Source organism: Vanessa atalanta, chromosome 10 (genome assembly GCF_905147765.1).
Source record: "Vanessa atalanta chromosome 10, ilVanAtal1.2, whole genome shotgun sequence".
NCBI lineage: Eukaryota > Metazoa > Arthropoda > Insecta > Lepidoptera > Nymphalidae > Vanessa > Vanessa atalanta.
In genome coordinates this window covers 6,811,193-6,936,466 of record NC_061880.1, presented here as the reverse complement: position 1 = coordinate 6,936,466, position 125,274 = coordinate 6,811,193, and the positions used below count along the sequence as shown (strand labels likewise).

At 31.7% G+C, this 125,274-nt stretch overlaps 6 protein-coding genes across 6 annotated transcripts; 3 read left to right on the top strand and 3 right to left on the bottom strand.

The window, feature by feature from the left end:
* Positions 1-12,657: 12,657 nt before the first annotated feature.
* On the top strand, positions 12,658-13,428 carry LOC125066876 (mucin-7-like). The gene has a single exon (XM_047675183.1). The coding sequence runs from the start codon at positions 12,709-12,711 to the stop codon at positions 13,303-13,305; it is 597 nt and encodes a 198-aa protein (XP_047531139.1). The 5' UTR covers positions 12,658-12,708; the 3' UTR covers positions 13,306-13,428.
* Positions 13,429-18,544: 5,116 nt separating this feature from the next.
* On the bottom strand, positions 18,545-23,083 carry LOC125066969. Its single transcript, XM_047675305.1, has 6 exons — positions 23,038-23,083; positions 22,645-22,864; positions 21,924-22,117; positions 19,701-19,904; positions 18,921-18,971; positions 18,545-18,667 (listed from the first exon to the last, which is right to left on the bottom strand). Exons 1-5 carry the CDS (start codon positions 23,081-23,083, stop codon positions 18,928-18,930), a joined length of 708 nt encoding a protein of 235 aa, XP_047531261.1. The 3' UTR covers positions 18,545-18,667; positions 18,921-18,927.
* Positions 23,084-24,182: 1,099 nt separating this feature from the next.
* Positions 24,183-26,559, bottom strand: LOC125067078. The gene is made up of 3 exons (XM_047675457.1): positions 26,499-26,559; positions 25,041-25,296; positions 24,183-24,734 (listed from the first exon to the last, which is right to left on the bottom strand). Exons 1-3 carry the CDS (start codon positions 26,557-26,559, stop codon positions 24,206-24,208), a joined length of 846 nt encoding a protein of 281 aa, XP_047531413.1. The 3' UTR covers positions 24,183-24,205.
* Positions 26,560-28,721: 2,162 nt separating this feature from the next.
* On the bottom strand, positions 28,722-29,538 carry LOC125066929. Its single transcript, XM_047675258.1, has one exon. It carries the CDS (start codon positions 29,532-29,534, stop codon positions 28,938-28,940), a length of 597 nt encoding a protein of 198 aa, XP_047531214.1. The 5' UTR covers positions 29,535-29,538; the 3' UTR covers positions 28,722-28,937.
* Positions 29,539-54,545: 25,007 nt separating this feature from the next.
* Positions 54,546-107,127, top strand: LOC125066802. Its single transcript, XM_047675081.1, has 17 exons — positions 54,546-54,572; positions 77,690-77,784; positions 87,496-88,130; positions 88,482-88,613; positions 94,267-94,445; positions 95,945-96,084; positions 96,250-96,386; positions 98,733-98,918; positions 101,428-101,568; positions 102,058-102,196; positions 102,930-103,130; positions 103,278-103,443; positions 105,066-105,270; positions 105,436-105,612; positions 105,797-105,962; positions 106,312-106,427; positions 106,512-107,127. The coding sequence occupies exons 2-17, from the start codon at positions 77,736-77,738 to the stop codon at positions 107,016-107,018; spliced, it is 3,276 nt and encodes a 1,091-aa protein (XP_047531037.1). The 5' UTR covers positions 54,546-54,572; positions 77,690-77,735; the 3' UTR covers positions 107,019-107,127.
* LOC125066803 (cilia- and flagella-associated protein 157) lies at positions 96,664-98,521 on the top strand. Its single transcript, XM_047675082.1, has one exon. The coding sequence runs from the start codon at positions 96,664-96,666 to the stop codon at positions 98,491-98,493; it is 1,830 nt and encodes a 609-aa protein (XP_047531038.1). The 3' UTR covers positions 98,494-98,521.
* Positions 107,128-125,274: the final 18,147 nt, after the last annotated feature.

Below are 125,274 nucleotides of genomic sequence, written 5' to 3'. Positions count from 1 at the left end.
CGGATTTTTTTTACATTTTGTTGTTAAATTACATACTAGTAAAAATAGACGAAAATTTTACGAAGCAAACTTTAATTTCCGGCTCATATAAAGTTACGTCGGGCTCACATGGTACTTTGGTCTTCCGAAACTTAATATTACGAGTTTACGATGTTTCGTATGACGGTCTTAAACCGCATGTTTCTTTATAGCTTATTAAAATTTTAAAGTGTTATTAAAGCGATATAACTAGCTTTACTAATGCTTGTTGTAAAGTTTTAATTGTTGCGCTTACTTAACTCTTTAATTAACGTCCTAATTAACTTTTTTTTTTTTTTTATTTAATCAGTTCCAGCAGCAGATTATACTTTTAAGTATAGGTTTTGATTTTGTGCTACTTTAAATCTGTTTTAAACCAATTCTTGTTTAGACACTTTGAGGGTAATTTTTTCTAGTGAGTGGTTTTAATTGAATTGATGAAATAAATGGCACAACGAAGTTACTTGCGAAGGACGACATACGACATAACTTAGTTGTATCATCGGCAAATCATCGGAATTAAGTGCGTCTTCAAAATCATCAATCTTTATTTATTTGCTACGCAAAAATTATATTTAAGCGTACGTAATAATCTCTAATGTCATATAACCAAATTGACATATCATTACTTTTTTTAAGTTGTCGATTCTACATTTATATTGTGTCTTACTATAAGTACATATGTTCACATGTCAAAGACTAGTATGTATGGAATATAACCGAAAGTAAAACTATCAAACTCATATTACGAAGAAGTATAAGTTTAACACAATAGTAGAAGCAATTAATAAAAAAAGAGAAATACTAAAATTAAAATTATTATGAGGCAAAATTGTTAAACCTAATTATTATGAAATTAACAAATATGTATTAAATGAAAGCAAATTTTTAACAAATATTAATTACAGTATTTCCTAGAAATTAATAAAACCACAAACTACGTACTGCAAAATATACCTTTAATTAAATGTGATCTTACTTAATTAAATTAATTGAACTTTGAATCGAAGTTAACTAGTATTTATAAGTGAAGCTGCAGGTTCTAGGTGTGAATTCTACAGAGAAGAAACCAGCATGAATTAATATACCTAATTACATATTTTACGTTTCTAGTATCATTTATAAATAAATTATTAACAGTGAAATACATAAATGTTGCAAGCGAATACTAACTCTATATTTTATCCTTGATTACCGTATGTATGTATATATAAATCTGCATTCATATTATACAGAGGATATATTTGTTTGTAATGAATAAAGTCAAAAACTTATTAACATATTAAAAAAAATCTTTCACCTATGGAAACCTATATTGTTCCTTACAATACGTCCGTACGTTCATTATTGCTCAGCAAGTAGGGATAATGTAACTAAATGTGTAACTAAAGACTAATAAAAACTATAGATATCATAAGTTGGCGTGCAATACTATTGATGTTACGTACAATATTATAGTATTTGTTTGCAACAATCATAATAACTCCCAAATACGTCCGCGAGGCTGTTTGTCTAACTTTTGTAATTGCGCAACAACAACTCTTTTTTTGCTTAAATTGAAACTCATAATAACTACATATATTTACCTGTTTAAACTTGGTAAAAAACGATAGGTTGTTTGCGACGCCTTTATCTCCAATTCATTGTTTATCATTCAAAATATACTTTATTCAAGTAGGCTTTTACAAGCACTTTCGAATCGTCATTTAACAAACTATATTAAGTAAAGCTACCACCGGTTCGGAATGTAAATTCTACCGAGAAGAAACTTAGTAGTTACTTTTTTTCAACATCTAAAAATACAGTCATGTTAGTTAAATACAATGTTAGATGTATGTTATATATCCTTCGTGGAAGTCAACAAGCATTAACTCTACGCTTTTTTTATCATTTATATAATCTTGTATCGAATTATATGGCTTCTTTACGTCTTTTTCTTTATGTCTTTTTTTGATTCATTATTCAGATAAAGACGTTAGTTACCTTGGGAATTTAATATAGATAAAAATAAAATATGATAAATAAAAGACTCATAACGCCCATTGAATGGGACAAAATAGTAATCGAGCGAGATATACAATACTCGCATTGTAACATCTGACATGTCATTCTGGTAATAAGCAATATTATCCTCTCGGAAACTGGTATGGTACCATCTGATCGCCAACTAATTAAATGATACTGAGTAAGAGAGCTATTATATTGAACCAAATGAAAACAATTTTTGAAAAATTAAATTATTTTTACAACAGTCTGCAATATATCTAGAATTATTAATATATAATTTTTTTTTTACTCTATAACATTAGAATATCTATATCTTATATAGAAGATTGTCGGGTTGTCGTATATTTTTCATTTATGTCATAGTTATAAATAATGATCTAATAAATAATCGCTATAAAATAAATATACCAACGAAATATTTTCTTGCTAAGCATATTTCTCATTTTCTTTATTTATAATTTTCACCTACGTAGCACCGGGGTGGGTTGATAGTAGATTATATATCAAATGCAGTGTGCGTTTATTTAAAAATATCCGCCAAATTGTATTGAATACGCTGTTACTTTGTCAAATACAGGTATGCTGTGACTGGTTGACTAACTGAAACCAACCCGTTTGGGAAGGCACCGCTAAGCAGCAATACATCTATTTAGGATTATTGTGTTAAGCTTTTTAGACTCAGTGAGCCAGTGTAACTACAATTTTCGCAATAAGTTCGCAGGATTGGTGGCGCATTAATATTGACAATGCCATTTACCAGTCTGCATTCCTTGTTAATGCGCAGAAACTAAAAGATCGTGCAAGTAGTAAATTTGAAAGGCAATTTTCTCTTATAATAGTCTGATGTTTTGTTTCTTCTTATAAATACCTATAAATATATTATTTATAACTGTTCGATACGTGGAGCTTTTTCAATTGTTTCTGAGCAGCCCGTCAATGTAGGTACGTATCTTACGTCTGATACCTACGAGTATGTTGTAGAAGCTCTCTTACACTTGATACTTTAAGGAATCGACTGAATCGATTTTGTCTGTGTGGGTATAATAAAATGGAGATCATATGAAAGCGATCTTCAAGTTTTCTTTTTAGTAGTGATAGAAAGAGACAATAAATTGAAGACAATATATAAGTTATTGTATTTTAAAGAATGTGTAAATACTAAATCCTAATCTTTACAACGTTTTCCTCGTAATGTGAGGCCTAAATGAAAGAGACAGCAATATTGAGTGTTGTTTTGTTGTGGTTTGAAGGGCAAGCGATTCAGTTAACCACAGGCATAGAGGACATCACATCTTAGTTCCCAGGAATGTTCACGCAATGATGTAAGAAAGCGGCCATTTGATAGTACTGTGTCCATATCAATTCACAATAAACAGAAATAAACACATTACTTAAGTAACAAGGTATTCCGACTTTAGAAAAATATTGTCACCAATATTATAGTTGTAATTTGAAACATTTTTATTTTTATCGAAAAAAATAAGGTAATATTTACATTTGTTTTGTTAATATCTATTAAATTCCCATTACAGAAACGTTATCATGATACTGTTGTACGGAGATATAATAATATCCCAATTCACGTAAGGTACAATTTAGGGGCGTAATATTAGAGGTAAGCTGCATGACAGGTTCCACTTAAGCCGAGTAAAATTTTGTTTTAATCCTCCTAAAACAACTTAATGCTCAGTGACCCTGCGGTTGCTGAGGAAGTATTTACTTCGCCGACTAAACCCTTCAGGCCGTAATAAACTAAGTAAACAAGGTTCTTATTAAGTTAACTGTTAGGTATAGATGTTTTAAATAAAGGCTGTTATTTCGAAATTAAAAATCGAACTGTATGCATTGAAACTTTTATCGAAAATGGACTAATATTATTTATTTATATCCCTAAGGGCTTGTCTCTGTGATTAAAAATATGAAATAAAACAATTAATTATAAGACTATATAGGCGTCTCTTTGTCATTGCTAAGATTGTTATTTACAAACAAAAAAGTATTATTGTATAGCTTGAATCGTTCCTCTTGCTTTATAAATGAAGAACAAGTTTCCTTAGCAATTTTAGCTTGGTGACTTAGGATAGTTATATTTTACAATAAATGAACTTAGTTAATATTAATGTTACCATGCCTGCCTAGATTATGGTGCAAATTGTGTGTAAAATTATTCGCTATAATCGAATGTTTATCTTTTTTAATTGATATACTTACCTTACAAGTAGGAACAGACAATATTGAAACGAATTTTTTTTTTTTAAATTAAGATTTATTCAAATATGAAAACCATACCGCAATTGTCTATCTGGTAACATCTCGTGGTCACAGCTGATCCTGACAACATATACAAACCTACGGTTTGGACATTTCCGACAATTAACGAGTAAACGACGATGTGGACATTTGGACAACGGTTTCAGGATGAATAATCAAATTGTTTGCTGAAATCGAAAACGACGAAGCTTTTATTGAGTACGTGCTGATGAATCTGTGATTACGTTTGGGTTGACGTTAGTTGTGGATTGACGTTTGCAGACTATCCTTAGAAACCATTTCAAATCCCGATATAAAGCAATGCTATAAATGTAAAAGCAATATTAGAAGTTAACACAAGGGTTTAAATCATTGCAAAAATTCAATAAAAGCCAAATATTATGAAAATCATTTCTAAGAATATTGTATTGTTGTTATATGGTTCTATTGTATGTATGTGGAGTTTCAAATAAAAATTGTTACCCTATTTTCTTTACTATTTGCTGTGATTCTATTCGTACATTGACATTGCTAGTAGTTAAATTATTAACGTATAGCGATTTCATTAGCAAATATCGGAAAGTACCGGAAATATACTTATACATCTCATAAGTTCAAATCGAAACTAGCGCCTGAAAAATTAAATTAGCAACACTCGTTCCGATGTGATGACACTTATTAAATCAGGCGTAAACTCGTTGAGCAATTTTTATGGAAATGTGTTTTATTATAGTATCTGTGTTAATTAAGCATCATGTAAAAATATTCCATATGATTTTCTTATAAAGAATTTGTTAATATATGGAATGACACCCGATATAAAATGAGATAGGTACTCAATATCTTATTTTAACTATACAATTGAAGAAATGTGTTACATATGTATGTACATTATGATTATAAATGTACATATGTAACAATATGTACATTTTAAAGCTTAATATTATTGACTTAATAAAATTTTTAGTAGGATAAATTTTTCAATAATTTGACATCGTCTCTAAATAGAAATTATAAATTTTGAAAATGAAAAAAAAAATGAGTCAAATAGCCGTAGCTGAATTATTAGGAAACGTTAGAAAAAGATACTTATAATTATTAAAAAAAGACGCCATTGAAAATAATAAACTGTAGCTAGTCTTTTTACGTAAAATCTAGTAAAGTATCTACTGAAAAGCTTTATTGTGAGCATTAATTAATGAGCCTGCCTTAGTTTGACGTGCCTTACGTTTGTCAACATTCCTACCTGAGGCACTGCAATTAGACGCTTCAGACTATAGTAGAGATATATGAACGTGGAACGGGTTTATTTGTAACTGTAATTGCTTCACGGTTTGGATGGATAGAATGAAATAGTATAACATCCATATATGTATTACTAATAATATAAATGTAAAATTTAGATACTTTTATGTGTGTTTGAGTTGTCTTCATATAAAATGACAATTGATTTATTTAAGTTATTATAATATGCATATATGATTTCTTAATTTTATAGATACATTGGTTAGAAGGTCAAGCTTTAGACAGGCTTTCACTACTCAACTAAATTTCTTGTGGGTGTAAAATATTTTTCACTCGAATCTTACTGTTATATCCTATTCCCCCGATCCCTCGAGTCCAGGATAATTCGATCTTGACATTTCCAAGGATACCTTAATTGGATTTGTTGTTGTAAAACTAGATTCTCGTGGTATTAATCCTTTTCAAGCTTTGAATTAAACATTTTGAAATAAAAATATGACAGAAGGGCTTTAAAGTGAAAAGGTTCATCATGATTTATTGGCAAAAATAGAATATAAAATCAACAACAACTACAAGATATTGAGTTAAAAAACACTACTTAAAGGTAACTATTACAGTAGCCAAGTAAATAAATGTGAGCTGACGATCTCGTTAAATTGTGACGTAGCCACACAACGATACGACTCATATCCGAAGATTTTTATTTAGACATAAATATAATTCTTATTATAATATTTTGTTCCCAGCAAGGCATCTTCTTAATCAAATAAATTAACATTATTTACGTACTTATTTTCTGAAATACACGATTTTTCCCTAGGCGTAACCTAGGCCTTGCTTTTATTGTGCTTCAGAACTATATTTATAAATAAAATTAAAACTCGCTGCAGAAAATGATAACAATGATTTTTATTTGAAGTAAGTCTGACTCATATCTGCCAGACTTTTCATATTTATAAATATCAGTTTTGTGTATCTTGAACAGTATATGTATAAATATGTTTCAAGCGATAAGTCGTGATATAAATTTGTCAAATTGCTTGCTGAATCTTAATTATAATAATTGGTCTCGTAGCTTATATTATTAGTGTAGCTTAAGTCAGCAATGATTGAAATATTACATATATTTCACGCGCAAAATATCTCCTTAAAATATTATTAGGATCAGAACCAAAATATTTATCCAAAACTCGTTTTTTTAGTATATTATTTCTTAGCCGCGTTAAATTAGCGAAGAACAATTAAACACAGCCGAGAGTTCATCTAAACCATTTTATTTCTTCCAAATTGAGGCAATTAATGAACCCGGAGACACGTAAATTAGATAAGAACGTTTTTAGCAGATAATTAGATTTTGTGTGATATTTTAGCACTCAATTAATATTTTAAATGAAGATTCTAAAATACCTCTTACATTTTGTGATTCCGTGCTAGACGTACCAAACACTCTATCTAATTGCTCAATTCTATTTTATTGTCTGGTTTCGTTATGTTCCAAGATACAAGCAGTCATCGTTCTGTGGCTTTTCATTTTACGTCAGACAATAATAATTTTGATATAATTTCGTATTTCCATCTACGTTCTGTTTCGCAATTTGCTTGACTTAAATAGCCTAATTGTGCATGGAAAATCATGCTCATTTTGCTTTACATATTGTTTGATACTGTTTAGTTGTATGTAATTATTGCAGCAATGGAGTTGAAATAGACACATAAATAAAACTTATGGTTGTGTTCTAGTTCTGCCCCTATCGTATGTTCTACTTCACTAATTAAGATTTTTTGTGTGGTAGTAGTGATATGGAAATTATAGAAAAATACTGTTGACAAACAGACGCTGACTAATGAATACGTAGTTGATAATATATTATAGATAGTTGATCATTTTTATAAATTATTCTATGAAGGCAGACAAGCGAGTTACATGTTGGTGAGTCGACGTCACCTATCATTCATTATATTCATATACATACATTGGTAAAAAAGTATCAGACGAAGTGACAGTGTCTGATTTAAAGCGTAAGTAAGTTACTCTTGCTTCAAATCAAAATAAAGCAATGCAAGCAGTTGAGACGAGCTATCAAAGTTCTACTATGCGTTATACATATATATAAAACAGTAAGCTAAAATAACTTAGAAAATTGTTATGTTTAAAAGTTCATAACTTGTACTAGACAATTTTGATTGAAAATTTTAGCATACTAATGGGAATAGCCATTCAAACATCACGCCCACCGACGTCAGCGTAACGAGATTCCGTCTATGCTATGGAATTCTAATCGAGCTGTCCTTATAATTCCCTGAAGGTTTGAATGAACTGTTTTTATTGGACTAACTTTAACGAGGGTATCATTTAACGTAGCTAGAATACATTAGATAATCTTGCTAATGTCCCTTCGGATGACGTGTTAATGTATGCTTAAATCGCACAAATGTTCAAGATAATTATGCGCACTTGGTGTCGAATTATAATTGCTGCGACTGCTAAAATACATTTTTAGATGAATAAGTATGCCTATTCATGAATATGTGTATTTTTATAAATTTTTCCTATTTTTTTGGTATTCAAAATCTCTTAACCCAATAAAAAACATTTCATAGAATACAATACAGTGATTTTAATTTGTCATTCATTCCTAATATAATCCCGTGTTTTCAATCTATACTTTATTTTTAAAGAAAAACATCTTGCTGTTTGTGTGGACAAAGGAACATAATGAAGAAAATCCCTAAAGAGGAAATAAAGTGATTCGGAGGCAATGACAAATCCTCTCCAAGACAGACAAGAAATATTTCTGTAAAATGAAATGTGTGATACATTTTAAATATTTGCTATCCGCTTTCTGTTCTATAAATTTTCGTGTAATTTAGATCTGAAATAATAGAATTTACATTCAAAAAGATTTTAGCGTGTCTGTTATTTTTTATTGAAATTTTAATTGGTGTATTATTCTCTTTAACTTAATTATAATTCTCTAGATATAGATTTGAAATCGAATCCTGGATCAATTGTGTCAAAAAAGTTTAATCTTTTTCCATCCTTTCCTCAGTATCAGTGTGGACACGCCGTGACGTGGCAGACGGTCACGATTCACGTGTTTTGAAACGTAGGGCCGTGCGCCTGAATTATCTGTGGTCGTGTCTGATAACTCTCTCATCGGAATATGAGCATGAGGGGAGAGTGCGTCTTTGTGTGCAAACACACTTGTCGACTATATTATCTAGTTTGCAGATGGCTCGTCTTTGAGTTCGAGATAAGATAAATTCGGTCAAGAGTTTATTATACCTACTTTATCCCATATTTTTCTATAAACATAAAAAAATATTACAGAAAGTTGTAACAGTAATAAATATTTTTATGGACACACATTAAAAATAAAGATACTGCAAAGTATTGAAAAAAAATCTTGCAAAAGACGGAATTATCTCTGATTCTGTCTTTGTCAACGTTCATACTTAAAAATAATAGTTAAGACCCACTCTAAAAGATAGACAGCAAAAAAAAAACAAAACTAAACGATTAATATAACAAAATAAAGGTTTATATAAAACAAATTGTAGAAAAATATAATAATTTAATAAAACGAGAAAAATAATTACTCTCAAATAACTTTGCAAAGCGACGTGATGCAACAAATTAACCTTCCACTTAGCTGGATGTTGAGGATTAAGCATCAAATACTTCATATAATTTTTCATGCCTTTAGTAAAAAGTTTCTCTAAAATTACTTGCCCAAATCGCAAAGTGTACACGGTAATTTTATTTTACAGGTAACAAATCAAATATGTGTAACCATATAACTAATTATAACGGATTAAATTTTAAAGGTAATTATCAGCTATCTTAGTATAATATCAATCGGTAACGAACTTGCCTTTTTATGATAAAGGCTGCCCATAGACGTCGCCAATACACCACCAACCTTGGGAATGAGGATGTTATGTCCCTTGTACCTGTAGTTATTCTGGTCGCCCTTTAAATCAGAACACAACAATACCAAGTAGTGCTGTTATGCGGTAGAATATCTGATGAATGGTTGGTACCTACCCAGACGGGCTTGCACAAAGCCCTACCACCAAGTGGCTCCGTTAAACTATTCGCGTGATGACGATTATAATAATCCAATTCCCCATAAAGTTGGTTTAAACCTTTTAATTTTGTTACATTGTACAAATACATACCTTCCCGAAATGGAAGGATTTAAAGTTTGAAATCACGTTAAGGGTTACTGGTACGGAACGAATATTTATTCACTTTTACCTACATTTTCATTTCAATTATGAGTGATTAAATAGAACTTTAGTAGTTTTGCGTAACATTCTGACGTGTTCTATTACAGTTATTGATAATTTGCAAATTATGTTTCAAAAATGAAACGTTAATTTAATCACTTAGTTCGATTTTTTTTATTATTATTATTTTTATCATGTAAGTTACAATTTTGTGTACGTGTATTAGGGATATAATTTTATTTTGGTAACTAATATAATTATTGAAACACCTTTCCTAATCGACTGTCTTATATTTCGATTAATGTATTTGTTATTTGTTTCAGATTCAGTTTGAACGTGTGAACGAAGAGAGTGAGCGGTATGATTTTTTTTTATAAGCTATAAATTTGTAATATAAGTTATGTAAGTAACATTAATAAATCATAAATATACCGCAGCTGATGGTATTTTTTTACAATACACACCATGTATCAGAATTTCATCCGATGATGTTTTCGCCGAGTTACAAGCCCAATTTAAGCACACAAGAACTCAGAGGTGCCTGGCCCGGTTTGAATACTAATTAAATAATACCGGGCATATTTATAGTATTAATCAATATGGTATTTACAAATATATGAAAATAGTTCTGTTTAAGTACATTACATTTATTATAACGGCGATTGCATTTTATTATTTTTAGCTTATAAAAGAGTAAGGTTTTCTGTTGAATTTGATGACGGAATTGACATTCTAAATCAGCGGTCACGTTTGAAGATTCGAAAGAACTTGAGTGTATTTGAATAAAAATATTACTTTTTTTATTAATGCTTTGTCTCTGCCTAGCTTGTCATATTTATTTGTGTGAGACAGAGAAAAAGTACTTTAAGTAAACAGTTGATTCAAAACGAATACAAATAAAGATATACTATGAAAGAATATCTTCAATAATCGTATTATTATTCAGTTAACGTTACAAGTAAAAACAATAAATTAGAACAATGTTTCCTGCTTCTATTTTTAACATCCCGTTCGATAAATGACAAAACGAATTCCTTATTTACTTTAATTTCCGTTTCACTGTGAGTTTATTTTATCGATAGAATTTTGCCTCAAAAAGGCCATGTTTTCAATTTACAATATATACTAAGAAGATAATGCTGTTACAATTTAGTTAATTAAAAGAACAGGTTCTTTGTAATTACTGCCAAAGTAATTTAATTTCCCATTAAATTTGATTGTGATTCATTGGTAGAAAGTTTGATTTTATTTAACTAAAAGGTAGGTTCTGTCTAAACAAGGGCCTTAACAACAAAGAACATATTTGTCATTAGAAACTATTCATAATAATTTTCTGTGCAGAAGTTATTCTGTACAGAAAATTATGTTTTTTTGCCCTGCTCATTGTATTGGTATTATTACCAAGCTAAATACAATATTATTGGTAATGTGAGATCACTCTTATTTCTGGGAAAAAAATATGAACGATAGTATACAAAAGTTGTACATTCTCTTAAATGTTTCTGCTCTGTATTTTCCTCCCAGTAAGAAAAATTATCCGGGAAAGATAAGTCCTCGACCTGAGGTAGATATAACCATATGCAAGTATTAATACTCAGTATAGCATAAAGTTGACTATTGTATGTGGCTTGTTTTATTTAATAAGTTTTATATGTTTAAAATTCATTTCACTGTGTATAGAAAATCAGAAAATAAAACAAATGTATAAAGAGTCTAAGATATGTTTCGTCTTGACAAGTTGCATGAATATTCATAAATATAATTTGATGTTAATTAATATCAAAATGAATGCTGTATACTAATTCTGTAATAATTCCGTTAATGATTGTGTAATATAATACTTAATGTGTGTCTAAATTCCCGTTTGACTAAATGTCACTTATTCTATTAGTTTAGTAAATACAGAAGTAATAATTGTACTTTTACCCGAGGTCAACAAACTTGGAAGTAAATTAATTATTCATATTTTACTATTAATATAGTTTATTGGTAGTTTCTGTCCATTTCAGGCATTTAATGGGCAATCCCGGAGAATTATAGGCTTAACGCATTCACGCCAAGCAAAAACGAAATAAACATACAATTGATTTTTGTTAAGTAATAGTTTTACTTTTGCAGATTCCATATAGTTACAACACCGAGTCGCTCAATAACATATGTGCGTTGGTTTATAGGTAATTAAAATTCAAAGGAGCGTTCAGTAATTTAAGTAACTCATAAATAAATCATTTATGTAGATAAACAATATTATTATTTTTTATAAAAATATATGTAAGGTTCAATTGACCTTATTAATAAGGTACTTTTTATATTAATCATTTTTGACACTGTGAGCGACTCGCTTTTTATTTGTATTTATTATTAGGTCAGATACAGTTTTGGCAACTTCATTATGTTATACTATAAAACTTTCCGGTAGTTTATTCTTATCGAAGAGTCCATTTCCGTACGGAGAGGATAATCACTCTCTAAAAGTTACGCATTCATTTTCTCTTCTGATCGTGGTGACTTTGTTTATATCAAATATTATAAATGTAAAGACATTTTTGTTTGTCACTTCATCACGATTAAATGCATGTGTATAATTTCTATCTTCACTACAAGAATCTAAGCTATATTTTAATTGATAAAATTATATGTTTAGTTATTGTCACGATGCGTTTGATATTTTTAATTATTCATTGATGGAATCGTCGCATCATCCAGGTTTACCCATTGTCACTTGACGTCAGTGGGGTCAATGTCAGTCACCATATACGCGGCTAGCGTGCTCATAGTCTCATTAATCCTTCCTCCCAGCGTCCTTACTCTCGAACCATTTATGATAAACAAAGAACAATTAAACAAACAATCCCAGTATAAATTCTGCAGCTTCAATATGATAGGCATCAGTTAATTCATTAACATCACTAAGCATCATAGTTGGTTCTGTTTGATCAAAGTGAAAGTTTAAAAATGAAATTCATTCTGTTATCAAGTTTGTTCGTGTGTGCTATGGCTGAACTACCTCGCTTTAGACCTGCGAGGTTTAGGTTTCAACGTCAGGAATTAGCACCGACGACAACAGATTCGCCAACAGAATCGACCACTGAGCAAATGGGACCATATCCGCCATCAGGTTGGAGGCCTTCTGGTCAAGCTTTTACCTTGCCACAAGATACTACACCAACTCCAATGGACACATACGGACCTCCAGAAGCTAGTGGACCATACCCGCCGTCTGGATGGAAACCTCAAGGACAAGCATTTACATTACCCCAGGAACAAACGCCGCCTGAAACTAGTTACGGAGCTCCAGATACCACGTATGGTGTACCAGAAAACACATATGGCGCGCCCAGTACTGATTCAACAACAACTGATAATCCGGCAGTAGAAAAATTAGAAGAGCCAGTAGACGTGCAGAAGAGTGTTGGAACATATTACGTTCTTTTGCCAAATGGACAGTTGCAAAGAGTGGAATTCGTAACAGAAAATGACATACAAAATATGAAATATACCGCGAGATTGCAGCTGCGTGAACGAGCCCCATTATACGTGTTTGGACCTTAAAACAGTTATACTACATTAGAATATATTTTGCAGTGATGTGAGCTTTGTTACAAAAATTATGAAATTTAATTATGTTGAAATAATGATATAATGGTAGAAGAATAAACGATTAAAACCCCAATATTTTTAGTGTCTGTACCTATTGTCATGAGCCCCTCTTCACGCATATAAAAATACTAAAGAGTGTACGTCTGTTTTTTATATTTTAAGAGCTTCTTTTGTACAAGCAATTTGTGTTCCCCTAATAGATTGAGCCGCTCTATACGTATATCGGTATCCTCGTTGATCTAATGGCTAGCATATAAGGCTGCAAATCCCGAGGTCCTAGATTCAGTCCCGGGACTGCATTCATATAAAAAATCGGAGACGTTTTTTTTGTGTTTTTATTAAAAATATTGGCAGAGGAACGTAAATAATGAAAGTTAAGATTTAATTTTTATGTACTGATTTGACTGACTTCATTTCAAAATTATTCTAATTTAAGATTGAAGTTGATTTTATAATCTAATAATAGTAATTGGTGAAAATGTTAAATTATATTTAGACCATAAAGAATAGACAAAAAAATTATAGACATATTTAGTGTAGAAACAAAAACAAATATACTGACCTAGGGAATGATTTATAATTCGTATTCAATTTTATTTGCTCTCCTATTTATTGAAATAATGTCTTTAGCTCATATAAGGCTAAGTCAAAAGCTTTTGTATTATTTTTTGCGATCAAAAAGATAAGAAAATATGTAAAATACACGCAAAAGATAATATTTCTATAACAGAAGCTACAAATAAAAAAAATTGCAAAAAAATCCTTTTTATATATATTTTCACTTTGTGTAACTTTATCATACGTCCGTAATAGACTATCAATAACGTTCATTATAAAATGTATGGATAATTAAACGCTAGAATATTCAACAAAGCGATCGTTTCTCTAACACAAATGTTCACTATTCGAATATTACGAGTATAACAAAGGTACTTCACGTAGTTTATTTATTATGAACTGTTTCACGTTAAACGTTCCTGATTCCAGTTTTGTCTCGGGGTCAGTAGGGTAAAATTAATTAGGCCTCAATCTTTCTCAAGAACTATGCAACTGCAAAAAGATTTTTTCCAATTCAACAGGCAGTTCCAAAGCTAATTCGTTCAAACAAAAAATTACTTTTGCTCTAGTGTAGATTGTTTGATTTTATTGTCATATTCATCTAGATTCAAGTACATATATTCTTATAAAATTCACGGAAATTAAAACTTATCCTGTTTTATATCATTTGGTCATGAACATTTTATATAATCTGACAAGATCTTTGCTAATGTCGACTTAATCATTATTCTTTTGTGTTTTATTATTGCCGTTGGCGGTCGATCTAATATTTTTTCACCATTCCTTACATCGCTATTGCACCACTAACTTTGGGAACTAAGATATTATGTCCCATGTGCCTATAGCACTAGCTGAGTAACCATTCCAAACGGAACACAACAGTAATAGGTAAGTATTGCTGTTTGGCGGTAGAATTCGTGGGTGATACTTATCCTGACAGGATTGCACAATGAAATAAAACTAGTTTTTAACGGATTTAATCGCGTATATTAATTATTTTAACATCCCGACGTTTCGAGCACTTTGCAGTGTTCGTGGTCACGGGCAGACTAAGGTGACATTTGTCTGTTTGAATTAAAAAGAAATATTATTTACAACTACCGCCAACGATTTCTTAATTGGTATCTTGAATAGCGTTCCGGTTGCACGCAGAAGGCACTAACTGTATCTTTAGGTCTTGCAGTCTGTTGGATTTGGGATTTTAAATTTTTAATAAGTGGATCCCAAGTGTTAGAAAGTCTCCAACCATCTTCTCTATTGAAGTTCGGATGTTTTTGAATTTCAATAGCCTCGCGTATCATTCTAGGAATGAATCTGTGTTCTCTAGCGAGGATCTGTGGTTTATCAAATCGAATAAAATGGTTAGGTTTATCCAGAGCATGTTCACAGACTGCAGACTTTGAAGAACGCCTATTTTTGACATCTCCTATATGTTCCTTGACCCTAGTACCGATACTTCTCTTTGTTTGGCCTATGTAAGATAAACCACACTCACATTCGAGTTTATATACTCCCGCAGTTTGTAAAGGGATATTACTCTTGATAGGTCTCAAGAACTGGCTCACTTTCTTATGAGGCTTGTAAATGGTTTTAATCGAAGCTCGCTTCAAGATATTGCCAATCCTGTCTGTAACTCCCTTCACATATGGTAGAAATGCAGGTTGTCGCTCAACTGTGGGTGGCTTGATACGGCTTCTGCGATGCTGGCGAGGCACGGGCAGCTTGTTCTGGTGGAGTGCAAGCTTGACCTGAAGTAGCTCGTCCTCTAGGTGTTCAGCATCGCAGAGATGGTGGGCTCTCTGAAACAAAGATTTGCCAACGGTAGCTAACTGACTAGGGTGGTGGTGCGAGTCACCATTGAGGTATTTATTAGTGTGTGTGGGTTTCCTATAAACTGTGTGACTTAATGTATTGTCAGGATTCCTGATAATAAGGATGTCAAGGAAAGCTAAAGAATTATTTGCCTCTAATTCCATAGTAAATTGAATGTTTTTATTTATAGAATTGAGATGTACTAAAAATGCAGATGTCAGATCACTAGGTAGTATTGTGAAAGTGTCATCTACGTACCGTTTATAAAACCTAGGTGTTATTGGTCCGGAGCGAAGAGCCCTCTCCTCTAGGTCTTCCATGAATAAATCAGCGACCACGGGGGATACTGGGGAACCCATGGGTATTCCTTGACATCCTTATTATCAGGAATCCTGACAATACATTAAGTCACACAGTTTATAGGAAACCCACACACACTAATAAATACCTCAATGGTGACTCGCACCACCACCCTAGTCAGTTAGCTACCGTTGGCAAATCTTTGTTTCAGAGAGCCCACCATCTCTGCGATGCTGAACACCTAGAGGACGAGCTACTTCAGGTCAAGCTTGCACTCCACCAGAACAAGCTGCCCGTGCCTCGCCAGCATCGCAGAAGCCGTATCAAGCCACCCACAGTTGAGCGACAACCTGCATTTCTACCATATGTGAAGGGAGTTACAGACAGGATTGGCAATATCTTGAAGCGAGCTTCGATTAAAACCATTTACAAGCCTCATAAGAAAGTGAGCCAGTTCTTGAGACCTATCAAGAGTAATATCCCTTTACAAACTGCGGGAGTATATAAACTCGAATGTGAGTGTGGTTTATCTTACATAGGCCAAACAAAGAGAAGTATCGGTACTAGGGTCAAGGAACATATAGGAGATGTCAAAAATAGGCGTTCTTCAAAGTCTGCAGTCTGTGAACATGCTCTGGATAAACCTAACCATTTTATTCGATTTGATAAACCACAGATCCTCGCTAGAGAACACAGATTCATTCCTAGAATGATACGCGAGGCTATTGAAATTCAAAAACATCCGAACTTCAATAGAGAAGATGGTTGGAGACTTTCTAACACTTGGGATCCACTTATTAAAAATTTAAAATCCCAAATCCAACAGACTGCAAGACCTAAAGATACAGTTAGTGCCTTCTGCGTGCAACCGGAACGCTATTCAAGATACCAATTAAGAAATCGTTGGCGGTAGTTGTAAATAATATTTCTTTTTAATTCAAACAGACAAATGTCACCTTAGTCTGCCCGTGACCACGAACACTGCAAAGTGCTCGAAACGTCGGGATGTTAAAATAATTAATATACGCGATTAAATCCGTTAAAAACTAGTTTTATTTCAATGTGTAATAATCGCGAAAATCTAAGACAACATTAGGATTGCACAAGTTTCCACTCCCATGTATATTTGTATTGATAAGTTTACATAGATTTTTAGACATTAGTTTAGACATTAGTTTAGTTTAGGGTGTCCTCATCATCAGGCAGGCATATTGCCAAATATTTTATTCTTCACCGCACTGCAGCAACTTGAAATCAAATCTTTTCTAGCATGAAATAAGAATGCTTGTCTTATTTTTATTTTGAGAAAATATTGATTTTTCATTCTTTTTAAATTAATTTAAAATTCAATAGAAAAACATATTTTTTTTGAATTTTTAGTTGAGATTCACGTGTTTTAATTACTGGGCGACTTGGGATTTTTTGCCCTTCATAATTATGAAGCGAAACGTCGATAAGTAGCTAAACAGCAAATTTATTCATCATATAATCGATACTCGCACGGAGCATATAAAAGTATAATTACCGACCGTTTCACAGCGCATAAAATTAAAAATTCTCATTATGCTCACAGTACATACGCTACGAGGTAATTTAATTTCAGAGTATATAACGCTCGTATATTGTAACATTTTCGATTTTAATTGCTGTCATTGATTGTGAGCGCTGTTTACAATACTTTGATCGATCAAGGAAATTGTTATACAAGCGAGTAGTAAAGCTATATTAGCTTTACCTCGCACGGGTAGAATTATATTCAAGTATATAAAATGGTTAGTTTTATTTAACTACTGGCTCGTACTGTGCTAATAATTTTTTTGAAAGAAGCAATTTTTTTGTCCATAAATTTGATTTATACAAATATATTCGTATTGATAGGATTTCAGGATATTTTTTATGTTTCAGCTTTTTACTATTTCAGCGCCGGAGATTTATGATTGTTTTTTCAATGTTAGGCAACAATGGAGAATTCGCGATTAAAACCCGGATTAGAGAACCGTTACTGTTTCGGATGAAATTTCAAAAAGATATACGAGCGAGTGGGTGGCTCTTTGATGGTTTATACAATGTGCTATCGAAATCATTTCGGTATTTGAATATCTTTTTTATTTATCGATTTTTGTAGTTCTTTAAGTATCAAGCTAATGATAGATTCTTAATTATGCCTTTAGACTTTTCTAATATCCGTAATCGAACAGTTTTTTAATAAATATTTAGACTGAAATCAAAAAGATCGAATTTTATTTTTCATATGAAAAACCTACTTCTTCCATATTGCTCGTAACGCCTGACGCCTGCACGGTAATTATCTTGTCTGCATATTAATTAAAGTATTGCGCAGGACAGGAAAAATGAACTGATAAACAATTGAACGGTATTAACCATTTATTTTCATTTGATTCAAGTAAAATATAAACGTAATATTCCTATACGAATTAACAAGAAGATGTGTGTTTTCCTGTAATGCCTATCTGAAAAAATATTAAACAAATATACATAAAGCTTATACCAGAGAAAGCAGGTCGTTTAGGTGGTTGTAGTATATAATATTCTTATATAACTTAGTGTCTTTTAATTTAGATTATAAGTATACACGCGTCCTGAGTTTTCTTCTATTAGTGCAAATTGTATTCATCAGCAAAACCTTTGCTTTTTTTTATTTAATATACAACATCCACGGGCTCACAGTTGCCCGTGCCTTTTTTTCATTTAATTTTTATAAATTGTGGCGTTATTTTATATTTTTACTAAACATCAGCAGATCTTCGCTGGACTTCGAGCTTGTCGTCTTCTTGGAAGACGTGGCCCACACTGTCATTTTTTTTTCAGTTTAAAATAATATTTAAATAATATATGGTAATATATAATATATAAAGTATAAAAATACTGTATATTACCTATCCTTTAAACTTTTGTCATTGCGCTTGATTTTTCTTTTTGGATACGATCTGAAATATTAAAGAACTGAATGTATTGTTGTAGCCAGGACGTCTCAAATACAAATAAATATAAATACATTTTTAAACAACAACTCTTAAAAGAAAAAGAAATCCTCTCTGAGTTACTTTCGCCGGTTCATTTTATGTCTGAAGTGTTTCTTTCCGAAGTAGATTTTTGACAATAAATGAGCAAGTATATTGAATAAAGATTTTATATTTGATTTGACTTTTGTCTTCTATTTGTAATTATGGATTTTTTTATAAAAAGAAAATTATATTTTATCATATTAGGTGTATGTAATGTACATTTGTGGATTAAATTTAAAAAAAAAACACAATTAATGTCTCGTCTTTGAACTGGACAAAGGAAAGGTGAGTGAGCTATTGTTGATGGTAAAAGGAACACTTTGATCCCATGTTGTAGGTCTTATGAGAATAATATCTACAGGTGGATATGACGGATTATGATTACTTGGCTCATTTACGAGTACCTTGATAATTTTATATTTGTAAAATCCATCGTATTACTGTCACTTTCATAATAATACTTTTTGTCGTTGCAAAAGTGCTTGTAAAAGTCTACCTGACTAAAGCATATTTTTATTTTTAATAACGACAAGGTTCTTATTATTGAATATTAACGTGTGTATTTTCTGAGTAGTATGTACTAAATTATATTGGGTAGTTTGTTCACAGTATTTGTATTATTTTAAATAAAAAAGGATTTTTAAGACTTACGGTAAGCGGCGATACCAGCAGTATAGTTATCCTTCACAAGCCAGAAATTAATGAACCACTGAACGATTCCTCTGCAACTGATGTATGCGAACAGAAGAGAGATCCAAGACGTGTCTTCATCTCTTCCCAAAGCATAGTTCCAGGGAAACGGTTTGTTGATCCAGTAAAAGCTTCCAGGCTCAGAAATGTACTGGAGTATTGCAACTGAGTAATTTACAGATTATTAGAAAATATGGCGACATAGAGGTAAAAAGATTATTATTACAAAGAAACGATGGATGGATTGTGTGAGGGACGATATGGTTAGAAAGAATGTTACTTGTGAGATGACGTCCGACAGAGAAGTATGGAAGAAGAAGATATGTTGCGCCGACTCCAAGTAAAATTGGGATAAGGGCAGGAGGATGATGATAGAGATAAAAAAATATATACTTATAATAATGCACTGAAGATTTATTAGTGTTTTTTTTGGGGGCTGTATTATTGCAATATTGTCAACTACCTTATAAAAAGAAGAACCCAGGATTTAAACCCGGAACCTCAGAACCTGAAAGTGTACTCGTAGCTAGTTTAACGATGTCTATAAATATTGATTGCATTTGAAAGTATTTCCCTAGGATGTTATTGTTCATTGATAAATATAACACTCAAGAATTTCAATATTATATCCATGAGGAAATACTTGAATTTTAAAATAATTTGCTAATTATGTACTGGATATCCGATTTTGGTTATTTTAAAGTGTAGTAGGAACAAGTCTTAGAGGTTTTTTGAGGAGAATATTTGGAGCTTATTTAACGTTGCAACTCCAATTAGTTACGGATACACATGTAGCAGATTTCTATCTAGCGTTTACTATTTACTATCAGATGTATACCATTTGCTCGCCTGTTATTTATTATACATATATAAAAAGAATAAACTACCAAATTATTAAAAATCAGGGAATAATTAAAGATTGATCAATTTTATTTTCGCTCATGATTGGGAGATCTCAATTTAATTCCCTTCCGCTCAACTCGAAAGGCTCGACCTTTTATTATCATATTATATCATGAAAATAAAAAACGTATTTTTTTTATCAACTTCTATAGAATAACATACAAGACACATACCCAAAATATTATTGGGCAAACTACAGAAGAAGCTTGCAGGTTAAGAAGGTTTGAAGGTTTTGAAGTTACGTCGCGCCAGTGTCGGCTCTTACAAGTAACATTCAGTTTCCTCAAGATGTTTTCCTACGCCACTAAACAATTTATTAACATTAATTAGGCACTTGAAAACTCATTAGTGCTTTCCAAGGTTTTAAACCATGATCTTTGGTTCAGATTGAGATTATAAAATACAATGATATTATGTAAAATATATCCCTTATTCAAAATTCATATGATAAATTTTCGTTCATCGGATTCTCGCCTAGGCTTAGTTAATAGAGCAAAGTTGACCACAGGCTTCCTAGAGCGATATCCGATAACAACCTACAAGTTTAGACACCGACGGTCCATTATCAAAGCCCTGAAGGCACTAGATCCATTTAACTATCGAGTCTTCTATTAAGAGCTAACCGATCTGAAGTATTACACAGTCAAAATTGGCAATAGTCACGGTGACGTCGTTCGATTAACTTTGTAAATGTACTCAAGCTAAAATACAGTGAGAGCGCTGTTTGAATTAGATGAGAAATATACAGACTGAGGTAACGTTTTGGAAAACGTCAAATATTTGCTTAATCTATTCTTATAATTGTAGGAAATTTCATGGATTTAGGTGACTATAAGGCTTACAGTGACAGTTAAACTGATCTGTTTGTGGCAAGTTGTCAATGTAAGATTACTAAATTAAAATGAGATTCAATTTATTTATTAAAATATTTCCTAATAGTTTTCCTACACCTTAGAACATTGATTCACGTGGCATCTTATATCATATTTAAGATGTATAATGATGCAAAAGGCTGATAATATGAAACGTTTGATCTATATAAGATAACAACAATTATAATAAAATTATTAAATATAAAATTACCATCGACGCCGAAAATAGATTCTACCGAGAACAACCGACAATTAACGCAGTAGCTACTCTTTTCCACTCGTGGTGTATCATATTTTTTTTTCTAATAATAAACACTATTAGTCCGCTTTACGTTTTAAGCAGTAAATATTATTTAAACAAATTATTCTCATATGTATATTATCATACAAGATGTAAGTTTAAATTTACTTTCAGTTCTAGTTACTTCGATGTCGCTTAAGAAAATACTCATGAATATTAAGTCGACCACAAGAGAAGTGACGCCCGTCAGTGTGAATGGTAGTAACACAGCGTAGAAGCCACAGGATCTTTGACCGTGGGTCACGTTGACAATACCCAGAAGCAACCAGACCACGTGAATGCTGAGCCATAAACGAATTTTCCTGTTGGATAATTTTAATTAAATTCATTCCACCTTTAAAAGGTGAAGTATGATGAGCACAATGTTTAATGAGATTTATTGCTGGGCTATGAATTGTCCGTCTTGAAATTATAGCCCGTAATTAAACTATCTAGCTCAATGCTTTTGTGTTACTTTTACCATTGTTCTAAATGGTTTATTACTAAAGAATAATGGTACTTAAAAGTTTAAAAAAAATCTCCGTAATTAGAATGTTTGTATTTCTGGCCTTAATTCCTTCATCATCTCTTAGCTCTTTGTTGTTTTGGTGTATTAACAGCCTGTCAAAATCAAGCTAGTGGTCTTTTTTTAAGGAATAAGTTTTGAAGCTTACCTCACTATGCTATTACAGTAAAGATAAAAATTACATGTATATGACGAATACTTTTCTGACGAAGTTCAAATAGAAGGGGCCTGGATTTATATGCACAATATTTTGAGTGTTTATACACGTCTCCTACCTGCTAGTAATATTAATCGAATTATCTAAATATATAACGTATGATATACCTTCTAAAACTGGAAGCGACTTCGTTTTTAATTGGCCAAATGACAGTCGAATAGAATTCATAGTCGTGGCTGATTGATATGTTGTAAAAGTATATCCTGCCGCAAGCCTCCGGGTCATATAGATAGAGAAGTTTCATTAATGTGACCTCATGAAGTTCTGAGCTATCAGGCGTAAAGCTACAGTCGAGAGTCCACCAGCTGATTAGGACAGATATTATTGCTGGAAAAAAATTAAAACGATCAGTGGTTTCGATTTTTTTAACCTCAAACGTCGAATGCTAATATAGTAAGAGAAGCGTGATAATTAATTAAAAGATTTTAAATTTTACAAACTAATTATCAAGTTCATATGATTTTATATGTAAACCAAATAATTAATTACGATTCACTTACTTTGATATAGTATAACTAGAATACTCCAGATTTGAAGTGCACCCATCACTATTGGGTTAGAAAGTTTATTTCTAATAGAACGTTTGAAATTAGTTTGTCATTTGAGATCTTATTCTAGTTGGTCGTGGTTAGGGATGCCATCTATCTGGAGTTCGCCGCATTGGTCATAACTTGGAAACCATCCGAGCTTTGTTTAGGAGTAGTTGTGCATAGTTGTATACTGTTTAGGTAACAGGTGGATCTTGTACACCGTCCGAATTTAAAAAGTACTTTAAAACTTTTATAATAAATTACATAATATATAAATTAACTCTATTTTATTGTTGGGTAATGTGTGTAAATGCCTGCGCTATTAGATAAAGAGTTAACATTTTGGGCTCTCAATTCCTGCTGTTTCAATTGGAGATGGAACTCCTAATCACGGTCAATGCCTCCGCTCTAAATTTAGATTACGTAGTAGAATGTTAATAAGTGTTTCCTCGACGTGATAATGAAAAATGTGATGAATCCTTCAAATTGAATTTCTTTAAGGAGTTTTTTTCCTTTCGCATTACCGTTTGTAACACCTCTGATTAATTGTACGCCATTTGCTTTCACGACAGGTTTTATTAAGGAGTTGAAATATTTTTATGAATCATTGCATTACGACTATGACGAAAACGTATTAGTTGAGTTTTGTGTCTATATTATAATCAAATTAGAAAGCGCAGTTTTGTTTTATTGTTTGTATTATGCTAGTACTATTTATCTGATTGACTTGAAGTAGTCAGCGTTTCTTTTCGATTTAAAGTGACAATATTATGTTTTAAATAAATAAATGAATAAATAAATGAATATTGGACAACATCACATACATTACTCTGATCCCAATGTAAGTAGCTAAAGCACTTGTGTTATGGAAAATCAGAAGAAACGACGGTACCACAAACACCCAGACCCAAGACAACATAGAAACTATGTTTTAAATATTGTTAAAGATTTCAGAATTTGTTGTTGTTATTGTTTAAACATCTGTAACTGTGCAATGGTGGAGCGTTTGCCTAATAGATACAGGAATAACACAAATAATTAAAGCTGAAAGCAAAACAATTTATTCTTAAACCATAATTAAAATAAAGTTATATATCTCTTCCATTAATAAATACAAAAATTGGCGCTTAATAAGTTTTTAAAAAAAGAATATAGATTTATAGATTTGCTTGGGCTGAGGCTTAAATTCTCCCGTTCTATAATAAAGTACTTTATTATCAAGCGGTTCCTCATATTTTGGTTCTGGAATCGGAAAATTTTCGTGCAATATCAATCTAGTTCTTACTTCACTTTTCTTTATTCGACGTCTTATTAAATGTAAAATTCTGCAGCAATAAATATTGAGAGCGAGACCAAAACCTCCTCTTAACCAACATGTACAAGCGATGATTGGAAGCCAGCCGCCGAAATCGTCGTAATGTTTAATCTTCATGTCCACACTCCAACCGCTATATCTAAGTATCATTCCTTTGGTCAGGCTTTGTTGAATATGTGCAATGTAAACGATTGCCATTGACAAATCAAAAACTATTACAAATACACTCATATAGAACATAGAGCCCAGAAGTATTTTGAGGAAATTTAATTTGGTTGTTGATCTAAATATTCTCAAGGCAATTGCTACTAACAGCCAAAATACATGCACGATGACGCTTAGCTTAACGTATCTGTAACAATGGTAAATAAATGTTAGTTAACAGAAAACATATTGCACTTAAATATTTCTCTGTTAAGTAAAACCCTCTTAAACATACACAATATATTTCTAAAAGATAGTGAATATCTTGCTGTTGGTCTTTCCTAGACCTACTGACTTGTCCTGAATTTCTTTTCGTGCCGTTTCGCCTGAGATCGCAAAATATATGTACCTGATTCACAGGGCTAACATAGCTTACTTAATGTAAATTACATTAATCCAATTTACTATCAAATAAATTCGATCATAAAAGTAAACGAATGTTAAGATACTATACTTTCTAGTTTTTGCAGATAATTTAGTAGATACAGTCACAACTGCCGGCATCCATTCAATAGGCAGTATGTTCAGTCCAAGAGTATTATTACTAAATTGTAGATTCCATATAGATCTCGAAGCTCGAAGATTGTAACCACAGGCAAGAGGATCGTAAAGATACATTATTCTAGCTAGCTTGTCGAAGTCGTATGTCGAATGTTCTGGAGACCACACGCAGAAATCTATCGTAACTGCTCCAGCAAACACTAAGACACCTAGAAAAAAATGTATCTTGATAAATTGAAGTCTTTATAGTCAGTTTTCGTCTTTTCTCAGAAACCACATGTTTAAAAAATAGGAAAAAATGACGGCTGCTTAACATGGATTTAGTTGCTATAAATTATATGTGGATATTATTATGGTTGTCTAGTGGCCCACCCAGACAGAAGAGGAGAATTTTTGAAGAGTGATTTTTTTGTGTGTCGCAAATTTTGTTAAATCATTTTTGTTGTTTTTGTGCGTTAAATATTTGTATTTTATTATATTGTGCTATTAGTTTCGTAAGAACTATTGTACAGACCACTTATTTCAGCCTATAGGCAGCGCTGTAAATGTGCCACTGCACAAAATAGAAGATTTACAAGAACCGAGTTCAACATAAGTTTCTTAACAGTAGTCTTTTGAAAACAAAGTTTATTAAAGTCCTGAAACGGATATTTTCAACCCCTATTCAAGCGCTGCAATGCGGATCAGTTTCAGAGTCTAACTCAATCTTTCACTTGGCACATATTTTCTTTGCCCTAGTTTATTAATTTTATTTTATATTATTTATAGTAAGGATTTTTATTTCAACTAGAAGTGCCTTTCTGCTGTAATTTTACGTATTAATTGTATTTACACACACCGTATAAGTATCAAAAGCTTGAGAGTCCGTTTCTTTGTTTCTTCCCGTATAGGTTTAAACACGAATAGACAAAATTCAGAAGATTTATTTAAATTTAATAAAAACATGAGCTTAATCATATTGTTAGTCAAATCTAAAGTCAATATTATAAATATGTACAGTAATAAAAAGCGTTTAGTTAGTTTTCGGTCATGCGAGATATAAAAAATTAATTACATAGAATTATTTTTATACCTATATAATTTAATTGATAAAAGAGTTAGTACTTAGTTTAGATTTAATATTTAAATGAATAATGTAAAATGCCAATTCGAAAGTAATTGTATGAGTCTACTTAAATAAAATAGGTTTTAATTTGATTCGATTCAGCAGGACATCTTTGTTTGGTAATGAAATTACTGCTTATAGCTATCATATCTATCTATAAATAGAAAAATAATAACAGAAATGATTACGTAATGCATCACTCACATTGCGTAATAACCCAATTTACTATCCAGGCACAAATTATTTTATCTCTCGGCAAAAGGCACACCCTCACACGCGGTATAAAGCTATGTCGAAGCACTTTACCTCTTTCGAATTTTCGCTCATTGCTATTAATATCTTCATCGTTATCAATTAGGTTTTGCATTTTACTATGAAATAATTGTTTATCATTTTATGTCAAGAATATGTCAAACTGAATGTTTTTTTTTTTTACTTACTATGTTTTGAATGCTACCGTAACACTGGTATTTCTTCTCGATTTTTTTTTTTTTCGAATTGGTAATCGATTTTACTCACGCTTAGACAAGGTAAGATGATTAATTACAAATTAGTTATATCGTTTGTCCTGAACACAACACAAATAAGATGTTAAAGGTAATAAATGCAGTATATGTGACTGACCTTGACATATAATGCAGTGATCACTTTTGTGTATCCATAGAGTACGTGTGCTCAGTGAATTAGTTGTATATAATATGTTCATACATACTGTTATCATACCTCGAAAAATAACAACATAGGTATATAATAACTTATTATTGTATCAAGGCTCATAACAATCCAACAAAATTATATACATGTATATACAATTCTGGCATATAACCGAGGCTTTTTCCTCTTGAATGGTAAAAAAAATATATGTCACTTGAGTATACAATAAATATTATGGAAAGTTTATTATTATATTCTTTACAATGTTTACTTGATGGAATTTTATGTATGGCAAGCCCGTATCACGCTATCAATATTTTCTGTGTCTATTGGTTTATATACAGGTCTTTGGCCTATCGCCCATTGCCGGCTTGACGTTGATTTCTGGGGCAACCTGTATATATAAACAATGAACTTCTTTGATTCAGTAGTCGAAACATTTTATATACGTAGTTTGTTATATATTTTGGGTTGTAGCTGATTGCGGTAAATTCTGTATAATTAAGAGGGTAATTTTGTTATTAATTTGAATAATTTTATTTCTGATAGGAAACATTTTACTTCGCCAATCCACTGCAAACAATGAATTACGGTGTACATTGCTTGTAACTACACTAGCTGTTAACATATTCATTAAAGTTTTTACCATAGTTGGGAATTTCAAACCCTTATTTAAATCAAGAAGGAAGTTTAGTGCACTATCAAAGAGTTTACAGCTCAATAAGATTAAGGAGACTTAATTAAACTAAACTTTGCTTTTCCCCTAGACGTAGTCCTAAGCGCGTTTACGATCGCTTTAGAAAATATTTATTGTTTTTTTAATGACTGCGCCAATGCGGAATTAAGTGAAATTAGATGTTAAAAATTTAATAACCTATAGGCATGGTTCACTTATAAGTACAATATAAAATGATGACTCATCGTAAATATTTCAATATGGCAGCGATCATCGGAATTCTTTTTTTGAATTATGACATTATGGCTGTTAGTATGCCTCAGTTATTAAAATTGTCTCAGAAGCATAGTTGCGTGTTGGTACGAACATGCAAGTACAGTAAACGCAAAATGCAACAATATTTTAATTCACTGTTGCGAATTAAAAATCAAACCTAATGGTAAAATATTTTAAAACATTTACTAACGTTTAAATTAAGATTCATTAATTCAGCAAATATAGACTTCATTTCAATATACCTAATAAAATTATTATTATTAGGATGTCGTCTTTCATGAATTCATAATGAATAGGTATACTTTAGAACATTCGCGAGAATAAAACAAAAACGGTCATTTACTCTGAACACGTAATACATGTACGTGACAAAGAAAAAAAACTATTTAAAATCACCGAGTCTACAGCCTAATTGTTATGCAAATACTTAAGAAAAAAATATTACGTTGTTGACCTCATCTAATCTAGCTTTTAAAGTATTTTAGGATTTAGGATTTTTTTTTAGCATTAGCAGCAAATTAGCAATTTTTTTTTTAGCATAACTGTAAATTTTCCTACTGCTGAGCTAAAGGCCTCCTCTCCCTTTGAGGAGAAGGTTTGGAGAATATTCCACCACGCTGCTCCAATGCGGGTTGGCGGAATACACATTTGGCAGAATTTCTTTGATATTAGACACATGCAGGTTTCCTCACGATGTTTTTCTTCACCGCCGAGCACGAGATGAATTATAAACACAAATTAAGCACATGAAAATTCAGTGGTGCCTGTCTGGGTTTGAACCCGAAATCATTGTTTAAATTGCACGCGTTCTAACCACTGGGCCTTTTAAAATATACTTTAATAAATAAGTATATTGCTAAACTACTATAAGATTATTATTTAAAAATGAAGAAAAATGTTATAGTACAACTTATTTTTATTGTCATTTCGAGTTCGAATTTTCATAAAATAAATAAAAAAATCAATGCTATTCAAAAAATATCTTAAGATACTTTACAATTTAAATAAATGATAACCTTTAAAACAACTTATAACTGTTTCATCATACATATTTTATACAACGTAGTGATTTAATTTTAAAAAAAATGTTAAATATTTTTAATTGAATAGCATTCATTTGTAAAATTTTAACTACACTCTTATTTAAACAGTTGAACGTAGGCCGCTGATTGATATTGGGGTACTGCAGTATAAACGAAAATTGGAGCGCGATCTTCATTTCTGTACTGTAGTCGAGCAGTGTACGCCATATTACGAACATCATTTTCAGTTTGGAATTGTACTCTTTGGAGCTGCGATCCGGGCAGGAGGACATAGTAAGCTCCTTGAGCACTTACTACCTCAGCATCTTTCTTAGGCTCCTCTTCAAGATTCTCTTTTTGTTCTTCATTTTTTGTGTCCTCAACATTTTCTATTTCATCGTCTTTTGGGTCCTTCTCGCTTTCCTCTTGCGGTACTCCATACTCAGTTTGTGGGGTCAGATATGTGTTGAATGGAGCACCGTAACTGTCAGCAGGAATTCCGTAAGTAGTTGCTGGTGGGGAAAATTCCTGGCGAGATGGCAGGTTAAATTCCTTTGTTGGTCTGTAGCCCGCTACTGGGTAAGGTGCTGCTCCTGTTCCAAATCCTTGAGCTTCTGCTTCTTGTTTTTGTGACCTGAATCTTGCCTGCCTATACTGAGGCGGTTCAGCCATAACTGCAGCTGCCAAGAGAACAACACAAACGATGGTCTTCATTGTTGTTGCTTTGGATGCTTGTAAGCGAATGATGCTATGTCCTAAATTGCTACCACTTTTATACTTATCTCGAAGTGAGTGATTTTTCTATCAAATTTCCGTCTTGTCCGGATGTGTCATAGTCTCCTCCATCATCGATATTCTGTCCGAGTGGATAACGACATTGGCCCCCTAAGCGAGGATGATCAGTTGTGTAATGGCCCCCGATTAGGTGAACCTGTCATTGTTCATTGCGCGTACGTGACGCGATTCTCAACGGTTCTGGTGACGAACTTACGAAAATGCCCAACGAGGCATTTTAATATTCATGACTCGTGGAGAAATCGCTTTCTTTCGACGTTGCTAATTAGGTCTTTGTAATATTATTGCGGTTCTAATGGGTCATGGTTTGAGCAAACGGTAACTGTTATGATTGCTGATAACCACTGCAGTGTTGACAGAATTAATTTAAAAAATTGTATGATATATGCATGATTCATTCGATTCTTAATTTAAACAATACGAGGTCAATTTATCACGTGAATAATTAAATGTGATATTATTATATTCATTAATTATTAAATTTAGCAATGAATATAAACGTACGATTTCATATTGTGATAAAGGTTATTTTTTATAAAAAATATAATGTTATCTTGTATAATGAAAATATATTTTTTCTGATAAAATCTGTCCGATAGAATGACATAATTAATGGACATACATAGACTATTTAATATGGTTACGTGTTTTATTTATTTTTTAAGTTATTTTACTCCATGAAGTAAATTTATCGAACAAGTTTACTATAGATCTACCAAAGATTAAATCCTAAATATTAGGAATATGTTGTTATTTGTGTACTTACTGAATTCTAATTTTAGTTCAATTTATTTGATTTATTATTATTTTTGAAATATTATAAATCTGTAAGTTTAGCATACAGCTTCACTCGCACAGTTTTGTTATTTAAGTTTTCCATTTATGAATTTTTCGGTTACCTTTATTAAATAATTGATGAAGGCATTATTATATCATGAAAAAGAAAAAAACTATGTACACATCAATAATATACTAACTGCAATCAATTTATATACGTGGTAAATAAACATACGCATTTAGAGCTACATTTTCTAAAACAAAATAAAATTAATGATATCGTTTGAAATAACGGAAAAGTGTTTGTACTAGAATTATGTAAATATTAATATTAAAAATCAGTAATCAAAAAAGAAATGCGTGTTGATTATTATTTAAATTACCTGAATTTTAAAATTAATTATAAAAGTTTTATAATTTGATATTGCACCCAAAATACTATTTATCAATTAAAAAATAATTTAAAAAGTATCTAATTCATAATCTTTTTTTCTATTTGCTAAAATAATGTTAGTTTAAGCGCCTAGAGACAAAATGTCATAAAAGTATGACAATATTAAATTTCTAACTGGAGGAAAAATTCATCATTTGTATAATAAAATGAAGTCTGTGAAACGCATACATAACATATTTGTCAGACATTCGTTAAAAATTTCACGCACGCCGGCAACACGCGCCGGTCAGAGCTCGATCGTACGTTTATTTCGCGCCCAAAATGGCTGCTTGACATTTAATTACGCGGGAAAACGGCTCTGTCCATGCAAGCAATTGCGAGAATACAGATGATAAATAACTTTGTTGTTTTTCGCGATAGTCGAGGTTGGTTTTAATAAATCTTTATCACGTTCCGTGATTTCAATGAATATTAATTGTAAGTTCGAAAAATAAATATTGGAAAGAATATTGTATTTATAGAGCAGTCATTTCTGATTACGTACTTTCGTTTCAGATCATATATTGGATATATAAATATTTTTGGATTTAATTTAAAAAATATAAACTTTTTAACTTTACGAATCGAACAGACTTTTTTAATTATATTATAAAACATTTGTTGCGAACATGTATAAAATGTTAATTTTATTTTCCTCACTCGTGCAGGATAATTGTAAATGCAGATTATAAAAGCGTATCACGAACATTTGTGACATTCACATTGCGAAGGTTCTAATGCTTAGAAAGGTCTCTTCCTCGTAATTAAATTCTGCAACGATAGAACTAGTTAAAAGTACGTTTTCGGAAAACTAGTGAATGCTCTTGAGCTTTTATAAAAACATATTTTAGTTCGTTCACATTATGACTTAATATAATATTATTTATGAAGGGGTTCTGAATGATGAACTAACTAAAAACCACCTGTAGTAACATAAATGTATACTTTTAAACATAATTAAATATTGTGGTTTTTGGTTTCTTTGATTTGTTTTATTTACCCAAACAAAGGTTTTCTAGAAATCATTGAAAGGTTCCAATAGTTGTCTATGTGTTTTGTTTTTAATACGCTTATTAGAAGTGGATTAAGTGTGAAATTAAAAATATATATATTAAAAATTTATAAATTTATTAAAAAAAAACGCCTAAAAATATTTAAAAAACTTGGGATTATATATAAACAACATTTTTATTACGACGGTATAAGCACTGCACTTTTACAATATTATACTTGTTCAGATTACCCGTCTCTTGCGGGTTCATATGCTTAGAATTAATCTTGCTTTGTACATAGAGTGGTTGTCTCAACGCTTTGTTATGCTCATTTAAATAATATTTATTCATTTAGGTACTTTTATTAAGCACTGGCTTCTCCGCACGGTTTCACCCATGTTTAACGTTTCCGTTGGAGCCTGATGTGATCCTCAATAATTAGGATATCGAATGCAAATATTTTTGAAGAACGTTGTCACAATATTATAGATAAGCTATAACTGGGTTCGTTGAACTACTACGCTTTTTCAGTTACCTATAGTAACTACTTTTTTTATCTATTTATATTGGTATATAAACTTTTTATATTATTTCAAAACAGTGTTTCAGTTACCATTTACTTCCAACTTATCCAGTGAAACTTAAATGGTGTAAGAATGAAGATATAATGATTGAAATGTAGATAGTTAATTTTATATCCGGGGTAAGTTCTAGGCTTCAAACTCGACACAACTGCATAACCTTTTGTAACGGTGTACGGAGATTAAGTTAGCAACTTAGTTTTACTTTGAAACGCTCCCATTTTGTTGTTTTGTTTTATACATTTTTCTTCCAGTTTTTATACTTAGTTGCTTTGTTAAAATGGCATTAAAGGTTTTTGTTGTTTAGAAATATTATACAGATTTGATACTTTTTTGTGTAATCAAGAAAGATTTTGATATAAGCCAAGTTCAAAATTGTTTTTCGCATATACTTGGTGGTAGGGCTTTGCGCAAGCCCGTCTGGGTAGGTACCACCCACTCATCAGATATTCTACCGCCAAATAACAGTACACTGTATTGTTGTGTTCCGGTTAGAAGGGTGAGTGAGCCAGTATAATCACAGGCACAAGGGACATAACATCTTAGCTCCCAAGGTTGGTGGCGCGTAGGTGATGTAAGGAATGGTTAATATTTCTTACAGCGCCTTTGTCTATGGGCTGTGGTGACCACTTACCATCAGGTGGCCCATATGCTCGTCCGCCAACCAATGCCATAAAAAAAAAATATGTTTACTTGCTTATATTGTTCACAATAAATGTTAATGGAAAAAAAATTAAAAAACTGTACCTAATTATAAAATAATTGAAATTATTGAGTGATTAAGTGGGCTTCTTTTAGGTAAAAATATAGTTATATTTTTTTATCAACAAATTACCCCAAATACCCCAAACTTAAACAGTTTTTATATTTTACATAGCAGGTACCATAAGCCAAAGTATATTGTTGATAATATAAAAATCGGTATACTTTGAAGATAATGGTACATATATTGAAATTTTGGTATTTCTCATCTCTCCTTTTTTAAATTCTTTATCGCAATATGTCTTTGTTAATCTTATTTATATGCATCCTTACTGTTATTAGCCTGCTTCGATATTTTTTATTTATTAACATCATGTGTATCCAGCTGATAATTTGGTTGAAGTTACAGGAGATTACGCTTAATGATATAGCTGTGCTTAACCAAGTGCACTACTCTAGAATAATTAAATTATGATAATTATTTCCTTCATCGGATTTCGGTTCAAGTAACCTCTACGAACAAATGCCCCCATTGTTCTCCGATTTTATTTAAACACCCCATTTGCACGCAATTATCCTTTACGCCTTGCAATCATTGTACTAATGAGAAAGCCTTTAGCCGGAAATTCCGGGTTTTTTAAATGTTTTATAAAATATATTATACGAATCCTCTCTTTGTATTTTTATTTTATTCTTTTATTCGTTTAAATGGAGTAAAATTACACGATTTCGTACACTGAAAGGAGTTCGAAAATGACCTCTCATTATAGTATTTGTATGGATGCATATGGTCCAAAATGTTTCATATGACGACTTATTCTCATAAGAACTTTTGGTAATAAAATTTAAGTTGGCTGACAAATCTGTCATCTTCTGTAATGTCGTTTTTTTATTATATGTTTAATAATATGTTTTTTGATTTTAATAAAAGTTATTCTTATCTATATATATCTAATATCATATAATTATCGATATAAATATATTAAAAGTTATTACGTGCTGTTTATTGTATTGTAATTGTCGCAAGGTCGCTTTAGTTTAACAAACAAGCAATAGATAAAACCAACGAAACAGTATCACAAAGTTTAACCAATTTTATGTCGAAAACTTAAATTTTCTTAATTTGTATTTTTCATTAGTTTTATGCTAGTGTATATTTTAGCAGTTTAGTGTTATTTGTTAACGAATAAGTATTTATTTAAGCAATAAGAGGGTATCACAGAATTATAAGGGGTCTAGAAATGTATGTCATTGAACTATTACGACCAGGTTGGGTAAAGGAATTCTATTATTAAGCAAGTTTGGATTCCATCATACTATTTGGACGTTGGTAGCAAATATACATATGTGGCTAAACTTCATGTGACTTATGTATATTTCATCATCATATTTTCATTCGCTGCCGAGCACGAGACACATTTACAAATCTAACACGCGAAGGAAAAATTGTTACACTGGCATTGGATTTTAATCCGTAATCTTTGGTACAAAGACTAAATTAGGGACAAATTTTATTATATATAAATAATTTTTAAGTTCGTTCTTTAGGTGAATACAATTTTTGTGAGCATTATATGAAGTTTTACAAACTTTTTTGTTTACAGCACTTTGAAAATGAAGAAGGAAAATGCTCTTAATACTGACGGAGTTTCCTTTGTGTATGGGCAACTTCAAACATTAAAATGTTTCACAATAAATATAGGTATTCAAAACGATTAGTTTCCTTAGAAACGGTTCACTGGGTTCACTGATCGTAGCAGAGTTAATTTGAGCCAGTCGATTGGAGGATGAGACTCACGTAAATACATTTTGGTTGGTTTAAATTTTATAACTCGACTTAATCGAATGAACAAACTCTAACTACAAGTTGGTAACGACCCAAGCATCTATACTAGTTTTTATATGGTGTTTGATTTGAAAACGTTTGTATGCATGATATTCACGAAAATGTTGACAATATATTTTTGATAAAGTTCCTAGCAAAATTGTTGAACCAAATTATAACTGAATTCATTAACATATTTTGAAAAGCCCAGTGGTTAGAAAGCGAAGATTACGGGTTTAAATTCGGACAAACACCACAGCAATGATTTGTGTAATAATTCATCTTGTGCTCATTCTCAAATGAAAGTATTATAAAGAATCTAGGAAGGTTATCTTTTCTTAAAAGAGAAGAAACCCAGTGGTGGGACACTGTGAAGGACATTAAAAAACTATATTAAAAAAACGAACGAAGTATATTAATAAATTAAAATGATGCCTTGGTTTCTGATTCTATAATAACATTCATAAATAAAAATATATAATTCATATAGGTGTATTTGTTAATTTATAACTTAAGTTCATTTCAGGCATGAATATAATTTTATTTTATCTTGTAGAATTAGCTAATGAAATCGACTGATCTTTTAATTTAGAAATTATTTCCATAGTATGTTTGCAGATCTTTCGACTTGGAGCTCAGATTCCAGGTTGCAGGAATAAAATAAAATAGACTTTTTTACTTTAAATATATTCGTAATAGCTAGCAGCCCGGGTTAGAAAGTTGGCCGCTATACTCGTACATTCCCACGTCTCTGAAAGCACGTAAAATCTTTGGCTCGGCGTGCGATTCTAGTCCCAGCGAACGAAGAAGTGAGGATATAGAGTATTGACCTGAGTGCACACACATTTGGGCATTATAATTTTATATACTTAGGTGGTTATATATATATATATATATCTATTCCAGGAGTTTTTTTTTAGTTGGTCCGCTAAATAAAATACAGGATAGTTTTGAGAACACGTATTTTATACATTAAAATAATTATCATACAAACATTCCCTAATTTATAATGCATAACGATTATTGTATTATACATACAATAATTGTTATTTAATGTATTTACGAACGATAAATTAAACAAATAATTTATAATACAACTGCCGGTAATTACACATCATTACTTAATAAACTTTATATTTAATAATGATTTAATTGAATATATGCATTGAACGTGTAAATCGTCCAATTATCGTGTATATATCTACATATGTCCATATTTATAAATAAATAAAAGTATCCCCACTTAAAGATACCTATAAATTATATATGTACACGAAATTTGTTAACAACGAAAAGTAGTAGCAATATCTAAAATTTTTATATTGGTATTGGTAATGGGAATAATAAATAATAAATAAATATTGGACAACATCACATACATTTACCCTGATCCCAATGTAAGTAGCTAAAGCACTTGTGTGATGGAAAATCAGAAGTAACGACGGTACCACAAATACCCAGACCCAAGACAACATAGAAAACTGGGACCACGGAGTGTTACCCATGAAAACCGGTGTACACACTACTCGATCACGAAGGTCGTTTATTATATAATGTATAAGAACTAATGTTTCATGACAGAAATAAAACTAGTTCATCTCGCTTAAACTGAAATATAAGAACAATATACAACATAGTTTACGTTTACACACAGTTTTAATGAACAATTCAGAAGGTTTTATAGCCAAACTTGTTCTACCCTCATAAACAGTATGAAATAGTCGACACTCGAAGCAGCAGCTGATATTAAAGCAATATCTCTTCGAAATTCAATTAAAACTGAGGTTAATAATATCACTTGTGTTAAAATATTACAAAACTATAATGGAACAGTGGTAGTCGCTTATATCATTTTTATTAAGATTGATCGTAGGTAATAAATAAATACCAACAAAGGTAAAATTTTAATATTAGACATTAAATTTTTGTAATTTATAATATAAAATCATTTGAATTTTCAAGGTAGATAGATCAAAATACAAATGATACAAATTATAATTGAAAACATTTTATCTAAGACTATTTGTCGCCCGTGGCTTTGCTCACGTTTTAACGGTTGGCTGACGGTTTTAGGCACAAATAGTACCTGACGACCAACACACGCACAATTACTAGCCTAAGTCCTTTCTTGGAATTTAAGTTTGCTTCACACTAAATTATATCAAATTCGGTTCAATGATTTGGCTGTGAAAGAGCAACAGACAGAATTAGTTTCGCATTTATAATATTAGTTTAAATAAACGATAGTTTATGCATAATATACTATAAGTAGATGTAGTATATTATTTTATATGTTGATCACAGAAATGTAGTAGCAGAGAATATTTGTATTTTCTGGCGACAGATATGCTGTATACGAGTACTATTCAAAGGTTTGTACGATGCTATTTAAAAACTCAGCTGAATTTTTGTTCATCAAAAAATCTTATAAAATACAAAGTTTTAATTGTTACCACAATAACCACAAATGTGTTTGAATGGAAGTACAATTATTTTAGTTTCGGTCTTAGGACGGATATAGACCCTACTCTTTTATGGATATTTTAATCGACGGCATAACGTTTATGAAAAATCGCTTGACTCGAGAACTATACTTATATGTCATACACATCTGTTTATATGTTATCATTAACAAACATAGTAAAAATAATTATTAATTTTATGCGAGTTGAGTTGCTTGTGAATAATGTTTTTAAACTATTCATTAAATTTTTGATAGTGATTAGTTTATATCTAATATTACAGAGAGATAAAATTTGTGTTTGTATTTAGGTGGTAAGAACAGAACTTACGTCCCAATACAAAATCAAAAACTGGTAGAAAGCAATACTCCAGAGTTCTATATTTATAGCATATGATTTATATTATTAATAAATCGCAGCCGTGCGAAGCCGGGGCCTGTTGATAGTTAATTATAAACTTCAAACATTAAGTTGAAAACTTAAACCAAAGATATATTTATGGTTTTGTGTAATTAAATATTAAAATTCGTTAACAAAATGAAGTAGAATATAATCGCTACTAAGTAAAAGGAATTAATCAAGACCGGTAAAAAACGAAAAACAACACTGACTCAACCATTTCGTCTAGTTTGGGTTATAAGAGACTTTTTTTTCAAGTCTAGTAATATAATATCTAACTAAGTATTTTATTAAAAATGCTGACTTTACTCTAAAATAAACAGATTAAAATTGCGGTAGATGACGGCAAGTGCTCCCCTCAAAACTCAGTCTCTTCCATTTTTTGAGGTATATATTTTTTTTGTTATTTCATAACCAATGAGGTTATGAAATTCATAAAAAAAAATATTCTTGTAAATAAAAAGATCTTTTGGTTTTTGCGATACACATTTTCATGTGTTTTTGACAATTAATCTTATATTAGACCAAATTAAATCATCTAGAACGCGTTTTAGTAATCTAAATATCGGATGCCAAAAATAGTTGACATTCAAAGAACCGATCCGAAGGAATCGATAATAAATGCCAGTTTTGATTTTACCCAATTATTACTCTCCGTTTGCACAAAACGTTTTAACTAATTAGTCTAAATTAAAGTGATTACGATTAACCTAAATTTAGTGATCGTTAATAAATCTATAATTTGTCTATTACAAAACAATATTATCATCTCAGAAATGAATACAGTTAAAAGCTCAAGGCTGTTTTTTGCACTCGTTCATTTCAGAATCTAAAAAATGCTAATGCGTTAACTACTCCACGGGGGCGGAGTAACGTTAACCGCGGGTCAAAGTTAGTGTTATATATTATTTCTTTCAGCAGTTATAAAAAAGATACGTGATTTAGTGGTTGACTTTAACGGCTCTTTTTAATGATTTAATGTTCAACTCGAAAATATATGCATCCTATTCAGAACATTTAATTTACTTTTTCCATAACTTTTCCTGGTACGAAATCTTCCATGCTCGCAATATTACGCATGTGTTTGAGGCTTCTGATATTAAATACGACTTCTCGGATATATTAAACTTCGTTATTTACTAAGTCATGTGCCGTTTATATGTATTTATTTCAGCCATTTTCTGAGTGTATGGTTTTAGCTGTTCAGTTTTTTTATTGGACAGGTAAAAGTTATGACCTAAATTACAAATAAAAATTAATGGGTTTATTAAGAGCATGTAGACGTTATCTACGTATTTAGTGCGCGACTGCCTCGATGGTTAGAGGGCCAACTCATATGCTTCAGATTTAAGGTCTTGAATTAAAACCCCGGGCTTAATCAATAAAAAGTTATTGTGTTTTTCTGACCATAAATTATTAGTAACAGTGAAAAGTTTAGAAGTTGGTAGTGTAACCAGTCTCCCGAAAAACGCATAAGCTCTAGCCCGTCTTTCCAATTTGTAAATAAAAGTGCACATATGTTTGTACTCTAAATCAGCGATAATCCTAGGAACTTTTGAGCCTTTTACCGTCCTCTGCTTTACGAAAGCCTCCAAACAACGCCAATTATCCTGGTCTTGGGTAGCCAATTAAAAAATGTGACGTAACTTGCAGAATGCCGCCCAGTCCAAACTTATTCTTCTTTGAGCCTCCTTCTCAAAGTTATTCAGGCCAATTGTACAATAAGGCCTAGGTAAATGTATTCCTGCACAAATTTGAGTGGAGAGTTGTTTATGATCAGCGGTCTCGGAGTCTTTTATATTGGTTGAATGTAATTTTATCTTAAAGAATTGCTCAGGCTATTTAGAATACCGTCCAAATCCTGCAGAGTCTTCTTGATGTAGTCATCGTCAGCAGATGGCAGCTAAGTAAAGTGATGGCCAATTACATTTATTAATGCCGCGTCCACTCCAATCGAGCTTCTTGAAGACGTCCTCCGATGAAAATTGGTAAAGAATTTCGGTGAGATTACATTCTTAACCGGCGATGATATTAAATTGGTCTTGTGCTCTGATCTTGTACTTGGATGGTCATTGTTGCTACTTCGTATAAAAACGCCTGGACATACTGACAATGAAATCGTAAAACTCGATGGCATCGAAGGCTTTTTCGTAGTCCACAAAAGCTAAGCATCTCTACGCTTAGTTTTTGTATACGACTGACTATATTCCTCGGTCTTCTGTATTATTAGCCTAAACGTGTGTGACTTCGGGTTCGTGATTACCATTGAAAACAACTAAAAGGGGCGGTAGTTTTTTAGAAGATCTTTCTCATTATTCTTGAAAACCATCACCAAACACCATCATAACTCTGCTCCTCGCCTTCTTTGTAATACCACTGTGAAGGACGGAATTAAAAATGTTTGCCAGTTCTCTCAGAATTGGTGTTCCTCCCGCTTTAAGGAGTTCTGAGGTGATTCCGTCATCTCCTGGAGCTTTGTTCTTGGAATGTTGTTTCCAAGTTGTCCAAAGATAATCGTCTGAAAGAAAGCAATGTCTGGAAGCTCGTCTGAAAAGTGGCGTGTCAGTCTGAATCGTGGGTCATGTGCTCATTCGGGAATCAGGTGGAGGTACTCTTGATGAGTATAAATTGCCATAGAACTTTTCGGTTTCAGCTAGTATCTTTGTTTTTGAGCTTGTGGCTAGTGTGGTGTCAGGCTTGTGTTAGGTGACAAAAGGAGGTATGTGACTTTGTAAGAGCCTTTGAGCCCCTATTGAGCGCAGTCCCCATGTATGTACAGTATTATGTAGCTTTCAATATTCCAGTTCCACGATCTTCTTGTAATACACCTTATTTGTTTTTAGCGTTATTGTTAAGTGCCTGACACTCAGATGGCATCATATTCTGCTATATCTACTCGTCTCCTCGTTCTTTCGTTCGGTCTCACATGAAAACTATGATGTTAATGATTTCGTCCCTTGTTCTTTTGTCGAAAGTAATTTTAGCCCACCTCACGGATGACATCTGGTTGCGTCTTATATCCTACTTGATTTCAAACATGGCAAATTAGTTCTGTAGTTCCAGCTGGTAGGGTTGGTCTAAGAGTCGATTTTAATGCCAACCAGGAACTACCGGTTCAATTTAAAAAGAAATGTTTTTGCGGTAAATATTCAGCGTATTTTGTATGGTTTTAGTAAATATAACTTCATGCTCCATTGTAGGAGTGAATTGAAAAAAATGTGACAAAATAATTTTATTTTTTCTCCTGCAACAGAGCTATCACACAGGAGGATAAATTTATCATCAGATATTTTCCCGAGTAATGATATATTTGCACCCGATTTCTGGAATGCGTGAACAGTATTACATTTGCCCGCATTATAGTCACCGAATATAGTTTTTCTTGTTCACCCTTATCCCGGAAAAAATCCAACGGAATATAACGCACGAATTCGACCATGTTGCATACAGAGCAGTTTGGTGATTCAACTTTTCACATAAAGTATGCAAAACTGTTCAATGGAACTCAAACGCAGGTTAACGTTGGAACCATTTCGGACCTATATTCGGGTAAATTGATCTGATCAATCCACCGAAACCGACAGATGTTAGATTGGATGATTTAATACTAGATACCTTTGCCAAGTGGCCTTTGGTTAAAATACTTATACAATCATACTAGGCATTCCTTTTCGGTTTTCGTAGTTGTCAGTCGGTATTTAATAATATTCCTATTTGACGGTGCGTGATAACTTTGTATTATTTTATAAAAAACCGATCTAATACCTCAATTCGTAGACACTTTTTTTATTTGCGAATATATTGCGGATACGATAATATTTTACCTGTTCCGAATTTAAAATGAATACAAACATATCGTTTCAATTGATTCACTAGATATAAGCCGCTTTAAAGCGCTTAAATCAGCTTTAAACGAAGCGTTCTCAAAATGGTTTTAACTGTTTTGATGCTTACTTAGTACGTAGGAATGTTAATTACAAAAACACTTATTTTAGGAAGTGTGATAACGGTATAAGGATAAGAGAGTATTTTTGATAAAACTCTTTAGACTGATAATGTAGATAATTACTTTACTTAGTAATATCACCGATTCATCAATAAGCACCTTAAGTAACACCTAACTGAAACTGACTGATTGTACGTATATTTACAAGTCTGTTTTATTAGGAACCGTTCTCGGATCAGATATTCTACTTTCAATCAATCCATGGGACTATTGGAATAGTTTTATGCTGGATTAAGAATAATAAATTCAACCAAAAAAAATAATTTGAGTCCTGTTCTTTAGTTATTTTTTGACGCGGTTAATGCTAATTTCTGCTCAAAAGTAATATTTAATGTCAGACTTTTGGACAAAGACTTTAAGACTTTGAGACTGCCCTATTTAAAAGAAGGTTAGGAGCTGAGGGTTTATGGATATTCACACGCTAAATTTCATTCGACTTTTGCATTTTCTCTTTCACAAGATGCGTTATAAACACACATTAAGCGTGTAAATACACAGCGGAGCTTAACCGGTTTTAACCCACAATCTTCGATTAATATTCCCGCGTTCTAGCTACTGGGCCAGCATCCATATTATATTAAGGGTAACGACATCGGATAAACGCTTTAAGAGAACGCTAATGAGGATGGTGTTTGGATAATACACTTTGAAAAAGTATTGATATCACAAAGTAGGTTTATTAATATCAAGAACATTGTAAAGGGCTCAATTACACAGGATGATTTATTAACGCTATCTAGAGATTATATATCACCTAAATATTTAGGAAATGTAAATAATTTGGATTAATATGGAATTAATATGGATATTTGTTCTTATAAACAACGAAACAACAAAAAAAAAAATTGAAGTTTTCAATCAATTATAAAATTGTTATTATATTTAATTGAAAATCAAAATAAAACTCAAAATATACCGGTCGATGCTTCCCTGCCTGATGTTTATCAGGTATTACTTCGTATTGATTTTGTATCTTTGTTATTTTTAATTATTTTTAAAATTGAATAACTATTTTTTAGAAAAAAAATCAAATTTATATTTTTTGCAATGTTTCAATATACAGCTTAACGTGCATGACGTTAAATTAATAAAGCTTTTAATCTATTTTTCTAACCTTTAACCACCGACGTAAATTTTTCTTCGTGTAATTATCAGTAGTTACGTGGGGGTGTCATTAACCTATGCGTTTAAGTGAATTTACAAAAAAATATACAATTATAATGCTTAAATTAAGGTTTAAGAAATTTAGTTGGATACTTAACCATAAAAAAATATGTTTTAATATAAATTTGTTGTCCTAAAAATAAATTTTTGTCTACATATATATGGTCATAATTTTCTTATTATTTTTTAAATTTTATTTGTTATAAATTTTAACAAAAATAAAAATGTTGTATACTTTTAATAAATCTTAAAAAAGATACAAATCAAAATATTTGAACGAAATAATTTTTAAGTCTACAAATAGCACAAAAAACTCTTGCGTTAGGCCTCAACGCCTCAAGCCTCAAGCCCCTACGTCGGTGGTTAAAGGTTGAAAATGTTTACCTAAATAATAAATTGAATAATATGGAATAAAATAGAATATATATATTTACGATCAACAATCAACGATCAATTACAAACAAAAATCACACCACTTATATATTAGTGCATGTATTTGTATCGATTATTTAAGTGATAATATATCATTATCAATCAATCTTTACTTCCAACAGACTATTAAACTTCACGCGTCCATATTCGTCTACTAATATAAATACAATTATTACTCAACCGTTGGTCATTAGTGATGACACTTGTATTAATTAATTAATTGACTATTCACATTGCCACCAGACCAAGAGACATATTTTTTATATCATACAACTTGTATCAGTAGGCATCAAAAATATTGCTATTGCAGTAAGCTCGTTTCTTTTATGTAAAATATTACCTATATCGACATATTTAGTCAAAGTGTTTCGTATAATATAAATTATTTATCAATCATTCAAGAAATTTTCAATAGTACAAAGTATGGAATTCTTCAATAAAATTCTCGTTCAAGTCTCACTTCTTAGTCCCTCCTTGTAATCCATTCACGTCGTTGGTCCTTGAAGCTGAGAAATGAAAGACGCAACCTCTCGAGAGCATACTCAAGATGCCTTGCATCACACTTCATAATCTTATTACTTTGAATATAACTATGTTCAGGTCGGTCTTTAGCTATGAGGTCATCAGGTCATCAATCGTGTTGTGTCTGAGGACATTTTTGAAAAACAAGCAGTAAATAAATGAAAACTCTAGATGTTTTGATACGTTTATATTTTTTTTTTTTTTTTTTTTTATGTCATAAGGTGGCAAACGAGCAGGAGGCTCACCTGATGGAGAGTGACTACCACCGCCCATGGACATCTGCAACACCGGGGGGCTTGCAGGTGCGGTGCCGGCCTTTCAGGAAAGAGTACGCTCTTTTCTTGAAGGTTCCCAAGTCGTATCGGTTCGGAAAAACCGCCGGCGAAAGCTGGTTCCACAGAGTGGTTGTGCGAGGCAGAAAATGTCTTAAAAATCGCGCTGTTGTGGATTTTCGGACATCTAGGTGGTGCGGGTGATATTTGGAATTTTGACGAGATGTCCGAAGATGAAATTCAGCAGCCGGGATTAATCCGAACAATTCCTCGGAACATTCCCCGTGATAAATTCTGTAGAAGATGCAGAGCGATCCAACATCTCTACGCAAAGCCAAAGGATCAAGCAGATCGGAAAGGGCTTGTATAATACAAAATACTGTTGTATATAATATTATTTGTTTAAGCATTAACAAATCTATATTAAAAAAGTCGTGCGGTTCTACGATAGACTCGATCGAAACTTATCCACAAGTATAGATCGACAAAAATTAAAATTTTTTTAGTTGATAACATATATGTCCGCAAAAAATCGTATAATTGAGATATTTCGCTATTAAATCCATGAAATTTAATGTCATGAAGTACAAAGGGCGGCCATGTTTGACGTTTATGGGTGTATTCAGAAAGAATCCAAATAATAATTTCGTGCAGGGTTACGGTAGTTAGTTATTTATATTTGTTTAGTTTAATTTATTCTCCCCGAGCGAAGCCGGGTTTTTCTAGTATTATTTAAACTCAAGCAGACACATAAGCTAATAACGCAAAGTTTTCGTTTTTAGCAAATATCGTAAAACTTGGCAGCAACAAAATTTCCACTTCATAAGTATAATACTTAAACAAGCTTATTATTCTTCACGTAACAAAATTAAGGACAAAAAGTGTATAGTTTTATTACGTTATAATATATTGATTGTGTGTTTTTTGCGAGATCATTTTTCAAGGCTTTTATTGATTTTAGGTCACCATACAGACGTAATTTCGAAGAAAGATTCTACTTTATTATTATGTTTAGGTATTGGTATTGGTATATTATTGCATCTATTGATATATAAATAAATTGCCTATTTCAGTTTGATCAAGCTCTCATTTCCAATCCATTTCGTCGAGCGCTATCAATATACTATACATTAAAATGTAGGGCCACGTACTCTATTCCAATATTCGTAGTTTGGTTACCAAATAGAGTAGCGTTTAGCCTCGCAAATAATTAATGTTCTTTAAACAAAGCCATCGGATGTTTGATTTTCATTTGTGATAATGACATGTGATTTGTTATGTGAGAATGAAGCCTCGCATCACTATTTCAGTTGTATCTGTATTATTGGAATAGGTTGTTATGAATTTATATCAGTGGTTGGGCAAGTCCGTCTAGGTAGTTACAATTTTCTTACCAGTTAGTCTAAAGACAAACAATAACATTTGATATTTCTATAAACTCGTTGTAAGAAAGTAAGTCAATAACAAACATAAAAGGGCTAAACCAAAATTCAATTTATAGTCACCTATTATTGTAGGTGTCATCTAAGTTGAAGAAATGTGAAATATTGCAAACAAAATATAATAAAAATTGTTTTTGAGTATATTAATAAAAAGTCCTTAAACTACTCGTAAATCTTATTGCAAAATGATCTGTCGAAATCTTGAAGAGTGTTAGCTTTTAAATCATAACATACTTTTTATATTAAAGAAAAATGTCTTAGTGATTACTTTTAATAAATGCACAATATTTCTTGTGACGTTTTGCACGGATGTTGATGGATTTTTTTTAATTAAAAAAAAGAAGAATCGCTATTGATATAAAAATATTTGTTAAATTATTAAATATCATATCAAGATTTTTTTATTTGTATTGAATTTGAATTGGTTCACACGAATCAAGCTGTCCGTTATCCGTTTAAACTTACAAATTGAAGTTCATATTTTATTACAAATGTATAGTTATTTCTTTGGAGATAAATGGAACTCAACAACCTAGGTGCTGAAGGGATCGGCTCTAGGGAATGAGAAAAGTGCGTATCGATCATCGAATGGCCTGTCGATGATATCGATAACAAATGGAGATTAAGGAGTATAGCTTTGAAAACAAATTGTAAATATTTATCATTCTGTTTTGTTTTGATATTTCGAATTGAAAGAAGTAATAAAAATGTATATGAAATAAACCAAATGAGCTTTAAAGTAGTAGGATATTATGTGCAACATCTGACATCTTACCTTGGTAATATTCCCTCGGAAAATGTGTTAGTAACATCTAACTGCCAACGCTTGCGGCGCGCGCTCATTGGTCAAATCAAATAGCGCACGTCCTTCGGCTTTCTGTTACACACTTCCGTCCCTTTTTATGAAATTACTCACCATTTTGCAGATTGCAAAAAGGTGAGAGGAAATATTTTTGACATATAACCATTAACCATCAATAACTATTGACTATATATATATATATATAATATTATTTTCAGGTAAATTAACTCTACTGATATTATATACTGCTTGGTGGGAGGGCTTACAGCTATAGAGCTTAAGTGTGCTAACAACTGCGCCAAGACCCACCTTAAGGTTTTTTTAAAGGTACATGCTTTTCTTCAGATTATACAGATTCAGTAACAACATTTTGCGTTACAAATACGTAACATATTTCAAGCCAAATATTTAATTTAGTCAAGAAATCTAAGTAATGTTTGTTTAGTTTTAAACTCGCGAACTTTGTTCATGATTCTTGCAACTACTGGGCCTCTGGGTTCTTTAGTAAGGGTTGAATGCTAATTATAAGAAAACATTCGTTAAGCTATTGTTAACAAGTGTTTGATTTTCATTAAAACTGTTACAGTTATTGTTTGCTAACCATAAAGACTGAAGCGGCTGCATTTTGCAGATTCAAGGGAACTTGTTAAATTTAATGCACACGATAGTTTGTGTATTATCTCAAATATCCTGGAATATAGCGCAGCTTAATTATATAAAGTATAAACCACATTATTTCCGTGCTTAATATTTTTTTGCGTTTGTCTTTTTTGATGACATATTTATTTAATTAATATATTTATAGCATTTACTCTATGGTTCGGGTTTTGTGCATGCACGAGCAGGTACCAACCAGTAATTCTTCTGCCTAATAATAATACTTAGTATTGTTGTTTGAAGGATAAGTGAGTCATTGTAATTACAGGCAAAATACAAAGGATTGGCACAAAATTGACAATTGATTGATGTTTAACATTTTTTACAATATCGGGATAGTGATAGTGGGGATAGTGACCACTTAGCTCCTGGTAGCCTATTTGCAAAACTGCTCACCTATTTAAAATTTAAAAAAATTTACTCTTAAAGTAGTTTATTTAATTATAAAATTATCCTTGCATCAATATCAATGGCCGAAGTAGGATGAACTATAAATGAAAATTAAGATTCTCTTTCCAATATTACTTTGAATGTGATATGCATTACAGAAGAAATAATACATTATTGTGCATTAAATTATTTTTGAAAATATTTATTGTGTTAACTTAATATAACCAAATTCAATTTTTAAATATATAATAAGTAGTCTTTTTTTTTTAATTTTCACTCTTCTAAACGAAAAGTAATGATAAGTGTACACAATCAATAAAAAACATAATCATTTAATTATAATTGTTAATTTGCCGAATTTGGTTGGATTAGGTTCTAATTTTAAAAAAATACTACTCATTATATAATAAAATACACACTTTCAATAATCCATAATGAATAGTAATTTATTTAAATATAATCAAAGTAAGGAAAATAACCGATTTTAAAAAGTATACGAACCATCTTGCATTTCACATTTCATTATGTTTTGAATTTCTAAGACGCGTTACGTAAAGCGATGCATTTCTCAAAGTTGAAACACCGGCTGACTCAGGCTTACATATTTAAAGGATGGCACTTTTACAAGGTTTTATCATTTTAAAACATTTCGTATACTGCAATGTGAAATTCCTCTAATGTAGGCGTTGCGACATGTAGGGTTACCATAATTGCATTTTTTTTCTAATTAAATTTTATCTAATTTTAACATGGGCAATGTTCCATTAATATCGGGAATCAAGTTGTTATGACCCTTGTCTCTGTAATTTTATAGCTTATATAACGCCAATTTTGCCAAAGGGAAAGTACTTGTTGCAATTTTGTAAAAATGCTTTTTAAAAATGACGATTACAATCCATGATTGTGAAGAATGATTATATATTACTTTTCTTATTATCGATCAGGTATTTTTATTTAAAAAATAAATAAATATCTAAAATAGAACCAGGACTGTCCTAAAGATTATTTTATAATGGGTATTCTATTCAAAATACTAATATCATTACGAATCGTGTCAAGCTCATACTCTTTGAGGCCTTTGCGGATTTTTGTTCTACAAAGTCTTCTTTGAGGCTGTGATGTGGTGTCACATTATTTGATTGCAAAGAGAATTTAGGACAGACTTGTTTTAACTGTCTTTGCGTATTTGATCCATTTTATATTCATATTACGTTTAAATATTTTCATATACTTGTAATAAGAAGAACTCATTTTCTATTATATATAGTATTGGAAATGAAATTAATTCTGAAATCATATACGTAGGTTACGTATTGCATATCACGTACGTTGATATTTCTAAGTAATCGTAATATTAATTTAAGATCATTTTTTTCTTTCCTACTCTAAGAGTTACCAGTATAACGCATTTTAATTGAAATCGTTGCTTTTTAATGATTACATTTCTATTATTAATATATTTCTTCGCTTTCTCTTTTTTTTTAATTTTAATATTTTAATTGTAGCGTATTATTTTTTTTACAAAAAAACGCAACGTAGTAAAGCATTACGAAACAATTATACTTACGATCCAAACATTTATTTCTAAATTAAACCTTTTATAATATTCAATGAAAACTTTGATTTTAACTATTTCGTAATAAGTAAGATTAAGGTAAAGAGATGTATGTAGTTTGGGAAGCTATTCGAAACTCTATATTTCGAATCAGTTTTAACCACGTAGTTAGGTAACTCCCAAAGTTATGAGCTTAATAACACTTATCAGAATATATTATGTATGTCACAGTTTCACACCAGCAAATTATATATAGCAAGACGATAACGTAACGCGAAACAGTTCACGAATATTTTGAAAGCGCAACAAGTTTGTTAAGTGCTCGCTCTTGTTACTTTGTGCGTCACGTCATGAACACAGTTTAAAAGCTAAACGCGTCAAATTAGTACATAGTTGTTATAACTTACATAGCAGCAGTGTTATTCTCTAAGAACTCACTTCGCATCGACATGTTGAAAAAGTAGAGGTTATTTAGACGGGCTTATTCTTTAAATGAATCAAGATAGTCTATGACATTTAGCGATCATATTCTGCAACAAACTTCAAGTTTATTCTTACAAATTGAAACTATATTGTAAAAAAAACAATATATTTATTTATCTCTATAATATGATATTCTAACAATTAGCTGGTTGCCGCTAGTCTTATTACAATAATATATTTTGTGTAAGTTCGCGTATTCTACTATTAAACACGAGTGTTTAGTTTCTCGTAACAAAATCACAATGAGATCTACATCTTACATCAAGAATTTCGTTGTCTTTGAACGTCTTTACGCTTTAGTTCTGTAAACACACGGAAGTAAATTTCCATTTAAATCGAATAAGCTGTTTTATGTCGTATCAGTTTATATCGGTTTAATTTTATGGCCACTGAAGATTTTTTTTAAATATTTTACGTAGCTTTGACTCACTCATCCCTTTATAGATGGATGGGTAATGGATGGCGATGATTTGTTATTATTATTGTAAATGACGTCTCTCTTGGCCTCGCTTTAGTTGTGCTCGATCTTGTTATCAAACATCATAATATTATTTGATGTGAAGTGTAAAAATACGAAATTATTCTTTAATGTATTTAGTTAGTTAGTGCAGAAGTTTCTACATTAATTTTCGATATTATTCGTTCGATATTCAACTCGTTTAAAAAATATATAACGGTTTTTAGCAATTTTGCGAACGTATGTATATATCGATATTTCATTTCGTCTCGCGACGTTGTTAGCCTTGTGACGTTTTTGTTAATATTCTGCATACTTGTCATTACACTGTAGTCTTTGTAATCTTCTTTAGAACATGTTACTATTGTGCTGTTTGCCGTTTCGTCCAAACGGAATTAGTTTTGTTTAACTCCCACAGGATACTGTAATTCAACGACTTCTGCCTTTATGTATAATTGTAACAAAACCGTACTTGTACTGTAACATTTTATACTCGCTAGTTTCAGTCTGCTTCGAAATGTTTTGCAGAAAATTACTTTATAATTGGGTCAACGTATAGAGCTGTTTTTAACTATAAAAATAGTTCCAATCTTCTTCGTGAATTAAATCGCTGGTAAGGCAGTTACAATCAGAAGTGCAAGTTGCAAACGTTATGTGTTATATGTAAGTGTTTATGCAAAATGATTTAGCGTATATTTAAATAATTTCAAATAACTTACATTTTGATTTTGTGATTCACAAAATGAATGTTGCTTGCGTGAAACCTAATTCCCAAAGTATTTTATAACTCGTAAAAAGAAATATTATAATACAATCAGCACCACGACAAGTTATTTTCCCCGCCCACCCTGTTATTAATACGTCAACGTACGCTGAAATAACTTTTATTATCTCCGAAATTACTGTTCCAAAATGTCTGACAAATTGCAAAGTTAGAACAAATATTTATGTTTAATAAAAGTCCCGAGAAATGTGTAAAGATATTTTTTTAGTTCAAACGTAACACAGTTTTAAAATATAATCGAGCTAAAATTACTGTTTATATTTTTATGATACACTAATCAAACTTTCTTTTGTTTTCCAACCTTTGATGTGATCTATCCGAGGCGCCTCGGGGGTGAGAGCGACTCGTAATATGCCGTGACTGCAAACGGCATGACGCTCCCATATACTTCTGATGTGGGTGGTGTGTGCTATATACACACTTCATTGCTATATATAATATTAAAAAATCATATTTATTATTTAACGGCATTCTATGTTAATATTTATTGTTTGTATAATAATGTTTAATAATATGTTATGTTTTATTGAACTTAACTTTTTATTAACATTTTATATATTTTTAGTTTGCGTGAATCAAATCTTCCAATTGAATTTTAAGCCTATTCCATCTAACATCTAAAAATTTACATACAAATATGTTACTGGTAACAATACGATCTAGCATGTTTTAACCGAGACCGTTGAAAATAACGAATCAAAGGAGGTAGCACCTGACGGGTTTAAAAGTTGTTTAAAAGTCTATTTAAATTATAATTATTAAAAAATTTTGACGAAAAGGTTTTATTTTTAATTAGACACAATCTAAATTAAACGAATTATGAAGTTACTTGTGGCAAATGAGGTTTTATTGGTTCGAGATATAGATCAGCTCGTTAATAACAATAATAAACAAAATACAATTATGAAATAAAGGATTAAATTAATAATATTATTGTAAAACTATCATATCAAATTTAAAAATCCATCTGTTTTATTTGTTGTAAAACATGGATGTAACTATTGTAAAATAAACAATTAATCATTTGTTTTGTGTACGATTTCTGGCTTTTGGAATATACGTGATTGTTACCTGTCTATCAAGTTGGAAGGTAATTGGCAGCTCTGATATTTCACAAAAGCGATATATATATTTACTGTTATAATATTTATAATTAAAGTTTTATATATATAAATAAAATAGATGATCGTTTCAACGAACACATGGCGGGACTTTTAAATTTGTTATGTCATAAGCTTGTCATTCGCTTGTATTCGCTCGAATTGGGAATATATTTCTTGTGATTTTTTACAACGTATTTCGGCTGTATTTCCTGATATCTTATGTTTGCTTATTCAAATGAACCTTTATTTTGTACTAAGGATACTTGTGATATATAACACTACATGCAATTCGCTTGTGTTGTGGAACCTTGATGATATAATAATTACTTTTTTTTATGGCTCGTCCGCCAATATTGGTTGGCGTTGACGAGCCAACCAATGTTGGCGGACGAGCATATGGGCCACCTGATGGTAAGTGGTCGCTACCGCCCATAGACAAAGGCGCTGTAAGATATATTAACCATTCCTTACATAACCTATGCGCCTCCAACCTTGGGAACTAAGATGTTATGTCCCTTGTGCCTGTGATTACACTGGCTCACTCACCCTTCCAACCGGAACACAACAATGCAGAGTACTGTTATTTGGCGATAGAATATCTGATGAGTGGGTGGTACCTACCCGGACGGACTTGCACAAAGCCCTACCACCAAGTAAACTTAAACATAATTACATATAGTTTATATCTTGTATAAACTATATGTAATTATGTTTAAATAACATTAATATTTTCCGTATGTTATAATTCAATTACAGAATCATATTTATCTTTCCATGGTTCATGTTTCTGAAACTCGAACTTTTAGCGTGAAAAAAAAAACAGGATAAAGGAACACTAATACATATACCCTATACAAGCTTATTTTTGTATCTTCATTCCAGGGTGAGCCAGAATGGGCTGGCTGCAAACGTCCTTTCATATTTTATAGGTCAAATTGAAGATAAAAAACAACATTTCCATTTTAGTGAATAAACTCAGTCCTTAGAAATACGACACAAAGCTTTGATAATGAATTCCCTTACGTTTGTTTGTCATGACGTATATATATATAATTTATGAAGATATTTTAGCAACGTTTTTCTCTTCCTTTTTTCTATGTAGCATTAAAATAAAAAAAAAAGTTTCTTCAACCGTTTGTTTATAAATAGCAAAAGGGTCGCAGAAACCATTTCCGGTTGAGGAAAATTTTATTTGCTTTAAAGGTAAACATATTTGTTTCACCCTCGGTGATGTCCTTGAGAGTTTTCGATGTGTTTTGGAGAGCCCTTTATAAACCTCATTTAATGTCTTTATTAAATTTTGTTATTCGATATTCCTTAATAAATTTATATTCCAATGGAATAAAAATCTTGTTTATTAGTATATGTATTGAATTTATTTTTTTAATTCAGAAAGTCTTGCTTAATTATTACTCTACTAAATCTTAACTTTCTAAAAATAATTATATATATTATTTTTAGAAAGTTAAGATTGGATATAAGAAAAATTAACGAGTTTTTGTTACCTATCGAATCTTTCTATTTTTATATAGTGATGCACTTTTTCATGTTATTTTATCTAATTCGCTTGTCAAGATCGCTTGAGCCGAGATGGCCCAGTGGTTAGAACGCGTGCATCATAACTGATGATTTCGGGTTCAAACCCAGGCACGCACCACTGAAATTTCATGTGCTTAATTTGTGTTTATAATTCATCTCGTGCTCGGCGGTGAAGGAAAACATCGTGAGGAAACCTGCATGTGTCTAATTTCAACGAAATTCTGCCACATGTGTATTCCGCCAACCCGCATTGGAGCAGCGTGGTGGAATATGCTCCAAACCTTCTCCTCAAAGGGAGAGGAGGCCTTTATCCCAGCAGTGGGACATTTACGGGCTGCTAATGTGCTTGTCAAGATCTGCACAATCCACAACTATATATATATATATATATATACATTTGAGATCGTTTTTTAATAATGGAGCCTTTCACAAAAAATATCTTGATATCATCAAGAGTCATAAGGATGCGAGTCGTCAAAACAAAATATTAACTATTTTGTACAATTTATTTAACATTGTTTTAACACTTCACAAATTATTTACTAATTAATAACAGTTACTAATACTAAACTAATGTAATACACCAATTAAACATCTACAATCGAGTAGCGGGATAACGAGTACCAGCAGATCTCGATCTCACTCCACTCCACAATATTATTATTTAATATCAACTGTCCCAATGATTCACCTCGATCTAGCATTCCGCCATTCGTACCTATTACTCAATTCCTGTCACAAACCACATAGTAACTAAGTCGTTCCCGCCAAAAAAGTTAAGATGGCGCCTCGTCCTCGCCCGAGGCCTTATCTACTCTGATTGGTCGTGACGTATGGTACAATCTTAGAATAGTAACTTTGAATGAATGAATATTAATAAGATATTAACTATTTAAAATGTAAACAATAAACTATTCCGTCACTTTTTTATCGGTTCATTTTTTGATAAACTAATTGATCTCCTGATCACCTTAGTCCATAGACAATGACACTACAAGAAATATTAAGGAATTAAAAGATTATTGTATTTTGCTGGTAGAATAATTTTAACGTATAATGCCTGTTGTCTTTTTCTAATGGCGGGTGATTCACAAATTCGAAAGTTATGGGTTCGAAAAAAATGCCATTAACAAGCTAATTTTATTGTTTCAGATAACATCGTGTTTCGGCTCAAACAGGTAAGTCAATCAATAAGAGAGTACAGATCATTGATCGGCAAGAAACTCTGAAATTGGAAATTATTTCATAAAAAATATATTAAATATATATCGTGCAAAGCTACGGTCAACCTTGTGAGCCAACCAAGCGAGGTCGTTTATCACAGGTGTTATCCCATAAAATCTTTATAAACGAATTTCTGAGGAACCCCAAATTTTAACATGTCACAACGCGTTCGAAATTACCTAATTATACACACTTAAATCTAAGAGAAATCGTAAAAACAACGATTTAACTGAAAAGCCGTTATTATTCAAGGTACATTTTCCAAACAAAAGCAATTATTGTATGTAAATGGCAAGCGATTATGCCTAACTTGTTCATAAAATGTCAGTATATTGTAAAACAACCCGTGCATGAACATTGAACAATTACGGTTTTGAGGTAAATGTCTAAAATTAAATATGTATAGTAAACAATTTTCCAGGCACGCAAGCGTAAGTAAATTTCAAATTAATTCAACATTACAAAAGCTGGCTTGAAACCTTAATAATCAAGTACATCTTTACACGCAGAGCGATGTATATTATGTAAAATAGAAAAGTAAATCAACATGTAAATATTGCCTCAGCTAGGCTACGACCTCCTCTCCTTTTAAGAACAAAGTTTATGAATCTTCTTGAAGCTAGGATGATAAAGATGGAAGGTAAAGATATTCTTTGGTTAAAGATTAACGTACATCACGTAGACCTTTAAACTATTAATAATGTTTCAAATGGATCATTGTACTAACTTCCTGTTAATGGTCCACTGCTGACCAAAGTTCTCTTCTCCCTTTTATGCAGAAGGTTTGAACTTGGAGTAAGCTCCGAACCTTCTCCACATTTTTCCAATACAGCCCGCATTGGATAGATAATTAAATGCTATAAAAATAACGACCATTAAGTCACGAACGCGAACCATAGGTCTACTGGAAATCAATTTATATTTATAAAGTTTGAATTATATCTATATAATGACAACGCGACATGCCTTGCGTGTTTGCATGATAGGTTTTGCGTGAAAAGTCCAGGGGTCGAATTATTTCACGGCACGGTGAAAGAAAACCGGCCGTAAATATTATGCGATTTAACGACACTGGATTTTTGTAAAGGTTTTTTCGCATTGTTAGATCTTCAACGTTGGAGTATCTGAAACCTCTTATCCTCCAATAATTACCTACATAAGTCCCGTATCCTCGAACGAATTAATTAACAAACATTAATAAATATTAGATTAACAAAAAAAGTCATGTAATATTCCATTTATTAACTAAATTCAAAGGGGCCGACATATAGGCTGCCTATAAAGGCCCATTAAAAATACTAAAATAAAAAAAATAAAAACTAAATTCAAGAAAATATAATTGTTTCCATATGAATAAACTTTTTCAGATTACAAATTATTATTGACGAATAAAACGAAAATTTTAAGTCGTCCAAAGGTTGAACTATTTACTTATATTTAAATCTTCACTGAAAGTTATATAAGATAAGCTTAAATAATGCGTTACAATGTCCAATAAACAAATACAATACGTGTCACGTTGTAGTGTAGTATCGTAGCATAATGGCTGACAAGGCGTTGGCGTGACGCCAAGCACGCTGTGGTCAGCGACGGTAAGTGTATGAAACTTTTCACTTACAAGCTGAGTAAATACATTAAACTTATTGCATGTGGTAGGTAGTTTTAAAATGATACTATATATATACTTTTTCTGTATTATATTATGAAATATCTAGTAATATGTATCGTAAACTAATCTTTTCTTACATTTTTTAAGATGAATGATTATTTGAATGTATGAATGGACATTCATTTTAAAACCAGTCTGGTTACCATATTAATACATAGATATTTTTACAAATTGAAAAGTAAGATTCTAAAATTACATTACATTTTTTTTTTTTTTACATTAGCAGCCCGTAAATGTCCCACTGCTGGGATAAAGGCCTCCTCTCCCTTTGAGGAGAAGGTTTGGAGCATATTCCACCACGCTGCTCCAATGCGGGTTGGCGGAATACACATGTGGCAGAATTTCGTTGAAATTAGACACATGCAGGTTTCCTCACGATGTTTTCCTTCACCGCCGAGCACGAGATGAATTATAAACACAAATTAAGCACATGAAATTTCAGTGGTGAGATGCACGCGTTCTAACCACTGGGCCATCTCGGCTCTATTCTAAATTTAGCTACACGCAAATAAACTTTCGGGATTATATATTAGTCTATTGATTAGTAAGTCATATCGTTTACTACTCGCGTTGCTTCTGCAAAAACAGCAGTTAAATAGAAAAGAAAAAAAAACATTTAGCTAATATTTACATAATATATTCGTACCTTTGTATTAATGGCATTATTAGTGGTGGCATTAGCGACGGAATAATTTAAAATGTATTTATCGAAAATTGTTAATTAACGAAACTATTAATTTAAAATAACAAAAGGTTTATTGAATTTCGAAACAATTATGTAACACTGTGACGTTATGACGTGACATTATACGAGTTTAATATTGTCATACGTCCGAAAAGTTTAACTCTGGCGTCACGCCAAGCGTGCCGCAGTCTGTAATGAGATACATCGCCTTTGAAGTTAATACTTTACTTACCTTTTGTAATTTATAAGCTTTTATACCTCATTAATATTGATATGATAATATCCTTGTGACCGATTTAAGCCACAATATTCTCAACTTGAAAACCCAATTCGTAAAGAATATCATAGTGCATTAATACTGGTATTATGAGCATTATTCTTTTATTATATATGATCTATGATCATTACTCCTTCGTATTTGCATAGTCGGATAGAATGTTAATCCGACACGAGCGGAAAATTTCATGCACAGTAAAGGACTTTGTCACAGGTGTTAACACTGCTGACTTCCAAACTCTCCGCTTTTCCACAGAAATTCTTGACAGAAAAACACAGTTTTGATGGCTTGGCTCGGGGTTCGGGTGTCGCAATCTGCACTCTTATTTGCTGGTTACTAGACCCACAAAGCAACCAAACCACTCATAAATATTATTGATCTGATATATTTATTAGTAGTTGGGTGGTAGAACAAAATCTGCCGTAAAGTGAACGTCAAATTTCTCATTCTATAAGATCTACAAGATTGAAATTCAGAGCTTTGGTTTTTATGCTACATGATGTTAAAAATTCACTGTACAACCTTTTCTTTCTTATGTCATTTTTATATATAACTAATTTTATTTATATAAAAATTAACCATTTAACAATCTTATCATTGAAATTGTAACATAATTTACAACTTTGTTTGTTTGTTTTTCTACCATCAATAGAATGAGGGAATCTAAACAACTGTGTGGACAATACATGAGTAGGTATAAAAGAACATGTAGTTAATTTGTGGTCAAGACAATTGCTTACATTATAACATCCTTATGATAATTTAATGCTTGTACATCAGAACATCTAATATGTATGTATGTACAAAGTAGTGGACATGGTGCTGGCAGAGAGCCAAGTGTGCCACGATCAGTAATGGGAGCTGCCCCTTGAAGATAATAGATTATCCTTTTATTTTTACTGGACAGAAGCAGACATGTAGTTAAGTAGCTCACGAATATCAAAGTAATGAGCAGCCTTTTTATAAGAAAATGTTCCCGAGCTCATAACTGCAACCCTTTTTTACTGAATATAGCCAGATTATTTAAAAATGCAGTCTTCTTCACGTTATTTTCCTTAATTTTGCTGAGCATGACACGAAATGTTTACATACTGCCTGAATAAAATTGGTTTTAAAATTATAGCTTCTCAGCTTTTTGTATAAATTATTTTTACTTTCATCATTTACTATTTTTCTGATGTTCTTATAGTTTTAGAAGTTTTTCAATCCGTTGAATTTAGGATTTTATATCTATGTTTTTTGTCAATCTCATCGGATCGATATTTTTAATTGGTGCTTTTGATGGTTATGGTCGAAGGCGAATAAATTTTTTTTCTAGAAATTGAAAAAGTTACCGAACCAAATAATTTCAACTGCAACTAGTTTTATTAAAAAGCCAACGCATGGTTATTAAAATTCCAAAAATGCTTCAAATCTATAAATTGTAAGTATATTTTACAGGCATATATTTTTGGCTTTGAGTTCGTTTCGTTTTCGTTTTGATAGTCTTTATTCATTTGACATAAGGTGTATTTTACACCTATACAGTCAAGTTCACCCCTTTAAATTCTAAAAACAAAATTTGGCGACCCGGGAACATTTTGGTTTGCGGCCAAAAGCTGAAATGTGGGAATTATCTGTGAATGGTCTAACAGCACTATTTTACTTGTAATCTCGAGTACATATCGCTTTATAATACGGAGCAATCTTTAATAGCGTGTTTAATTAATTATAATATTTGAAATTATGTTCTTTACTAATAGACGGTTTTATGAGGAAGACATAGTTATATAATTCATTAAGTTTTTGTGTAAATTTGTAGAAATATGTCAATTACTGTCGAATGTTTCCGACAAATAATAATACCGGCTTTTCACGCGTGCGCAGCTAGTACCAATAGAATTATATGTATTCCAATATAAACGTTTTATGTAGAACCCCTATTCAACCCGTGTGAACCGGGTAGCTAATTTATTTTCCTCGTCGTATAACAGAATTCCAACAAAGTTCATAATTATGAATGCCAAATGTTCTACCATTAAGGTTTCCGTTAAGATTAAATAATAAAAAGACTTGGAAATTTGGTTTTTTAATTACATTTTCTATGATCAACAACAATGTCGCCATTTGTTATTTCTGTACTGACAATTGCTTACTGTGGTGATGTTATGTAAGCTATAACATGACTTATTTAAATTTTTCGAAATACAGACGATCAAGCCCTTTCCGACCTGCTCTATCCTTTGGCTTTACGTCGAGATGGATCGATAGGCATTTTCTACTGCTTTTTCACGGGGAATGTTTCGAGTTTGTTTGGCTTAATTTCAGCCGTTAAATTTCACCTTTGGACATTCACTCATGTACATCATAAAAAAAAACAAACAAATCGTAAATAAATTAGGGCATTATCGTTGAATAATATCGATGACGCTAATACTTCCACACAATACAGACATACATAATTATATCATTGATGAAATAATATTCTACTATATCTCCGTAAAATATTCAAACGTAACTCTATATATCTGTTTGTCTGCCTGTTACGCTTTTACGGCTAAACCACTAAACCGAACTTAAGGAAATTTGGTGTTAAGCAAGCTTGAACTCCAAGACAGGCCTGCCTCACATGTGCGAAGCCACGGGCAAAAAATAGTATGGCATATATCAGATTAATGAACATTGTTGTATTGTAAGCTTATTTCATAAAACATGAAAAACGCTTCGAGATGATTTCAAATATAAATGTGTCATAAACAGTCATAAATTCGCAAAACACAGTTTACACGTTCGTGAAATTTAAATTAAACTCAAATAAAATTTTCCATATGTTAACGAATTATAAATATATGTACATTTAGACTTTGGACCGATTAAATCTAATATCCACAAAGTTATGTAAAATCGATGCTATCATGGGTTATTTTGAATGTAAACAGCCCCGGCCCATTTCAATGGTAAATATGCCTAATAACAGTTTAACGACCCCATAGAAAATGATGTTCCATAACAGTGAGAAGATAACAAACAATCAGCAAAGTGCTGTTGCGTGTTGCACCTTAGAATAATATCTAGATAATGGAGGAGGGCAATATATTGAAGAGGCTTCATAAATATCTAGTTATAAACTAGCTAATAAACCCGGATTCGCACATGTCACTTCTACTTGTAACTTGGAAATATTCTGATATAAAGAAAGAAGCTGAACATTTTGTTTGTTTTATTTAACGCGTTAACGCGTTAACGCGTTAACGCGTTTAATGCCATCTCAAGATCAGTATTATTTGAAAAATATGGATTCTAACATTTTTTTTAAAAAAAGGTCACATAGAAAATATAACATTTCTGATTTAAATAATGCAGTTATAATCAGAACATAACGCTATAGTATATGAAATGCCGAATAGCTAGTAAATTATATTTATGAACAAATACTAATTTATTACTTCTTTGGATTCTATCTTTGACATATACTATTACCGAAAAAAAAACCTATAAGATAACGTTCAAAAGTTTTCTTTTAAAGGATTTAGTGGACACAGTTTATTAGCCTAAAATTTAAGGTATAATATAAGGTGTAAGATAGGGATTAAAATTGTGTATCAAACATTATTGTCGTAATTATTTAAACAACAAAGTCAATTTGAATATTCGAGGCAGAAGATGTATTGGAAAAATAAAACCGTGTCAACATTTTTGATGAGCAATCAAGTGAGTGACATTACTTATAGCAATTCAGAGAAATATTTGAGAAATACGAATATATGAATGTGGAGGCGACGGAGAAATTGTTTATTTATCTTCACTTTGTGTCAGACATTATAATAATATGTTTTCTTTTCGAGTATATTCTTTTATTAACAAAGATCATCTCCGAGATTTGATTTTCATTTCACAAAGTATATTTAAATTTTGTTTTAATTATTTACTATTACTAGAATGGATTTAATATGTGTGGATTTTATATGAAGCTAAAACGATTTAGATATATTTAGATTTGAAGTTTTTCTATTTAATTTCTATAATATTAATAATTTGCTTCTATTCATAAAAAGTCTATCTAATATATGTATATCTCTTTAACTCGTCAATAATGAGCAAAAAGTATTTTTAATGCAATAGTTGGCTGGGCAAATAGACTTCCTGATAGTAAGTGGTTACCTTAGTCCATAGAGTTTGGCGCAGTAAGAAATATTAATCAATTTTAACATCATAACATATCGCCACTAACATTTTGAGCTGAGATGATAAGTCCCTTGTGACTACATTTATACCGTGTCGTTCACCCCTCTAACCGGAACACAAATATAATAAGCATTTGGTGGTAGATTACCCGAGTAGGTAGTATTATCCAGACGGGCATACACAAAACCCTACGACCAATTAAATGTAACCATCTATTCTTTGCACTTACCCACGTTGGATATCCTGTGCAATTTCATTCTGTTAGACACAGCTGATCAAGCTGTGCGTAGAGTGTTAGTTAGTCATTCTAAAATTCGATTATGTTTTTACAAATCATCTCGTTCTTGGAAATGAAGGAAAACATGAGGCGTGAGAATGTCATCATTTGACGGACGAAATTTTGCCAAGCTGTAATGCATGTGCTGAGAGGAGGAGGAGAGGACGCTTAGGCGTGGAACATATACAAGGTGATACTTTTACTAAATCAATCGCCACCAACCTCGTAACATTCAATCACACGTCATAAGAAATTAATCATATAAAAGTAATGTATGAACTTTTGTAAAAGCTATATTATTTTACAAAGTTTCGTAAATGGCTGCTTTAAAAGCTCCTGAAAGCTTCAGAAAGTTATTTATGATATTACCGCGCATTATAACGCTTAGAGCACTCGTTATTTTATATGGAAAAAAAAATTAAGATATTTTTTTGTCCGTTAAAATGTCGGATGAAAGTAATTAGAAAAGACAAACGCTGTTTCTTACACTTACAAAACTGATGTTTAGTATTTAGATTTTACTATCAGAAAGAACAAGCTTGTTGTAATAGATGTAAAGGTAATAAAAGTATTATTTTAAATCGTAACGATGTCGTTCCAATAATTTAAAACAGTCCGAACACTCTAAACCTCCGAGTTTTAAAATGGGAAAGTCAGATAAATTTATATTGCTTAAAACTGAACGCTCATTGGTCGTTTATTGCGTCATCAGTTGCTACCGACCAATGGACATTAAGAATAAATTTAAATTAATTAATTTAACTTCGATCAGCGTTACAGAAACTGGAGGTAAGTGGCGGAAATGATCGCTGTTCATTAGATTGTCTGAGCATTTGCCTTCTTGCTATTGAAATAAATCACCACCATTCACTCGCCCTCATTCTATTTATTACGGATCGGCGAAGGCTTTTTCTTCTATTTATCTTTTCCGTCGAAACACGTTGATACATTCTGTGTTACTTTCTTTTTGCTGACAATCATCCCATCCTTTTAGTCTTCCTTTTGGCTTCCTTTTGTTAGCTATACTGTGTTCTAAAAAAACAATGCAGATAAAAAATAAAAAATTAATGCACATAATTTCTTTATAGATTGATAATTTAAATTTCGAATTCGATTATATTCAAAACATCTTTTACTTGCATCGACTACGCTTGAATCAGTAAAAACAATATATAATTACTGCTCTAACTATCTATTAACCAGCACAGGACGTTAGTTCCAATTATATAATGACGTATCAGACATGCTTCACAAATCTTTCCGCGCCAACGAAAGCCACATTGTTAACTTGGAATTTCGTGAAATTAATGTTGCATATTAACTAACACATAGTATCAATTCCATTAATATTCTAACAGCTGGTACATAATGGCAATAGTTTCACGGTAAAGTTCAATAGCACGTCGCGTGCAGACTGCATCGACCAGTTCTTCAATGATTCATGGCACGGCTTTCCCATTGATTCATGGTTTTGCCATATATCTATATCGTGTAGTGTAATGTATGGGTGTTCTGATAATGGAATAGATAGCTTGAGTTATTGTTTCGAGTGAATGAACTTCTAATGAAATCGATTTTATGCTGTGCTCGATGTGTAGAAAAAATTATGTTGTAAATTATTTATTGTTAGTGAGATTTATAAATGGTTCATCCGCCGATCTACAATGAAGTAGTTTAGTGGATAAAATTTCATGATTTTCATAATATCAAAGATTTACAGCTGTTGAGTAAAACTTTGTATTCATATCGAAAATACTTCCTTTGTTATAAAGGATGATTTATTGTTTGCTGTAAAATAGAAAATCTAACTATTCTAAATTTGAAAGGTAAATTAAATTAATATTATCAACAAGACATACTTTCTCGTGTACATTTAATAGATGTATGTAATTCAATTTCTCAAAAATACAAATAGCTGATTCCGATTTTTAGTATTAAATTTATTGAAATAATATTCAACAAATAAATGAGATTATATTCTATATGTTTTTTTTCGCAATGTCTTGAATCCTAAATCTCGAACGTAGTATGTAGATGACATTACTAAAATTACAATAACATATTTTTTCTACGTTCCAATTAAAATGGTAAGTTAGGGGTATAGAAAAATACCGTGATTTCCGTTGTTGGTCACACACAGAATGATAGTTCCATATCGATCATATGGTCTTATTGCGCTTTAGTTCTTCTTTTTTTCCACCGACGATATAATTTTTGTGTATACCACCTACTATCAATTGGCAGAATTGTCTCCAATTTTACTATCGCTATACAGTATTGTGATATCTTATTTTATAAAAGAATAGGGAAGATTTTATTTGTAATTAATTGCAATTACCCTTGGTAAAATTTAACCGGCTGTTGGCTGGTCACACGCGGGGTTTTTATAATTAATAATAACTGTAGGGTTGGTAACTTGAAATTAAAGCTAGAAATACCTAATGACCAACATTTAAAAGGCATAGTATTAAAATCTTTTTGTTTTAATTGCTTTAACATGTTTACTTGGTACAATTTTTTGATCGATATTTTTAACATAATTCAAATGTTGTAATATGTTCATACAAAAATACTCAGTATTGTTGTGGTACTGCAGGTACAAATGACATAATTTCTTAGTTTTGCCACGCATTGGTTTTGTAAGGGATGGTTAATATTTCTTACAATACCATTGTCTATGGACTATGGTGACTACTTATCATCAGGCGGCTATTTGCTGGTGAGTCTACCTTTTTTATGAAAAAGCATACCAATTACTTTTTGACAATTATTTTTGATTAATTTAGTGGTCTATTACATTTTATTTAATAATTATTTTTTTTTAGAAGTTGTCAGCCCTGCATTAAGGTCCGACAGCTATGCATTTACAAAATAAATTTACTAAAGTGTAATTAGTCTGATGGACGCTTTTCGGTAGAAGGATACTTTATAATAAATTACGCAATCAAATATAATTAAAAGAAGCAATCAAATTGGAGGAGTGGTATTTGCTTAGAGCGGGATATAAAATAAATTAATAAATAAATTTTTAGTTTTGTTATAAATGCTGTTCGCCAAACTTCTTAATATAACCACAAAATCTATAAAGATGTAATAACAAATAAATAAATAGTAATGTTTAATATCACATAATGATTAAATAAATTTAATTAAAATATCTATTAAATATATATACTAGTTCATAATCGATCCAACTACTAAAACGATTAAGACTGAGTATATCTACTAGATATAATGTTAATAGCTTTAAATGTGTGTAAAGTTTGTGGTCATAAATTTGGACTAAGCCAGCGTGTAATATGACATCGACAAGGTGTGACCGACTCAAACTAACAGGTGAAGTAAAATAAAAGTTTGTAAAAACATATAATTACAATCATTTTTTTATATAAAACTCATTTGACAACTAAGTTGAGTTTTAGTTAGTTTTCAAATAGGTAGTCCACCTGAACAGGCGCCAGTATGGTCATCGGTCACTACCGCCTATAGATATAAACACTGCGTTTTTAACCATTCCTGACATCGTTAATGCTCTACCAACTCTGGCAACCGAGATGTTATGACATTGTCTGACTTACGTTTAAAATCGAAAAACAAAAATTCTAAGTATTACTGTCTAGCAGCAGTTAATTTGAGAATTGGGTGGTACCTTCTCAGACGGGTTTGTTCAAAAGGCATACTAACAAGTCAGTAATTTAGAGACTCAGTGTTATTTAATTAATAAAAATCGATCGCGATAAACCGGAGTTGATATGATCATTATAAGAGATTTTTACCATAACCTTATCTATTAAACGATAAATTTAAAACGAAACACATCATATGAATAGGACCAATAAAAATTCACGACACGACAGGTTAAAAAAAGGCTGAGCGTTTGAAATTCTCACTACGCTTTTGACACTTTTTTACGGCAATCTGAATTTTTATTCGTATATCATAAAAGTACGAATTTCTGTTGTCGTTTACGTCACAATCATTAATTGATATGGAATAAAGACATAATGATCTTTAAAAAAATGCGTCTGTTAGATCAATATAAAATATATACACAACAAATATGTTACGCCGTTGTATCCATAATTACACTGATTCGTTCGTTTGCTTGAAACATGATAACTGACGTGGTAAGTGGTACCCACATATTTGCTTAAACTTAATTCTAACAATTTTTATTAGTACCTATGATGGACACGTCAATCTTTATAGTACTACGCTTAGTAATACTGTTCTCCTCAGCAAAGTTCTGACACGATAGCCAATCACAAGAGTTAGCCAACCATGCAGGAGTTATAGAATTAGCCAAGCACTCATAGTTTGTTAGGATTCCCTACTCGACCGAAGTGTGATCAAACGCGAGACCGATGGTTTTAAATTTTTAATTGCTTACCGGGATCGGGATTGTAAGCACTACCGAAGTCCTAGCTCCGGTCTTTTAATACTTTTTCGTTAGAGTAAACTAAATAAGTTTTATTGAGGACTTTGGGTTTTGCAGTTTTATAAGCTTAGATTTAGATTAGTTGATCTATTAATACTATAACAAATTGTAACAATAAATAAAGCTTCGATATAAATATTCGTGTAATATAATACATATAGGAAGATGAGTCACTATTAAAGAAGCGATGCTTTGAAATATAATATTATATTAAACAGATTCGAGAAGGCGTTCATTATTTAAACATCGATGTTCAGAATACTTCGTTTAACAATTTCACGGATCGAATAGCTTCAATCTATTTATAGGTTATATTTAGTTAGTAATTATCGCTAGAATAAGAAAAACACGCCAGTCATGATTGATTGGTCTGCTGGTTTATTTCGTTCATAGAAATCGATACTGTTTCACCAGAACTGAGAACAATAATTTCAGGATGCATTGTTCATTTCAGACTCACCAACGATCTTCTTCTTAATATACTTTTGTCCAACTTCATCCAATTTCCAGCAAGTTCATTACCCTGTATCATCGTATTGTGAAAGTTTCATTCAACTTTCACCATATTTCTGTTGTAGCACGAAACAATTCTTCTGGGGATAGAATCGTTTTTGTTTGAGGGGTGAGCGTTTCATTTGTTTTATTGATATTTTTCCACGGAGCTAAAAATTGGCAGTAAGTGTGGCTTTATTATGGAAGAAGATATTTGAAATGGTAAATAATATTATTTTCATTGTATATTCTGAATCTCCCCTTTTTAGATGTCTATTTTGATAGGAAAATGAAAATTTACTTAGATTATAAGGGAATTAACGTGTTAAAATGTTCGAAACTAGCAGAATAGAAAAAGCGATTTATTTTGCTCGAAATATTACTTTGTAATAAATAAAAATGTTTTTGTTTTTTGTTGCTTAAAATGTTGAATGACAGTTCCGTCGTATCACTCACAGTAAATTATATTACAGTAATTACTTGATTACAAATAATGTGAATAACGTAACTATATTCACTCCAAGACAAAATCGACCTTCAACCAAGTTTGATTAAAATCCGCCCAGTCTAATACTGGTATGAGATCCATAAAATTTCAAAATTCAAATATTAGTAAGTGTGACCGAGTGACTTTTAACAAATTCTCTTGTACTTCACCTTCATGGTGTCGATCCTCAATATTCAAGAGTGCCTTTAATTAATTATTACATAAGGAGCGTCAAGTGAGCGGAAAGAGCACGATATACACTTTGATATTGATTTCGTTTTTGTTTTAATTTGTCTTTTTACTTTATCCTAAATTATATTATACATTGTTTTTTTTTTCGATGATTGCGGGTTCAAATCCAGGCAAGCGCCACTGAATTTTCATGTGCTTAATTGGTGTTTATAATTTATCTCGTGCTCGGCGATGAAGGAAAAGATCACTCTCCATCTTGTTTTTTACGTGGAGTGTTCCGAGTAATTGTTGTATTAATCACGGAGGCTGTATTTCACCTCCAGAAATCTCGTCAGACTTCCAAATTTTATCAACATCTGCTCGAAGTCTAGAAATCCACAACTGTGCGATTTTTTGGCATAATCTGCCTCGCACTAGCACTCTATGAAACAAGCTTTCGTCGATGGTTTTTTCGATTCGACTTAGGAACCTTCAAAAATATACGCATTTATTCCCTAAAGGTCTGCAACGCACCTGCAAGCCCCCCGGTGTTGCAGATGCCTATGAGGGGTGGCAGTAATTTTCCATCAGGTGAACCTACTGATCGTTTGGCTTCTATGCACTCTTGGTAAATTATCTTAGTCTTCTACTGGCAAACATTATTTCAATTTAATGTAAGTTGGCACCTTAAGCTTAAAATATTTTTCAGTTCTCCCTCCTTAAAATAAATAAACTCGATAGCAAAAATCAACAAGAGACGTGAAAATCTTAATCCCATATCTCTACGGGATATTTTGAAGTAAATGTTGGCATTTTTTTAATTAAGCTTAGCCGGAATAACTCAGAGGAATGCTGAAGTGCTTCAGACTTTAATTAAAATTAAACGCATCTCATCATTGTGGAAATCTTCTTAGCTTGAATATCATTTTTTGACAAAGGCTAAGGTTTTATAAGGGGGCTTTTCGCTGTTCCACGTTGAAAACTTTATAGTTTGTCTTTCATTTTAAATTTGCCGCCGTACTTTTCTTCTTTGTTTATATAAATTTATATTTCATTGTTTTATGTATATTTCTAAATTTGAAAATATAATATTATTTTGACAACGTAATATTCTCATATATTTGACGGCCTCCGTGGTCGAGTAGTGTGTACAGCAGGTTTCATGGGTACGCCAGTCCAAGGTCCCAGATTCGATTCCCGGCCGAGTCGATGTAGAAAAAGTTCATTAGTTTTCTATGTTGTCTTGGGTCTGGGTGTTTGTGGTACCGTCGTTACTTCTGATTTTCCATAACACAAGTGCTTTAGCTACTTACATTGGGATCAGAATAATGTCATGTGATGTTGTCCTTTATAAATAATAAAAAAATATATAATGCCATAGGGTAAATTTGATTCCTGATTTGTTATCATGTATATAACCTATTATTTAATCGTTTTTATTTGGTTTTGTTCGTTATTCTTTGTGTAATACTGTAATCTGTACAAATATATATTATTTAAATTAAACACCCTTATTATTGAACCCATATGAAACGATCCTGCGTACAGAATACGTAGATGTTCAAATCCGGACAAGAACCTAAGTAGGCCAGTAGTTAAATTACCTGCTGTTTGACGTTGATCATAATCAGTCAACCGGTAAATTGCTTTTTATAGATTAACATAACTTTTTTTTTAAATACAGATAGACCTGTTTAATGTTAGAAGAATTTTGACATAATGATTACAACTGGCAATTCATTAATTCAGTATTTATTAAATATTAAATATAACGGCCAGTTTCCCTTTCTAAGCTAAAAACTGCTAAGATCATTTTTTACAAAATGCTATTGTATTATTATTCTTTTTTTTTATGGTATAGATTTGCGGACAAGCATCTAAGCCACCTGATCAGGTGGCTTAGATGGGCGGTGGTGACCACTTACGATATCCCATCCCATCCCAATGATGATCTCATAGACAATGGCGCTGTAAGAAATATTTACCATTGCTTACGTGGCCAATGCACTACCAACCTTGGGAACTAAGATGTTACGACCCTTATGCATGTTACACTGGCTCACTCACCCTTCAAACCGGAACATAAAAATACTGAGTAATGTTGTTTTTTGGTAGAATATGATGGTACCTACCCAGACGGGCTTGCACAAAGCCCTATCACCAACTAAATAATTATTAATAACTATATAATTATAAGATTATTCATAATTTATTTATAATTTAATTCATAACACGTATCTTACTCACACGTTACTTAATTCGCCCGAAACGTTTCAGTTGCATGAAACTTTGCAGACTTTCAGCTTTAGTTATTCTCCTCTCCCCGACTTAACGGCGCTTCCGCACTCGTCCCTTTGCACATGTTGCCAGTGTTTCTGTATTATTACTAACGCTAGTGCCAGAATTCAGGTTCAATATTTATTAAATAATAAGAAAGAAAAAAAAACATAATTATCAGATAAAAATAATTGTGAGTTACTATTTGTTTTACTACCACAAATGTTTCTGAATTAGAGAAACGATTTCACAGGTGGTGGTTAAAAAAATGTTCTAACTAAGTAACAAACGGAGTCGCGGGCAATCATTAGCTTATATTGAGTCTAGAGTAACTATGAACTACCGAGAGATCATTTCGTTCAACCATTCATATAGCCTTAATTTAATTAAGCACTTTTAATGTTTTGTAAGTATATTTATTTTATTAAAAAAATATATTCATAGCAGAGGTATAATTAAAAAATAAAGAATTGCATATTATAAGAACTAGATATAGATATAGATATACTCATATCCGAAATGGCCTCGATAAAAAACTTATCACTTTAAACTAATTAGTAAAATTCTATCGTGCTCTTAAAATCTATATTCCAATTATTATGCGTAGCTTTAGAAATGGACAAGTTGCTAAAAATACATTAAAATTCAACCATCGTTGATTTAAAGACAATTGTGTGAAATTCGGTGCCGAATTTCAATTCTAAATTCTGCCAAAACAAAATGTCAAATATCTGCGATAAAATTTACAGAAACAAACTGTTCTGAATTCTTTTATTGGATTTTGGATTGAAATTAACATTGCAAGTATTATTTGTTTTTGAATAAAAAACAAAATTGAAATGTCGGTTTATGTGTTGTTATTTTATATATTTAAGAGCTACTTTTTTATTGCGATCGTTGTCGACAACACAATAATATTCCCACATATATGTATATGTATGTATATTGTGTTTGTTGTATATCACTATAAAACATTTAAAACTCATCGCTACGTATGCGCCCTTATTGAACACTGTTCTTTCTTTTTGGCATCATTAATATGACATTTTAAAATAAAAATTTACTGCAATGTTTAACTAATAATTTCTTAAGCTATTTTTGTAGTTAATGCCTCGTTAAAGCTAGTTCCATGCTATAGAGCGTGCAGTGAGATGTATTAACACGATATCGATTGACTTCATATAGGCCTTAATTGGCTTCGTGCTGATTGTTTTATAATAGATGTTTTGTTATTACGATCAGAAGTATGAATATCTTTAAGGTAATACAAAAACATGTCACATTTTTGTTTTATTCAATTCCTTAGAGAATAAATTTGATTTGCTCGAAGGTACTCAGAATAGTGCATAATAGACTGGATGCTTGTTAGGTTAAAGTTAATGCTGGAAATAAACTCGTATCGGTAGGTATAATTGCATTTAGAAAAACTTTGTACATCAAAGGTATCATTCCAATCCAAGTATCACGAAGTTGAGTCAGCAGGGTCAAGGAAAGCAGTTTGTACGGTCATTGAGACTGCATTATTTAGATTAAAATACAAACTCTTAGTGAGGGTCAAAAGGGCCCTAAGGGTTCCAAAAAGTGTTAAGGTCGAAACGACCTGATAAATTTGTTAGGGTTCTTGTCTTACGAATGTTGTTGATAAAGAGATAAAGATCATTGAATTGAATTAGTTTGATAAACTTTATATAATATGATTAACTTTGGAGGGTACAGTGGAATAAATGTTTCTAGTAAAATAAATAAAAAATATTATTTTGTTTGAGGTATTAATATCTTAAAACTATTTCTTATTATATACATTTTGCTTTTTCTATGTATATGTAAGCTAAATAATAACTGCTTTGCCTAAAATTATTGAATTTTTGTGTTAAGTTAAAATACATGTTAAGTGTTCCTCTGAATAAAGACTTAATATTAATAGAAAAAGGCTTTAACTATATATTTTCAGATCAAACATAGCCTAGATTATGATATTACTATCCTCTACCAGTATTCACCAACATAGAAACTTATTTACACTAGTTTTCCATAAATTTGTGGAGTCTATAATTAATATTCAACCCTCACAGCCACTTACTGCGGGTGGCATGAAGGTGCTCTGAAACTGCTTACTCATTACAAACTTATACATGCTAAATTTTCCCTAGCGGCTTCGTATCTACATTATAACAAATATTTTTCAGTTAGTTCTACGATTTTGGAGCGTAAGAAAATTAAGTTGTTTAAAATGTTGAATAGTCTGTGTATATTTTGGTGGGTTTAGGGCATAATTTAAAATTAACTGGTGCTAAAAATAAAATAATGCCCTAATTATCATCAAAAATTCGAAAACCTTGACATGGAAACATATAAACCAAACAAGATTTTCATTTCAAATTAAGAACCAATTCAAAATTAAATTGAAATGTAATGTACATTTAGTGTAAGTATTCAAGTTATTTGCGAACTTGTATTGTATTCAAGAATTTTCATTAATATCAGAAATCTATTTGTGCTAATTTTCGCTTTGACATTACTACGTTGATTGGAGTCTAAAGCTTTTGAATAAATAAATTGCGCAGTTTTGAAACTAAATTTTATTAACAGGATTAGCCCTGATTTTATATGTTTAAGTTTTGGCATCAGGTTTCTATAATTATGTTTGACTTTACGCTTGACATTTAATAAGTCTTCTATTGTTCTATACCCTGTTAAATTTAGCTTGATCTTTTTGACAAACGGGCTAGTGATGAGAAACAGAAAATATAACATATATAACAGTCGATGGAACATTGGAATGCGTAATTCAAATTAGATTTCTTTATTTTTTTTACTTATTTTCCTAAAAAGAGTTATACCAGCTAAAGAGACCCCAACCAGTAGCCAAAGAGACCCCACCCATAAGGACCTCCGTTAGTAATAATAACTTAACAATGATCTTTAATAAGGATTTTTGTAATCGATATTTGTAGCAGCTACTGCCTCTTATTCGCGTCCCTACCGTTCGACCATTGTACAAGCGTTTATTATTTTCAGTGTTTCTTTTTAAATCTTACTTTGAAGCAATAATATATAATAGAAAAAGTCTTAAAATTTTCGGATAACGCTTGAATTTTTAGGAACTTTTGTATTATATGTATTTTTTAAAATATTTTTACAATTTTTAAAATTATTAAATTAAAAAAATATGTTCGTCATTGCAAAGTCGATCAGAAAAATTTACATCTGTCTAAAAGATCAAGCTATCTTGTACAGGGTATAGTTATTTTTGACTTAGGTAATTTGATTTATTTATGATAAATAGCCATTAAACTGTCAATATCGAATTTCGAATATGCTATTTCGTCTAACTCCGATCTTGTACTTTCTTTATTGGGGATCGTTACATATACGTTAAACACGTACTTACATGCACTGGAATATAATAAGTCATGTTCTCATTAAAAACTTTACAGACATGTTCATTACGGTTTATTATCATAACTTATATACTGTAATTACTAACATTAAAGAAACTCTAAGTGACTAGTGGGTGGAGACATGAAATATGTCGGCTACAAATCAAGTTAATACTTCTTAAGCTGAGCGGTTACCAAGCGACCAAAGCTATTTCTCAGCGGATACCCTCATCTCGTAGTTTAAGGACTAAGGACTCCTGCAATATTGGAACCGTCTGTTAGGATACACTGTAATGGTTAAATAGTTCTTTTAAGAAAAACTCTTATGTATTTATCATGTTGATAGAATAACAATAGTGAAATACTCATGTACCTTATTTACAATATGTTTTTATAATCTCTTATTAGATATATTTATCTTTCAAATAATTTCTTAATCTGATTCCAATTTTCAGTAAGTGCTTGAATTAATTTTGTATTTGACAGACTTATTATATTAAATTCTTGCGTGTTTGTTTTTATATATAATTAAATAAGAATTATCTAGTTCTATGTACAATAATTGTATTATATCTCTCGGTAAGTTGGTCGTAAATAACATCATTTAATACCATTTAATCTCTCTGTCGCCGCAAACTACAGGACGGGCTGAAATATGAGGCTGCGCTGTAAATGATGACGCTTAGATGTGCTGTCCACGTCCCGTCATTTGTGGTGTTATGCGGTGGGGCCACAAGAAAGACAATGAATATAGAAAATGTATATTGAAGTATAAGCTGCCAGTTTTGTATAAAATAAAAAAAAAATTGTTCAAATAAAAATAATAATAATAATTTTACTCTTAGTCAAAAATAAAATTAATTATTAAATCTACAATCTTAAATTTCCATTACCATCGAATTTAGTATAGCATATCTCTAAATTAAAATTATAAAACAAAATTATTTTAAAAACAAGTAATAATTGAATTTCCAAAAGTGAAGAAGTTTGAGCAATCCCAAAAAAACTACTATGTTTCACTTAGCAATAAAAAATCTTTAGCGGGCTAACCTTTTTTGGTCTGGTTCAGCCAAGCGGTGAACTCCGACTTCAAACATTTTTGTAGAGCCAACATTTAAAACCTTTTAATAAAAAATATTTGAGGTTATTTTTACTCTGATTTAAACCTTGCATCTTCGCTTAATTTTGAAGTTGTTTTTTTTTTTAATTGCTTCCTATATACTCGTATTACGGGTTTGTAGCAAATATTTTATACGCGCACGAAATTAATAACTATTTTTGAGATAATCTTTTTTCGGACTTTGTTCGTTTAATGGCCTCTACTGAGTGACAGTATCTAAGCGTATTCCGGCTTTCGACAAATTGTTTGTATCATTGCGGTTAGACAACGTTATGTTATGGCTCTATTACTGTCATCGTATAGATCTCATAACTCTTTAAAAGTCTTATTTAACAAAACATTCCGTAACATAATTTATTGCGTAATATTCAAAATTAAATACCATGATTACTTCTTTATGTTGACTGAAATAAAGGCTATTTTGCCTTGTAGCATAGAATTTAATACAAAAGGGGTTTATAAATCCAGTTGGAGTATTTCTTGTAAGTACTTATTATCTGCAATTAATATTATGAATGCTTAGTTAACTCACTTTTTTTTATATTTTTTATGCATTGGCCGTCATGGAATATGAATTATGCAGATTAAATTTGTAAATAATAATTAATCAGTGAATAAAAAAAACCACAGGATTATTTTTTTTAACCCACGCAAAAAACGAAATTATACATATTTTTTAAGTTATTTTTTATATAAAAATTCAGCTTCATCGACAGCGTTTACAAGCGCTCTTTTACGACTTGAATATGACTCATTAATTGACATGATTTTTAACGTACCGTTTGATTGTTATGTGTTATTTGGACATCTAATTTTTTCAAAAATCGATATTTGTGTTTTTATATTTTTAGAAGTAATAATTTCTGTGTGTGTATGAATGCGTGTTTCGTTCACAATACTTAAATTGTCTAAATAGTTGTCTGGCTTGATCTACCAGTTAGTGTATTTTGTAGTATTTGTTCGAGTCCAATGAAGTTAGTGGCTAGTTTGCGCAGTAGTCAAAGCAATCGACTGCCTTAGTTATCAGCCGCAGGCTAGGTATATCGCCATTTATGGCTAATATTTATATTAGCCTTATTGGTTCTTGTCTGTTGACAAGATCTGTTGATAGTAAGCTTTTATTTATTCAATTTCCATGACTGGTAATTTATTAATTTTGTTTTTTGCTAGTTGGTAAAACCAGAGAAGTTAATCAATCCGTTTTATAATATATTATTTTAATATATTGTAATGATTCTTTCATGTCATCAAATATGTACACGTAGATCAATTGCCATATGCCGCGGCATACAGTTATCAAATACTACTTTAGTGGAAAAGGTGTGCCATTTTCAAAATATATTTTTGCTCCAAACGTATAGGTGTACTCATATAAAATTTAGTTTCCCATTGCTCCTAAGCGATCTTACCTCAAACGGTCCAGGTCCGGCTGCTGTGTAACGTTGGCAAATAAAGCGGGCACGTGCTCTGTGTTCTGATACGTGCCTATGGAGAGTTGGTTAGGGCTGCCAAAATCTTAGTCAAGTTGTGTGCTGGGTTAATATATTATATCAAGAAGATTATATACTACAAGATATTATGATAATATTAGGACAATTAAATCATAAATAATTATTGATACACTAAAATTGCACATTACCTGGCCGGCTGGCCTTTAAGGAACGCACGCGCAAGTTCCCAGGTGTTGCAGATTTCCTATACCATAAAAAATATATACAAGATCCATTGATACATATTTGGTAATATACTTCGCTTTTCTCGGAACATTTAAAATTGACAACCCTACGAACATTTTATACTGTTGGCAACAAAAGTGTTGTGTCCTTTGGCTCAGTATATTTCTATTAAAAAGATGAAATATTTTGTTGAAATTAATATTTCGCATTATTAGATTCCTTATTTAGTAAATAAGGAATCTTGTTAAGTGAGTAAAATAATTACATCGAAATTGCGAATTATGTTTCGTTATCCCACTTTTCATTTATGGACCGATCAATAAATTAAACGATTTTCCGTCAATTTTCGTTTTTTTTTATATTTATAAGATACGTGAAAGCAAACAAATAATTTTTGTTTAATGGTACCATATAAAAAATATCAATTATATTATAATGACGCCTAAATTAAAGGGCAAATTTAATTTATCTCGACTATTCGGTTTGTCTGGATGGAGAAACTGTTCAGCGTAACGGACGAATTCCAGTTCCGAGTGATGAGGGCACGTGTTGAAATACGTGACATGTAATTGATACAAGCTTTTCATTAAATATTACCATTAAGAGGAGGTATGACTTTAATACTAATATTTAAAGAAAAAACCGCGTACCAATATCTAATAGTATTCATAGTAAACATCAATAAACTGTATATTTAGTTTACAAACACAAATCTAGAAAGAGACTAATGTTTGCTAATTTTGTTATTACGCGTACCTATGTCAAAATATAAAAATGTTATTAATTACATAACCAAAAATGGAAAGTTAGTATTACAAAAAAAAACTTTTTTTTTACTTCTATATCCGACTATAAAAATAATTTTACAATATTTTGAATTGAAAAAAGTACCTTCTCGTTATCTAACATACTTGTTATAGGCGGTTGTTAATGTACCTTATTTGCCTTGTACGCTTGTGACTTGAATTAATCGAACAGAAAAGCTCGTTGATTTACCTATTATTCTTTCGAAGGAAATGATATTGGCATTTTTATAGTTACTTGATTTATGAATAGTCTTATATATAAAAACGAATGTTTGTTTTTGTTTGAATTCTATGTTTTTATTGTATTCTTTTATGATATAAGTAGACGGACCGGCAAATGGGACCTGGTGGTAAGTGGTCACTGCCGCCCATAGACATTGGCGCTGTAAGAAATGTTAACCATTCCTTACAACACACCAATGCGCCACCAATCTTGAAAGCTAAGATGTTATGTCCGCTCACCCCTTAAACCAGAAGACAACAATATTGAGTATTGTTGTGTTCCCAGACAGGCTTGCACAAACCTTACCATCAAGTAAAGCGTTTATTATTTACGTTTACTCAGTTGAATATAAACTTTGTCCGTTATTTGATCTTGCGTAAAGATTTTTTGCAAGGAATTGCCAACATATAATATGCGGGGTAAACCATTGTAAGGCCGAGCGTCATTTAGTAACATATAAAAATACTAGCTGCCCGTCGCGACTTCGTTAGGGTGAAATAATAATTTTATTTACATTCCGATCGCAGCGCCACCAAATCCACTCAAATGTACACAACAAAGAGATCATCGAAAAAGATTCAACCGTTTAGGAGTTAATTTACATACAAAAGTACAAGTTGTGACTTTTTTAATTAGATGGCAGAAAAAATGCCGTTAGTACAAATATAAAGGTTGCGACTGGTGTAGCTATGTGAACCAGCTTATTGAAGATATTATTGTTCTTAAATAATTTATTATTACGTGTCATACATTTCGTTAAAAATATATATACATGAAGAAGTGTTTTTATATACTATCCACTCAGTTGTAATTTGCTACACGTTAGCGCTGCAGCACACTAATTTATATACCGTTCAAGCGAACAGATACAAGCAGGACAAGTGATTGTTGCTATCACTTTTAAAAATAACAAAATTACTTTGTTTTAGAGCGCCTCGTGCTGAGCGGTGTGGCTTGATGGCGCGGTGACGCAGCATGCGCCGCGCGCACTACGCCGCTCTACTGCGGCTACTCATCGTCGCAGGTCAGTTTAAAAACACTACTAACCTTTTTAAAAACTTTTTTTAAGCTGTATTACAAGTGGATCGATCTATTAATAACATATCTTCTTATTCATAATCTGATTGGAAGGTAAGTCCAACATGACCAGTTTGATGTGCTATTCACTATTATAGATAAGGACGCAAAAACATAGCCAAGAAGCTGGCTCAAGCTCCAGGCTATTTTTAGTCCAAATCCAGGTATGAATCCAGGACGTTAGGAACAGTGGCCATATTATTATTTTCATACTTCATGTACATACATAGATGAGTACACGGATGACTATGAAAAATGTAAGATAATATGAAAACATACACATTGACTTCCTAAAATGGGGCGCAGCAGCTGTGATGCTCGTACGAGGCTTTAAATAAATTATTATTCAATATCATGTCAGATCACGACTAGTATTTCGTGGTCTGTATTTGTCGAAGAGTAGACATGAGGAATTCCCGTAAACGAAAAACGTATTATATCTCCATTTGTATTATTACCTAATATACTAAATAGATTTTAATAAAAGTTCACAATAATTTAGCTTATATATAAGAATAATACAAAGGCTTTAATTTATAAAGATATTGTGTGAATAAGACCTGACAACCAACCCCAAAAACGCAAGCGAAGCCGCGTTCGTAAACTAGTTTGAATATAAGTCGTATATACGTCGGATATCAATAAAAACTGAAATTCATTTTGAAATTATAATAGGGTAGGAGATTTTACGCATCTTCGTGTTAAAAGGGGGAGTTGGGAGGGTCGTGAAGACGGAAAACGATCAATCATTCTTTGGGCATGCAATAGCGTTGTTCAATAAACGAATGTTATGGCCAAGTTTCGTATTGAGTGAAATGAGAAAATTTCAGTAATCTTAACAACTACCTTCGTTTGACTTTTTCTACTTGAAATTAACTTTTCACTGAACTACATGAAAGTCTTTAAGACCGATATTAAATATATGTAGTATATATTATCTATAAAAATACCTATAGCACATTGATATCATTACGCATGCCCGCCTCATGTCAAAAATATGTGGACAATCTTCTATGGAGACCAAGAACTCGTATAGTTTGATTAATTTTACAATGTAAAAGTTTTCTGAGAATTCATACAATAATTATCTCGTAAAACAAAATGATAGAAATACTTTGGATGAAAAAAAACAACACATGTAAAATTGGTTGTTACATGTGCAGATACTATCATGCAATTTATATAAAACAAAGACAATTATGTTGAAAACAAAAGCTTAAAACGAATAAAATCTTGTTGAGGCGTGGTGGCAGACTCATAAATCCTTGCTATTGCTCGTAGCCGCCAGCCTTTCTGTAATCGACCCATTGATCTCTTAGCCTCTTTCGAACCTAGATTTTAGCCTTAAGCTATTTCATAACATTTTTTTTTAATATTTTCTATCTCTTCCGTGGAAAATCAGATTATCTCGTCTAGTATTGGTAAGTTGAACTATCTGACTAGCTTTTTATAAATTATTTTAAAATGATTTGCTAGTATTTATATCTATAAATTTATGCCCCATCTGGGGCATTTAAAAATAAAATATGTCACATTTTATAATTTCAGGGCTAGTAATTGGTTAGAGGTATGTAAAATAGAACCTTAGGTTCTTATCATCATTACATAGTATAAAACAAATTCGCTTACCGCTGTCTGTCCCTATGTATGCTTAGATCTTTAAAATAACACACTGGATTTTGATGCGTTTTTTTTAGTATACAGATTGATTCAAGAGGAAGCTTTATAAGTATAACACATGCACAATATATTAGAGAAACACTGATAATTTCAGAGGTTTCTGAAGTTATGTCGTAAATAAACACATTTTTTGAGTTTACATTGCAAACGCTGCCTGAACCATATGAGATATATCAAAATAATGTACTACAGTATTGTGCACCTTATAAAGGTCTTCAAAAAAGTTGATGGTACATGTCTATCTCTAAGGGATAACCCACAATAACCATTTTTTATCCTTTATTTTTTACGAGGAGCCGGGGCGGGTCACAGTATGAAACTGCTTAGCAATTTATTGTTGAGTTAAAACTAAAAACACATACCTTTTAAACGGAATCCTCTTGTTCTGGTATTGGAGATTCTTACCTTGGAAGTTATTATATATATGAGTCAAAGTCAAAGTCAAAAATCTTTATTCAATATAGAAGTGTATACACTTGCTTATTGATTGTCAAAAATCTACCACCGGTTCGGAATTTAGCACCTCAGACCTGAGAAGAACCGGCGAAAGAAACTCAGCGGGATATATTTTTTTTTTTTTTACCATTTTCCGTGTACAATGAAAATTATATTTTAGTTATTTGAAACAGCCTGGAGGCGATCATTTCATTCCCAAGGTGTGCAGTCAACTAAAAAGTCATTAGTGTTGTAATATCCTTTAGCACACAAACGCTCTTAAACGATTCTTTTAAATTTTATAATTGAATAATTTTGAACGTTTTCTGGGATCCTGTTGTAAAAACGTATACATTGCCCCAAAAAAGAGTTACTAACCTTGTGTAATCGGGTACTTGGAGTAACAAGTTTATTCTTGAAATAAAACTAGTTTTTTAACGGATTTAATCGCGTATATTAATTATTTTTAACATCCCGACGTTTCGAGCACTTTGCAGTGTTCGTGGTCACGGGCAGACTGAAACTAGTTTTATTTCAATGTGTAATAATCGCGAAAATCTAAGACAACATTAAGTTTATTCTTGTTCCTAGTGTTAACAGAATGTACGTCACAATTTCTGGGAAAATCATTTATGTTTTTGCGTACATACATAACATTATCAAAAACAAATTGAGAAGCGACAGTCATTATTTTAATTTCTTTAAATTTACCTCTTAACGAATCTTTTGGGCCCAGGTTATAAATTGCACGAATAGCCCTCTTCTGCAGTACAAAAATAGTATTAATGTCAGCTGCATTACCCCAGAGTAGTATGCCATACGACATTACACTATGGAAATAACCGAATTACACAAGGCGAGCCGTATCCACATCAGTCAAAAGTCTAATTTTTTTTACCGCATAGGCTGCAGAGCTGAGTCTATTCGCCAATTTATTTATATGGGGGCCCCATTGGAGCTTAGAGTCTATTGTCATACCAAGGAACTCTGTTGATTCTAAAACATCTAATGCTTCCCCGTTTAAACGTACACTCGTTTTGACACATCTTACATTGGGAGTAGTGAATTTAATACATTTAGTCTTTTTACTATTTAACATTAAATTATTAACACTAAACCAATTTACTATTTCAGAGAGAGTATTGTTCACATAGTCATATATTGAAAGACGTCTTTTTATTTTAAAAATTAAAGAAGTATCATCAGCAAACAATACTATCTCGAGTTTATCACCTAGGAGATGTGGCAGGTCATTTATATAAACAAGGAAGAGAAATGGTCCAAGAATTGGTCCTTGAGGGACCCCCACAGTAACTGGAGACCCGGGAGATCTCTTTCCATTTACATCAACCCTCTGAATCCGATTGCTCAGATACGAAATCAGAAGACTGAGTGCAGTGTCCCTAATTCCATAATGACGTAGCTTCCTGGCCAAAGTTTTGTGTTGCACACAATCAAAGGCCTTAGATAAATCACAAAATATCCCTAAGGCATCCTGTGACTCCTCCCAGGCCCTGTAAATATTTTTAACGAGCTCAACACCAGCGTCAGTTGTCGAGCGACCCCTTGTAAATCCAAATTGTTTCTTGTGTAGCAACTTGTTATTGTTAAAATGTACTAGCATTTGATTTAATAATAACTTTTCAAAGATCTTGCTAAGAGTTGGTAGTACAGAGATGGGCCTATAGTTGTTGGGGTCTGATGTACTACCTGACTTAAATATTGGTAATACTCTACTATGTTTCATGAGGTCAGGAAACACGCCACTAAGGACACATTTATTAAATATAGTGACAAGGTAGGGTGCGATTACATCAATTATTGAATTGACTACCTTGACAGAGATCCCCCTTGAGATATGAAATTGAGGTGTTATTATGTATATTATATGTTTATTTGTTCGTTATAAAATAATTATTTATTTAAATATTTAACAGAAAATCAAACAACAGGGTTTGTTTGTACTGCCTTTTTGATGATATTTCCTTTATTACAAATTCGAATAGAAAAGGTCGAAGACCATGTGAGCTAGGACTTTGCAATAGTAATTTATTAAATTGTTTGTTTTTAATATACTAATGTTAATCAAATAAAGTTTTATTTTAAGTGATTATATATATATATATATATATATATATATATATATATATATATATTAAGGAACTTCATGCATTACATTAAATAAACAAACACAATTTATATATATCTAGGTATCTGCGACCGATAAAAACTACACTAATTCGAATTTTATTAATAGCATAATATAATATATTATGTAAAAGTCGTTTGTAGAAGTTAAATTATTAAATTAATGGTTCAAGATAATTTGATTTTAAGGCTCGAGTCAAGCGAAACCGAAATAGTTTCTAATTCGTTTAAATTCTCAAGCAAGTTGATATTGAAATTTTCAATCTTAATAAAATGAAAGGATATCATTTTGATTTCGATAAATAATATGTTCACAATTCTTCATCGCCATTGGATTGTGAATTAAAAAAGTCTATGTCTGTCCTTTAGGTTCAAGATTGCTTCGGAGCGAATTTCATCAAGTCGTATATGCGTATCAGACAGACAGAGTAAAATTCGCATTTATAATATCAGTAAGTATAAATCTAAGAACTTCATGCATTTTTTTGTATAGAAATCATATTTTAATATAATTTTATTTCATAGAAGATAGGGATACTAATAAAATTATAAAAAAAAAATAGTAATAAAGACACAGGAAATCTTTTACTGTCTTTTAAGCTAACCTTTCGTTTTGCATTAGTCACCGAAAAAATAGTAATTTATAACAAATCTAGACCATTGTAAACAGTCGCAAAATAGTAAGGATCGATATTTCATTATATTTTAGGTTAAAATAGCGTGTCTATAATGACTGAAATCTGCCCGTTATATTAAAAACAGTATAACACATTCAAGGATATTTACTATATATCCCGAATTGTGAGATTTAATACAAAGTGACCATTTTTATATTTATATCATAACACTTGCGGCTTATATGTTATAATACTATTCAATATAGTTCGACTTAAGTTCACTTTTTTTTACCAATAATATGTGTAACTCGATCCGATCTCTGTGACAAATTTATTGCAGTCAGATTCAAAATCCAAACATTCAGACTGAATTAACAATAAAATTTAAGTTTTAAGAGACTAAAATGTAATAAATATTCAAATCGAGTCAATTTAACAATATCTATGAATTCCCCGAGAGAATGTTCGAGCTAAATTCAAATCAACACAAAATCGTCTAAAATTCACATTGCTTTTGAAAACCATTGTATATTCAAAGCGTTTCACAATTCATTACGACCCAAAAATAAATATAAAAACATCACTAAATCTTATTCCCGGCATTTGTACAAAGCGTGAAATTTATTTCGCAAACAAAACACCTCATTCATCTTAGCTTTATGCCGGTATTAATGCCAAAACATCTTAATTTATGTAAACGATAGAAGAACGGAGCGACCGAGATAAGTTGAAACGTCAATTTTCAACGTAATATTTAGTTTATATAAGTAATTTCAAAGAACGCTTAAGACGGTTGAGGTCTCGTTAAATTAGCCGAAAAACCGCGCTATACGCATCAGGTATGGTGGTTTATTTTTTTAAATATTAACGAATAAGACTTGAAATGAATAATAAATAAAAAGGAAATTTATGATATCCATGGATAGCTCATGCGGATTAATTTGATATTTGCACCTTCTGTTGAAGTCCAGACAAGCTTACCTAAATTTTAAAGTTATTTTTTATTTATGTATAATCTTTATAAATATAACGCATTTAAATAAAGATGACATTTTATATTTTATTAGACGATGTAATAGTATATATTATTTAGAAGCACACTGAATTTGAAGTATTAGATTTTTTGTTCGTAAACAAAAGCTTAAAAATCGAATTCCATATTTATAACTTTTGAAAATGACGAATTCCCGTACAATAATTCCCCATTTCATCCATCGTCCATCATCAATCCTACATTTCATCGGAAATTACGAATTTTTGTACAAAATTTCAATCCAAGTGCCCAACCTCGTTAGGAAATGAATTTTGTGCAAATCGAAAAGTCACTTGCTCGACGTTGTACGTAGAGGTAAATATCACTGATATATTTCAAGATTACATCTCTAATTTAAATTAGGAATTCTCATTTCTGTAATGGAATAATTTTGAAGACATCATGTCAAAGAGTGCTGGTAATTTCAAGACTAATATACATCATTCTGAGCGGTAAACTTAGTCTGACTCCACTCAAGTACGAATTTCAAAGTGAGTGTCTCAAGCCATACGTTATACGCATATGATACCCGAACCACTTGCTACAATGTTCCAATTCTGAGTACATACGAAATTCAAGTATCCGATGACGATACGTCGTTTCCAAATGTTTGGAAGGTGAACTTAAACCAGAATTACTATCTTCCTTGAAAATATTCTCCTCTAAGTGTGAAAAGGCTTTAGTCCACAAATTTAAGACAAATACGTATAGGTTGGGATTAAACACGACTCAATGCGCCTAAAATTTTGTAGTATGTGATTTACATATTGTTGTTTCGAAGAATGCAATTTCCAGGGTTCATATTCTTAATTGAATTCTTCATTAATCTGTAGGTGGCAGTGTTTGCACTGTCAGAAAGGTTTCGGTTCAGAAAGCACGTCAAACCAACCGTCCTGCGCATTTAGCTCTTCTCCGTTGGGAATTATCGCCTAAACTCAACTCTATCATGAGAACATTTATTTAATTGAATGAATCTTAAACTTCTCTGTTAATTATTCTTTGACAGAGAAGTTTTTAGAGAATACGCTATACTAGACATGTTAAGTTAGCACGTCCAACGAGATTCACGGTCGGAGGAATAAGTTTAGTTACCTCATAGTGCGGTCGTAGTAAACATGTCGCGACGCGAGGTCGCGTCGTTGTTGTTGGGGCTATACACATTATTACATTGAGGTACTCTTAGGTTTTCTGTACATTTATACCTTATATTTTAAAGTTATTAATTATATAAAGTGTACAGTGTCCACGCAGCGGTTGAAATTCGCCAATGTTCATTATTGAAAATAAAAAATATATAAGTATATATGAATTTGCGTGTTTCGTACACTTTTTTTTCATTTTTTAACGATGACAGTAAAGTTAGAATACATTAAGAAAAAGAAAATAGGCTGGCTCATAAAGGAGATTTTTTTTATCTAAATTACTTATTACGTTCATTATAGATTATTCGTCAAGAATTCGTAATCGTTTTGTGCTAGTCCTTGTCCTTGATCAAAAGGACACTTACTAACAAGTTTAATTAAAATCTAAGCTGTATTTTCATTACATACATACACATACGTGCACGAGGTACATTAGGTATTTAAAATATATATATACATAATTGTCACTTTTGTACAGACACGGCTATAAGAATGATTACAACATTATTATTTTCAAATAATACTTTATTTACATAATTTTATTACAGTATAAAGATATAATCTATATATTTAAAAGCGAATACCACTCACTGGTTAATCGCATATAAAATTTTAGAAACATTAATACCTATAAACTTGAAATTTGGCAGGTAGGTTTCTTATAAGGTACATAAGCTGAAATATAGATGAATTAGCTAAGAACGGATTTTACAAATCTAAGGGGGTAAAATGGGGCTTGGAAATTTGTGTTATATAAATTTCGCGCGGATTTTCTAGTAATACAATAGTATTCAAATACGATGAAAATTAAATTAAGTTTTCGTGAAAGAAACGATTTGTTCTCGTCGAAGAGTTTTACACTCCATTAACGGTAACTAATTCGCCAAATTTTTGAAGTCGATTCAAAAAAATTCTTTGTAATTTATTAAGTTGCTTGGATATCGACATTAAATTTTACTTAAAATTAATTATGCTAAACATTCATTATTCCTTAATGTTTAAAGACTATACAATTCCATTAACTCTCTTATTATCCAATTGAATAAACTCTCTTATTATTATAAAGTATTAAAACCGAATATTTATTTATTTATTGAAATAGTTACCATCAACTTATCACTAAACACTTAAAATTATCAAATTATTTATAGGTAACATTCGAAGTCATATACGTCTTTACAGGTGTAAACACCTATATATATAACCAACCCTGGACACTTAGATGTTGTCTCATGTATCTGTAGTTACATAAACATACTCACACATTAAACCGGAGCATAGCAATCCAATACCAGGTATCGCTGTTTGACTTTAGAATATAGGATTAGTAATGATGAGAACCTACCCAGACCACCGAGTAAAATGTAATATAGTGACCTAATCACAGATGTAACGTAGAAATATAAATTATAATTTTAAAAGTCGTATAAAGTACAATTTTATTCACTCACGAAGCAGCGCCCCTTCACGTATTACTATCGGCGTTTATTAGGCGTATGAGTGACGCTCATACTTACAATATCTTGGTGTGCCTGAGACGATTAACATATATACATACATAAAGAAAGTAAAAATAACACAATTTGGATATGATATATGATTACCTTTCTTTTTAAGTTTTACGTGGAGAGTGCGCCTTCGTGGGTGAATATATATTATTAATATCTGTTGCCGTATATTAATATTATTATTAGTATTAAGAGCCGAGATTGCCCAGTGGCTAGAACGCGTTCATCTTAACCGGTGATTTCGGGTTCAAGCCCAGGTAGGCATCACTGAATTTTCATGTGCTTAATTTGTTTTTATAATTCATCTCGTGCTCGGCGGTTAAGAAAACATCGTGAAGAAATTCTGCCACATGTGTATTCCGCCAACCCGCATTGGAGCAGCGTGGTGGAATATGCTCCAACCCTTCTCCTTAAAGGGAGAGGAGGCCTTTAACCCAGCAGTGGGAAAATTTACAGGCTGCTAATGCTATTAATATCTGTTGATCAATTTTGCAGCCAGTTCCACTGAACCTGCTCATAACAAAAACAATTTTGCTACGCGTGGAATAACAAATTTCAAATAACAGTTTTTTATATCAAATTAAATTACCTGGACTACAAACACAGCAGCGAATGAGTCAATAGGTTTTTCTTAACAATATTTTATAATGACTACAAAGCTGTTCGAATAGAGGGCTAAGGAGGGATTATTCGTATTATTGGATTATTAGTTTTGATTTTTTTCCAGGTGTTCTCTGTTCGTTGCAATAAGAAAAACTACAATTCACATATAAAACAATCATAATAATAGATTTGCTTTCCTGAAAATGCCTACGTGTTTTTTATTTCTCTGGATATGTGTATAAAAATATCTTGATATATCAATAAAACTACTGACCTTGAAAACTGATAATTATATCGATTTTTATATTTAACATAACTTGAAATAATTAGCGGGAATTAAACAAGCAATAGGTTCTTACCATATGTTTTACGTCTTTGTACAAATTATACTTCTTAGAATTCTTTTAAGAAATACGACGTCTTAATACAAAAATATTATAAATGATTGAAACTAATAAAATGTTGCTATATCATTATTTTTGTATTTTGCAGGCGGCGCTTGTTTTGTGAATCCATACACAAACGAAGATCGTACTGATCTCAGTCAAGTATGGCTGGAAATACCCACCAGCCTTGTAGCCCTTGGGGGAGACGTGCATGTATTCGTGCGCGGCGTGACCGGGACTGGCGCCTTGCGTGTACGCCTCGCGCGAGAAGACGACGACGGGAGAACCCTTTTGGCTACCATGCCTCTCGCACTAGACTCCGAGAGCCGCATGACTCTTCCTTGCGGATATTTCTCTAGAGGCGGCATATACTATCTCGAAATTGTTGCCGACAAAGAAACATTCCTCGATTACGACAATGCCACCATAACTAGTGAGAGAGTGAAGAGAGATTTAAATGAAGGTGGCATCATGGAAACCGGGGACAGTATCGTCAAGTCTTGGAAGTTTGATGTCCTTTGGCCGACTGCTAACTTAGATGTTACTCCGGAACAAATACAAACCTATCCAGAGAGACAGGTCACGGCGATTTTGGAGTTTCCGAAAGTGGTGTGCACACCAGTGGAAACTAGTGCTGATTATTGGTTAGAACTGTTGTACTGTGGACATTCTAGTGGCGGTGCGGTGTTGTGTGATGGAAAGAATAGTAGTTCTCATGCTCACGTGCTGTATTCAGAACAGGTATTAATGACTACGGTTATTTGTTTCAATAGTTTTACATAGGATAATTCAGAGTCGCTAATGGATTGTTTAATTGCTACCTTACCTTTAAGTTTTGGGTAAATTTAAAGGTAATTGAAATATAAAGAAGCGCTATAAATTTCCCGAATATTAATTCATTATAAAAGCTATCCTTTCTGTGTTAACATATTTATCTTAATTATTTACCAAACGTGTTTAATTTAAAACTTCTTTTATAAATAACACCAACGAATATTTACCAACGATATATTATTTGCTTTGAATTATTTAACAACACGCACGTGCTATTTTCATTTAGATTAGCAATTGTAATGTCGTTCACCTCTACAGATGTACGGGTTCCCAGGACGGCGTACCATGACGTTACGGTGCGAACTATTTGGCCAAGCTGGGGACTATGCTTTGACATTACGACCTGCGGCAGCTGCTGGACCCCAGGATTCGGCGGTGGCATTTATTAAGGTATGTTTGCTAGTATTTTGAAACTGTAGTGTTATGTATAGTATCATATCACAGAACACGTAATTTAATTTTCATCTTTTACAAGTATGCAGATATATTACAATAGAAATATATTTTAAACATGTGTAGGGTTTACGAATATAGCGTTAATTACTAAAAGGTGTAACTTAAAAGCATTAACCGTAATACTAATATTACGGTTAATGCTTTTAAAATAACGACTCAAAACTGATCATCAGTTTAATAAAGCCTCGGCATGGATAAGTTTTAATGATAATCCGGTTTAATAGTACAATTAATAGTTTTAAAACGTTACAAAGTATCCTAAGAAATCGAACATTTCACACAATTCATATTTAAATAGACAATTATAACAGCATTTTTATAAAAAAAAAACTAAATTAATGTTTTTTTGTTCAATGAATAAGGTCGAGTCTAGTTTAAACTTACTTTTTAACCGAACGTCTCGTAAAACTAGCAAATAACACAAAAGTCTGCCAGTTTCAAGTATCGCGACATTTATAGCTACCATTTGACCTAGTGCCTCGAACTACGGTAAAAGCCCATACGATTTACATACATGAATATGTCCAAGATTTATTTACTGTGAACTGTGAAGCAAATACAAAAGCTTGGGTGCACGCATCTGTTTATTGAGATTCATGGTACTGAGAATGTTTATTGCGGACGAAATAAACCCTTTGTTTGTCTTTCGTCGTAAAATATTTGATTCTTTATTTGCCATGAAATGTTTTACGGTAATTTTTGCCCAGTCCCCAATCGGATCCAATCCTATATTAAATGAGCAAGCGCAAATAGTGCGCGGTATAAAGTTTGGGAGCGACTTGGTGGTTGGTTGGTAGAAGCTGGAAAGGGACGGTTTATGCAAATTTAAAATCTTACTCAGATCCATATGACACAATCAGCAAAGACGCGTAAGTGAATAAACTGATTCATATGGGCAAGAATCTCCAAAATTTGTTGAGATGTTTTTGTTTTTTTAGGTCAAAATTTTGCGATGAAGACAAAAAAAGTAAAGATGATTGAAATTTGAATGATTTAGTATTTAGTCGAAGTAAACCTATTGGTAAATTGTAAATAATACTATCTGCCGTTTATAACAATTGTTGTCTCGGCGCATGCCACAAGATACAGGAAATAAGCCGGATATCGACTTTGTCACCTGTCGCTCGTGCACATTTTGCTAGACGCGATAAACTTGTAAGTTAATTTTCTCACGTACACGTTTGTTTATTCCACGATAACTTTTAAATAAGTGAAAATATTACAATGTTATTGTTAGTTTCGAGTATTAATTGATTCATTCATAAATTCAGGGCAGTCTTTTTTTCGAAATTTTGGATGAAACATTGTTATTTACATTTTTAGCGACAATTTCGTTGCCTGTTATAAAATTATAAATACGCCAAAGGTCACCATTGACGTCGACGTCATACGTCAGTTATACAAGATTAATAGGACTTGATATTATTATGATTATGCACTGTGAAGTAGCACCGTGGCTTCAAACATTTTTGTTTGAAAATAAATTACTAATAAAATATAATTTTATTAGTAATTTAAAAGTTTTCCAAATCATCCAAATTCCAACTTTATGTTAATATTTTATGTCATTTAGTATCGGTTGCTAAAAATTATATTATACTAGCTGTGCCCGCGACTTGGTGAGCGTCTGAATTCAATAAAAAACCTTGACTTTATTATTATTTTACACATAATTCTAAAATAAGATTCTAAATATAGATTAAGTTACTCCTTATTACATCAGCTATCTGCCAGTGAAAGTCCCGTCAAAATCGGTCTAGCTGTTCCAAAGATTAGCCGGAACAAACAGACAGACAGACAAAAATTGTAAAAAATGTTATTTAGGTATATTTACCGTGTATACATACATATGCATTCAGCGTACACAGTGCAAAAAAAATCTCTCAATCAACAAATCACAAGATCAGTATACAACAATAGGGCACCAATTTACACGTGTTAAAGTTATGAAAGACTAATATGCGCGTGATTCCTTATCTGTACCTCTTTATAACATTATTTGTAAATGGAATTTCAAATGGTATAATGTCGGACTCTCACGACATTGCATCATAAACCATCAAATCTGAATATCCAATATATTTTAGTCAAAGACAGACCAAGTCATCCCAAACATCACTTTGTAATACGTAATAGAAATACCAAAGGCACGGGAACCGAAGGCACAGACAACACGTCGATAGAGACTACAAAACAAAAGAAAAAAACGAAGTGATACTATCGACCTACTTAATAAAACGTGGGAAAATATGAGAAATGTGTCAAAGTGATGTTATTCGTATTTTTTTTAATTATTATTATATACATAGGTAGACGGACGAGCAAATGGGCCGGCTTACATCGGCAATGCGTCACCAACCGTGGGAACTAAGATGTTATGTCCCTTGTGCCTGTTGTTACACTGGCTCACTCATGCTTTAAATCGGAACATAACAATAATGAGTACTGCTATTTGGCGGTAGAATATATGGGTACCTACACAGACGGGCTTCACAAAGCCCTACCACCAAGTTTTGATATCATGCTAATTTCAAATGTGGTATCCAAAAGAAAATCCCGCGAAATTAATGATATAAACAGAGATTTAAGTTTTTTAATGCAATGACGCGGTTCTCACGACATTGCACCATATACTCTTAAATCTGAATATCCAATATATTCAAGTCAAAGACTGTATGTCATTGCAAACATGACTTTGTACATCTATTTAACTCAAATTGACAAAATTTAGACTGTTTGAAGCTTGTGGTATTTTAATTAAATTAATAACAATATGTATAAACGATGATCACAATCAGACACAGAGATAAATTGTGGCAAATATTCAGCTCTGCCTCTGTATTATTATTGGTAATAACAGAGTAGGTATTTATCTAAATATGTACTAGTTACCTAAATTGAAAGGATTTACCAAACATATGGGAATGCTATTATTGGAAATAGATAAATATAACCATATAAGTTTATATGCAGGCTTCATTAAAAGCATAGTAATCAAAGATAAGTTGTTTGATTTTTATTTTAAATAGTTTAATTGTTTGCCAGTGAAGAATAAGGTAAACTAAAATTGCAAATCTAAAATTTTGAGTTTAATTTTTCCTGGAAATAAATCATAATGGCATATCAAAGTTCTGTATCAAGTATCTGAGTTTTATATGTCATTATCATTTATGATTTATTGGGAAGATACGCAAAAGGCACATTTAACATGTCTGTAGAGTAGGATTATAAAGACAAAAGAATAAAATAATAGTAATGTTTTAATGAAATAAGAAAAAAAGTATTGTTAATATTAATTTGACTTTGATCATGCTAACTCCAAATGTGGAATCCAAAAGAAAATTTTGACTAAATCGATAGTTTACGTGATGGTAGATGGTATTACTTTGTGCAAGTCGTGGGTAGGTACCACCCATTCATTAAATATTTTTCCGACAAACGAAAATACTAAGTTTCCTAAGATATTTCTTACAGCGCCAATGTCTATCCGGAGTCCCATTAGCACTTCTGACTACCTAATACATAAAAAAAATTGGTGCAATTGTTCTTTTAATACATTTTTTTCATTTTTAATAATTAGCAAATTGTCGGCATTCTTTATTTTTATTCCACATAGTTGTTCCAAGTACGATGCAGTTTCTTTTATAAAAATGAAAGAAAAATACCGCCGCCATATTGATTTTTCAGGCGCTTAGTAATTTTGTATACGCTAAGCGGTAAAAGTTCGTTTAGCCTGCTTTTATGACTTACGGGTTGAGATGAAGATAGCGATACGGCTATTCTGTGGGAGTAATATTAATCTTATAAATATAACAGTTTAATTGTATTATAATAAATTTGGGTAAGTGTAGAAAGTCGATTATTGCGTACAATAGAGAACAAATGATTTAATTTTTTCAAAAAGTATTGATTTAAAGTTTTTATTTAACAATAGTTTATGTTGGTTGTACTCGAAATTTGCCCAATTTATTTCTCTTAATTAACTCAGATTTTCGTTTAGAAGGACTTACACTTCTCCTTTGATAATAAATACCGAAAAAATATATGCTTAAATATTTTAGTAGTATTTTAATTTATGCTCTTTTGACATAAATACTCGTAATAACATTGTAAAGAGAATTGTAGATTTTTTTTTAATTTCTGGGATTAAAATAGAAGTGGCACCAATTCGTGAGTTTTGTTTATAATTAAAATAGATGTTATATAAATATCTTTTTATATTCATTTTGAAATGATAAATTATAAATACCCCGAAAGGTTCTGCCTTTATATTTATTTAAATTTATTTTATGATGTAGCGTGAAAGGAAATATTAGTAATTATGTACTTTTTAGAATAGACACAAACACGTGCCTGTTATAGTTATAGAATATACCTCGCTATCTTTAACATGAAATACGAATTTGACCGGCAGTGTATTTTTTTCCCATATTTTTTTAACTCCAATCATCCTGCAAAAGGATTACAAGCTTAAACCTTTCGACGTTTTATTGCGAGTTGTCTATTTGACGGTCTTCTGTTCCAGGTTTCATCACCGTTATAATTATTTCCTATTAGAAATGCTAGGACGGTCTGTGTGTTTATTCACAGCTGTAGAGTTTATAAAGCGATTCCGTTCAGCATTTATTAGAATCCACTGAGAAGAGCACTCTACGAATATGAGATGATAAAAATCGAGCAAAATGTCCAACGAGGTCGGATGCCAAATACAAAATTCGCAACAAATCTCAGACTATTTCGTAATAATAAACTAGCGCTCTTCGAACTTTCACAGCCACTTCCTTTAAAATCACATTTTTAATTTAACACCATTCTCTGTTTATATCTTTAGTTAAATGCTGTTTTATACCAAGCATCGTTAGCGGTTTATTTAAGTGGTCTTCATATTTTTCTGTCGGATGAAAGTTATTAAGGCTATTTTTGTTTCCATTGCTCGACTTTTGAATGGTTTTATATTCATTTATTTTGTAAGAGTTGTGAACTTAACTTCGTTCGCGTGAACTATGATTGTAGAAGTACACTTCTTTGCTTCTACATGGGAAGTCTTTATATGTTGGGATAAATGGGGTAGGTATTATATGTTAACTAGCAGCTTTGTGGAGACTACTCACATGAGCCCGGTACTAATTTATAATTCTACCGACAAGGGGCTACTACAGCTTAAAATTAAAATTTCTTTGAAGATTCAGTTAACCAGTGCAAATACAATGTTAGGAAACATAAACAATATCACAAAAGGATATTTAACGAACATTTGTTACTGTAGATATGACCATTAATCTATTTAGATTTTTACTTTGTTGTAATAATTTAAGTAAAGTAAGTAAGTAGTAAGTAAAGTAACATTCCGTAATGTCTCTCTGTCGGGATAAGGCGTTTTATAAGGAAAAAGTTTGGAGGTTACTCCGCCACGCTGCTTAAATATTAGTTGATGTATACACATCTGGTTTTTTTTTATATGACATATGCAGGTTTCCCCACGAAAACGCCGTGACCCAAAACCTTCGCCATCTTGTTTCTCTATTAAAGACAGAAATAATTTTATCTCTTATTTACACGAGGAAATTACATTACTTATTATTTTTAGGCGGACTGGTCTGAACAATTTGTTTTGAACGTGCACGGTGGATCCGTGTTTCCTTGTGGTGAAGGAGTACGGGTGCTGTTCCAATATCCAGAGTGCGTATTGGAAGGTGCTGATAGAGTAAGGGTGTTCGGACGTGATTCGGATAGACTGCGATATGTTGCCGAAAGAAGAGTTAGAAGGTAAGGATAATTTCAGTAATAAAAAACACACATAAAACTACTGACCGTCTAAGCTTTCAGCTGTAGAGGCTAATGATTAAACAAATATGACTTATACAGGTTATATTTAAAGGTAAATGCTTAAATCTTTTTACTATGCATTACTGTGTGAGTGTTTGACGGTACATATGACCACATAGACGCCATTTGCCCAACAATCTTCCTAAAAAAAGATACAATTCAAATTATATCCAATTGATTCAATGTATATTCAAGAAAGTAAGTACAATAGATCTGAATATCAATATCCGCTTGTACATCAAACGCAACTACAATGTATGTAGATACAAAGTTAAATTGAAAATTTTATATAAACTATATTGGTATTTGAAGAATGGGATACCAAATTTTAGAACGATAGAATTTATTAGTTCTTATACGCATTAACTTTGCTTGAACGTTGAAATTTAAGACAATTGACGTACGTATATTTTGAAGACTTAATTTATGTTACATTGTACTTTATATTAATCTCTTAAAGCAGTCAAAGATTCATCAGAAAACTTTCCTAACGCTATAATTATTATGTATGAATTGTACCAATTCATACCACCTATACTTTTCCATCATTATGTAATTTTTTTACTTCTTCCAAGATAACTCATTCACGTATAGCGTATTACAAAAGAAAAAGAGTAATTTTAAACAAAAAAAAAAATGATTTTCATATTCCAACACTACACACAGTTCTCATATCTACATTTATAATACAGCAACATCCCACTTAATTACTGATATCCACATTAATGTTACTTCCAAAGTTCCTATAACAACTTTGTTAACTACAAATCGCCCTTTTTTTGCGAAGCCATAATTATTATCATGAAAAATGTATTTGTATTATAATATTCAATAACTCAACCAATGGTATTGCTTTAATTCAATACATTTAGCTAACTCTTCTTGTGTTTGTCCTAGGTATGTATAATAATAATTAGTTATATTAATTTACTTAATAAAAAAAATTTAATAATAAACAGATAACATTTTATATAAAAACAGTAAATAGGTATTCTATTTGTGAATTTTTAAATAATAAATAAAATAAATTTTATCTAAAAGGAAAAAAAAATATTAAAAGGTATTAATTTTATGATAAACAGTAGTTACTTTGATAAGTACTATCATACATTAGTAGCACTCCCTCGCTGGCTATGTTCCCTGAAAGACAAACATTCTCCGGACAAAGGTATTGCAAAATAGCAACAGCTAAGACAAAACAAGTACTTATCTTGGTTAGCCCTTATCTGTATTCATGAAATTTTATAAACTATGATGTCAACCCACCCTATTTGATCGGTTAATTTGAATAGTTTAGGTGATCGGATGTACAGAGATATTTATTAACATTTCATGACATATAAAACAGTAGGAGTGAAAAGCATAGTTTCCAATCGTGTTATCAAAGTTGTTTCCATTCATAATTGATTAGTATTAAATTTTTGTGTATCTTGTTACAGGGGTCAGCACACTGCTTCCTTTGATTGCAGATTGTTTAGCGAAAGATATCCTGAATATTGCTTCGTCTATGTCTCCCAAGCCGTTACAGGTGCAGTTGCAGACGTGAGGATGGATTGCCTCCCGACTTTGCCTCTATCCGGTAATAATCATGCTTCATATATGGATACTACCTTAGATAAATAAATAACAAGTCATTTATAATTTATTTTCAAATCTCAAAAAATGGTACAATTTTTTAATAAAGGTAAAATGTAAATGTAACAGAGTAATCGGTAAAAACATATTGATCTTATTCTTTCATCAGACGGTGGTGCTGGTGGTTGGGGCGAGTGGTCCGCGTGGTCTGCTTGTCCTGCTCCTGCACATTGCTCGACGCGTACTCGTAGTCGTCATCGCTTTTGTGATAGCCCGCCGCCCGCCTATGGAGCCAAATTTTGTGAAGTTAATATCCTGTACATTTTAAATATTAATAGGATTAATTTTTTAGTCTTAAATAAATTGTAAAAAAAAAACTCTTTTTTAATTAAATTTGTTAAGTGTAAAATTTTATAAAATTTATGAAGGGTTAAGCTGTAAACTAACCTTTATGTTACGATCGAAGGTTTGGTTGCCAAGGTAACTGTTTCGTAGCAACAAATTGATCAATATACGTTGTCATAATTCATTCTTAATGACACGTGTGATCACTTTTGATATCATTTTATTTCATTAATTTAATATGGCACCGAAAAAAGACAAAGGCAAAGGAAAAGAGGAAGAAACCCACAAAGGTGGAGGAGGCACATTTACAGAAGTGGAGCGAACGTTTTTAGAACTACAAGTAGCAGAATGCAACAGAAAAATTGCAAGACTACGTACCGCAGTGGATGAATATGAACAACGCAATGAAGAGCTACAAAAGGCATACGATAAGCTCGATGAAGACAGAGCTGATATTATCGCCTACTTAAAGAAAACGTTAAACTTAAAGAATGAGGAAAATAATGAATTAAAAGAAAAAGTTAAGGGGTTGGAGGAAACAAGAGAGATAGAAACGGCACAGTTCAAAGAAACGGTTACTGACTTGGAAAGAAACTTCACTATTATGAAAGATCAATTGACCTCAGAAAATAAATTGCTTGCTGGAAAATTAAATACTTTGGAAGAATTTAGGGCTATACGAGATGATTTAATGAAGAAATTTGATAAACAAGAACAAGCGTTTAAAGATCAAGAAATGAAGTATAAGCGAGTTATTTATGATGCAGAAAAGAAGTTTGTTATTGGTAAAGATAAGCTGAAGAAAGAGATGGAAGCTCGGCTATTACAGTTGGCCCAAGATTTTCAAGATGCTACTGAGTTAAGAATAGCTGCATCAACACACAGAGTTATAAGGGAAAATATAGCAATAAATAACGAATTGGATAGTATTTTATCAACTCAAGCTAAATTAGCTGATCAAAATGAAAAATATAAAGATAGTGAAAGAGCTGCTAGAGTAGCTATGGAGTTAGCAGAAGAGGAGAGAGATAAAGCAATAAATAAAAACGTTGTACAACTCAAAGTTATCGATCAGTTAACTACTGCTTTTCAAGAAATTAAAACAGAAAAGGCTTTATATGAAAAAAGAAATTATGACTTTGAAACATTACAAGGAAAAATTCAAAAGCTCGTCAAAGAAAATGAAAATTTATCCTTGCAAGTTCGAATACTAGAGCAAAATTTGCATGCTCGTATGAGTGATCAAAATAAAGCATTAGTAGAAACAACGAAAATTTCAAAGGAAAGTGCCAAATTCAAACGAATATTAAAAGAAGCCGCAATTGCTATACAGGCAGCACTTAAGCTAGACGATTGGGCTACGAAAGATCCAACAAGAGAAATCATGGATAGACAAGTTTTATTATCACATTTGTTAGATTTGATAACGCAGTATCGCGAAATACAACACGCAGAATCATCTGACTCAATAGCATCTTTAGGAAGAGTTTATGAAGAAGGTGACTTAGGATTTATACCAAAACCCTTACAGAAAAAATCTGCTTCAACAACTGTTGTGTCAGTTGCTTCTAAAGATTCGGTTAAAGCTGAAAAAGGGGTGTCACAAGCAACTCTTTCTTCTTCATCAATTGGAAGTATTAAGACTATTCCTAGTATAAAACTGGTTCCACCTTCTACTGAACCTGAATTGACAGCAAAAGACAGTTTACCATCTTTTGTCACGTCGACAAAGTCTAGTGTGACTTCGAGTGAGGGTGAACCAGAGGAAATTCCTGAAAGTGAAATGAACATTGAACAAAAAATAGAAGCTAGTAAATTAGAAATACAAAAATCAATTTTGAAAGATTTACAATATTCTCAAATGGCTTTACAATCGCAAGCTCGTATCAGTAGTGAAAAAAATATTACTTCAAAAACAGTTATTTTAGAAGAACCTCAGGAAAAAGTAGAGGATGAAACTGATACGAAGGAGGATTTGAGTGTCCAAGAAGAAGATAAACTTGATGACAGCGAAGACCATGAAGCAGAGGGTGAAGCGCAAGAAGAATCTGCAAAAGAAGTAGAATAAATGTGCAATAAACTTACTGCAATGAAGTGAAAATTACATACTTTTTAACAATATTTTAAATTATTAACTTATGATTTTGTTATTACTTATGACTTATGTTTATTGGATAGTTAATAATATATTTATTTTTAAATATAATATATTTTTATTATTTTCTTATCCTTATTATTTTTTAAAATGTTATTTAAAATCATTAGAGTTTACAAAATAAATATAATGTAAGAAAATATAATTCATAGGGTCAAGCTGTAGAATTAGCAGCTTGCGAGTGCACAGCACGTCCTTGGGCCGGTGATTCCTCCATGGTGGTGGCAGAAATAGGTGCCAGGTGTAGATGTGGATGTGTTCTACACCTCGCACCAGCTGCTAGACTCTTGGCTGGCTCAGCAAGAGCTTGCCCAGCAAGATCATTTTGGCTTCTGCAGGTATGTGGAATCTAATTTTTATTTATAATAGTAAGGATTATATTGTATAAAAAAATGTGTATATTAATTATATTTTACTTCTTACGTGCAAGGAAAAATATATACTAATAATATAATATACCTACCTTATTATCCGATGTCCCAAATAATCACAACAGAAATAACCCTACACAACAATAACCACTTAATCTGTATCGATTTATGTAATGCAGTAACTTAAGCATATTAAAATAGCAGAAAGAGAAATACAAATAGAAAAACAAACCTTAGATTTCCATGCGATTTGCTATATTACGTACTAGACATAGTTTTAAAATAATCTATCTTGACTAAACTATTTATATTCATTTTATTTTTTCTTTTATATTTTTGATAACAAATTCGCCATTCAAAACGCTATTTTTGACCGAATCAAAACATTTAATTTAGAATTCGTATGCTTTGCATTATAAATATTGACTAAATTACATACAAGTAAATTAACAGCCTGTAAATTTCTCACTGCTGGGCTAAGGCCGTCATTGGTGAAGACGCGCACCCTTTGTAACTACTGAGCCATCTCGGCTCTTAATAAAAAATAAAAAAAAACCGTGATCACAGTCGAATATATATTTTTAATAAAATCGCTTTTTTATTTTATTGTTAAATTAAATATAATATTTTTATATTCTAATATAAAATAATAGTTAAAACATTAACTTAACTTATGTAGTCGTTTAGAGTAATTGTATATTGGCATACATAAGTTGGCCAAACCTCAACTCTTGAATTGCAGGTATTTATAGATGTATCGTTAACAAAGTTACATCATATTTGTGGGTTTAATTGATTCGACGTGCCGTAATGGAACATTCAATACGTTATACTCGATAATATTCAGTTTCACAATACAGTCACTTTCCTAGATATTAATGTTTCAAACTGTTTATGACAACGCTATAATGCTATACAGCATTATTTATTTAGAGTCACATCAATTCGGTATTTATAAAATATATATAAAATTATATTTAACTATTTTAATGATATTTGATTTTGGTGCCTTTAAAAACAATTTAACAATTTCTGTTATGTTCTCGTTCACTCAAAGTTTTTGAAATATACCCAAAATAATCATAACATCAGACAACAAATTGTCGTTTTTTAAATAATTATAATCATGAAATCAAATATATTTAATTTAGAGACTGGAATGAAGTCGAGCGTACTTCTAAAATTCAATTAATAATTCAAAATAACCAACTGAGGTCTTAATACAATGAAAGTTAAATTCAATTCAGTATCGCAGTTACGAGCCATCAAAACTTCAGTTTAACCATCCATTGACGGTAACTGAACAACAACATCCGTCGCGACATCTTGTTACGTTTAATTTCCTACAAATTCAATAATACCTCGGAAATTGGAATTTACGTTGTGTGCTGTTAGTTTTCAGTTTGCAACGATGAATTAACAGAATGGTTAGAGAACCATAGATATTATTTTGTTATTGAATTAAATATATATGCATATATTTTACATTACATTAGCAGCCTGTAAATTTTCCACTGCTGGAATTGATGAATTATATGCCTGGGCTTGAACCCGAAATCATCGGTTAAGATGCATGCGTTCTAACCACTGGGCCATCTCGGCTCACATACACATATATATATATATATATATATATATATATATATATGTATTATATGCATATATTTGTGACAAAAATACATGTAGATCGGAGGTTATTACAGAGTGCAATTCAAATCGCAAACACAGTGGAGTTAGAGTGTAAAGTTGCTAAACTTTTGACCCCCGGACTATTATTGTTAACTTCTGAAAAATATTTTTAAACTGTCCCAAATCAGAATTCGAACAAAAGAACGACAATTAATAATGTAAATATTTTATTTACTTCCTCGTAAATTGTGAAATAATCATAATTTCTCGTTGGATTTTTCGTTTCATTAATCTTAGATCGAGATCTAATCAATTTTGTCCCCGTATTTCAGCGTTTAGTTAGTATCTTATTTGCTCGTAGTGAAAAGAAAAAGTCAGCCATTTGTGGCGAATTTAGTGTCGAATCAAGTAAAGGCGGGTCTGACGAAGAATTTGCTCAATCATTCGGTCAATAACGACGGTTTTTATATGGGCTTTTAACACAGGCACGCTTACATTGAAAATTACAAAATACGTGGTCACCTTTTTACAATGTGTAGCTTACTTAAAAAAAACACGAATATTCATATTTCTCAAATATATAATTAAAATTCTTTATGGTTTCAATTTATTCATAAGTTCTCAAAAGAAATTTACCTACAGTAGTTTGTCAAGTGAAAAGTCATAAACTATTTTGAATTTATTTCTATTTTAACAATCAAGGTATAAGGCCAGGTATAAGTTGGATAATTAGAATTATATCCTACCTTCTCATTAAATTTAACAATAACGTACAGGATTTGATATTGATTAAATTATATATAATTTTGTTTTTTAAGTGCATATATAATTCGAAATTAATTTTTAGGCGGAAGAAGGACTCGCGGTACGTTTGCGATTCGAAGCAGTAAAACTACCCTGTACAGGACAGGCGCTTCGGGCTAGGGATGGAGATTCTTTGGGTTCGCCGCTTTTGGCGTCGTGGGATGGGCCAGACAGTTCAGCTGTGGTATGGTTATGGAATTTAGATATATATATTTCTGTGCTGTTAATTTATTAAAATTTTAAAAAAGAAGATAGAGATAATGTTAATTTAATACTTAATTTGTGAAGACACTCATTCTTAGTTTGGAAGGTTTTTTAGCATTTAAACACTGATTATTCTGATTACTCAATCATTGATTATTCAATGTTAGTTACACTTTCACTCAAAAACGACTGAATGGATTTTAATGAAACTTTACAATAATATAGGTCACAAATCAGAATAACACAATCTATAATTTGTAAAAATTTTGAGGGAATAATACCTGACAGACAATCCTCAAACCACGAGCTAAGCCGCGGGTGATAACTTGTTCCAAATAAAGACACGGTATTGATTAACTAAATTCACCTCTAAACAATGTTTATAAGTACAGCCGATGATGTATTTTCTTAGTTTGTGCTCCAGTTATGAATGGCTCGGTTTTTTTTATATTTATTTTTTATCCCAAAGGCAGATGAAGTGGAAACTACAACAGATAGCGGAGGTGTGGTTGAAATCGCAGGCGGAAGACACATCCTCGTCGAGCTGCGATCTGGAGACACGAACGAGCGTTGTGCTGGCGGTTTCTTAGCACACGCTTCTCAGATCGGTGAGATCCTGTAATGTAATTATTTATTGTAAAGATTTCTGCTAATTATTTTATTCCATTTAGGTAAAAACAACTATAATTATTGAGTGGGTAAAATTAATTAATAACTAAAATTTGGTAACTTCCTCATTGGTTTAGTTTCCGCTCATCATATATTCTACCAACCAACAGTTAAACTATATATTGATGTATTCTGGTTCGAAGAAACATTGGACATAAGAGCATCGTTCCCAAGGTGTCTCATTGCTGTAAGAGAAACTTAATACTTCTAGTAATAGTGACTACTTATTTTTACCTTTTTTTTAGCATTAGCAGCCCGTAAATGTCCCACTGCTGGGATAAAGGCCTCCTCTCCCTTTGAGGAGAAGGTTTGGAGCATATTCCACCACGCTGCTCCAATGCGGGTTGGCGGAATACACATGTGGCAGAATTTCGTTGAAATTAGACACATGCAGGTTTCCTCACGATTTTCCTTCACCGCCGAGCACGAGATGAATTATAAACACAAATTAAGCACATGAAAATTCAGTGGTGCCTGCCTGGGTTTGAACCCGAAATCATCGGTTAAGATGCACGCAGTGGTTAGAAGCTACTTCTTTAAAACCTTTACCATGACAAAAGTAATAATTATCATATCATGTGATATTGTGCTGATAGATTTTAGTTACTGTGGTCATAGCCTATTTATGTATCAGGTATAATATGAATTTGGTCATTTTGTTAATTACTCTAGAACCAATCCGAAACGCGTCCGCTGCATGGGCGTCTGTGAGTGGTGGTGCTTGGTGGCGTGGAGGTGGCGGAGCGCGAGCCGCGGCCGCTGCTCTGGCAGCCTTCGCCGCTCTCGCCGCACTTGCTCTCGCAGCGCATTCCGCACATAGAACGAGGGCCTATCAGCGCGCTGCTGATAAGGAATCCCTCACTGATAGCGATGGTACTAATATTAAAAAAAATCCACTCAATCATAATATATTAACAAATACCTGCTAAAAATGCTAATTTGTATAAAATATATAAATTTGTAAAAAAATATATTCGTTTGTAATGGGTTTGAGTGTTTATTTAATAAATCTTTTCACAGCCTGTTCAGCCTCACTAGAGCTCGGTGGTGCCACCACTGGGTCACGAAGTACTTTACTGTCGGAAGTTGTGGGTGGTGGTGTCTCCTTACGCAGATTACTCCCAGGTAGAACTCGTCACACTAGACTCAGAGATTCTGATAGGACTTCAGAAATTATGGAACCAAGGTTAGTTGTAGTAGTTGTTGGTATAAATTGTGTAGTAGAAAGGTCTAACGGTAATATTTTCAACGTACGAAACGAAATGAGATTAGCTGTATTTGTCCCTCAAGAATTCTATACGTATAAGGCAAAGTAACAAATTACTTTCGTAATTATTATAACAACCTCTTAGTAGAGTGATTGTTCCAGTGCGTTCATATTTGCGATAAATTGGTATGTAATAGATTTTTTCATACTTTAATTTTTTTTGTAACTTCTTCAACAATACAATTTGATTAATTCTATTCCTTGTCTTGAATATTTAATTAATCTAGTTTAAAGTTAAAAGCATATTTCATTAGTTATGATTATGACAAACTACAGCTCTTACAATACTCGAAATATTAAATAAAAAATATTGAACACAATTTTCCAATATAGTGACACCAACAAAATTCACCTACTGAACTCTGATTTCTTCATCGTATATCGCCTCAGTAAACACTAATAACAGTCAACCCTCATACAAAACGAAGTTAACTTGTCAACAAATCTCGAGTGTGAATTCAAGAAGCTATGAATCAAACAAACTAGAATACAAACCGGAGTGCGTAATTAGTAGGGATTACTCCAGTGCCATTGTTTACTCACGTTTCATACATACATGGGGAGTGATGATTGCTTGTTAATTTTCACTTTATTTCCGAATGACACGTCTTTGTGTTGAACTCGGATGTGTTGGGAGTTGTTAATGAGGGTTGAGCTTGACTTGTTTATTTCAATCGCAAAGTTAACGTTAAGAAATATGATAGTTCATGTACTTATAAAATAAATTTTATGTCTGATGTCAAATACAATTATCCCATTCATCAATTATCTGCTCATTTAATCTATATCGATATTATAGTTAAATAAAAGGTAATGACGTAATAACTGAAATCAACGTACAGCTGAAGCATTAGGTTATTAAAAACATATTTATATTTAGAGGAGACAGTCTTTACATAATGTCAATTTTGCGACATTTTTATTTTAGGGGTTCGTTTTTACCTTTGATTGATCCAATCGACTCGTTCAAGTGTCATTATTAAATATTAGTTTTTAGGTTTATATTAAGTATCGTACTGAAAACTTTATATATTTTTTAATATCTGTGAGCTAAGCTACTCATCGATAAATAGACATACCTGTCACCGTTAAACCATTTACAAGATTCAATTCATGTCAAATTTTAAAAACAATAATAATAACTTGTATCAAGTGAATCGAAAATTTTATTTCCAAGCAAGAGAAAAGCTTTTGGTTAATATAAGAACTTTTCTATTTCTATTTATTGTAAATTGGACGACCTCCTTGGTCGAGTAGTGTGTACACCGGTTTTCATGGGTATACCACTCTGAGGTTCCGGGTTCGATTCCCGGCCGAGTCGATGTAGAAAAAGTTCATTAGTTTTCTATGTTGTCTTGTGTCTGGGTGTTTATGGTACCATCGTTACTTCTGATTTCCATAACACAAGTGTTTTAGCTACTTACATTGGGATCAGAGTAATTTATATTATGATTTCCAATATATATTGTAATATATAATTTAAGTGTTCCTTCTAAAGGTAAAAGTGCAGTTTTTAATTAAATTAAAATGAATACTAACAGAGATGAAGAAGATCAAGGGACCGATGTAGAAGCAGATATTGGAGACAATGAGAGTGTAGCAAGCGCTGGTAGTGCAATTAGCCAAGCTACCGTTACCCCTGAAAATGTGTCATCTAGTAGTGCACCCGCTGCCACTGGTTCAGAAAGTATAGCTCCTTCACCATTACGCCGGTCACATACAGTTTCAAATACACATGTTCCGCAGGTAATAAAATATTAACACACATTTTAATCAAAAATATAGCTATGTATTTTCCAATAAATATACCGTTGCAAGTCCAATGGACGCTATATATAACTTACAATTTTAAGTTAAGATTTGTCTTAATTATAAGAATATAGATATGTTTTAAGTGTGATATAATTACAGATCACTTCACCTCATCAACCATCAACGAGTGAAGCGGTCACAGCTGAAATAAGCACAAGCATCACTAGCGTCAGCGAAAGAGACAGCTATAGTGAAAAAGACAGAGACAGTGCATGGGAAAAGGATAGAAGTGTAAGCAGAGCCTCGTCTTCAATATCTGCTGCTACTCTTACAAATGTAACTATTTCACCTGCAAATATCCTAAGTATCGACAACGTCGCAAGAGTGAAAATAGTATAATATATATAATACATTTAAAAAACAAACATTATAATTTTTAATTTTAAAGTAAAATAAATAAAACAATTCAATTCAAAATTCTTGGTATTAAAAAAATAAAAAACAAATATAAATATTTTAGGGTTGGTACTCACCAGCGCTGAGTGGCGTTTCATCTGCTAAAATTCGTGACAACCCTAAGCATAATAAGGAAACCTGTAATAGAAGACTTCTACGTTCAGATTTGAGTCTGACCTCACACCCTGAGATGGAAATTGATTACTATGACTATGAAGTAAATAATGCTGGTACGTAAAACTAAACACAAAACATGAAGTAAAAAAAATTCGTACTTGATAACTTTATCATAAAATTGAAGCATTTTTATAAGTAGCAGCTCATGAAGAAATTTTCAAGGATTTGAGTTTTTATGTACTACGTGGTTTCATTCCTTTTAATGATAAATAGAAGATGTACTTCATGAATTAATAATATTATTTGGTACATGAAGAATACAAATAAACATTAAGTAAATTCATTTTATAAACTTGCATTGTTAAGATCCAAGTGTTCGATAAAAAGTAAAATATTTAGAATATCGTTTTATTTTTGCTATCTATGTTACTTTGCTGAAATTTGATGAGATACATTTTTCAGGTTCTGTACCTGGTTCCTATTTAGGTATGGATCCAGCGTTTCTTGTTTGGATCCCACCAATAGAAGAAGGCGATATTATTAGAGAGATTGATGAGAGCAAAGTACCAATCTATGAGGTAAATTTCTCTAATTTAAACTTTAATACTAATAATTAAGAATATATTATTTATTCATCTTGTAACTATAACAAAATATTACAGGAAGTGGTTCCGAAAGAATTGCGCCCAGATCCAGGTAGTAATACAGAATCGCCCGATGAAAGACCGTCATCAAGCACTTTGAAACGAAACTCCGATAACCGCTCAAACAAATCAAATGAATCTATAAAATCGATACGAAAAGTCATGGATAGGGGTAGCATCATACAACCTTTAAATTTCAGTGTTAGCGATTTGCAAAATTCTCCTAAATTACCGAAAAGAAATAAAAGAAGGAAGGACGAAGTAACGATACCGATGAAGGATTTAACACTCACAATGTCCCCTGTTAAAGTACACAGAAGAGAGAATAGATCTGAATACGATAATTCATCTACTCTTAAGCGTGTCAATGATTCAAGAGAAAAAGACGATACATTGAAAAGAACTACAGATTTTAACGACATTAGATTCGCGGATGAAAACTCTGAATCTTCAAACGAAATAAAATTCGCAGATGATTCACCAGATAGCAATAGAATAAATGAAAAATATGAAGTTAAGGCTTAAGTATCGATTAAATAAACGTTTTTTTTCAATAACGTACAAAACTTCATTTGATACATCAAATGAGATAATGCAATAACATTTACGATTAAGTTATCTACAAATAACAAGTGTTCCGTGGTTATATCAGTTTCTTCAATAAACTTTTGCATTTCGTTTTAATTTTAAGTTGAAAATTTGATTTTATGTGATTCGATATGTGGTGTTCCAAGTTCAGTCTGTGGTACATATTTTTATTTAAACTTTCAATGAAATATTACTTGTTTATTTTCAATAAGGGTTAATATGAACATCAAAATTAAAAGATAAGCATCGTCTACAAATGTAATATAAAAATAGATACATAAGTGGGGATTATGAAAAGTTTAGACTTGCGTTTAAATTTAAAAACCAGTATTTGTCTCATCGTCTAAATCGTGTAGCATCATTTACATCCCATTAAAACATAAACATGCGTTAGTATTAATATACGTGTTTAACGTGGTTTAATAAGCGGCAACATTAGATATTTTATCTTAAAATCCCGTATATTTAGTATCATTCCAGTAGTTGGATGTAAGGACCAAATCTATAACTTGAAATTACCTTTCATATCATCATCATATTCATATTTTCTAAGAATCATATCAAATGCGGCACAGTATGAGTTGACGACTAATGGCATCTTCGGTATATCCAAGGCGTTCGGCCTTGTTCTGTATTTGTTTTTGAAATCCTATTCGTATGTGCCGTGTTTATATGATTTTCAAATTAACGTGTGTCTCTAAGTGTGGATAATAATGTAATATCCAGAATCCTCTATTTTTCAAATCATTTATCGACATATACATCGTAGGATCATATAAACGTATTATTATAAGAGTTTTATAATCAAACTGTTTACGACTGTTTAGGCTTAAAATTAGTCATTTTCATTGTATGTATTAAATCGCACTGTAACAAAATTAATATTTTCTTTGATATTTAGAAGACTGATATATTCGGGCAGTGCAATATTTGATTCATTTGTATTTAAAAAAAAAACAGATTTGAGTAACTATGTGATATTGTATCTATTTATTGTAAGATAACTTTCATTTGTTAAGATGAAATTGTGAATCTTATGTTTAATATGGCGAGTAATTTTTAAAACTGGAAATGACACGTATTCCAAATAGCACGTGAATAAGCGACATCACGCCATACTACTGGCCACTGCCTAATGCAATTAAATCCTTTGAATAAGTGCTAAATGCGAGCTCAGATTATGTAAAATAACTCGTCATTTTACTTGAGCACACTTACGGTAGCTTGTTTTATGCTGCACTTCGTCAAAAATTTTAGTTATTGTAGCCATATAAAAAAATGTTTTTTTTTTTTAAATTATTTATATAATATTTATTATTTAAAATTTTGTAGATGTATATTTTTAATTGGATCTCAATTAAATTTCTAGTCATTTTTATTTAATACAAATTATTAATATTAAAAAATATTTATTGTTTTTTTACTAACTTCTGTTCAATTTAATTAATAAATAACGGCCTAACATATAAACGTTGTCAAGCAAGTGTTTATTAAACAGTGACTGTCTCTTTCTAACATCATTGATTTGACATTAGAAAGAAGAAGATACAAATATATTGTATATTTAATCACTTCCTAAGCGACATTTATAGGTACAGCCATAATAGAATAAGGATTGTAATATAATTTTAATTTATTTTAGATACTAAATACCATTCATTTACTTTTCTATTAAGTTATTTGAAATTATAAAAATGTATATTAATTGTTTTATTCTTGTGGTATTATATTATATTTTATTTTAAAGTCTTTATAAAATCTTTATATCAATCGTATACATGAATCATTTAATTCGAATTACATTTACATTTTAACTGTTGTAACTGGTTTCCTTTAAAAGCGATTTCAATAAAAACCTTTAATTTTGTATTTGGAATAATCGTTTTATTTTAAATCTGATTCATTATTCAACAATTGACATGATTTATTGAAATATATATTGAAAAAAAAAAAAACAAAAACACTTCTGATGTAATAATTTAAAAAAAGAGTCAAAATTACGCTACAATGTGGCTTAAAAAAAAAACACTCGAAATAATAAAGAATCTAACGATATCTCATCCTGTGCAAACCTGTTTAAGCATTTAAAGTTACGTTAGAAAGGAACTCACATACTAGAGTCCTGAAAACATTGCACTCCCCTTTTGGGCAGTCGTCTACATGCCAATATCCGAAATATCTTCAAATTACAAGAGCAAAATTTACTACATCGAAGTAACAGCTCGAAAATGTAATGGGATTCCATACCGGTGCTGGACAAAGGTTCTTGAGTAGAACGTTTTAGGGCTTATTCTACAGCTGCAGTGAGAACACATATGCCGAAATTTCAGCCGACACATGAAATTCGTTAAAATGTGCTTTTAGGGTGCTAACATGGCTTACGCTGATTAAACTATCTACAGCAGGTTGATGATGGCATTTTTTTTTTATAAATGCGTGCCATGAATTTATTGTTATATTATATATATCTTTTATACAAATATTTTTTTACATAATACATATCCCAATTAATTTAAATGGTAAATTTAGGTATTTTCTGACCATAAGTTTGAAATTTGGCTGATATTTGAATAAATGTCTGAAAAAAGATCGTAGAGCGTGCGGTAAAATGTATTGTATGTATTGTACAAGTGGATAGATCGCTTAGCTCGATACTGATTAATGTAACGCGGTGAACCCTTAAATATTTCCTCTGCGAAGCCGACGAAGCCTAGCAAAATATCTATAAAAGAAACCTTCGCCTTTTATCCATACTATTGCGTATACACGTCTATACCTAACAAGGACATGTGATTTAATTGGAACACATTCGCTCCGATATTAAATTCCTGTCTAGTCAGACCGTTGATATCATATTTTTTATTACCTTTGCTACTCGGATGGGTAGAATAAAAAAATGTTAAAGTAAGTATGACTTTAATATGAATAATATCCAAAATAAATAAAATTATTATTATTATTAATTTGAAGCGTTTTACATTTCATTCTTCTTTATACTTTGCAATTTGTATTGGTAGTTTTATTGAACGTTGAATAAATAAAAGAGAAATAAATTCTCGGACCGATTACATTATTGGTGTATATATTTGCATATTTGAAAATTAATCATCTTTATAAACGTGTTTAAATTCAAACAAATAATACTAGTAGTAGCGTAGTGACATTGTGTTTACGTACTGTTCCGTATAAAATGACGAGATTATTTCGATAAAATGATACCTAATAGTTAAAACCTAATTATGCCCTTTGTCATTGTAATAGCAAGCAAACAATGGCTTAATTAGTATTGATTTTCGGCTGTATTATTATATTAATCGAATTGCTATTTTATGACTATAATTAAAATAAATAAATATTCTATTACATAAACATATACATTAATTATTTTAAATAGTTCTGGCGCTACTAATAAGAATACAAACATTTGCAGTGCAAGGATATCGTTTGATGAAAGGCTGATTTGTAAATGAAATTCCCCGAAACGGTAATATTCAGGAACGAACTTACACGGACGGGCCTTCGGGATTGACTGTCTCTTTGCAATTAACTCTGTGAAATTGCCTTACACCGATCTAGCACTTCAGAATTTGAATAATGAATTACCTAAAAGGGTCACTTTATACAAAGCATTGATACAAGGGATCTGAATACAATTAAAGAGTATTCTGGGAATAAATAATTAAAATGTGTATGTATGTTCGGAGGGCGATTTTATTTGATGATACTCAAGTCTTAGTCTTTTCTTTTCGAATTAAGTTTTAGTTTTTAATTTTGGCACATATTATTATTATTTATATTTAATTATATTATAATATAATATAATATATATATATATATTATAATTAATTATTATTTGATATCGGGTGGGGTGGTGGTGCAAATCAGGGTTCTAGCTTAACTAGCTTTGATTCTCAGAGGCGCGGAGATTTTGGGGTCTCCATCAGCATGCATGGCAACCGTGGAGGTGATCTTATCCCACTCGAGTCGCTGGTTGGAATGGAGTTACGGCACACAAACAGATGCCGGACATTGCTTCGGTGGGTACCTGCACGAGTATGGCGTTAATCACGCTAATAAGATCTCCAAATATTGGACTGCCGACTGGAGCAGGTGTTGGGTGGAGATAGTGTCTTTCCGGTGGGGGCGTGAAGAGAGTGCTTCTGTAGACCCATTCCACCGGTAAAGACCATTGAGAAAGCCACGGCGCTATCCGTACCATTTTCCTCGCCAGGAGCTGAAGAGGTTCTCTTTGCTGTGGTAGTTTCACTTAATATATTTCGTTAAATGACCATTCAAAAGTTCCTGTAAAAGCCTACTTGAATAAAGTATATTTTGATGTGATTTGATTTGATTGTATCCCGGGAACCCCTTTAGCTTATGGGCCCACAAAAACTGTTGGGGTCCAAATAATGAACGAAAAAATAATAATGACATAGCCGGTAAAAGGTTTGCTATAAATATCCATAGCGTTCTCCTGAGATGTAATGCACAGACAAATACATTTTTGCCAATAAATATTTTAAGCTGAAGGCTTACTAAAAGAGACAAAGGTAAAGAATGTGTAATAAAATAAGGTACGAAACCTTTGTAGAATTTTAGTTTTATAAGTATTCAACATTAAACCAATATTTTTTTTTGGTCTGTAAACATATTTTGGGTAATGAAAAAAAAAACTTAAAATCGAAGAGCATAAATGACCTATCTACTAAATACTTTCTATAGAAAATTACTAAACTGAGCGTAGATGTTGCACTGCTGGGCTTTGGTCAGGTTCTCAAGTAAATATTTTGTTTTGCCCTCCATCACAATGCTCCAGAGCAGTATAGTCGAAATAAGACAGTTATCAGCCGAGTGATAATTTAAAATTTCACAAATAATAAACAATAAATTAATACATTTATGTTTTACTTGTATTCAACAACCGATACTAGCCTGGTTTCAAACTTGTATAGGTACATCTCAACCGAAAATCTTGAGCTTCTGTCCTTCGAATTATATGTTTTTTTTTTCAGTTATATCTTCACTATCCTCGCTAATATTATAAAGGCGAATGTTTGTACGTTTGTTACTCTTTCATGCAAATATTACAGAATGGATTTTAATAAAACTTTACTATAATATATATAAATCAGAATAACACATAGGCTATAATTTATAAAGATATGATGTGAATTGTCCAAAATATGTCAAGTTTGTATGAAGCAAACATGAACTTCTAGGACATTATTATGACTTTTTTTTTCGGGGAGGAAATGCATTTCCCGCCTAGTCGGGAGGAGGACCAGGGGCAGAAGGCCCAGTCCTACTATTTAAGCCCCGGAATTCCATCTCGCTGCACGGTGGCAGGGTTACGGGAACGCTGTCACTTAAGACCGCGAGCCAATAAGAGGCAATATGTGACCCAAATCGAATGAGGTAGGGCGCGCCTTCTGACTCTGCCTCCGTCTGTACTATGACGGACTCCTCTGACTCCACAACTGGAGGCCGGGCGTCACCCCTGATGCCTGATCCAGCGCCCTGGGGCGGATGTCTTTCAGAGTTGAACGGCGCAGCTTAGAAAAATTACTAGGATATTAATTGGAAGGCTAATTATAGTAATTGGTTGGTAGATTATATGATGATGTAACAGAATTTGATATAGTTTAATGTCGATATGTAGATTTATTCACGGCGATTTATTAAAAGCTAAATAAATTTAGAATAAAAAAAAATAAGAACTTAAAAAAAAAATATGCTCTCCGGCCTTAAATCCCAATCTTCGGTCACGATTCACGCGTTTTAGCCTTTAAATTCTGTATATCCATGATTCCATTCCACAGATTGTAAAAATCTTCATACCTTTATATGTAGACAATATCTGTCCTTATCTCCTTCACAAGAATAGGTTTTAAGCGTGGATTATCAAAAGTACGTGACATTTTACCCCTGCACTTACGCCACTTTACTGAACTTACCTCCTTCGGGAGGCACGGTTTAATGCTTTCGGAGTACTGTCTGTTTGAGACTACAACTATATTATGAGTTTTACAACTTCTATGTTTTTTAGTACTTTTGCTAGGAACATCTGTTCCATATAGAAAGATGATGACTGTGTTTAATGCACTTGCTTTGCTTATAAGTCTATAAAACTTTCTTTTTATTTTTCCATTTCGAATTTATTATGAGTATGAGAATTTTGATAATAATCAGTAAACAAATTTTCGGTAAATATTTGTATAAAAATTCTCCTGAATGATATTGAATTAATCATTATGATGACGTTCTACTGAACGATATCGGTAATGGCGGACATTCACAATGGGCACAAGCCGGTACATATTAACATTAACAGCCTGTAAATTTCGCACTGCTGGGCTAAGGCCTACTCTCCCTTTGAAGAGAAGGTTTGGAGTATATTCCACCGCTCTGCTTCAATGCGGGTTGGTGGACACACATGTAGCAGAATTTCGTTGAAATTAGACACATGCAGGTTTCCTCACCATGTTTTCCTTCACCGCAGAGCACGAGATGAATTACAAACACAAATTAAGCACATGAAATTCAGTAGTGCTTGCCTGGGCTTAAACCCGTAATCATCGGTTAAGGTGTTAATAATAAATAATAAATATTGGACAACATCACATACATTACTCTGATCCCAATGTAAGTAGCTAAAGCACTTGTGTTATGGAAAATCAGAAGTAACGACGGTACCACAAACACCCAGACCCAAAACAACATAGAAAACTAATGAATGCACGCGTTCTAACCACTGGGTCATCTCTTACATATTACCAGCTGGTAAACATGTGTGTGCGTAAACACAAGCGCACTTTATTCCTATTATATTATACTTTGATAGATTGGCAATTCAGATACGACCGGAAAGTGTTTAAAGGATTGTGTGCATTCCGAGGCATGGGAATGTTCACAATTCAAACTTTCAGTCCCACCCGCGATTTGAACCCCGAACCCCGGATTTGTGGTCTTACAAGCTGCCTGCTAAAGCAACGAGGTAATCTTAATTATTAATATGGATTAATTACATCTAGATATAAGCAGAATGTCATTTATAATTATATGTACATATTAAATAATAAATTACACAAGAGACAATATAATTACTGTGTTTGTAGTATTTGTATGTATGTTGTCAATTAGTAATTATATTTTAATATAAGTTAATTTCCTAGTTCACTTATCTTTCTTTTATAAAAAATACATCTTTATTAATTTTATCCTCTCTTATCTGTTCCCATACGAAACTACTTTCACGAGAGATAATCTTTGAAAAATCGCTTTAAATTATACCTTATATTTTCTTTACACCGTTCGCAATAAAATATAAAATGAAATAATTATAACTATACTTGGAAACTGTTTCTGCAACTTATGAATTAGAGGAGATCTACCTATGCAGACCGGCTTAAAAATGTAAAAAGTGTTATCGCATAGAAAAAAGGACAGAATAAAACGATTTTTTTTTTACATTTATTACTACAAATCCTGTGCACGGAGAAAACAAAGAACTAAGTTATTAGAAGATCCTTTTCAATGAACGAATCCTTATTATTTCAGAGAAATATGTGATTAAAGTTTATTAATACTATTTAAGTAAATTAAGTCCTCGTAATACTCTTATTGTTAATACGTATATAATATTACCAAAATCGTAATATTTAAAATTTTGAATATGCTTATAACGTTGTATGTACGTACAAAATTGTTTATTTGAAGATAATGTTTATACGGTACTATATAATTATATGAATATAAGAACATGAAATTAACGCTTGTCACGGTAATAGTAAAGAAGAGCACCTATATTTTAATAGTATATACTAAAAATATCTTTCAAACGCACTATGTCTTCTGTTATAAAACATACATATGTATAATGGCTTAGCATTTTTTTTCAGTTAGGCTTTATAATAAAACGGCTCTCCTAATTTATCTGTATGGATTTTGTTCAATATCTTATTAAAGACTATGTTGTATATAAGCAGTAATAGTAATTTGTAACAAAGAACGGGTCCGTAATTCGATCCGGTCCGGTCGCAGTTCATTCTCCCGAGCGAGCAACCCTCGAGAATGAATGACCAAACGGACGAACACGGATATAGAGGAAAATGCAGAACGCAGTAATATTATTGGTCATCTCAAAATATTGCTTTGTGATTAAAACGTGGATATACTACAATCCATTCCATAGCCGCCATTACATCCCTACATCTACGTTGCGTATAGACCAATATATAGAATTTCTAAATTGTCAAATTTATGGATAAATGTAAATTTTAACACAAAATAATAATTTTATAAATATTTAAGTATGAAGTTTCGTATTAAATTGTAGAATAATTAAATGGTCTAGACGATCATAATTATCGTTAACTTTGTTATGTGGTTTAAAGAAGATATTATTTATTTGACGATCACCATGGTACTACGCCACTCCGAGGTTTCGGGTTCGATACCCGACCGAGTCGATGTAGAAAAAGTTCATTAGTTTTCTATGTTGTCTTGGGTCTGGGTATTTGTGGTACCGTTACTTCTGATTTTCCATAGCACAAGTGCTATGGAATATAGCTACTTACATTGGGATCAGAGTAATGTATATGATGTTCTCCAATATTTATTTATTATTTATTATATAAAATACCTTTATGGTGCAAAAAATACGCAAATGTAAATATACATACATTTATTTGTTCATACATTTGTTCAGTACTGTAAACAGAACTGAATACTAGGAATCGCTCTTGCATGGACGTTGACAACGAAAAGCGGGCGATTGTGCGACTCAGAACATTATTTGTTTTGGATACAATAAATGAAATCCATATTGTGAGTATTTGTGATGAAGTAAAAAAAATAAGCATTTCTACAGCATCTGTCCGTTTATTGTTATTGGATTTAGATTATTCCGTTTCAAAGATAAAATGCATTGTACATAATAAAGTCTAGATTCCTCGTGAACAATAAAGGCACAAAGCTAATTTGACTATATATACCACTGCTAAAATAATAAATAAATATTCCAGAACTATATTAAATGACACTTCTAGTATCATTGCATCTGAAAACGTGACCACTGTACCGACATTTGTTAAGGAGTTTTTGTGACCTAGATAATTAGGTCACACCACGTCGCCGAGAGAACAGCACCGCTTAGTGTGAGCATCTGGGACTGGCTGAGCGCTTAATTATGTTAATTAATGCTATTAGTTCAATGTTTAGACAATGGGACGATTACTTTCGAATGGAATTACCTTCACTTATAAAACACTTTACTGAATGCAAGTTGCAACGATTAAACATTTAAAAACAATTTTCAATACTTATACTTAGTTTTGTAAAGCTTGTAATAATATAACCATAGTATTTGATGACTAAAGTTTCTACTAATCTTGTTTACCGTGACGATATCGAAACGTGAAACCGACTGCTGTATTATTCTACAAATCAAAGGTCCCTCAACCTGCTATGAAGTATAGTAGAAGGATCTTATCTGACAATATATACGAGGTTATCCGTAGAACGGCCGTAGTTACCGACATATCATCCAGCAAGTTGGACCAATGACGTGTAGAAGATGATCAATTAACAATTAGGATATATAAGATGTGTAGACCGCTGACTACCATGCTCATAGGCAGATAGATAGATAACATTCAAAATTATAGTATTCATTTCGCACTAAAAATATTTTTATCCTGACCTTCCCTGCAAAACTTTGGAATATCAATTCGAGAGGATTAGTTTATCAGGCGAATTATAGATGAAATTAATATACCCATTATTCCATTGCATCTCATACTACCGCATATATATCTATGTATATCATCCTAGCTTATTGGGTACCACTATATGGGTCAACAATTAGTCTATCAAACCTCAAAGCTTTGTATTGATATGTTCCGGTTTGTTGGATGAGTACGCCAGTGTAATTACCAAGGGATATATTATCTTAGATCCCAAGGTAGGTTTGATGATGCATTATGATGATTTTTCTTACAGAGATAAAGTCTATGGATCGGGGTCCCTCTGCCCATACCGTATCTACCTATTATGAATAGAAATAGCACGTTTTTATATTAGAGCATATTCAGTGTAAGGAGTAGTTATTATCTCTTGAATTCACGTGGCACATTTGCTAATCTGCCTTTCCAAAATAAATAAAAATACAATTAGTGATAATTCATTCTTTCAATAGCATGTATGCATATCGTTTAAATGATTTTACTTCAAATTAGTTGCTAGTATACAACATAAGCGCGAGTTTCAAATACACCTTCTATAACATGACGATCGATAAAATAGAACAACTTATCGTATAAGAAACTCTTTTATTCTCGACCTATTTTTATATGGAAATGAAATGCTTAGTTGAATCCATGTCATGTTCAGTGAGAAAGTATTTTTGTAATAAATCAAATAAATCATTTTGAAAATGTTTATAAAAAGGAAGGAACAGGTTTAACACCTTTATTTTACCATTATTACTTTTTTATTTATTAAAAAAAAATTAATGAATGAGCAAGTGGACCATATGATGTGAGTGGTCATTTCCACTACAGGTCGATACTTCTTGTGGCGACGTGATATTAAAGGTGCTTTTGTTCCTTGTACTTATAATTGTACATATGCGCGTACAAACTTAACACTGCAACACATAAAGTATCTTTTGATGTTGGACGGTGTCATAATATAATAATTATGCTAAAGAAAAGGACAGGTTAGGGCACAACTCTTACACGAGTTAACTATTTGAAATAATTATTCTGTTACTTAAGATATATGTGTCCAAGCTCGTATATACCACAGTTGTTATTCTTAATTCGAAAATATTTAGTTCAAATCTCACTGACATATGAAATGTTGAAGGAATTTATAATATAGATGTCGAAGCATCAAAAAGTTTGATTAGGATTTATTTGTTTTTATCGTACATGCTGGCAACGTCAGTATGACGTTAAAAAGAAAAGAATCAAAAAGTGTCAGGATTGATTGAATATTATGAAAAAAAGATACGAACAAAAACGACGAGACTTATATTTTTGGAAATAAATATGTCTGATAACGAATTAATACCCAACCCTTCGTTATATATATTAGAGTAATTTTGTACGTATCAAATATTTAAATATTGATACATTAATTATATGTCTAAAGTCAAAGATTTATATTGAGGTATTAATAATCAAAATTTATTACTCTATAAGCTATTTTGTTGTATGTACGTACGCTTAAATGTTAAATAGAAATATAATTCTATATCAATAAATGAAAAGATATTTTAATGTACTGGTGTTATCATATAAGAAGCCGGGCTTCGCATTTTTCACCGTTTAATTTTTTTATTATTGACATAACAATTTTCATGTTCTTGTTCTGAATTAAAAAAAAAGCTATCTCGACGCTGCCCCGTCTAGGTTATTATTAAATAAATCTTTTTATTCAAGGCATCGCTTTGTCACTTAGTAGGAACGCTAGTCATAATGGACGCGCTAAATAACTCACTGCCCTATTAAGTCTGTGCTAAGTTCCAGCCTATTTTCTTACACTTGGTTTTTTGTTTTAAGATAGTTTTTTTTAATTTACACACTCTTGTTTGGTGCGGAATATATGTTTATTGGTAATAATTAATTATTTATTTACTTTAATATACGTTAATTAATAGATTTATAACAATTATTAACCTGTAAATATTGTGCTAATACATATATTCTAGCACTAGTTACCTAATTAAGAAATAAACTATAAGATGGTAATTTATCACAACTATCAGAATTATGATTTTTAATTTAATGTATCAAATATTTACTCCATTTGTTGATCGCGGTTCGCGTCTAACCATTGAAAAAAACCATTCTCAATAATGAATAATTTCCAATTATTTTCAAATGAAAAATATTTGATAATAACAGCTCTACGTATTTTCGTATTCGGACAGTAGGCAAACATGCTACGCCAAGTGAGGTGCTACAATGAAACGTAGCTATATACGTCAATCAATCTTGCCAACGCTAGTGACATGCGGGTTTTTATTGAAATACCCACGATTGATATAAATAGATATAAAATAGAACCATGTATTACTTGTGTAAACATAAACTTGCATTTCTATTCGAATTAAAAAACTAGGTACATTAATAGCTTTAAAATTTCAAAGCGAATAATCAAGTTAGAAACTTAACACATTAACTTTCAGTTTTAAAACCACCTTATTATAATGTTGTGTTAAAGTTTTAAATACATTTTTACTGTTTAATTTTAATATTTCGCAAACTTTGGATCCCGCTATTAACATAAATATACAATTTAGAGTTTACTGTGCTGACTTTGTATGAAAATTAATTAAATTTTCGTAACTAATGTTATCCATGAATTAACAAATTCTCGACTTTTAATGTTATTTTAATTTAATTTTCCTAAATAATGATAAACATTCGTTTCTGTATTTGATTGACGTAATGCGCTGGATAAATTTAAATTTAAGTTTGGGATTTTGTAAATAATTAGTTTTTATACATCGGGGATAATTACGGCTTCTGATAATTAAAGAAACATCATGAATTAAAGTACGAATCGACCTAGCGTGGAGAGGAATGGAAAGGATGTGCAATTTCACTTTTGACGTGACCGTAATACTGAAGTTTTAGTAAATGTTAAAAACATAATTTATTTAATTTCATTTTAATATTGTCACCAGCATCAAATGACTGTTTAATCGATGCACTGGAATTAGTTTATAATGCAGTTCCTAGATTTGACACATGGACGTCAATAGATCAAAAGTACATGTAGGTAACGTAAATATCATTGTACATATCTGATACTTAAATATATATATATATATATGTTGGAATAATTAAATTCACTTATGAGATGACAAAGTTACGACGCAATTCCACATTTTAAAGTAAAATATATTAATTCGAAAATTCTGCTCGTAATCCTTGCGCGATTCGCTGTCATTGCTCGTAATTACAGAAGCGCAATTAGCACCTTACCCCCCACCCCACCACTCGTAACCACTTCCGACATCAGCCTTCCGATTTCAGGAAATGGTTCAAGACAAAGCGTGTAGATGAATCGTCGTTGCGTCCGTTAATTATTTTCTATGATGTGGAAGGATATAAAGTACTTGAGACTTAAAGAGCTTTGAAAAAAATATCTCTATAAATTTTTATTTAACCTATTTTTTATAAAGACCCATTAAATGCTTTTATATAACTAATAAAAAAGGCCGACATTCTGTCAGTTGTATATGTGTGATCTAAATATATCTAATCGTATGTGTGTATATCGCGTAATATCTATTTTTATAATTGGGCTCTTAATAAGTTTAAATTAATATTTAAGAACTACAAATTAACCTATTCAGCTGATTAATTTTTACATTAATTGATGTTAATACGATTATATTTGAAGCATCAATAGCGCAAAAGCTTACGGGCCGCCTAGCTATGTAAAAAGTTGACCATTTATCCTGACCCCTTAGGTTATTATCGTCCCCACTCCAAACGCTAGTGATAAGCTTAAAAGGAGGTGTAAATATAATTATCAGTAACTCCTTAATTAATTTGGGCTTTACAACTATTCTTTCATTCTGCCAAATATTGAACAAATAACTTCATTCATTCTCTTTTTACTACAGGTTGCTAAAGGGTATAGCTAAGTATGAGCTTTAATTTAAAACTTCATTTCGTAATGAGTATTGTAATAAACCATCTCGGGGAATCGTGCAAGTCTCGGATATTCTGCCATATGTAAATCCATCAACCCGCATTAGAGCATCATGGTGGAATAAGCTTAAAATCTTCTCCTTATGAGGAGAGATCATCGCCCAAATGGGACCTTTATGGATTGTTCAACTATTGTAAATGCTCTCTAAATCTAATCCTCTTATAATGTAAATCCACCAATTTGTTTATTATTAACATAAAAAAAAGTAATTATAATTTTATTTTAGCTGCTCTTATTTTAAAATAACAATTTAAAATTATAATAGTAAATATTTTTTTACCGCACGGATGTTAAGCTGATTTAAATCAATGTTACGTTGCGTTAAAAATTAAAACATAAAATCATTAATATGCTTTTATTATTATCATTAATATGTATTGGTTTTTTAAATTAAATCACTAAGTATCTCATCACTACAATCAGTAAATCCGGATTTCAACGCATTAATTCGTAAACAACTAACCAATTTACATAATCTGTTTGTACCGAAGCAATCTCTTGCAGCTGAAATTATATACAGCGATAACAATAATATACTTTATTAATAGCATTAATTAATAAAATCAAAAATAAATTGTCGATTTAGATGTGTCTTTTTACTGCTGTATGTTATTTTTTAACTAGCTGTGCCCGCGACTTCGTGCGCCTTGTTTGAATTTAAATTATTTGGATATTGTAGCGTGATTTTATTTTTATTCTATATATAATTCTAAAATAAAAGTTGCCTAAGTTACTCCTTATTACATCCGCTATCAGCCATCGAAAGTCCCGTTGAAATCGGTTCAGCCGTTCCAGAGATTAGCCGGATCAAACACACAGACAGACAAACAAATTGAACACTCCAATTTTATTATATGTATAGATAATCTTCTTCATTGTCAAATATACTGGTTGAGTAATTCTAATATTTGGAATAATCTTAGGAATATTAAGTAATTAACTGTGTACAAATAAGAATAAGAAATAGTTATCGTATAAATTATGACTGCTTGGAAAGAATGCTAGTAATATTTCCCCGTTGAATCGCAATTCCGTTCCTCTGGGCAAAAAATGAACCAACCAATGAAGATAGTATACTATATAAAATATATACCCTGCATGGAATTCGATGAATAATTACTAATACACGGACTTTTAATGTTAATATAATCTAGTACAAAAAAAGTTGTGTGTTGATTTTGTAACTAAAGTTCTTAATGTATTCCTTGTTAAGTATAAAAGTATGTACGACATTTCTTATGGAGTCTAAAAACTTTGTCCAGGAAGTCGGTAATAAATATTTTTACTTTTCGTGCTAAGAGAAACGACAGTGTTATGAATACATATTTAATATAATATTGTTGCACATTACGTTATTCTACTATAACTAATACTGTAACTTCCAAAGTCTTGCAATTACAAATTGCAAAAGCTGGAACAGCATTCCGGCTAATCATTGAACGTAGTTGAAATCAAAGTATAAGTACAAGCAGCAGGTTGACAGCAAACTTTTGAAACTAACGTTTCTATCCGACTTAGATGCTATTTATGCATATCGGCAGATTTTATAAATCAAATGCCGTTAATGGATTTATAGTCTTATCAGCTGTGACGTCATTAGAAATAAACGGCTAACTATAGTAACACAAATTCGAATTTTAATAACCAGTACCTTATTGACATATTAAGAAAGTATTCTTTAAAGTTATAAATTTATTAAAAAATAAATTACTAGGCTCTAGCCTTTTCAGACTCACTGTCTGAAGGCGGCAAATGTTAAAGTGCGTTTCGTTTTCAAATACCAAAGTTTTAAAATGTTAAAAAACTTCTTATACATTTACTGGCATTATTTAAACTAAATTTAATAAGCTTGTAAATCTATAATAACAGTTTTATGAATTATCTATTTTATTATTATTTAACTAACTATACCAACACCTTTTACTTTCATTGTTTTTCGGGGGTTTACGATTTTTAATAATGTGAGCCAAGATGGACTAATGGTTAGAACGCGTGCATCTTAACCGATGATATCGGGTACAAACCCAGGCAAGCACCACTGAATTTTCATGTGCTTAATTTGTTTTTATAATTCATCTCGTGTTCGGCGGTGAAAGAAAACATCGTGAGGAAATCTGCATGTGTCTAATTTCAACGAAATTCTGCCACATATGTATTCCACCAACCCGCATTGGAGCAGCGTGGTGGAATATGCTCCAAACCTTCCCCTCGAAGGGAGAGGAGGTCTTAGCCCAGCAGTCGGAAAATTAAAAGGCTGTTAATGATAAAATGATGATGATGATGTTCAATAACAGACAGAATTCATACAGCAGGATCGACGATGTACGTTTACTAAGGCACGGTAGGAAATGCCAACTTTCTAAAACCAGTTTGCTACTGAGAAAGCCTTGGCAGAAAAAATAAATTACGGCGGTCGGCGGCGGTCTCCCCGTCTATAGACATTGATACTTTGTGAAATATTAACCTTATTCGAACATCGTCAAAGCGCCACTGACTTTGGAACTAAGATGTTATGTAATGGCTCACTCATATTTCGAACCAAATCACAACACTACTAAGAATAGTTATGTATACTGTTATGTATTGTCAATTATTAATTACCGCCTTCATGGTTTTCTGTTTGACCTAAAGGTTGACTGGCAGAGAATGCCTTCAGGTATTAAGTCCGCCTTTTGTTCCATTTTGTGCTGGTCAATAAAGTATTTAAATACTTCATTGACCACCACAAAATGAGTATTGTTGTTTGGTAGTAGAATAGAGTGCGGTACATATCTTAAAGGGGTTACACAAAGCCCTAACACTAAGTACAGTTTAGCTATCCAGGAGCTTATAAAGCTAGCTCCTGGATAGTTAAAATTAGTACGACGTGAATATACTCTCTATTTTATTTAGACAGTAAACAGCTTCTGAACGCAAAGTATGTTTTCTGATTTAAAGGTACCTATGTCAGTTTTTTAATGAACGCCGCACACTGGAATGGATTGGACGATACGCAAGAGAATTTATTAACCGTATATTTGTATATTGAATGAACAAGTATTTCCCTGGAGATCAGTTAGTTCTCTCGTTGTTATAAGGCGTGATTGATCAGCAAGCAATTACGATGAATTCAAATAAAATACTATTCTTTTACGAAATTATATGCTTTAGAATCAGCGTGGATGTAAAGCATATTATATATATTTGAATAACAGTGAAATGTTAATCTATTACGGTGAAGTGTTATCAAGTGTCATCTTTGTTGATCGACAAGCCATATGCTTTTCGGTGGAGTAAAATATAGGAATATCGTTTCAAACCGGCTGTTATAAAGGTGATTGTGAATTAGAAATTTTTGCAATACGAAAAGGATCAGAGAGAAGTTACTTAGCAAAGATTTAAACACGTACCCAAACTACTTAACAATAAATTAACAATATTTAGTCTTGCACTCTAAGCGACTAGGTTTCAATAACAAGCTAAGTCTGAATAATTCATAGTGTCATTAGGGATACATTCAAAGCCAGCAGTATCTGGCTCGCTCTTGTGAATATAATAGCAGAGGCCACACTAATTACGTTTATTTTACTCAGCGATGCATGATATAATTAATTGATTTAGTCACTTGTATATTCTTTAATAATTATGTTTAGACTCTTTGTATATTCATTTTCCAAAAAAAAAAAAAAAAATACATAGTAATAGGCTCTACACAACATCCACAGGCGCACCTTCGTGATAAATTATTATTATTGGCATGCATTAGTAAGAAACTCTTCCAAGATGACTCTGTGTGCAAAAAACACTCAAGTTTATTTTATTGAAAAATAATTAATTGAAGGCGCCTTCGTGAGTGAATACATAACATCAACGAAAACGAATTCAACCAATTTAAATAAATATTAACTCGTTAAAAGTTTCAGTTATCGTACACATTTCAGAATTAAAATGAAATTCCCTTGTAAAAAATACCATACAATTGCACCCCTGAAAATCCATCACCGAAGGAATAAATTGAGGGAAGGCACGGTGGAAGTTGTTAATATTTAAAACAAAGTTTTTTCGTTCGTAAGTTTTGTTGGCATCTGATAAAATGTTTTTTTTTTCAATCAAAAGTTGAGGATGTTTGAAGGTGTCAAAGGTATAAAATTTAGTTTAATTAAAAAAAAACCTTCTTTTTTTTAATTTTAATGTAACCTGTACATTTAAAAGAAATAAACATGTTTTGAGAACATTAAAACCCGAGTTGAAAACTTTAAAGTATTTTTTTATTGTATTGATTGTTTTCTTACTTAATTTGCGTAAGACATATATTTTATAATACAAATATTAACTATATTTTTCTACAAATTGATTAAAGTTAAAAGTAAAATAAAAAAACGTGTATTAAATGGTGTAAAGATTATATATCACTTATGCACAGTTAAAACACATACAAGCTCTCGGTGACTTCAAATATACAGCAAAACTATTGCGCCAAATC

Coding starts and splice junctions, on each gene's coding strand:
- LOC125066876 (XM_047675183.1), top strand. CDS start 12,709: ATGAAATTCATTCTGTTATCAAGTTTGTTCGTGTGTGCTATGGCTGAA.
- LOC125066969 (XM_047675305.1), bottom strand. CDS start 23,083: ATGGGTGCACTTCAAATCTGGAGTATTCTAGTTATACTATATCAAA. Junction 22,865..23,037: donor TCTAGTTATACTATATCAAA/GTAAGTGAATCG, acceptor ATTTTTTTCCAG/CAATAATATCTGTCCTAATC. Junction 18,972..19,700: donor TGCTGGTATCGCCGCTTACC/GTAAGTCTTAAA, acceptor TTAATATTTCAG/ATCGTATCCAAAAAGAAAAA.
- LOC125067078 (XM_047675457.1), bottom strand. CDS start 26,559: ATGCAAAACCTAATTGATAACGATGAAGATATTAATAGCAATGAGCGA. Junction 25,297..26,498: donor TGAGCGAAAATTCGAAAGAG/GTAAAGTGCTTC, acceptor ATTTTTTTCTAG/GTGTCTTAGTGTTTGCTGGA. Junction 24,735..25,040: donor TTATCTGCAAAAACTAGAAA/GTATAGTATCTT, acceptor CCATTGTTACAG/ATACGTTAAGCTAAGCGTCA.
- LOC125066929 (XM_047675258.1), bottom strand. CDS start 29,534: ATGAAGACCATCGTTTGTGTTGTTCTCTTGGCAGCTGCAGTTATGGCT.
- LOC125066802 (XM_047675081.1), top strand. CDS start 77,736: ATGCGCCGCGCGCACTACGCCGCTCTACTGCGGCTACTCATCGTCGCA. Junction 77,785..87,495: donor GCGGCTACTCATCGTCGCAG/GTCAGTTTAAAA, acceptor TGTATTTTGCAG/GCGGCGCTTGTTTTGTGAAT. Junction 96,085..96,249: donor CCCGACTTTGCCTCTATCCG/GTAATAATCATG, acceptor TTCTTTCATCAG/ACGGTGGTGCTGGTGGTTGG.
- LOC125066803 (XM_047675082.1), top strand. CDS start 96,664: ATGGCACCGAAAAAAGACAAAGGCAAAGGAAAAGAGGAAGAAACCCAC.